This window comes from Mytilus californianus, unplaced genomic scaffold (assembly GCF_021869535.1).
Source record: "Mytilus californianus isolate M0D057914Y unplaced genomic scaffold, xbMytCali1.0.p SCAF_36, whole genome shotgun sequence".
NCBI classification, from domain to species: domain Eukaryota; kingdom Metazoa; phylum Mollusca; class Bivalvia; order Mytilida; family Mytilidae; genus Mytilus; species Mytilus californianus.
The window spans coordinates 880,940-1,025,118 of NW_026262686.1; the positions used below are offsets into that span (position 1 = coordinate 880,940).

A 144,179-nucleotide genomic window follows, 5' to 3' on the forward strand; every position below is an offset into this window, starting at 1 on the left:
TGTATGTGTAATGTCCGTATTCTCTTGTTTTATGTGTAATGGCCGTTTGCACCTGTTGTATGTGTAACGGCCGTATTCTCCTGTTTTATGTATAATACCCGTTTTCTTCTGTTATATGTACAATAACTGTTATCTCTTGTTTTACGTGTAATAACCGTTTTCTCCTGTTTTAAGTCTAATGGCCGTTGTCTCCTGTTGCATGTGTAATTGCCGTTTTCTCCTGTTGTACGTGTAATGGCCGTTTTTTCCTGTTGTATGTCAAATGGCCGTTCTTTCCTGTTGCATGTGTAATTGCCGTTTTCTCCTGTTGTACGTATAATGGCCGTTTTTTCCTGTTGAATGTCAAATGGCCGTTCTTTCCTGTTGCATGTGTAATGGCCGTTTTCTCTTGTTGGATGTGTAATGATCAAATTCTCTTATTATAGAGTAACGGCCGTTTTCTCCAGTTGTATGTCTAATGATAGTTCTCCCCTGTTGCATGTGCTACGGCCATTTTCGCCTGTTGTATTTGTAATAGCTTTATTCTCTTATTTTATGTGTAATGGCAATTTTCTTCTGTTGTATGTCTTATCGCCGTTCTCTCCTCTTGAATGCGTTATTGCCTTTTTTAATTTTGTTATATGTGTAATGGCCGTATTCTCTGTTTTTTTGAGTGATGGCCGTTTTCTTCTGTTGTATGTCTAACGGTAGTTCTCTCATGTTGCATGTGTTATGGTCGTTTCCTCTTGTTTTGTGTGTAATTGTCGTTTTCTCCCGTTGTACGTGTAATGACCGTATTCTCTTTTTATTGTGTAATGACCGTTTTCTCCTGTTGTATGCCAAATGACCGTTCTTTCCTGTTGTATGCCAAATGACCGTTCTTTCCTGTTGCATGAGTAATGGCCGTTTGCACCTATTGTATGTGTAATGTCCGTATTCTCTTGTTTTTTATGTGTAATGGCCGTTTGCACCTGTTGTATGTGTAACGGCCGTATTCTGTTTTATGTATAATACCCGTTTTCTTCTGTTATATGTACAATAACTGTTATCTCTTGTTTTACATGTAATAACCGTTTTCTGCTGTTGTATGTCTAATGGCCGTTGTCTCCTGTTGCATGTGTAATTGCCGTTTTCTCATGTTGTACGTGTAATGGCCGTTTTTTCCTGTTGTATGTCAAATGGCCGTTCTTTCCTGTTGCATGTGTAATTGCCGTTTTCTCCTGTTGTACGTATAATGGCCGTTTTTTCCTGTTGTATGTCAAATGGCCGTTCTTTCCTGTTGCATGTGTAATGGCCGTTTTCTCCTGTTGAATGTGTAATGATCAAATTCTCTTAATATAGAGTAACGGCCGTTTTCTCCAGTTGTATGTCTAATGATAGTTCTCTCCTGTTGCATGTGCTACGGCCATTTTCGCTTGTTGTATGTGTAATAGCTTTATTCTCTTATTTTATGTGTAATGGCCATTTTTTTCTGTTGTATGTCTAATCGCCGTTCTCTCCTCTTGCATGCGTTATTGCCTTTTTTAATTCTGTAATATGTGTAATGGCCGTATTCTCTGGTTTTTTGAGTAATGGCCGTTTTCTACTGTTGTACGTGTAATGACTATATTCTCTTTTTATTGTGTAATGGTCGTTTTCTCGTTTTGTATGTGTAATGGTCATTTTCTCCTTTTGCATGTGTATTGGTCTTATTCTCTTGTCTCATGTGTAATGGCCGTTTCCTCTTGTTTTATGCGTAATGGCCATTTTCACCTGTCGTATATGTAATGGTTGTATTTTCTTGTTTTATCTGTAATTGCCGTTTTCTCTTGTTTTATGTCTAATGGCTTTTCTCTCGTGTTGAATGTGAAATGGCCGTTTTCTCCTGTTGTATGTATAATGGCCCTATTCTCTTGTTTTATGTGTAATGGCCGTTTTCCTCTGTTAGATGTGTAAGGGCGGTTTTCTCCTGTTGTATATGTAATGGACGTATTGTCTTGTTTTATGTGTAATGGCCGTTTTCACCTGTTGTAAGTGTAATGACCGTAATCTTTTGTTGCACGTTAATGGCCGTTTTCTTCTGTTGTATGTGTAATTGCTGTATTCTCTTGTTTTATGTGTAATGGCCATTTTTTCCTGTTGTATGTTTAATCGCTGTTCTCTCCTCTTGCATGCGTTATTTCCTTTTTTTATTCTGTTATATGTGTAATGTCTGTATTCTCTTTTTATTGTGTAACGGCCATTTTCTCTTGTTGTATGTCTAAAGGCCGTTTTCTACGGTTGCATGTGTTATGGTCGTTTTCTCTGGATATATGTGTAATGACCGTATTCTCTTTTTATTATGTAATGGCCGTTTTCTCTTGTTGTATGTCTCATGGATTTTCTCTCCTGTTGAATGTGTAATGGTCGTTTTATCCTGTTGTATGTGTAATGGCCGTTTTCCTCTGTTATATGTGTAATGGCGGTTTTCTCCTGTTGTATGTGTAATAGCCGTATTCTCTTGTTTTATGTGTAATGGCTGTTTCCACCTGTTGTCTGTGTAATGACCGTATTCTCTTGTTTTATGTGTAATGGCCGTTTGCACCTGTTAGATGTGTAATGGCGGTTTTCTCCTTTTGTATATGTAATGGACGTATTGTCTTGTTTTATGTGTAATGGCCGTTTTCACCTGTTGTAAGTGTAATGACCGTAATCTTTTGTTGCACGTTAATGGCCGTTTTCTTCTGTTGTATGTGTAATAGCTGTATTCTCTTGTTTTATGTGTAATGGCCATTTTTTCCTGTTGTATGTTAAATCGCTGTTCTCTCCTCTTGCATGCGTTATTTCCTTTTTTTATTCTGTTATATGTGTAATGTCTGTATTCTCTTTTTATTGTGTAACGGCCATTTTCTCTTGTTGTATGTCTAAAGGCCGTTTTCTACGGTTGCATGTGTTATGGTCGTTTTCTCTGGATATATGTGTAATGGCCGTATTCTCTTTTTATTATGTAATGGCCGTTTTCTCTTGTTGTATGTCTCATGGATTTTCTCTCCTGTTGAATGTGTAATGGTCGTTTTCTCCTGTTGTATGTGTAATGGCCATTTTCCTCTGTTATATGTGTAATGGCGGTTTTCTCCTGTTGTATGTGTAATAGCCGTATTCTCTTGTTTTATGTGTAATGGCCGTTTCCACTTGTTGTCTGTGTAATGACCGTATTCTCTTGTTTTATGTGTAATGGCCGTTTGCACCTGTTGTATGTGTAACGGCCGTATTGTCTTGTTTTATGTGTAATGACCCCTTGCACCTGTTGTATGTGTAATGACCGTATTCTCTTGTAATTGTAAATCGCCGTTTTCGCCTTTTCTATGTCTAATGGCTGTTCTCTCCTGTTGCATGTGTAATGGCCGTTTTCTCCTGTTGTGTAATGGCCGTATTATCTTGTTTTATGTTTAATGCCAGTTTTCCTCTGTTATATGTACAATGGCCGTTTTCTCTTGTTTTATGTGTAATAACCGTTTTCTCTTGTTGTATGTCTAATTGCCGTTGTCTCCTGTTGCATGTGTAATTGCTGTTTTTTCCTGTTTTACGTGTAATGACCATATTCTCTTTTTATTGTGTAATGGTCGTTTTCTCGTTTTGTATGTGTAATGGCCGTTTTCTCCTTTTGTATGTGTATTGGCCGTATTCTCTTGTGTTATGTATAATGCCCGTTTTATGTGTAATGGTCGTTTTCACCTGTTGTATACGTCAAATGGCCGTATTGTCTTGTTTTGTGTGTCATGGCTGTTTTCTCCTGTTTTATGTCAAATGGCCATTGTCTCCTGTTGCAGGTGTAATTGCCGGTTTCTCCTGTTGTACGTGTAATGACCGTATTCTCTTTTTTATTGTGTAATGTCCGTTTTCTAGTTTTGTATGTATAATGACCGTTTTCTCCTTTTGTATGTGTATTGGTCGTATTCTCTTGTTTTATGTGTAATGGCCGTTTCCTCTTGTTTTAAGTGTAATGGCCGTTTCCTCTTGTTTTATGTGTAAAGACCGTTTTCACCTGTTGTATATGTAATGGCCATACTTTCTTGTTCTATGTGCAATTGCCTTTTTCTTTTGGTGTATGTCTAATGGCTTTTCTCTCGTGTTGAATGTGCAATGGCCGTTTTCTCCTGTTGTGTGTGTAATGGCCCTATTCTCTTGTTTTATATGTAATAGCCGTTTTCCTCTGTTATATGTGTAATGGCGGTTTTCTACTGTTGTATGTAAAATAGCCGTTCTCTTCTGTTGCATTTGTAATGGCCATTTTCACCTGTTTTATTTGTAATGACCGTATTCTCTTGTTTTATGTGAAATGGCCGTTTTCTCCTGTTGCATGTACAATGGCAGTTCTCTCCTGTTGCATGTGTAATTGATGTTTTCTCCTGTTGTATGTGTAATGACTGTATTCTCTTTGTTTTGTTAATGGCCGTTTTCCTCCTTTTGTAAGTGTAATGGCCGTGTTCTCTTGTCTTATGTGTAAAGGCCATTTTCACTTGTTGTATGTGTTATGGCCGTTTTTTCCTGTTGTATGTCTAATGACCGTTTTCAACTGTTGTATGTGTACTGGCCGTATTCTCTGGTTTTGTGTATTATGGCCGTTTTCTCCTGTTGTATGTCTAATGGTAGTTCTCTCCTGTGGCATGTGTGATGACCGTTTTCTCCTATTGTATGTGTAATGGCCGTATTTTATGTGAAATGGCCGTTTTCTCTGGTTTTATGTGTGATGGCCGTTATCACATGTTGTATGTGTAATGACCGTTTTCTCCCGTTGTATGTCAAATGGCCGTGCCGTTCTTTCCTGTTGCATGTGTAATGGCCGTTTTCTCCTGTTGTATGTGTAATGACCGTATTATCTTATTATAATGTAATGGCCGTTTTCTCTTGTTGTATGTCTCATGGATTTTCTCTCCTGTTGAATGTGTAATGGTCGTTTTCTCCTGTTGTATGTGTAATGGCCATTTTCCTCTGTTATATGTGTAATGGCGGTTTTCTTCTGTTGTATGTGTAATAGCCGTATTCTCTTGTTTTATGTGTAATGGCCGTTTCCACTTGTTGTCTGTGTAATGACCGTATTCTCTTGTTTTATGTGTAATGGCCGTTTGCACCTGTTGTATGTGTAACGGCCGTATTGTCTTGTTTTATGTGTAATGACCCCTTGCACCTGTTGTATGTGTAATGACCGTATTCTCTTGTAATTGTAAATCGCCGTTTTCGCCTTTTCTATGTCTAATGGCTGTTCTCTCCTGTTGCATGTGTAATGGCCGTTTTCTCCTGTTGTGTAATGGCCGTATTATCTTGTTTTATGTTTAATGCCAGTTTTCCTCTGTTATATGTACAATGGCCGTTTTCTCTTGTTTTATGTGTAATAACCGTTTTCTCTTGTTGTATGTCTAATTGCCGTTGTCTCCTGTTGCATGTGTAATTGCTGTTTTTTCCTGTTTTACGTGTAATGACCATATTCTCTTTTTATTGTGTAATGGTCGTTTTCTCGTTTTGTATGTGTAATGGCCGTTTTCTCCTTTTGTATGTGTATTGGCCGTATTCTCTTGTGTTATGTATAATGCCCGTTTTATGTGTAATGGTCGTTTTCACCTGTTGTATACGTCAAATGGCCGTATTGTCTTGTTTTGTGTGTCATGGCTGTTTTCTCCTGTTTTATGTCAAATGGCCATTGTCTCCTGTTGCAGGTGTAATTGCCGGTTTCTCCTGTTGTACGTGTAATGACCGTATTCTCTTTTTTATTGTGTAATGTCCGTTTTCTAGTTTTGTATGTATAATGACCGTTTTCTCCTTTTGTATGTGTATTGGTCGTATTCTCTTGTTTTATGTGTAATGGCCGTTTCCTCTTGTTTTAAGTGTAATGGCCGTTTCCTCTTGTTTTATGTGTAAAGACCGTTTTCACCTTTTGTATATGTAATGGCCATACTTTCTTGTTCTATGTGCAATTGCCTTTTTCTTTTGGTGTATGTCTAATGGCTTTTCTCTCGTGTTGAATGTGCAATGGCCGTTTTCTCCTGATGTGTGTGTAATGGCCCTATTCTCTTGTTTTATATGTAATAGCCGTTTTCCTCTGTTATATGTGTAATGGCGGTTTTCTACTGTTGTATGTAAAATAGCCGTTCTCTTCTGTTGCATTTGTAATGGCCATTTTCACCTGTTTTATTTGTAATGACCGTATTCTCTTGTTTTATGTGAAATGGCCGTTTTCTCCTGTTGCATGTAAAATGGCAGTTCTCTCCTGTTGCATGTGTAATTGATGTTTTCTCCTGTTGTATGTGTAATGACTGTATTCTCTTTGTTTTGTTAATGGCCGTTTTCCTCCTTTTGTAAGTGTAATGGCCGTGTTCTCTTGTCTTATGTGTAAAGGCCATTTTCACTTGTTGTATGTGTTATGGCCGTTTTTTCCTGTTGTATGTCTAATGACCGTTTTCAACTGTTGTATGTGTACTGGCCGTATTCTCTGGTTTTGTGTATTATGGCCGTTTTCTCCTGTTGTATGTCTAATGGTAGTTCTCTCCTGTGGCATGTGTGATGACCGTTTTCTCCTATTGTATGTGTAATGGCCGTATTTTATGTGAAATGGCCGTTTTCTCTGGTTTTATGTGTGATGGCCGTTATCACATGTTGTATGTGTAATGACCGTTTTCTCCCGTTGTATGTCAAATGGCCGTGCCGTTCTTTCCTGTTGCATGTGTAATGGCCGTTTTCTCCTGTTGTATGTGTAATGACCGTATTATCTTATTATAGTGTAATGGCCGTTTTCTCCAGTTGTATGTCGTGTTATGGCCGTTTTTCTCCTGCTGTATGTAATAGCCATATTCTCTTGTTTTATGTGTAATGGCCATTTTCTCCTGTTGTATGTTTAATCGCCGTTCTCTCCTCTTGCATGCGTTATTGCTTTTTTTTATTATGTTATATATGTGTAATGGCCGAATTCTCTTTTTATTGTGTTATGGTCGTTTTCTCCGGTTATATGTGGAATGGCCGTATTCTCCTTTTTGTTTGTTTAATGGCCATATTCTCTTTTATGGCCGTTTTCTCCTGTTGTATATCTAATGGCTGTTCTTTCCTATTGCATGTGTTAATGGTCGTGTATTCCTGTTGTATGTGTAATGGCCGTATTCTCTTGTTTTATGTGTAATGGCCGTTTTCTCCTGTTGTATGTGCGATGGCCGTTTTCGCCTTTTGATGTGTAATGGCCATTTTCTCTAACAGAAAACATGCGGATTGTAAGTTTCAGTTGTTGTAGATTTTTTGTTTCTTTTTTCATACATTGAAAAGGTTATTCGGGGTTAATTTTGTCAAAAATTATACAGATGTATGGGAAGTCTTGATATAGATTTGAACGATTAACACCAAAGACGACAAATAATCATCCATTAGTTTTGAATTATATGACGAAAAAGAAAAATTCAGTCATACGTATATAAGTTTATTAGAAATTATAAGTTAATATGAAACACTACAATGGTATATAATATCTACAATATACATCTAAATTTATAAATAAATACGAAATAAATTGGTTCATTGAGGCTGTTATTCCTTTCCAGTGTATGAAAGTCCCATCTTCTATTAAGAATATAAAAATATTGTCATATTCAACTGTTCTTTAAAGATTCCAAATACAATAATACATTAATTTATAAATTGAGCACTTCTTAAATAAAATTTAGTTCGTTGTCCGTTCATGAATATTCATGACATGTGACCATTCGTTTGCACTTAAAACCCGTGCGGTCATCTTTCTGACCATCGACTCTCGCTATAGCCTAAAGAAGAGACACGTGTATTCACGGATGATTTAATGTATATTTGTATTTGTAATTATGATTACTATAATTATCATGTTTGTATTTGATACATAAGATATAGAATTAAAGGTTATAGCGAGTAGCACACCTACATTAAATCTTTTGTTCTTTGTTAAGGCCATAGAATATAATTACTTTATATTCGGACGAACGTAGTGAGGGAGAATATAAAAGATAATATACACATAATGTCTATACTGTGACCTACTTCCTAATTATGTATCATCTTCAGATTTAAAATGAAACCATTACTTATAATCATGGAGATATCATTTGATTTGATTGATTGATGTTTAATGCCACTTTCAGCACTATTGATCCCAGTACTTATAGACATGGAGATATGATTTGATTTGGTTGATTGGTGTTTAACGCCACTTTCAGCACTATTAGTACTAGTACTTATAGACATGGAGATATGATTTGATTGATTGGTGTTTAACGCCACTTTCAGCCGTATAGGTACTGGTACTTATAGACATCGAGATGTGATTTGATTTGATTGATGTTTAACGCCACTTTCAGCCCTATTGGTATTAGTACTTATAGACATGGAGATGTGATTTGAATGATTGGTGTTTAACGCCACTTTCAGCCCTATTGGTACTAGTACTTATAGACATGGAGATGTGATTTGAATGATTGATGTTTAACGCCACTTTCAGCCCTATTGGTATTAGTACTTATAGACATGGAGATATGATTTGATTGATTGATGTTTAACGCCACTTTCAGCCCTATTGGTACAAGTACTTATAGACATGGAGATGTGATTTGATTGATTGATGTTTAACGCCACTTTCAGCCCTATTGGTACAAGTACTTATATACATGGAGATATGATTTGATTGATTGGTATTTAACGCCACTTTCAGCCGTATAGGTACTGGTACTTATAGACATTGAGATGTGATTTGATTTGATTGATTGATGTTTAACGCCACTTTCAGCCCTACTGGTACTAGTACTTATAGACATGGAGATGTGATTTGATTGATTGGTGTTTAACGCCACTTTTAGCACTATTGATCCCAGTACTTATAGACATGGAGATGTGATTTGATTTGATTGATTGATGTTTAACGCCACTTTCAGCCCTATTGGTATTAGTACTTATAGACATGGAGATATGATTATATTGATTGATGTTTAACGCCACTTTCAGCCCTATTGGTACTAGTACTTATAGACATGGAGATGTGATTTGATTTGATTGATTGGTGTCTAACGCCACTTTCAGCACTATTGATAATAGTATTTAAAGTCATGGAGATATGAACGCAGATGTAAAACTCAAAAAAGGCAGTGTAAACTGTTTACTTTTATGTACAAGATATTACGATATAATAAGATATTTTTATTCCATTTAAATAGCCCATGAGATTAAAGTAGTTTAATACGATGATTTTTCATAATTGACAAAAATATTGTTGTCAATCATATATAAATATGAATATAATCAACTAAATGTTAAGCCAGTCCAAAGCCATAAGCATGTGTGTAAACATGCAGTTATAAAACAGATAATATATAATATTAACAGGCAAATATTCTTAATGGGTTACATATAAACATATCTGTACAATATTGATAGTTTTCTGATTTCAAGACATTCATTAATATATATATATTCCAATAATTGTTAATACCTCTAGGTTTTCTTGAATAAAAAGACAATTTGAAATTGGCATTTGAGTTTAACATTTTGACAATTTACAAATGCTATTATAGAACTATTTTTTCAAGAGATTATAACGAGGACATTCACATTTACAATGTTTTTCATCTTCAACTTTATCCAACATAACCTTTGTGATTTATCTATATAATTGTTTTTTTTGCATATCCATCCGTCTCTGTTTTTAGAGGGTGTGCACCTATCTTTCATACTGCTGGTCTATCTTTAAATGCTTTCAATTCCAAATAATTTGCTGTATTTTTTTAATCATGTTAATTGAAAAACAAGCCAAGAGCTAGTTACCTTATATGATTTAACAGTATTTTCACTAAAATCTTTCCAATTGTTCAGAAAAACAAGATTTGTATATATGTATAAAAAGAGATTTGTTAATATCATGAATATAGACAGCAACCTAACAATACAATAGAGGAAAAAAAAAAAAAAAACAAAAACAAAACAGCTAAAGGTTAATAGAAGTATTGAGTAGTGCTGATACTTCAAACTATAAACTAATTTCAGCTTTATGAGGTTTTGAATAAATGAATAATAATGTATGTAAATGTCCAAATTCTAACAATAAAAAAATATCCTTCACCATGTTCACTGATCATTTTGACATTAATGTTGATTTATTCCTTTTCCTTTTAACAATTGTTCTATTTCTATATTTCCTTGCTCCTGTGCTACATTAAGAGAATTTTTACCTTTATTGTTACATTTATTGACATTAGCTGAATGTTGCATTAGTACTTTAACAACATTAACATGTCCTTTCTGACTTGCCCAATAAAGTGAAGAACATCCATCATCATCACAGAGATTAATATCAACATCATCACACTGAAGAAGTACATGTACAACCTCTATCATGTTGTTGCAACAAGCAATCTGTAATGGTGGGGTGCCATCATTACTACATTTATTGACATCAGCTGAATGTTGTAACAGTACTTTAACAACATTAACATGTCCATTATGACTTGCTATATACAGAGGTGATACACCATTATTCTTACATTTATTGACATCAGCTGAATGTTGTAACAGTACTTTAACAACATTAACATGTCCATTCTGACTTGCTATAGACAGAGGTGATGCACCATTATTGTTACATTTATTGACATCAGCTGAATGTTGTAACAGTTCTTTAACAACATCAACATGTCCTTCCTGACTTGCTATATAAAGTGAAGAACATCCATCATCATCACAGAGATTAATATCAACATCATCACACTGAAGAAGTACATGTACAACCTCTATCATGTTGTTGTAACAAGCAATCTGTAATGGTGGGGTGCCATCATTACTACATTTATTGACATCAGCTGAATGTTGTAACAGTACTTTAACAACATTAACATGTCCATTCTGACTTGCTATATACAGAGGTGATACACCATTATTGTCACATTTATTGACATCAGCTGAATGTTGTAACAGTTCTATAACAACATCAACATGTCCATTATGACTTGCTATAGACAGAGGTGATACACCATTATTGTCACATTTATTGACATTAGCTGAATGTTGTAACAGTTCTATAACAACATTAACATGTCCATTATGACTTGCTACATACAGAGGTGATACATCATCATTGTCACATTTATTGACATCAGCTGAATGTTGTAACAGTTCTTTAACAACATTAACATGTCCATTCTGACTTGCTACATACAGAGGTGATACACCATTATTGTTACATTTATTGACATCAGCTGAATGTTGTAACAGTTCTTTAACAACATTAACATGTCCATTCTGACTTGCTATATACAGAGGTGATGCACCATTATTGTTACATTCATTGACATCAGCTGAATGTTGTAACAGTACTTTAACAACATTAACATGTCCATTATAACTTGCTATAGACAGAGGTGATACACCATTATTGTCACATTTATTGACATTAGCTGAATGTTGTAACAGTTCTATAACAACATTAACATGTCCATTCTGACTTGCTATATACAGAGGTGATTCACCATTATTGTCACATTTATTGACATCAGCTGAATGTTGTAACAGTTCTTTAACAACATCAACATGTCCATTATGACTTGCTATATACAGAGGTGATGCATCATTATTGTTACATTTATTGACATCAGCTGAATGTTGTAACAGTTCTTTAACAACATTAACATGTCCTTTCTGACTTGCCCAATATAAAGGAAAGTAACCATCCTCTCTACAATAATTAATGTTAGTATTCCTACTTATCAACCATTTAACCAGGTCAACTGTACCCATATAACAACTTCCACCAAGTGCTATATCTTTACTGTTAATATCTTGAGTACAAACGAGTTCTTCCTGCTTTGATAGATCAAGTTGGTTTAAACGTGTTACCAAGTTTTCTATGAATATAGTAGAATTCATGTTTCTGTTTTGACACACATTGGATACATAACCGTTCTCCCAGTCTTTCAGTAACCTTTCTATGTATCTATTTATACAGTTATCAGGTATTCTTATTACAAACTCTATTTCTGTGCCTATGTTATCTGTTATTTGCCAAAGAAGTCGTTCTCTAATAAAACCAGTATTAGCATGATCAATGAAAATCTGCATCATCTTCTCCCCAAAGTACTTGGCAAGGAAATCAAACAACTTATCATGGATTATTTTGTATTTGTTATCCTCCTTGACCACATAGGTACCTTCAAGTGTTTCCAGGGATTTCTTTAAACGTTTGATGGATGTTCCTTTATTCAGTTCACATTCTTCTAGTAAATCTTCTATGACTGCTCCTATCTTCCTATCTTTTGAGGAGAAGTTTTCTTCTGTTAATGTGTTGTTAAACATCACACAAAGGACTAAGCTACAAAACTGCATCTTACCAGCATCACTTTCTCCATACATTTGTACAACTTGATCTTTGAAAACTTCAAAAGGATTGCTAAAAAAGGAGGTAATGCTTACATTCTTCTGGAGGTTCTGTTTATGATATAAACTACATAAAAGTGGGAAACAGTCATATTTGTCTGACCATTCCTTTACTTCATCAGTATTTTCCCTAAAGTACACTTCAGCTAAAGCAAATTTTTCAGCAGCACTAAGTTTGAATTCTTGTGAACTTAAATCGATGTTACACATTTTGAAAATAGAGAGATTGCTAAATACTTCATCTTTGTAAACCTCCAATCTACATGTAGATATGATTTTACAACATTTGTCTTCTAGAAGAGATATTATGTGATCAAGTCTTTGTTTCCAGTCAGTGTAAATTTGTTGATTAAGAGTATATCTGCCACAGACGTCATCAAAGACAAACAAAGTTTTCCTCCCATGTTTAAACCATTTTCCAATATCTTCAGGTTTACTACATGGAATTACAGTATAACCCTGTTTCTTCATTATGAGGGCAATGTGTTTAGAAAGAAAACTTTTTCCAGTGCCAGAATTTCCCACCAGGGTAACTGAACTTTGTGTCAAAACTTTTTGCATTACATGTTTCTCTGCTTCAGTGCTAACAAACTGTTGATCATCCTTTTTCCACTGTTCCAAGCGTTTTTCGAACTGCTCTGTAAAAAATGAAATTCAATAAATTAACTATCGATTTAAAGTTCAAATTTCAAGGTGTAATACCACAAAAATAAAGAACATGACATCCAGTTTCATCATGTTCATGTATCTTGGGTGTTTTGAAGCACCATATCTTTTTTTTATTCAGTGTTCTAATAAAATATTTTTAAAACATAAGAAGATGGGTTTTTTTTCTTCTATGCAAGGAAATGTGGTTTGAAATTTTCACTGATGAACTAATTTAAAGTTAAATGGTAAAATTTCTTCACTTAAATCAAAGATACATACTGTTAAATGCCAACTAAACACAAGAGTGCACACGCTGAAATGTCTCGCCTTCTTTATTAATCATTGATATTATGTTGATAGTCCTAAATATAAAGCTTTATTACAACTGTCACATAAACTTAACATTAACCAAAAAACTAAACATTGACCAATGAACCATGAAAATGAGGTCAAGGTCAGATGAACCATGCCAGGCAGACATGTACAGCTAACAATTCTTCCATACAACAAATATAGTTGACCTATTGCTTATAGTTTAAGAAAAACAGACCAAAACACAAAAACTTAACTATAACCACTGACTGTGAAAATGAGGTCAAGGTCAGATGACACCTGCCAGTTGGAAATGAGGTCGAGGTCAAGTGAAAACTGTCTAACGGGAATGAGGACCTTGTAAGGTACGCACATACCAAATATAGTTATCCTTTTACTTATAATAAGAGAGAATTTAACATTACAAAAAATCTTAGATTTTTTTTCAAGTAGTCACTGAACCATGAAAATGAGGTCAAGGACATTGGACATGTGACTGACAGAAACTTTGTAACATGAGGCATCTATATCCAAAGTATGAAACATCCAGGTCTTCCACCTTCTAAAATATAAAGCTTTTAAAAAGTTAGCTAACGCCGCCGCCGCCCGATCACTATCCCTATGTCGAGCTTTCTGCGACAAAATTCGCAGGCTCGACAAAAAACTAATAGGGGAATATCAGTGGTGGTATTACCCCTTAAGAAAAATACTCTATCCTCACAAGTATGTTATTATGTCACCCGAACGACAATGTCGGGTGACATATTGCTTTTCCTCCGTTTCTATTTATTATTATTTTTCTTCCACCTATTTTGTCCGAAGCCTTTCTGGGAGTTTAGTGGACCAATTCTATTGAATGGTTACCATAATGAGGTCCACCATCTAAAGTTGTGCAGGACATCTTCGGAATTTTTAAAATGGCCACCGTTACCATGGAAACAGCACAAATGCGAAAAATCGGAAGTGTTCCAAACTTAATGAAACTTTACAGAAATGTTAGTTGGCAGATGTAAATGTGGCATTTGATTTTGGAATTTCAAAAATGGCAGTCGTTGCCATGGAAACTGGAGACAAAGTTTTAACATTGACCCTATGGGAAAATTCTTTCAGTAGCATTTACTCACTTAACATGGTAGGTCAAATACCCTGATTCTTTCATGGAATGTTCCCTGTCATGTGCCAATATGGCATCCATCTTTGAAATTTTGGAAACGATCACTGTTGCCATGGAAACGGCACAAATTCAAAAATGTTTAAAAATTTCAAAATACCTCAAATTTACTGAAACTTAATATTAATGTTAACTGGCAAGTAAAGATGAGACTTTTGACATCAATTGGAATTTCCAAAATGGCTCCTGTTGCCATGGAAACAGAAAAAATGTCAAAAATTTCAAAATGCTCTAAATGTTCTGAAAATTTATAGAAAGATGTATAGCAATATATTTATTTGCATTCACTGTTTTAAATGTTTCGAAATGGCTGCCGTTTAGTGGCAATGGGGGGCAGGGTGACATCTGCTATTGCTTGCAATGGCAAATCTAGTTATTTATTATCATTGTTGTGACATTTTTCATGTTTGTAGTAACTTCTATACGTTCACGATACATGTACTATGTTTGTTTATAGTTTTCATCATAAAGTGCCTAGTTTATTATTCCAAAACACTTATTTTCTGCGTTTTTTCAAGTCGGTGTCGCAGATCTCTTTAATGACCCCAAAATGAACTGTGACATGCAAATAATTTTAATTCTACCCTTTGGTCAAAATACAAGCAGTATAAATGGAGTCGATAAATACAAACAAGAAAACTGACATCGCTTGAACAATTGTTTTGTGTATGGCATACAAACAAATGATAAATACTGACGCCAAAAAAGCAAATCATTTTCCTTTTTTTTTCATTTCATGTTACAAACAAAGCTTAAAATTGAGTGCCTAACAATATTTCTGTGGTATTAATCTTAAAACCATTCCATTGTGAAATGACACCCAACAGGTAGTTTGAAAATGGAAGGAAAACAAATCATTTTTGCGACACCAAATATCCATTCATGACATCGTATTCTACCTTTTTATATTATAATTGTATTTTTTTTAAAAATTCATTGATAATTGATTGGTGTTTAACGCCTCTTTCTGCATTATTGGCTATGTTGTGGTGGTCAGGTTTTATTGGTGGAAACTGGAGTGCCCAGAGGATAAATCTGACCTTCGACATGAAAACTGACAATCCTAGTCATTTAAGATCAGAGTCCAGCACACCTGCCACGTCTAAGGTTCGAACTTACAACCTCAGTGTTGACAGGCTAGTAATACAGTACTTGAACTACTTAGACCACTTATCCACCGAGGCCCTTTTTTTTAATTCAAAGAACATTGAATGTTTACATATTTTGGTAGTAATCTTGAACATTGAGGCGAACAATGAATTGTTACACCAGAAATTAATGCAGAATTTCATGTCATCCTTAAGAAGCAAATTAAAAAACTGAAAAAGGCAGCCAACAGATAATTTTGACACTCAGAACCAATTTAGAATATCATAATATACTAGTTTATCAATGAAATGGTAGCTTGAAAGATGTTTCTCAAAATTTTGTATTTATAATATATAACTGTCTACATATAATGCACAACAATTGTACAAGCTTGTACCTATCTTTGAGCAATACTTTTGGAATAATTCAGTTACAAAAAGTTTATAGACGGACAAAGTATTAAGTATAAAGCTCATGTATACTTGATACGAGCCCTTATCAAGCAAAACATATGTATTTTTCTGTTATATGTACTAAAGATGCCTTATTGTAGGATTAAATAATGTTCCAATGTTCTACATCAATAAATTTACCAAGTATGTGTTTAGGAATAACTTCATCGTGAACCATCAGAGTATCTAAAAAAGATAAAAACAACAAATTATGAACATCCTGCCAAGGTCAGATGAAACCTGTCAGAGAGACATGTATCCCTTACAATCATTACATACACTAAATTATAGTTCACCTATTGCTTATAGTATCCAAAACGAGACCAATTTCATAAATACAAAGATTTGGTTTGGAAGTTTGGCTGTCACTGAAGGAAACCCATTTCATACGGGATAGAACATCCAAATTTTTTGTTGATGTCAGTGGCGGATCCAGAGGGGGGCGTAGAGGGCGTACGCCCCGCCCCCCCTTTGCTTGCACTTTTTTTTTTTTTTTTTTTTTTGTAAAATGATTAATCAGACTAGTCTTCGTGAACTTTGCCATTTTCCGCGTATTTAATTTTAATATGACAATTCTTTACTTATAAAGATATGTTTCGCTCGTATTTACTGTAATATATTATTGATTATGTCAAAATCATGCGATTCGCTACGGTGGAGTTGACCAGTGCGTCGAAAAAACGTCAGTCATTTTGAAATTCATATTACAGTAACACATTGCTTAGGCTGAGGATGACAAGCATGACACCTTCAAAGCAACAAAGGATTGAGCAAGAACGTATTTATTGACTTCTATTTCACAATTCCACCGAACAGAAAGTAATACTCTATTACACTTTCATGAAAAAAGTTCCACAGCAATATTATTTACCTACGAAAACATGTTTAACCCAAAACGCCCCAGCCTATTAATAACATAGCTGAATAATGATCCCCAGTCAATAAGCTCTAGATAGATTTAAATTCTAAGGTACGGACCATTTGATTGGAGGGGGCAGTCTGAGATGTTTGAGAGAAAAATTTCTGACCCTGATTTTTGCCTTAAACAAAAATTCTGGCCGTATTTGGATTGAAAACAATAATCTTGTCCACTTTTTTTGCTATTAGAAACAAAAGTTTCCAACAGAATTATTTAGCATTAAATGAACATGATGAATAAAAAAACGGGCGTAATTTTTTTGGGGCCGGGGGTTTGCATGTAAATCCAATATCTGACCGGAATGTCTCTTTCTTCGAACTGATAAAATGAATACTTTTTCAAGGCCCGACTGCAACCTGCCTGCTGGGTGTGGCCTTTATGTCTCCATTTGTCGACCGTCATTCATATATTCGTTGTCATTTCAGACTCATTCGTAGCCTTTGGTTGATTTGGAACCCCTCACTTCCCTTGTTGGGTGAAACATTTCAACCAAACATTTGGATAAAAATTGCTTGTTTGTCTTTCTTAACTCGTGTCGGTCGTATTGTAAATTTCATTGAATAGCCCGGCGTATATCTTTTTTACAACAAGAAATCCGTGATGTTATGCTAACTAAACATACAACAAACGAGAATTTTCCATGTCAATTTTTTACTGACAAGTCCCACATCAAATATATTAGTACATAGCTTTGGATCCATCCGATCATTTTATAATAGACAATTAATGGGGAGAATACGGCATCAAAAATGTCCAACCCTTACACTTTAACTATATACAATATACATGCCTTACGTCAGGAACCGTTAAAAAAGTGCATTTTACGCTTATTTTATGTTTTTTAGCCAAAAAAAGGTCCAAAACAATTTTCGCCTCGCTCCGCTCGCCGATCTTTACATACTTCGCCCCCCCTTTCCAAAATCCTGGATCCGCCCCTGGATGTAGTTTACCAAGCTTGTCAATTTAGATTGTTCCAGGTAAACTTATTGATCTGTTAATAAAGTTATTCTAAAATGTTATAAAATTACCTATTCAACACTGTTATAAGATCTTCGAATGTTGTTTTATCGGTATAGATATTGATTTTGTTATTGATAGATTAAAACTCAACTAAATAATATTGTTATACACATATCTACAGTAAAGGTACGATTATTCAATACCTATATTTTGGCATTGCACAATTCCATGTTTTTCTCTAATTGATAATGAAGTCTTTACACTGAATCCATATTATGTTGGGTGTGTAATATTGAGTGATATTTTAGTCTTAGATACATGATTTCTCATTAGTTGTTATTGGCTTTGACTTAGCTTTCAGTAACAGTGAGAACTCGTGGTACTCTCAGATTTGAACTGTTTTGTATCGATCTGGTGAGTTAAGCCCTTTTCACCTGATTTTTATAGTTTGTTCTTTTGTTCTTTTGTTATACTGTTACATCACTGTTCCAAGTAAGAAGGGGGGGGGGGGGTTGATGCTGGCAAACATGTTAACCCGCCAAGTTATTATGTTCATGCCCAAACTTGGGCGCCTGTAATTCAGTGGTTGTCATTTGTTGCTGTGTATAATATTTCAAACATTAATCAGGTTGTTTGTTGTCTCGTTTAAATAGTTTCACATTTGTCATTTCGGTGCCTTTTATATACTTTGAGGTATGGATTTTGCTCATTGATGAAGGCTGTATGGGGATCTATATTTGCTAAATTTTACAACATTTGGTCTCTGGCGGATAGTTGTCTCATTGCCAATTTACCACATATTCTTATTTTCATGTAAACAATTATGAATAAGTTTTTCCTTACACCAAAAATACATGGCCTAATACTAAAAAGAGTGCACTGAAATGTCTCACCTGCTAAATCGACCATTACTGAATAATTTGTAGACAGTCTTAAGTAATGTCTAAGATAACCAGTCAAGGACATAACTCTATAGGGTTATTAGAGAAAAATAACATACGCTTGTTATTGCGGACAAAACAATCAAAGAACTGTGATAACATATGTATGTTACATGTTTCAAAGGGACAATATACGTCATTAGTTTTGTTAAAATGTATACAAGTTCTATTGATATTACTATTGTCTTTATGTATACTTAACTATAGAAAGATATAACAGTTCATAGTTTGCCAATCATGCATATCACACCTATGTTATTACAGAACAAATATGCCTGTAATAACTAAAGGGTGTTATTATAGCTTCTCTACATCACTTCAAAGCATTTGCTCAGACATTGATCATGCTCAATTACAATGTATTTTAATTTATTGTAAGAAGTAATTATCAGAGCATGTAATGAGGTTCTGCGCAAGCTTCCCAGTAATTTCCAAGTGTCTCATTTAATAACATGAATAAGTTACATGCCTTTAATAACTAAGCCTTGTTATTACAGCTAAGTTAATCACTTAAAAGCCTTGTCTCATTGATTTACCATGGTTAATGAAAAATGTATTAATCTAAATTAATAGTTAGTTTAAGTTATCAAGGCAATGCATTTAGTTTCTGCGCAAAGTTTCAAGAGTTCCCTAGAGCCCACTAAAAATAAAAATATTTATGATTTATTTTACAAATAACAAACATATGTTATTACAGATTTAGTAAATTTAAGGATTAAAGAGTAGACAACTCATAAAAGTATCTGTAATAACACATGCAAGTTATTTTCTGTAATAACCCTATAGAGTTATATCCCTGACTGATAACTGCACATGTCAAGAAATGTTATGTTTCTGATTTGAATGTTATAAATAAAAATAGCTGTAGATTATCACACTAAGGTAAAACTGCTATAAGACAATTAACATCAATTTGAAAAATAATCATCTTTCAGTCTTGCGTGAAGTTCATATATTATATGGTTACCTTTTTTCTCTTGTCTGTTTTTTAGTTTCTTCATTCCTGAAACAAGACAAATTGCCTAGATGTTTCATAGTCTAAATAATTTTTATAAATGAAATCCAACATTGTACAACATTATTTTCTAATAAAGATTTGATTGATTTGATTTTTAGTGTTTAACGCCACTTATAAGCACTGCTTTTGGGCTATTTCGTGGCGGCCAGTTTTTATTGGTGGAGGAAGCCGGAGTGCCCGGGGAAAACCAAAGACCTTCGATAGGAAAACTGACAATCCTAGTCAATTAAGATTGGAGTCGAGTGCTCCCGCGAGAGCGGGCTTCGAACTCACAACCTCCATGACCTCAGTGATGACTGGCTATTGATTACAGTAGTAACTACTTAGACCACTCGGCCACCAAGGCCCCTTCTAATAAAGAAAAACAATATTTATATCTCAAGTCATTTTTTCTATAAAAGACTTTTTTGTCAATGAACTTTTACAATTTAGTATAAAAACTAGGGGTCAGGAACCTTTTTTTTTTGGTTAAAATACATTAAAATTTACAAAATCACAGTTATTTTATAAGGGTAATATTGGGGCAACTTAAACTTTTTTATTGAGGAAACATCAAACAATAGAACTGGTTTATTTTCAATGAGGGAATTGCTTTCCAAAATACCTCTGATATATCAAACTAGAGGCTCTAAAGAGCCTGTGTCGCTCACCTTGGTCTATGTGAATATTAAACAAAGGACGCAGATGGATTCATGACAAAATTGTGTTTTGGTGATGGTGATGTGTTTGTACATCTTAATTTACTGAACATTTTTCCTGCTTACAATTATCTCTATCTATAATTAACTTGGCCCAGTAGTTTCAGAGGAGAAGATTTTTGTAAAAGATTACTAAGATTTACGAAAAAATGGTTAAATGACTATAAAGGGCAATAACTCCTAAAGGGGTCAACTGACAATTTCGGTCATGTTGACTTATTTGTAGATCTTACTTTGCCGACATTTATTGTTTTTTACAGTTTATCTCTATCTATAATAATATTCAAGATAATAACCAAAAACAGCAAAATTACCTTAAAATTACCAATTCAGGGGCAGCAACCCAACAACGGGTTGTCCGATTCATCTAAAAATTTCAGGGCAGATAGATCTTGACCTGATGAACAATTTTACTTCATGTCAGATTTGCTTTAAATGCTTTGGTTTTTGAGTTAAAAGCCAAAAACTGAATTTTACCCCTATGTTCTATTTTTAGCCGTGGCGGCCATCTTGGTCGGTTGACCAGCTCACGCCACACATTTTTAAAACTAGATAACCAAATGATGATTGTGGCCAAGTTTGGTTCAATTTGGCCACGTAGTTTCAGAGGAGAAGATTTTTGTAAAAGATTACTAAGATTTACGAAAAATTGATAAAAATTGACTATAAAGGGCAATAACTCCTAAAGGGGTCAACTGACCATTTCAGTCATGTTGACTTATTTGTTAATCTTACTTTGCTGAACATTATTGCTGTTTACAGTTTATCTCTATCTATAATAATATTCAAGATAATAACCAAAAACAGCAAAATTTCCTTAAAATTACCAATTCAGGGGCAGCAACCCAACAACAGGTTGTTCGATTCATCTGAAAATTTCAGGGCAGATAGATCTTGACCTGATGAACAATTTTACCCCATGTCAGATTTGCTCTTAATGCTTTGGTTTTTGAGTTATAAGCTAAAAACTGCATTTTACCCCTATGTTCTATTTTTAGCCGTGGCGGCCATCTTGGTTGGTTGGCCGGGTCACGCCACACATTTTTTAAACTAGATACCCCAATGATGATTGTGGCCAAGTTTGGTTAAATTTGGCCCAGTAGTTTCAGAGGAGAAGATTTTTGTAAAAGTTTACGGACGACGGACGACGGACGCAAAGTGATGAGAAAAGCTCACTTGACCTTTCAGGTCAGGTGAGCTAATAAAAAAAGGGGTCACAGGCCTTATTTTTTATGAAATTTTTTTAAAAAAACATAACATCCTATCAAATTCAATATAATAATTGTCCTTGATTTTAAAAGGATTTTTCATAAATATAATTAACAACCTTGAGTTTCTTAATAGTTTATATTTTAAGTTTTAGATGTTTTGTTGTATATTGAATGAAATTTGTTATTTTTTTATGTAAGTAGCATTTATATTTCAAAGCATATGGCATGAGTTCCTCTTTTCGGATTTAACAATATGTTTGGTTCCAACATTTGATCATTTTGTCCCATTTTTTCAGCCTATTAAGTGATTATAAAGAGAAACCATGTGACCAAAGGAAAACAAATTTTCTATAAATTCTATTTACTAAAGATTGGATAATGATCTTTCATAAAACTGACTTTATATAAAACAGATTTTTATAGTTTGTTCTTTTGTTGTACTGTCACACCACTTTCCCAGGTTAGGGGAGGGTTGGGCGCCCGCTAACATGTTTAACCCCACCACATTCTATATGTGCCTGTCCCAAAGTCAGGAGCCTGTATTTGAGTGGTTGTTGTCTGTTGCTGTTGATCATATGCGTTGTTTGTTTATTGTTTTGTACAGTTCTTGTCTTGTTCTGTTGCACCACTGTCCCAGGATAAGGGGGAGGGTTGGGCGCCCACTAACATGTTTAACCCCACCACATTCTATATGTGCCTGTCCCAAAGTCAGGAGCCTGTATTTGAGTGGTTGTTGTTTGTTGCTGTTGATCATATGCGTTGTTTGTTTATTGTTTTGTACAGTTCTTGTCTTGTTCTGTTGCACCACTGTCCCAGGATAAGGGGGAGGGTTGGGCGCCCGCTAACATGTTTAACCCCACCACATTCTATATGTGCCTGTCCCAAAGTCAGGAGCCTGTATTTGAGTGGTTGTTGTTTGTTGCTGTTGATCATATGCGTTGTTTGTTTATTGTTTTGTACAGTTCTTGTCTTGTTCTGTTGCACCACTGTCCCAGGATAAGGGGGAGGGTTGGGCGCCCGCTAACATTTTTAACCCAGCCACATTCTGTATGTGCCTCTCCCAAGTCAGGAGCCTGTAATTCAGTGGCTGTTGTTTGTTGCTGTGTAACATATTTGTTTTTCGTTCATTATTTTGTACATAAATTAGGCCAGTAGGCCGTTAGTTTCTCTTTTGAATTGTTTTACATTTGTCATTTCGGGGCCTTTAAAAGCTGAGTATGCAGTTTGGGCTTTGCTCATTGTTGAAAGCCGTAAGATGACCTACAGTTGTTAATTTCTGTATCATTTGGTCTCTTGTGAAGAGTTGTCTCATTGGCAATCATACCACATCTTCTTTTTTATATGTATATGAGTTTTTTATTAAATGTTCTATTCAATTGAAGTGTGACAGCATATAGTCGGTAAGAACAGTTTAAAATCCCTAAAAAGCTTACTCAACACTTATAGATAGCAGTGGCGGATCTAGAAATTTTCATAAGGGGTGGGGGCACTGACCCTCAAGAGGGGGCCTGATCCAGTCATGCTTCAGTGATTCCCTAAATAATCAACCAATTTTTTCCAACAAAAGGGGGGGGGGGGGGGGGGCTGCCCCCCCTCCCCCTAAATCCACTTCTTGATAGATTCACTCAAAATTCTCTGATGTATAAGAAAATTGGGCAGATTTTTTTTTAATTAATATAATGTAAAATTTATGATATATATGGAATCATCTAAGTTAATCAGGTACAATATTAGATTCAGACTTTGCTATAATTACCTATTTGACATAATTGTATTTCTTGATCTGACAATTCTGTCTTCTCCATTCCAGAAGCAACAGCCTCATATTCTCCGTGATTTAGAGCTTCAAGAAGGTGTGTGTATGCATCTCCACCTTTGCGAACCAATTTGTTGTATAAAAGTCTATTACTTTCCTGTTGAGTGAGTGAAGAATTACAAACTTCCTCTTTTTCTTCAGTACTTAAAACACCAGACTGATACAGGTGGTCAGCTATGTCTGTTTTGGAGTCAACACCATGGACAAACATCATGTAATTCTTTTGTAGTTTAACTTTGTGTTTATTCAACACTGAAATATAAGAAAGGCATACATGTATAAATGAATGAAATATTCTCTTCCCCTTTCACACACAAAATTGAATTTTTTTTCCAACTGTGATTGGCTGTTTTGTTAAACTTACTACATTAAATATCAATTGTAGGATTAATTTTTCGTTGTTGAAATATTGGTTTTATTCCATAACACAGAACAAACAACTGTACCAAGAGGGCATATATATTGAGGTTGAATTCCCTGTCATTTATCTATCATCCATGCACGAGCTTGTCTTAGAAAAACAAATCATATCTGTATACATTAACCTCACTTTCAGGTATAGAGATGTGATTTTTTTTTCTGAGACAAGTGCTTGTGACCATCCACAAGAACTTGCAGTCATCCGATGTTCAGTACTTCAGTACTTTGATTAAGATTAAAAGGCGGAAGATAGCAAGGGGATATTCAATACTCATAAGTTTGAGAGTCTGACAACACCATGGCGAACTAGAGGCTCTTAAGAGTCTATGTCACTCAGCTGGAGCTATGCGAAACATGAAAAATGACCTTTCTCCAACATTGTAGACTACAATTTAATGCATGACTAAAATCGCTTTCTTGTTGACCTTGTATTGCTGATATTTTTGTTCTTTTTAGTTTCTCCCTATATTATATCGATTCCAAAATTGAAATAAATGTCAAGAACTTAAAAGTAAGTAAAAAATTGTCTTTTATAAGGGGTCAGCCAATGGTTTCTGTCATATTGGCATTCTTATATATATCAATCATTTTTGAGGATAACAGTTTCTATTTATCTCTTATAGTTTTCAAGATAAGAGGCAAATACTCTGAAATTCTAAATAAATTTGTCTTTAAAGGGCAAAAACTCATATAAGCAATTATCTAATAGCTACGGTCATGTATGAATTTTTGTTGACCTTGAATATCTGATCATTTTTGCTGTTCACAGTATCTACTTTTCTGTGTTTTCAAGATTATGGACAAAAACTGGTGAATAAGTCAACAATCTTCATTTAAGGGCAATAACTCTAATAAGGAGTCAACCAATGTTTTCAGACATATACATTGTTTGTATAGGCCTTGTATTGTTGATAATGTTTGTTGTTTACAAATTATACTTATCTATAATAGTTTTCAAGATAAAAGGCAAACATTTACAAATAAGTCAAAAATCACATTTGAAGGGCAATAACTCCTGTAAAGAGTCACCTAATGGTTTGAATTTCATTGTTTTTTTTGTAGATCTTATATATCTAATTATTTTTGCTGTTTGCAATTTCTAATTATCTATTATAGTCATGATAATTTTCCAAATAGTAGGCAGAAGTTTAAAAATAAGATTAATAAAAGAACAGAGTTCCAATGTGCCCCGCTTGGCACATATTTTATATTTCCAAGGGGCATAACTCTTTTAAAATAGTTGATCGTCAACCATTATACATGTTATAGTACTTGTCCGAAATATTGTTGATATTAACCTATAGTACAAGTTTTATAAAAATCTGGCAAGAATTGTACATCTGCATGATTTGAGAGCACTAGCCAGGCCATTTTCCATAAATGTAGTATTTACAAGGGGCATAAGTCGATCAGCCACCAATATAGAACTTGTCCAAGATATTGCTGATATGTATAAGTATAAGTTTTATAACTAGAGGCTCGAAAGAGCCTGTGTAGCTCACCTTGGTCTATGTGCATATTCAACAGAGGACACTCTCCAACATGATAGACAGGAATAGAATTCATGACAAAAATCTGTGTTGTTGATCTTGTATTGCTGATAATTTATACTATTTAGTTTCTCTCTATCTTCTTTAGTTTTTGCTCAAAACACAAAAGAGGATAAAAAAAATCTTCATTTAAGGGCAATCACCCCTATAACATGTATAAACATTGATAAAGAGTGAGTCTACTAATCTATATCAGCAAAATATGACTTGTTAGTAGATCTTGACTTGCTGATCATTTTTGTGATTTAAAGCGTATCTTTATCTTTATAATTTTCTATCATATATGGCAAAAGCAAAAAAATTAAATTGCTTCGCCGAGCACAGATGGATACGACCGCAGAGGTCCAACCCTGAACAGTTGGGGCAAAAATGGACGCAATATTTGCGCTTGATACAGGTCTGAATTTGGATTGTAATTAAATATTTGACACATAAAAGGTTTCTGACACAGAATAACTGTAGTCAAAGAACTTAGAAATGGCTATATGATTTGAATTTATATTCAAATTTTTGCTTTTGTGCAATACACTTTGCTGTTGCGTATTGACCCCCCCCCCCCCCTCCCCCCACACAAAAAAAAAATTACCCCCCCTTTTTTTTTGCTTTTGTGCAATACACTATGCTGTTGCATATTAACCCCCCCCCCCCCTCCCTCACACACACACACACTTTTTTTTGCCAAAAAAATCATATTTGAAGAATTTTTCTTTTTAATTTTTGAAATCTGAAATGAGATAAAAATGGACCTCCCACAATTTCTTTTTACCCCCTCCCCCCCCCCCCCTTTTTTTTCCCCAAAAAAATTCTTTTCCTCAAGATATGGTCATAATCTCAATTCAAATTTCCAATGGAGTTTGCAACCATAATTACCCATTTAAATTTACCATAGTGCTAACTTAATCTATTTTATAATAGAATTTAAAATATGGCATGTATGGTGTCAAATCTTTCATATGGATTTTTTTGTAAAAAAAAAATAAGCAACATTTGCAGATATTTTTACTGGTCTTCCTTTATAAATATGCATTTCTTTAAACATAATCTTAAAGCAGTGTTAGGGAGGTAATCAAAACGTTGTATTTGGATTACCTCCCTTACACTGCTTTTAAATTGTCTTAATTATTCATTAACCATTACTTTATACATAATTTAAAAGCAGTGTAAGGAAGGTAATTCAAATGATGTATTTGAATTACCCCCCTTACACTGCTTTAAATTATGTTTTGTACTTAAGTATTTGTCCATTAACCAAGAAATCCTTGTTTTTCCACCTTTTTTGCCCCTAATTCCTAAACAGTTTGAGCCAAAACCCCCCAAAGCAAATCCTAACCATCCCTTTTTGGTATGGAAACTTGTGGTATAATTTCAGAGAGATCCATACACCGTTCCACAAGTTATTGTCTGGAAACTAGAAAAATGCTTATTTTTGGCCCCTAATTCCTTAACTGTTAGTACCATAACCCCCAAAATCAATCTCAAACTTCCTTTTGTGGTATTGAACCTTATGGTAAAATTTCATAGAGATCCATTCACTTAAACTAAAGTTATTGTGCGAAAACCAATGTGTCTTCAGACGACGACGATGCCAACGTCATACCAATATACGGCTGCAAAAATTTTTTGCGATCGTATAAAAAGGTGACAATTGTCTTTAAAGGGCAATAACTCCAATTAGGTTGTAAAACAAACAAATAATTAGTTGTCTCTGTCCATTATTGTAATAGACATTTCAATGAACACTTTAACCTAGAATGACCAAGCGAGGATTTGACAATTCAAAACTTTTTCAATGAATTCCTTCTTTTTTGTTTATTTTATTATTGATCAAACCAAGGAGGTTATATGATCTCCTAAATCAAAAAGAAATCCACGAATTACGTATCTGATTTTTTTTTTTTGTAATCAGCAATCCACAAATTTACGTATACCACGAAACGTCTTTTTTTCTCTATCCACGAAAATTGATACCCACGAAAATAAATGAATCCACAGTAATTAGATTTGCGATATACATGATACACTGTATATGTATTTTGACATTCTTTATTTCAAGTATAATATTTTGTACTCTTCCATGTCTTGAGATTATTATTACCTCTTGGAATGAAGTACACAAAGTCGATAAGATATAATTAGAGTACTCGAGCTATTAATAATTTAATAGCTTAGTTGACCTGGTAGATCTAATGAACCTGTCAGTAATATTTACCTACTCATGTATTAAAGGCTAAGCCTACAAAGTCCAAACAATTTGACAGTGTTGATAATGACACCTTCTTTTCCTGAAGTTATTTTATTTATCTAGATAATTTCGTTACTAAGACTGATAATATGTCCATAGCATATATCTTTTTATCTTGTTTTTGTTCAATTCTGTAATTTCATCCTATCAGAGTTGAGATTAGTGACATCATGCATTCCGTTACCATAGTTAAGCTCCTTAGTATTTTAAAAAAAAGGTCCCAAACCGAAACTAGAACTGCATGTACTGACTGTAAAAACAACACAATCTTTATACAATATAACCTAAGATCACTGAGCCAAAGTTTTGTTGAAATTGGTTCAGTAATTCAAGAGGAGAAGATCTTTTAATAAACAGCTGCACCATGAGCGCATGATACGCCCGTCGCATTTTTTACAAATAAAGTTCAATAACTTCTCAATGTCATATCAGAAATTTGTGAAAAACTAAAGGGAGGTTATCTTAATTGATATAAACCAGTCACCAAAGTTCAATGAAAACTGATCAAAGCACTTTAAAGCTTAAGGTATTGTCCGAAAACTGGAAAATCACCCCTTTTTTAATGATAAAACCCCGCAACTCAGAAACGTAAAATCTAAATTTTATAAAAAACGAAAGGGAGCTCACATCAATAGATATGAACAATTCACCAAAGTTTTATGCAAATTGGTTGAAGCGTTTTTGAGTTAATGTCCGACATGTTGACGACGGACGGACGGACAGAGGGCAACGGTATACCATAATACGTCCTGTAAACGGGGGTATAAAAAGTATATGATGGACAAGAAAATTAGTAAACAATCATCATTTAATGCTACAACTCCTTAAAGGGGATTTAGCTTTCAAATTGATGTTCACCGATTTGACTCAAATTCTAACATTTGATTTATAACATACTAAAACGTATACCTCCACATTACAAAAAAGCCTAATATAAACAATTAACAATGCATGAACTGGATATAATGTTTATGTATCAGCATTTCATGTGTAATGTAGTCTAGACCGCTTTAAACGTTTAAACCCGCTGCATTTGTATGCACCTGTCCTAAGTCAGGAGCCTGTTGTTCAGTGGCTGTCGTTTGTTGGTGTGGTTCATAAGCATTTCTCGTTTCTAGTATTTTATATAGATTAGACCGTTGGTTTTCCAGTTTTCATGGTTTTACACTATTCATTTGGGGGCCCTTTATTGCTTGCTCTTTGGTGTGAGCCAAGGCTCTGTGTTGAAGGCCGTACTTTGACCAATAATTGTTTACTTTTTAAACATTGTGAGTTGGATGGAGAGTAGTCTCATTGGCACTCATACCACATCTTCTTATTTATATAAATATAAATAGATATAGATAGCTTCTCAGCAACCGCATTTTATTTTCTAGCTCTGTTTTATTTCATATTAATGCTTAAACAAGAGTGCACACGCTGAAATGTCTCGCCTTCTTTACTAATCATTGATATTATGTTGATAGTCCTAAATATAAAGCTTTATTACAACTGTCACATAAACTTAACATTAACCAAGTAAACTAAACATTGACCAATGAACCATGAAAATGAGGTCAAGGTCAGATGAACCATGCTAGGCAGGCATGTACAGCTAACAATTCTTCCATACAACAAATATAGTTGACCTATTGCTTATAGTTTAAGAAAAACAGACGAAAACACAAAAAATTAACACTGAGCAATGAACCTTGAAAATGAGGTCAAGGTCAAATAAAACCTGCGTAACTGACATATAGATCATAAAATATTTCCATACACCAAATATAGTTGAACTATTGCATATAGTATTAGAAAAAAAGACCAAAACTCAAAAACTTAACTTTGACCACTGAACCATGAAAATGAGGTCAAGGTAAGATGACACCTGCCAGCTAGACATGTACACCTTACAATCATTCCATACACCAAATATAGCTGACCTATTGCATGCAGTATTAGAAAGAAAGACCAAAACTCAAAAACTTAACTTTGACCACTGAACCATGAAAATGAGGTCAAGGTCAGATGACACCTGCCAGCTAGACATGTACACCTTACAATCATTCCATACACCAAATATAGTAGACCTATTGCATACAGTATAAGAAAAACAGACCAAAACACAAAAACTTAACTATAACCACTGAACCATGAAAATGAGGTCAAGGTCAGATGACACCTGCCAGTTGGACATGTACACCTTACAGTCCTTCCATACACCGAATTTACTAGACCTATTGCTTATAGTATCTGAGATATGGACTTGACCACCAAAACTTAACCTTGTTCACTGATCCATGAAATGAGGTCGAGGTCAAGTGAAAACTGTCTGACGGGCATGAGGACCTTGCAAGGTACGCACATACCAAATATAGTTATCCTATTACTTATAATAAGAGAGAATTTAACATTACAAAAAATCTGAACTTTTTTTTCAAGTAGTCACTGAACCATGAAAATGAGGTCAAGGACATTGGACATGTGACTGACGGAAACTTCGTAACATGAGGCATCCATATACAAAGTATGAAGCATCCAGGTCTTCCATCTTCTAAAATATAAAGCTTTTAAGAAGTTAGCTAACGCCGCCGCCGCCGCCGCCGCCGCCGGATCGCTATCCCTATGTCGAGCTTTCTGCGACAAAAGTCGCAGGCTCGACAAAAAATGTGTTAATCATCATTCATTTTGAGCTGTTTATAAAGAATGATTTTTTGTGGAAAAAAACAGTCAACAATATGGTCTAGCTCTACCCTTGTTACTTTCAATTTTGTCATTTTTTTCCTTTTGATAGCTAAATACACCTGGTACATTCGTAACACATCTCTTGGGGGTTAAATTGAAGGTCACATGATTACGGATTCAATGTAGACCCTTTGGGCCAGGTGAGCTAAAAATTGTAAATATTGTCATTTAAGGCAATAACTCTTTTAAGAAGTCATTTGACAATTAGGACCATGTTAACTTACTGGTAGATTTTGTCTTCCTGATCATTTTTGCTTTTAAAAGTTGTCCCTATTTATTCATGTTATTGTAGTTTTCAAGATAATAGACAATGAAATGCTCCGCTAGGCGCAGCTTGATACGACCGCAGAGGTCGAACCCTGCACAGTTGGGGCAAGTATGGACACAACATTCAAGCTTGATACAGCACTGAATTTGGATTGTGATTAAATATTTGACACAGCATAGGTTTCTGACACAGAATGAATGTGGTCTAAGAACTTAAAAATTTTTAATTTACCTATTCAAACCATATCATTATTATTTGCTTTTATATATAAATCAGAATAAAATGCTCCGCTGGGCGCAGCTTGATACGACCCCAGAGGTCGCACCCTGAACAGTTGGGGCAAGTATGGACACAACATTCAAGCTTGATACAGCACTGAATTTGGATTGTGATTAAATATTTGACACAGCATAGGTTTCTGACACAGAATGAATGTGGTCTAAGAACTTAAAAATTTTTAATTTACCTATTCAAATCATATCATTATTATTTGCTTTTATATATAAATCAGAAATAACCAATTTAAAATGGAAAATTTTAAAGAAAAAAAAAGGGAAAAAAAATCCCCCCTCACCAAATTTTTTGAACCCCCTTATGATTCATCAACCCAAACTCAATCCCAGCCTTCTCTTTGTGGTATGGTACCTTGCAGTACAATTTCAGAGAGATCCATACACTTGAACACAAGTTATTGTCTGGAAACTAGAAAAATGCTTGTTTTTTGGCCCCTTTTTGGCCCCAAATTCCTAAACATTTAGGGCAATTACCCTTAAACTCAAACCCAGCTTTCTCTTTGTGATATGGAACCTTGTAGTACAATATCATAAAGATCCATACACTTACACACAAGTTATTGTCCTGAAACTAGAAAAATGCTTGTTTTTTGCCCCTTTTTGGCCCCTTATTCCTAAAATTTTGAGTCAATTACCCCCAAAATCAATCCCAGCCTTCCCTTTGTGGTATGGTACCTTGCAGTACAATTTCAGAGAGATCTATACACTTGAACACAAGTTATTGTCTGGAAACTAGAAAAATGCTTATTTTTGGCCCCTTTTCCTAAACGTTTTGGGTAATTACCCCCAAACTGAATTCCAGCTTTCCCTTTGTGATATGGAACCTTGTAGTACAAGTTCAGAAAGAGCCATACACTCTGGAAACTAGAAAAATGCTTATTGTTGGCCCCTTATTCCTTAACTGTTGGTACCATAACCCCCAAAATCAATCCCAACCTTTCTTTTGTGGTATTGAACCTTATGGTAAAATTTCATAGAGATCCATTTACTTAAACTAAAGTTAGAGTGCGAAAACCAATGTGTCTTCGGACGACGACGCCAACGTCATACCAATATATACGATCGCATTGCGGTCGTAAAAAAATGAGAAAAAGGTAATATTCTGTCATTTAAGGGTAATAACTCTTATAAGAAGTAGTCTAACAATTTTGATGTAAGTGGACAGTAGGTAGATCTCCACATTCATGACATTCTGAACATTTTTGACCACCTAGTTTTTCTCTATTTATATTAAAAATTGCTTATTAATTCAAAGTCACTGGACCTTGACTTAGGGGCAGAGCCTCAAAATAGTAGTCAAACTGATATTAACTGATAGTAATGAAACTTCATTTTAATATCAATGATCTATTACAAGTAGTTCCTATCAAACTAAGTTAAGCATGTTAAGCAGAAAACTTTACATTGAAAATTGCTAGTTAATTCAAAATTGCTGGAACTGACCTGGGGCAGGTCCTCGAAAAAGTCGTCAAACTGATATGCACTGATAGTAATGCCACTTCATTCAAAATATCACTGATCTATATATCACAAGAAGATGCTATTGAAACTAGCAGAAAACTTAACATTGAAAATTCCTAATTAATTCAAAGTCAGTGGACCATGACTAAGGGGGCAGAGCCTCAAAATAGTCATCAAACTGATATGCACTGATAGTAATGAAACTTTATATTAGATATCAATGATCTATTACAAGTAGTTCCTATCAAACTAACTTGAGCAGAAAACTTATCATTGAAAATTGCTAGTTTATTCAAAGTTGCTGGACCATGACCTACGGGACAGGGCCTCGAAATAGTCATCAAACTGATGTGTACTGATAGTAATGCAACTTTATATTAAATATTAATGATCTATCACAAGTAATTCCTATTAAACTCACTTAAGCAGAAATCTTAACAATTGTTGACGCTATCACCGACAAGCCGTCCCCGTTAAAGCAATCTGTCTCGCTTTCCACGACTTTTGTCTCAGGCGAGAAAAAAACCTATAGTTTTAACTGCAAGTAAATAACTTGAATTTAGTGAACTATTTAAAAAAAATTCGTAAGGGTTCCGCGGAACCCAGTGTCTCGCCTACTTTTTCTGTTAATCGCAGGCTCAACAAAAATGAGGAAGTAAATCAATAAAAATATTCCTCTTGATACTATCTTTTGATTGTAAGAAGCTTCTGTCCAAGTTTGGTAAAAATCCAGGATAGTTTATGAATCTAATAAATGTTTAAAAACTTTAACTGCAGACTGAATGTAATGTTAACTGGAAGAAAACAAAATTTCCTTCTAGATACTAGCATTTGATCATAAACAAGCTTCTGTCCAAGTTTGGTACAAATCCAAAATAGTATAAGAAAGTTATTAAAATTTTAAAAACTTTAACCACAGAGTGAATGTGTTGTTTCCTGGCAGAAAATCTAAGTCCATTTAAAAGTAAAATACTGAAAAAATGGATTTATTTTTTTACAAAATTTCCTTCTAGATACTAGCTTTTGATCATAAACAAGCTTCTGTCCAAGTTTGGTACAAATCCAAAATAGTATAAGAAAGTTATTAAAATTTTAAAAACTTTAACCACAGAGTGAATGTGTTGTTTCCTGGCAGAAAATCTAAGTCCATTTAAAAGTAAAATAAGGAAAAAATGGATTTTTTTTTTACAAAATTTACTTCTGGATACTATCTTATGATCATAAACAAGCTTCTGTCCAAGTTTGGTAGAAACCCAGGATAGTTTAAGAAAGTTATTAAAATTTTAAAAACTTTAACCACAGAGTGAATGTAATATTTCCCGGCAGAAAAACTAAGTCCATTTATAAGTAAAATACGGAAAAAATGGAATTTTATTTTTACAAAATTTACTTCTGGATACTATCTTATGATCATAAACAAGCTTCTGTCCAAGTTTGGTAGAAATCCAGGATAGTTTAAGAAAGTTATTAAAATTTCAAAAACTTTAACCACAGAGTGAATATTTGTGGACGCCGCCGACGACAACGACGACGACGACGACGCCGACGGAATGTAGGATCGCTATGTCTCGCTTTTTCGACTAAAGTCGAAGGCTCGACAACAAGAGTGCAAACGCTGAAATGTCTCGCCTGCTTTACTGACCATTGATTTTATGTTGAAAGGTTTTACTAAAAGCATTACAGAAACTTAACATTTTAAAAAATCTATGACAATGAGGGGAAGGTCAGATAAATTGTAACAGACAGACATATATCTACACCTTACAATTCTTCCTTACACCATGTACACCAAGTATAGCTGACCTATTATTATTAGACCAAAACACAAAAACTTAACACTGACAATTGAACCATACAAATGAGGTCAAGGTCAGATGATACCTTCCAGACAGTCATGTTTTAGAACAGAGCCAACCCCTCCCCCCTTTCTCCAAAAAAAAAAAATGCGTAAATGCTTTAAATCTTAAAAATGAATAATTTCATTAAATAGATTTTAAAACAAATTGTTTTCTTAGTAGAAAATTATTATTATAAATAGTTTTGATCAGAAATTATTTTCTAAGTAGAAATTTATCATTGTAATTATTATATGTTTTTGATAACCAATCAAAGGATCTTAATAAACGTAATCAAAGAAATAATTATTCAATTTTCAATTCTGCATACCAACTTGAAGAAGAACCAACTATAAACATGAAAAACATGATAAACATGAAAAAAAGGCTTTGTTCATGTTTCGTTAAGTTTCTCAACTAAAAATACATGAGCCCATTACTGTTAAAATGAAATTTGTAAAAAATATCTAATTGATTCCAAAATAAGACATGTAAGACAGACTCTAAACTTTATTTTATTAGAGAAAACGACAATTGCGATTATAATTTTTTCCTTTTTTGTTTGTTTCTATTTTCATATGCATGATATTATCAACCAGGGATTCCAAAATATATTTGAGCCAGCCGGACATTTTTTGTCTTATCCAGATTTCAATCCCTGAAGACTAGTAACAAAAGGCAAGCATTTCAATCAGTTGGGCATCATATGAACAATGATTGACACATAAACAATTTTAATTTAAACTTGACTTTTGATAAAGATTCGATGTTCTGACATAAACTGTTCAATTGACGGTGCATCATTCGAAGTGTGCATCATCAGCGTTCTAATATCTGCCTTAGACTCTTTATTTGTCTTTAACTTCGCTTTCGATTTTAAAAAAACACATTTTTCTAATACCGGATGTTGACTTTACAATGATAAAACATGGACCGGAGACGTAAAATCAGTATACGTTTACAAAGCATGCTTGAGTTAAATTAGCTCTTTTCACTTTATTTCTTCAGGAAAATATCGAAATGAACGTTAGACATGTTAGACTAAGGTATCAATGATGATTTTAGCATTTTAAAACTAGAGGCTCTCAAGAGCCTGTGTCGCTCACCTGTATTTACTGATGCTTTGGAAATCATGTAAAATAAGGTTAAAATCATAATTAATAGTAGGGATGTCAACGAGTACTCGAGTACTCGAGTATCGCTCGGTAGTACCGAGTATCGGTAACCAAAATGATACTCGACTAATCGGTTTCTTGTTAGAATGTTGTTTTTTTCTTTTTTAAAGTTAATAAACACACACAAATATTTTTTATTGAGAGGCGCCTCCCGGGAAATTATTATAAATTAATCAAAATTAAAATACGATTTGAATGTTTGCGTTTAACTGTAATTTAAAATTCCTCCAAACAGATGTACATGTAGGATATACGTGAACAAAAGCATTTTTCCAAGCTTATGTTTTTAGCTAATCATATTCACTTACACACCTAACAAATTTGAGAAATAGCTACGTCCCAGAAAAAGTTGACAAGATAATATTCTTAAATAAGAACAAATTCCTTGCACCCTGTGTCGACCCTCAGAAAATAATTAATGGAATCAGTAATTTATAATCATTAATCATCACCCCTTTCTTGATCATTTAATGTGTTTTTCTACGGTTCCCAAATACTGTTGGCTGAGTAATATTTTTTCTATAGATATTAATTAATTCCTTGATTAGATTATTACCAGTTTACATAATTGGTACACATAGTAAATTAGCTATCAATTATGGTAAACAATCCCTTGGACTATTAAATAGTCCTAGGTTATAATGTTGAGGGTTTTACGATCATTGGACAACGACCCACAATACATAATAAAGGGGGTACAATTTTGTGTTTCAATTTTGTTAATGTTTTACCGAGCGAGTACTCGAGTATCGCTCGGTAAATCCAACGAGTAATCGATTAGTAAATCTTCATCGAGTTGACATCCCTAATTAATAGTATTAGATATTAGATATTATAATGATATCTAAGATAATAACAAAAAACTGCAAATTTTTTGTAAAATTACTAACTCAGGGGCAGCAACCCAACAACGGGTTGTCGGATTCGTCTGAAAATTTCAGGGCAGATAAATCTAAATCTGATGAACATTTTTGCCACCTGTCAGATTTGCTCTAAATGCTTTAGTTTCAGAGATATAAACCAAAAACTGCATTTTACCCCTATGTTCTATTTTTAACCAAGTTGGCCATGATTGTAGTAGGGTCATCGGACAAATTTTTTAAACTAGATACCCTGATAATGATTATGGCCAAGTATGGTTAAATTGGTCTCAGTAGTTTCAGAGAAGATGATTTTTGTAAAAGATTACAAAAATTTACGAAAAATTGTTAAAAATTTACTATTAAGGGCAATAACTCCTAAAGGGGTTGACTGACAATTTTGGTCATGACAACTTATTTGTAGATCTTACTTTGCTGAACATAATTGCTGTTTACAGTTTATCTCTATCTATAATAATATTCAAGATAATAACCAAAAACTGCAAAATTTCCTTAAAATTACCAATTCAGGGGCAGCAACCCAACAACAGGTTGTCAGATTTGTCTGGTTAAATTTGGCCCTGTGGTGTCAGAGGAGAAGATTTTTGTAAAAAGCTAACGACGACGGACGACGGACGCCAAGTGATGAGAAAAGCTCACTTGGTTCTGACAATTTTTCGTTTACAACCTTTACTGCTACCTTTTACAATTTTCATCAAATTATGTTCATGTACGTGTATTTCACATAATATAAATTTTTTTGACTAAATTGATAAGATGCAAACCGCTGAAAATTAAAAAAAAAAAAACAAAAACTTTTAAATAAATAGAACGATCAACGTCCGGTACAAAATAGTTTACCTGTTGCTTGAAAATTATGGTCTTATCGTCTTAAATACGTTTTTTTCCATAGTCTCAATTTATTTTGCTTAAAAGTAGTTAAATTTAAACCAGGAATGTTTTTAATTTTAATAAAAAAATATCTTCCGAAAAGATTGATTTATGGCCGGTACAAATATTTTACTCCACACTGGTGATCACAGGTAAATCTCACCTGTTTGACACTTAATCAACATTGATTGTAATGAGAGGGGATTACAGTAGGGTTTCTCTATAGATTACTGTCACTTTTATGACCAGAAAAGTGTGGCTGTTTAAGGCACAAGGTCAAGTCTAATTGGTTGATTTTTCTTAATCGCATGAATGTTAAAATGGCAAGCCCACGTAGGATGTCCGTTTCATGCTTGGCCCAGTCGGACAATGTCCGGTAAACTGATATTTATCTCGCATATACAACCGCTTTGGAAGCCTTCTTATCTATTGAGACCTCATCTCCTTATTTTTATATAAAAAAAAAACAAAATTAAAATAAAATGCTCCGCAGGGCGCAGCTTGATATGACCGCTGAGGTCGAACCCTGAACAGTTGGGGCAAGTATGGACACAACATTCAAGCTTGATACAGCTCTGAATTTGGATTGAGATTTAATATTTGACACAGCATAGGTTTCTGACACAGAATGAATGTGGTCTAAGAACTTAAAAATTTCAAATTGGACATTCACCTATTATCATGATTATGGTCCAATATCCAAAATCTAAATACATGGTTAGATTCAGCATATCAAAGAACCCCAAGAATTCAATTTTTGATGAAATCAAACAAAGTTTAATTTTGGACCCTTTTGACCTCAATGTGGACAAAGTTGATAACGGGGCCCAAAAATCAAAAATCTAAATACATGGTTAGATTCAGCATATCAAAGAACCCCATATATTTAATTTTTGTTGAAATCAAACAAAGTTTAATTTTGGACCCCGATTTGGACCAACTTGAAAACTGGGCCCATAATCAAAAATCTAAATACATGTTTAGATTCAGCATATCAAAGAACCCTAAGAATTCAATTTTTGTTAAAATCAAACTAAGTTTAATTTTGGACCCTTTGGACCTTAATGTCATGAATGTAGACCAATTTGAAAACGGAACCAAAAATTAAGAATCTAAATACACGGATAGATTCGGCATATCAAAGAACCCCAATTGCAATAATTCAATTTTTGATGAAATCAAACAAAATTTAATTTTGGACCCTTTGGACCTCAATGGGGACCAATTTAAAAACGGGGCTCAAAATCCAAAAACTTAATACACGGTTAGATTCAGCATATTAAAGAATCCCAAGAATTCAAGAATAAAACCCCATTGAAATTGGTCAAGAAATAAGCAATTTATACGAAGTATCTTCTTTTGCACAATACTGTGCAATTGAATATTTCTTGCTATTGCGCAATACTGTACAATTGACAATTTCTTGCTATTGTGCAATATTGTGCTATTGGATATTTCTTGCTATTGCGCAATACTGTGCAATTGAAGATTTCTTGCTATTGCGCAATACTGTGCAATTGAAGATTTCTTGCTATTGTGCAATACTGTGCAATTGAAAATTTCTTGTTATTGCACAATACTTATTATATAATAATTTACACATCCTGTTTGGTGTGTATCTCCTACCATATCACTATTATTTGCTTTTAAATATAAATCAGAAGTAACCAACTTAAAATGGAAAATTTTAAAAGAAAAAAAAAAGGAAAAAAAAAAAAATCCCCCCCCCCCCCCCCAATTTTTAGAAACCCCTTATGATTCATCACCCCCAAACTCAATCCCAGCCTTCCCTTTGTGGTATGGTACCTTGCAGTACAATTTCAGAGAGATCCATACACTTGAACACAAGTTATTGTCTGGAAACTAGAAAAATGTGTTTTTTGGCCCCAAATTCCTAAACGTTTAGGGCAATTACCCCCAAACTCAAACCCAGCTTTCCCTTTGTGATATGGAACCTTGTAGTACAATTTCAGAAATATCCAAATACTTACACACAAGTTATTGTCATGAAACTAGAAAAATGCTTGTGTTTTGCCCCTTTTTTGGCCCCTAATTCCTAAAATTTTGAGGCAATTACCCCCAAAATCAATTCCAGCCTTCCCTTTGTGATATGGAACCTTGTGGTACAATGTCAGAAAGATCCATACACTTACACACAAGTTATTGTCTGGAAGTTACAACAAGAGTGCACACACTGAAATGTCTCGCCTTCTTTACTTATCATTGATATTATGTTGATAGTCCTAAATATAAAGCTTTATTACAACTGTCACATAAACTTATTATTAACCAAGTTAATTAAACATTGACCAATGAACCATGAAAATGAGGTCAAGGTCAGATGAACCATGCTAGGCAGGCATGTACAGCTAACAATTCTTCCATACAACAAATATAGTTGACCTATTGCTTTTAGTTTAAGAAAAACAGACCAAAACACAAAAACTTAACACTGAGCAATGAACCTTGAAAATGAGGTCAAGGTAAAAAAAAAACTGTGTGACTGACAAATAGATCATAAAATATTTCCATACACCAAATATAGTTGAACTATTGCATATAGTATTAGAAAAAAAGACCAAAACTCAAAAAATTAACTTTGACCACTGAACCATGAAAATGAGGTCAAGGTCAGATGACACCTGCCCGCTAGACATGTACACCTTACAATCATTCCATACACCAACTATAGTAGGCCTATTGCATACAGTATAAGAAAAACAGACCAAAACACAAAAACTTAACTATAACCACTGAACCATGAAAATGAGGTCAAGGTCAGATGACACCTGCCATTTTGACATGTACACCTTACAGTCCTTCCATACACCGAATATACTAGACCTATTGCTTATAGTATCTGAGATATGGACTTGACCACCAAAACTTAACCTTGTTCACTGATCCATGAAATGAGGTCGAGGTCAGGTGAAAACTGTCTGACGGGCATGAGGACCTTGCAAGGTACGCACATACCAAATATAGTTGAACTATTGCATATAGTATTAGAAAAAAAGACCAAAACTCAAAAACTTAACTTTGACCACTGAACCATGAAAATGAGGTCAAGGTCAGATGACACCTGCCCGCTAGACATGTACACCTTACAATCATTCCATACACCAACTATAGTAGGCCTATTGCATACAGTATAAGAAAAACAGACCAAAACACAAAAACTTAACTATAACCACTGAACCATGAAAATGAGGTCAAGGTCAGATGACACCTGCCATTTTGACATGTACACCTTACAGTCCTTCCATACACCGAATATACTAGACCTATTGCTTATAGTATCTGAGATATGGACTTGACCACCAAAACTTAACCTTGTTCACTGATCCATGAAATGAGGTCGAGGTCAAGTGAAAACTGTCTGACAGGCATGAGGACCTTGCAAGGTACGCACATACCAAATAGAGTTATCCTATTACTTATAATAAGAGAGAATCTAACATTACAAAAAATCTGAACTTTTTTTTCAAGTAGTCACTGAACCATGAAAATGAGGTCAAGGACATTGGACATGTGACTGACAGAAACTTCGTAACATGAGGCATCCATATACAAAGTATGAAGCATCCAGACCTTCCACCTTCTAAAATATAAAGCTTTTAAGAAGTTAGCTAACGCCGCCGCCGCCGTAGCCGCCGCCGCCGGATCACTATCCCTATGTCGAGCTTTCTGCGACAAAAGTCGCAGGCTCGACAAAAATGCTTATTTTTGGCCCCTTTTTGGCCCCTAATTCCTTAACTGTTGGTACCATAAATCCCAAAATCAAACCCAACCTTCCTTTTGTGGTATTGAACCTTATGGTAAAATTTCATAGAGATCCATATACTTAAACTAAAGTTATAGTGCGAAAACTAATGTGTCTTCGGACGACGATGACAACGACGACGACGCCAACGTCATACCAATATATGAGTGCAAAATTTTTGCGGTGGTATAAAAAATATAATAACACGTATTTATGTCCTGTGACTTTCTGTCCTACAGTTTGCATACCTGCCAACTGTCACTATTTGCGGGGGATTTCCCAAATGAAAGTTTCTAAACGGATTAGGAACTATCATATTACCTTGAGTGACACCTCTCAAGGAATAAGGATTATTATCGGATTTCAGTTTTAACTAATGAACTAGGTACATTGGTGCTTCCATACGCATACATTTATATAGAAGTAAATATTTGTGGTATTTGATTCTATTGTCAACTGTCATCCACCCAAGTTTTTTAAATAAGGGGGCTGAGGGGAATAAAGGATCTGCATCTAGAATTAATCTTGCTGCCCTTTTTTGGAGTTTTAAAATTCTTGTTATCCCTTCATTTTTACATTCACCCAAAATAATACAGCAGTAGTCAATCAGGCCACAATTAAAAATATTTCAGTTTGCCCAAACCCGACCCATGATGACTGGGTGTGGGTAGGTAGGTAGGCAAATTCTTTTTTTTTTTATCAGAATTTGCATGAAAATATTAAAACAGTATATCTTTTTTTTCCGTCAAACCTTTGTAGAGACAATCAAAAGCCATGAAAAACTGTCTGCCATTTTCACATGTTTTACTTCTTTACAGGGATGTCACTAGGTTTTGAAGTAGCAGGATTAATAATCAAAGTAGCAGGCAAGGATAGTGGACGTCATAGACGTCCGGTGCATCACGGCGAGGTTTTTTTTTTCTAAAATGGTGCAAATATCCTGCATTCTGGGGGCTCCTGAACTCTAATTTAGTCCTAATCAAACACCATTTTTTTAATGATAATAAGGTAAATGAGCAACAAGATGGTCACATATTTTTCTATAAAGTTGATCACATAAATATTATTATCACTATAACAAGACTTTCAGCTAACAAGTAGTTGAAGTTGTTTGAGGAAAATGATGAAGGATGACTCTGTAAGACATGGTGATCATTCAGGAAAAGATTCAAATTTGATCTTATTAGTTGAAAATATTTTTAGTTTAACTGTAGACATGCAATTATTCAAATAATTCGAACCCATAGACATTTTTTTTATTTCTCAGTATTAATAATTTCACATACTTATTACAATAAATCAAATGATGAATTGGACTGTTGCAGGCAAAAAGGTGAACTCTTAAGGATGTACTTTGGTGAAATTAGAAAAATGTAGAATTTAAAATTGATACTATAAGTCAGAAGACTTCAAGAGCATTTAAGTTAAGAAGCAAACTAATGGAAAGAGAAGAAATCTACAATCTGCTTAAATTTTGGTATATGACCTTTTATGAGTTATTAATTGAAGTATTATATATGGAAAAAAAATGGGGGTCATGGGGCAAAATATTTTACCCTGTATCGTAGGAAAAAAACCAGAGTCCAAACATCTGACAGAAATTCCAAAACCTGACCTAAGTACATCCTTAAATGCATAATCATGCAGGGCTCACACTACTTCAGAATCATAGGGAGAAGTGACTTCTCTTTTTGAAACTGATAGGGAGAAGTGCTCCTTTGCACACTGTGCTACAATGTTTGGTTTTTACTACCTATAGTACAAAGCTTAAGGGTCATATGTAAATAATGTTCTTTTTATATTGTTCAATTCATATCTGAGTATACAATTAAAGTAAAAGTTCAAATTCAAAGTTGTTTAAGTTTAGGTTCTTGTGAGAAACTACCAACTAAATATCTAGCACTAAAAAGATTTTTTTTTTATGTCAAAAAGATAAAGAAATTATAATATATAAATCACAATTCAATTAAAAAACTATCTTGTTTATCATGTTTATGAAATTCAGTGTTTCTCATCAAAAGATATACAAAGTTAAGCTGGCCCATATATATTGATATTAGTATTATAGTCCCAGAGTTAATTAAGCAAGTTTAATCAATATTTTGAAACAATCCATATATATGGAATTATATACATTAATCAAGTAAATCTAACAAATAGTCTGTTAATGCGTGTGGAATGCGCAATTTTTCCATTTGGGACCAATTTCCTTGCCAGCTGTTTCATTCATGCGTCCGTAGTTATTATTGTAAAAATACGGATTTCGGTCATAGCTGGTCCGTTTCCGATCCGTAGTTAGAAAACAGTTAATGGCGGACGATGAAAATTTACAAAAATAAACGATGTTTGACAAGCTATATGGAAAGGAATATAACGTTTTTAATGCAATAAATGGATTAAAAATTTACTGGAGGCAATTTTTATCACGTTCAAATGAAGTAACAAACTTATTTTGTCGCCGAAAGTTAGATTGATGTACGATCTCGTGCAACAAGTACCGGAAGTGAATGAAGTGATAAAAAGTTGTCTTTTTATTAAATAATCTGCTTCACACTGTAAAGTCAATGCTTAAATCTCTGTTCTTCAGAAAATGAATCGTTTATGTCTGAATTTCTTTAATTATCAATGTTTCATCGACTTGGTAAAAAAATGAAAACTTTGTGAAAATATTATTTTTGACAATTTTGAAGTAGCCGGCGCCAAAGCAGAAGTAACCGTTCGTTAAATCAGAAGATAAAAACCAAGAACATCGAATATCGATTAACTGCGTCTCTTACACGCTTTCTTTTAATCTTATTCACAGTTACTTTCAAACGCAAAGACGACGAACATTAAGTTTTATACGATGACGGAGCGGACACGAAAAAGATCCGAAAAAAAAAAAATTCTTCAAAAAAACGGCAAAAAAAGAATTTGAGTCGGCGGGTTTTTTTTGGGTCGGTCGCGTTTGGGCAAACATACACTATTTTTATTTTGGCCTCAGGGGCAGAATATACCCATTGTAATATGTTTTCCTTGCATTTATATCTACAAATTTCTTTATTTTAGAAAGAAGGTATATTCTGGATGATATATTAGCACAAACTTGGTCAATTTGATTTCTCCAGTTAAGTGTGCTGTCAATTTTAACACCTAATAATTTTTCACATATAGAATTTTGTAATACTTTTGAATTGATTATCAAGTTTGGTTGATAAGTCTGAATTGATAGTTTCTGCTTTGTTCTAGTAACCAAACATTTTTTTTTATTTGCATTAATGAACATGTTATTCATTTTGCACCACTCTTCAACCCTGTATAAATCTTCTTGAACATCATCATGTATATTTTCTATGTTTTTCCCTGATTTATTAAGAGTGGTGTCATCAGCATATAGGTCTGTTTCACAATTTTCAATGCGTAAGGGAAGGTCGTTTATAAATAGCACAAACAATAGAGGACCAAGTATAGAAACTTGGGGGACACCAAATTTTACATGTTGTTGTTCAGAATAAACATTACAAATGTTTACCTGCTGTTTTCTGTTATTCAGGTATGACTTGAAAAAACTAACAGTAGCCTCACTAAATCCATAAATTTCAAGCTTTAAACAAAGAATGTCATAATCTACCAAATCAAAAGCTTTTTTAAAATCTAATAAAATTGCTAGGTTTAAATTACCATCATTCATTTCTTGCAACCATTTGTCAATGATATTAATAAGTGCAGTTTGACAAAGAATGCTGCGGCCTGAAACCAGATTGTGTAGGGTGTAAAAGTTTAAGTTTAGATAAGTATTTGTACATATTATTAGAAACATGTCTTTCTATTAATTTTGATAAAGTTGGAAGAACAGAAGTTGGAAGAACTTTCTCAAATGGCAGGGGGGTCAGGATGACCCCTTGGGACTAACCCTGTATATCATTCAAACCATCTTAGCATGACAAACCAGAATATATATGGTTTAGGGGTGGGAATCTTGACCACTTACAAGATATAAGAACTTTCTTAAATGACAGGGGGTGGGGTGACCCCTGGGCACTAACCCTGTATTTCATTTGATGTGCTTTATCATGACAAACTAGAATATATCTGGTAAAGGGGTGGGGATCTCGACCATTTACAAGATATTAGAACTTTCTCAAATGGCAGGGGGTCGGGATGACCCCTGGGGACCAACCCTGTATATCATTCAAACCATCTTAGCATGACAAACCAGAATATATATGGTTTCGGGATGGGGATCTTGACCACTTACAAGGTATTAGAACTTTCTGAAACATGTTAAATGGCAGGGGTCGGGGGTGACCCCTGGGGACTAACCCTGTATATCATTTAATGTGCTATATTATTTAGAACATTTTCAATTAAAAAGATTGTGTCTATCACAAACGGTTTTCAATTTATAATCATTTGAAAATTTTAAAAAATTAAATCCCATAGGGTTCTATAGTAAAACCCTACTTTCTTTTTGCCCCTCAAAGTATCCCTTTATAAACCCCATTGCACATACAAAACCCAGATTGCACCACTAGACATGTTAGTCTAACATATTGTGAAACCCTAAGTTAATCTGACAAGAGGTTTTGGAGAACAGGTGCGGACAAGTTCAAATTTAAAAGCGGCGGAAGAGGAAGAGGAAGAGGAAGAGGAAGAAGAATAATACTTATAATAAGAACTGAGCAAAACCAATAAGTCTTCGTTTGAGAGACTTAATAAATTTTTTTCAACTTAAAAAACCAGGATACAAATCCAATGAGTGGAAATTGACAGGCCTATCAGATGGTGCCTCATGTGTACAGTCTGATGAGACTTTGGCATTGATGAAAACTAGAACCTAAGTCCTGTGACATGACTAGATTCAGTAACTGTTGTTCTCGACTCATATTTTTAAACATGTTAAAAGGTATTTCAAAAGATATAAATCAAATTCTGTTCTATTGTTTTAATTCATTTTGTTCCTTGAATCAACTTAAAATGCAAAAAAGGTTATTATTAAGATTTTTGTTGGACAAGTTACAATTTCATTCGGACAAGTAAGTTTTACAGACTGGAAAAAAAGTTATTGTAGAGGCCTGAGAGATTGACTTTGGTACCCAATTGCAAGAAAAATCAAAGCGTGAAAGCGCTGTAAAGGCAGTTAATTACAGGTTGTGTGTATTTTTAGTCCAGTTATATCATTATCTTGCATTGTACAGTGTACTTATCAGAGGTGGCTTTCAGTATTTAAGATTTAGAGTTCTCTAATGATATTGAACAAGTTTTATGAATGTCATATTCTGAGCACTATATGAAGGCGATTGTTCTCACTTGTTTATGAACTAGTGCATTATGTCCAGTTTGTACCTTTTTTATCTATGTTTATAGTCAAATTAGTTATCAAAGGTACCAGGATTATAATTTAATACGCCAGACGCGTGTTTCGTCTACATACGACTAACCAGTGATGCTCAGATCAAAATAGTAATAAAGCCAAACAAGTACAAAGTTGAAGAGCATTGAGGACCCAAAATTCAAAAAAGTTGTGCCAAATACGGCTAAGGTAATCTATTCCTTGGATAAGAAAATCCTTAGTTTTTCGAAAAATTCAAAGTTTTGTAACAGGAAATTTATAAAAATGACCATATAATTGATATTCAAATACTGCTTAAAATAGTTAAGCATTTTCTTTTTAGTAATAAGTAAATGTTATCAACTGTATTTTATTCAACTCTGCAAATGTGGTTTGTTACTGGTAAGTATGGATGATAGTTGTTTCATTGGCAATCATAACACATCTCCTTATTTATATAATGATCTATATTCAACGACCGCAGGTACAAAAAAAATGTATGTAACTAAACTATGATGGGAAACCTTTAACTTCTTTCTTTTATATAAACTTTTGATTTGGTACCATAGAACTATGTAGAATAAATGTACATTGCAACATGTCAACTCTTTCAATGACAATGCTTTTTTTAGAAACTATAACTCCAAGCAAAATTATATTTCCAAGCATAAAGTAATTTATGAATGAAAAAATTCGTAAGGGTTCCGCGGAACCCAGTGTCTCGCCTACTTTTTCTGTTAATCGCAGGCTCAACAAAAATGAGGAAGTAAATCAATAAAAATATTCCTCTTGATACTATCTTTTGATTGTAAGAAGCTTCTGTCCAAGTTTGGTAAAAATCCAGGATAGTTTATGAATCTAATAAATGTTTAAAAACTTTAACTGCAGACTGAATGTAATGTTAACTGGACGAAGACAAAATTTCCTTCTAGATACTAGCATTTGATCATAAACAAGCTTCTGTCCAAGTTTGGTACAAATCCAAAATAGTATAAGAAAGTTATTAAAATTTTAAAAACTTTAACCACAGAGTGAATATGTTGTTTCCTGGCAGAAAATCTAAGTCCATTTAAAAGTAAAATACCGAAAAAATGGATTTATTTTTTTACAAAATTTCCTTCTAGATACTAGCTTTTGATCATAAACAAGCTTCTGTCCAAGTTTGGTACAAATCCAAATTAGTATAAGAAAGTTATTAAAATTTTTAAAACTTTAACCACAGAGTGAATGTGTTGTTTCCTGGCAGAAAATCTAAGTCCATTTAAAAGTAAAATAAGGAAAAAATGGATTTATTTTTTTACAAAATTTACTTCTAGATACTATCTTATGATCATAAACAAGCTTCTGTCCAAGTTTGGTACAAACCCAGGACAGTTTAAGAAAGTTATTAAAATTTTAAAAACTTTAACCACAGAGTTAATGTAATATTTCCCGGCAGAAAAACTAAGTCCATTTATAAGTAAAATACGGAAAAAATGGAATTTTATTTTTACAAAATTTACTTCTGGATACTATCTTATGATCATAAACAAGCTTCTGTCTAAGTTTGGTAGAAATCCAGGATAGTTTAAGAAAGTTATTAAAATTTCAAAAACTTTAACCACAGAGTGAATATTTGTGGACGCCGCCGCTGCTGCCGACGGAATGTAGGATCGTTATGTCTTGCTTTTTCGACTAAAGTCGAAGGCTTGACAAAAAGGAGTTCTTAATTAAGAAATAAACTGATTCGCTGAGCGCAGCTGGATACACCCGCAGAGGTCCAACCCTGAACAGTTGGGGCAAAAATGGACACAATATTCAAGCTTGATACAGGTCTGAATTTGGATTGTAATTAAATATTTGACATATTATAGTTTCTGAATAAATGTAGTCAAAAAACTTGAAATCGGTTATATGAATTGAATTTATATTCAATTAAAGATTTCTTGCTGTTGTGCAATACACTGTGCTGTTGCGCAATACTTAATAAATCTGTTGCCAGACTATAAACAAATAAAGTTCAATTTCTTCTCAATGTCATATTTGAAATTTATGAAAATCAATAGGGAGATTACATCAATAGCTATAAATAATTCACCAAAGTTTCATGTGAACTGCTTAAAGCATTTTTGAGTTGTTGTCCAAAAACTGGAAAATCCCCCCTTTTTTAATGAATAAAACCCCACAACTCAGAAATGTAAAATCTAAAATTTATAAAATTCTAAAGGGAGCTTACGGATTGCTAATTTAGTCTTAGATGCAAGATTTTTTTATCAGTTGTTAGTGGCTTTGAACTAGCTGTCAGTAACTGCGAGTACTCTCAGATCTGTACTTAGTGTCTTTTTGTTGTTTGGATGTACAACTACTCGACCACGTCCACTTGTATTTGTATTTATCCATCTGATGAGTTAAGCCTCTTTCAACTGATTTTTATAGTTCGTTCTTATATTGTACTGTTACACCACTGTCCCAGGTTAGGGGGAGGGTTGGGATCCCACTAACATGTTTAAGCCCGCCACATTCTGTATGTACATGTATGTGCCTGTCCCAAGTCAGGAGCCTGTAAAAGTGTAATTCAGTGGTTGTCGTTTGTTTATGTGTTGCATATTTGTTATATTCGTTCATTTTTTGTACATAAATTAGGCCGTTAGTTTTCTTGTTTGAATTGTTTTACATTGTCATTTCGGGGCCTTTAATAGCTGAGTGTGCGGTATGGGCTTTGCTCATTGTTGAAGGCCGTACTGTGACCTATAGCTGTTAATTTCTGTGTCATTTGGTCTCTTGTGGAGAGTTGTCTCATTGGCAATCATACCACATCTTTTTTATATTTACATCAACAGATATAAAAAATTCACCAAAGTCAAGGTGAGACAACAAAACTTAGTTGTAAGATCTCTGAAATGTTTTACATGGTACGAGTTTTTCTCATTGTTGGAGATTGTATGGTGACAGTAACACTTGTAACTGCTTAAACCCATTTCTTATGCACTTTAGTTCGATAAACTCACTGAATATCATACCACATCTCCTTATTTTTATATGCATTACAATTTACATGTGCATGTAATTGTAAATATATATATACCAGAACAAAATTCATTGCGTCACCTTTATTTATGCATCCTTTGGCACAATACAAGTTCTAAAATTACACAACATAAAACAACTAAATGTTATTTCAGATGAAAGTTTTGTTTCAGTTCCATTCATAGGATTTTTATTAGAATTTTGTATGTTTTGCCAAGTCCAATAATTCGCTTTATGTGCACGTGTTAATTGGAGACGTTTCTATCCCGTATAAGAGTTTTGGAACTAATTATGTTTCTTTTTTTGAAAAAAATTAGCAAACAAATCTTGCACATTTAAACCTTTGTCTGCCATCACACTGTCACCTGGATCACATAATTGAACTACATGTATTCTACATCTTTCAACTATTTCATAGTCACTGGTACAACCAGCATACAATGTACATGTATGCATTAGAGACATAGTTGACTAAACCACCAGGTGTCGAACATTCAAGAATTTTCAGTGTTTCTGTTTTTATATGATGAAAAGGTTGCCTGAGCTCTAGAAGCTTAAGGTTTTATCACGAGATATTCTGTGCTGTCAATAATAATCCAAGTCGTAGGAAACTTTAATTTGAAGTTGGATGGTGAAAAATACCTGATAAACCACTAGATGGCCAAGTGTTAGCCTCACACCACTGTTAAGACATAAAAACAATCCATGTATACACAATATTCTTAACACTAGATTCAATCTAGAATCTAGACAGTTCAAAGTTGGTTGTATAATGCCTCAATTTCATCAAAGTCATAAAAAAACTGATTTTCAACTGACACCCTATCAATTTGAAAATATATGTATCTCAAACAATGTGCTGCTGGGCCAAATGTGGTCAAAACAAATAAAAATTTAGTATATAAAAATGCATGGCTGTGTCAGGTGTCTTCATTTAAAAATTCTCTGCTGAAAACATAGGCATTGATGGTGTTTGCGTAATTCCATCTGTGAAGCTCAACATTAGCTCGGCAGTTGGTGGTGGACAGTCATAAATCCTTTCTGCAGTATGAATGACTTCTTCAGGAAAACCAACTTTACAATCCAAACTTTCCTCTAGATTTCTACTACAATATTCATCAAGTTTAGTTCTTTTGTTTTCACAGGAAACTGCCCTGATTTTTCTTTTTGCGGACGATTCAGTCTCTTGCTTGGTCCAGGAAAATAGGCTGGGAATGGCAGTAGACTTAAGTCTCTGTATGGTGGGTTTGCGCCCTGAAAAAGGTTATAAAACATTAGTTTTTTTTATAATTAAATGAACTTCCATTAGCAATAAAATTGAGAATGGAAATGGGGAATGTGTCAAAGAGACAAGAACCCGACCATAGAGCTGACAACAGCCGAAGGCCACCAATGGGTCTTCAATGCAGCGAGAAACGTAAATGTATACTTTGTACTACCTGGCGAAATATTAACTAGATTTATTCATTACAATCTGGATAAAACTATGTTTGCCTGATTCAATGTATGTTATGTAAATCCAAAGGACAAACAATGAGAGACTTATGCAACAAACGTACATTGTTTGTACCTAAATAACTATAATATGATCTAATATAGATGAGAGCATGTCATTGTTTTGTTCCTGTTAACATTGTCATTGATATTTTTCAAGAAAGTCTATGAGGCATAGCTTATGCATTCCTGTCATTACTACATTAGCATAATTACTGCTAAAATAATTCTCAGTATGATATACCTCTTGTAAGAAATCATTATAATTGTAGCAATCACCAAAAAATCTCAAACAGATCACATTGAATCGTAATTCAAAAAATTATGACGTCTTGAATTAACCACCCCCTTTTATTCCAAAACGATAATTGCGGTTGTAAAAAGACTGGTTTATTCGCATGGCGATTACATATATAACTATATATTTCAAAAAGAAAATAGAGTTTTACCATGAATAGTTTCCTGCACGTAGTCTTTTTCCAGTAAAACGTGCCTTGCAAACAACAGCTGATTGAGATGGACTCCACGATTTCATCGTGTTCTCGTCCAATCTGCGTATGGGCCATGGCGTTGATCCAACTTTTCCTTCTTTTTAAGTCATTTGGAAATGCATGTCCTCCTCTTAAATGACATCCAGGTACACAACAACAAGTACTTGGCATCGTTAATTAAAAATATAACTGAAATAGTTACACAGTGCAGAAACCGGAAGTTGAGGAACAGGATCCGCTACCACGGCGCCACCTATTCAGGAACGATAATTTGCTACTTTATAGCGAAATATAACAATAACGTTAGACGGGTTCACGTGCATAAACAGAAATGCGCTTTAAATTGTATAATATAATTCATGTTCAGTCGACCTTTAATTATAATATCAATGACTGAAATGATTTATAAACATCTAGATTGCAGATAACACTCGAAATTAACCCGAGCTTTTTCCACACCGAATTCAAATAATTCTAGTTTGTCAATCGGTTGACTGCTTATAATGCAAAATACAAATATATCAAAAGTTTTTAAAACTAACAAAACACAATGATCGTTTCTCTATTTCCCAATGTAAATGAAATGAAACAAAAAACATTTTATATCGCAATAAGAAGAGGAGAGAATTCAACATTTCCGGATCTACTTGGAGCCTAATGACCCCCCACGTAGATAAGTTGGATATCGCGGAAGGAAGTATTAACCCGGCAACCAGAAAGGCATTAAAGCACTGCCTTTAAAAATGGGGAATGTGTCCATGGGACACAGATGATGCTCCCGCTTGCATATGTATAAAGTTATAAAGGGAATAACTCAAGAACGGTTAAAATGACGCTACCAAAATTTGTACTTGATCTGAGTTTTGTGGTAATAAGTATTGTGTATAAGTTTCATAAAATTTGGTTGAGGTAAATTTAAGTTAGAGAACGGAAACGAAAAATTCAGCAATTTTTCCATTTGTAAAGGGGCATTGATATAACTTTAGAACAGTAAAAGTGACACCCCAAAATTGAAACTTGATCTGTATTTTGTGGTAATAAGCATTGTGTATAAGTTTCATAACATTTGGTTGAGGTTAACTTAAGTTAGAGAACGGAAACAAAAAATTCAGCAATTTTTCCATTTGTAAAGGGGCATAACTCTAGAACGGTTAAATCGACACCTCCAAAATTCAAACTTGATCTGAATTTTGTGGTAATAAGCATTATGTATATCATGATATGTTTCATTACATTTGGTTGAGGCAAACTAAAGTTAGAGAACGGAAACGAAAAATTCAGCAATTTTTCCATTTGTAAAGGGCATAACTCTTGAACGGTTAAAGTGACGCCAACAAAATTCAAACTTGATCTGTGTTATGTGGTAATACGCATTGTGTATAAGTTTCATAACATTTGGTTGAGGCAAACTAAAGTTAGAGAAAGGAAACCAACTTTGGGACGTACGGACGGACGTACAGACGGACAATGGTAAAACTTAATGCCCCTCCGCTACGGGCGGGGGGCATAAAAAATCCTTTCAAATTGAAGATTTTAACACTGAATGTCGATGATGTTGAAGGATCCATTCCCTCTGCAAATCTTTTCCAGTCAGCTCTAGTCTTATCGACATGACATAGCAAACCCCCTTTATCTGGGATATCGACATGACATGTGTAGTAGCAAAACCCCTTTCTCTGGGATTATGCAACTGAATCACTACCATTTTAGCAATTAGTATTATATGTACAAACCCAGTACAAAGGAAGTTCCACTCCATGTTTGATGTATATCGCGCCTTTTCTACCAAGGGATGAATAGACGCAGGGGAGTGAAACGTAGCCTATACTTAAAAAATTTCTGCATGTGAAAACCGTAATAAATATTTTGCAGAAAAGCATTGTTAAGGATGTTCGCTACTCTGTTTCAAAATAACAAACTTTTTTAAAGACTGTTATAAATTGATAGTATATAAATAAAGAAACTAAAAAAGCAGAAAAAATGAAGGGTCCGTGTGATATAAGCCATTGAAAATTTGGCGGGAAATAATTCTCTCTAGATTTGTCATACATTTAACATTGGCACATTTTTTCTTTCAAAAACGATGAAAAAATAACAAGGATTTTTTTAAACCTTTAAAGATAACATTTAAAACTAAATAATCATATTCTGGAAAGAAAAGTAGGGATTAAGGATGCTATCTCCTCTTGTTTTAGAATTTTTGCCAGATATTCGAAATCCTCTGGTTTTATCCATGTAGTGCCATTAAACATTTTTGCCCATTAACCCCTACTTTTCTTTCCAGAAAAAGGTTACACGAAACCGAATGACGCTACGCCACGAGTTGTTGTTCCTGCTGTTGTCGACATCCATGAAATTGACGGCAAACGTAAAACCTGATGATTTGTAATAACATTGAACGAATTAAACAAAGAGGGTGGTAAAGGGTTATTTTCGTGCAACGTGTTTTGCCATTTTTATTTCATGTGCAGCCGTGAAAAAGGTTCGTTATTCACCGTGTTTCGTGAAATCGGTAAAAAGATCACTGACGTGCAAGAAATTTTTAATTGTTCGTTCATCGTGAAATGGCAATTTTATTTCGCGTTCTTCCGTGCAGATACCCCCCCCCCTTTTTACGCCCCTCAACAAACACTTTCCCTTAGTCTGGTATTAAATAGTTGAAGGATAAATGTGTATTTATTTCAAATTTGCAAATATATATGATTATATATTAAAAATATCTTCATGCATTACTTGAAGGGTCGCTTTCTATACGAGTCATATATTTAATCACAAAACAAACACTTTACATAGATGCTATTCAAATGAAAGAACAAAAAATGAGAAAACAAAACAAAAATCACACTTTTGTGAAATTTAAATAATAAATTAACCTTTTGCTTTTTATAATATATCAAATTGAGAATGGAAATGGGGAATATGTCAAAGAGACAACAACCCGACCAAAGAGCAGACAACAGCCGAAGTCCACCAATGGGTCTTCAATGCAGGTGGTCCTCAGCTGGCCCCTAAATAAAATTGTGTGCTAGTTCAGTGAAAATGGACGTCACACTTAACTCCAAAACATATAAATGAACTAAAATTAAAAAACATACAAGACTAACAAAGGCCAGAGGCTCCTGACTTTGGACAGGCGCAAAAATGTGGCGGGGTTAAACATGTTTTGTGAGATCTCAAAAGTAACTTTGTATAGATGCTGCAGAGTGTCGAGGAATTTGATGCAATACGGTATTTGACATTGATTGCTTCGTGGTCTTCCTCGCATTCTTCATAACAGACTGAGTTTTTTATTCTTGGTTGTTTTTTGTTTTATTTTGCAATACATTCTTATTAATGATGCACGCCGTTCCCAGATGAAATTTTGTTTTGAAAGTAGAAATCGAAATTATAGAAACGCATGATAATGTGTGAAAATACGGGGAATTGTACCACAGTTAATGCAATTCCGCTAAGAAGCCCATTCGTTTTTAAAAGGTCACCGAAAAACGTCGCTAGCAAAATAGAAAAAAGGAAATTTATTTGGAAAAGAATACCGATAGAATTATGCGGGGGTGGGAAGGGGGGGGAACCACCGTATAAGCAGACGTATAAACTCAGACAGAAAATGGTTTGTTTGCATGGAATGAAAAAAGAAGGGTAGTTGAACTTGGCTATTTGGCCGAACAACTCTCCTTATGTTTCAAGTGTAAACTGTATTTGAAATTTATTGGACTGTACAGAAGAAGTCCGATATGGTTTCGGAAGCTTGTTCAAAATAAACTACTAGCATTGTAATCGTATAAGCACAGTCTATACAGGACAGCAACATCGGAATAAAGAGAAAGTTAACAAAGGCTTAAACATATGGGATATGTCAACACTAAATGTGTACTCGGTTGAGACGAAATAAAATTAAATCATTCAGATCCCGTTTCATTTTTTTCTTTCAATTCCATTCTGAAATAAATTATTTCTCGAAATTTACAATCAAACGATTCATTTAAAACCTGTGGCCCACAATAAACGAATGATCGGTGCTTCGATGGAGGTAAATCCAGAAAAAGTAGGGTGCCCAATGTCAAAAAAGTCCTCTAGTTAACGAGTTTAAGTTAACGGATAACACACGACTGATTTTTTTGCACATTATAGGAAAATCATTATATTTTACAATCATGATTGTCGTCGTAAGTTCCCGTGGTCACGATTTTCTAAATTTCGTGATTTTACAGGGTTCCACCAGATACCGTATTGTACGGGGAATCTTTAACATGAAAAATAAAATTATTGCGTTCTTTGTTGGTGGTTAAAACAGTACCTATAATATAGTTTATATATTAAATATATCATGTAACGAAATCGGAAAGTATTTAAGCGATTTTGATATAAGTATTTCAGCATTTTAGTAAGGGTAAAATTTTACCCGAAATTTACCCTATTTTCATCGAAAGCAAAATTATCACCATCTTCGCTAGCCAAGGGTTACGATCCATCGTAACCCTTGGCTAGCGAAGATGAATTATTACGTGTATCATCACAATATTTTTTACTCTGATTTAAGCAATAAGACACAGTGCATGTGTGTGCCAAATTGCATGCGTGAAATAAAAATCGTTTTGACGAAATTAGCAATTAAAAACACAAATTAAGTCAACATTTTGGTATTTATTAAACACGGATTATCTCGTGCCATTAATCATTTTGTTGCTTACACTATTAGGTCATTAACAAGGACAGAGGTCACACAAAATATTTGTCTTTTTTGTATGATCATAAACATCATTACCGTAATAACTAGCTTTTGTTATAAATCAGGCCGTTAGTTTTTTTTTAAATGAATTCTTTCATTTTTTTCATAATTGGCCTTTTTATAGCCGACCATACGGTATGAGTTTTTCACATTGTTGAAGGCTGTACGGTTGCCTATAATTGCTTGCTTCCTAATCTCCTAATTTTTGTATTAAACAACAAGTATTACATTAAATAAACACTATCAATGTTCCATGTAAATGAGGTAAGGTCAGATGAACTCTGCCACAAAATCACGTACACCTTGTTACAATTCTATACACCAAATATATTTAACCCACTACTACCGGTATCTGAGACTGTACGGACTTGACCACTGAAACTTATCCTTATTCACTGATCCGTGAAATTAGGTCGAGGTCAGGTGAAGGATACAAAATATATATTAGTAACCAAATATAGTTATCCTAGAACTCGTAATAATTAAGACATTCACATGACGAAAAAGCTATACAGTTTTTTTAGCAGTCACTTAATCATGAATATGAGGTCAAGGATAATGATTATATGACGGAAACTTCGTAAAACAATGGATCTATATACAAAGTATGAATCATCCAGTTCCTCTGCCCTCTGAAATATAAAGCTATACAAATAGTTTACGGTGTTACCGCCACCACCATCAGATTGTATTCTGTATGTCTCGCATTCTGCTACTTGCGTCGAATGCGATTTAAAAAAGAACAACAGAAATTATCTCTCTTACCTAAACATAGTCGATGGGCTTTCAACTTAACAGTAGACAATGAAACGTAATAGCTATACTACTAGCTTCGGTAATTTTTCTATGTTGTTTGATTATCAAAAGACGGAAAAAATAACATTTTGGGAGGACAACTTATAAATGTTAATATCTAAAAAACGTCTCTAAAGATCACTTGTATTGAATCTTATGTAAAAGTTTCGACTTTGGAACTTTTAAAAGGACAAGGTCACTGTTATTGAACAGCTGAATGAAAATTGTAAATGTGCACCCTATAAGTACAAATGTCAATCTCGAACCATATTTGGCAATAAAATTATCAAATTAGTCCTAAATATAGAAACTTTAGTTATAATCCTTTGAATTATTCGGATTTATTTTGATATAAACGCAAATATGTAGGGGTGGCCAGCTGTCTAAACGTGACTCTACGTTTTCCTTGAAATTTAAGATTTGACCTTTGACCCAACTTTAAGAAAATCGTGACCACTGTAGACAACGACGACATCAATATTTCGACGAGGCTTGTTCTCTTCTTTCCAATGATATAAAATATAGCCGTGTGTTATTCCGTTAATCCAAATCGATCAAATTTGTTGACTGGGCACCCTACTAAAAAGCGCTTGGAACGCAAACAAGTTATAAAAGATATTTTCATTAACCTATTTATTCAAACGGCAAAAAGATTAAAAGAACAGATTTCATATCGCCCCCCTTTGTCCCCGCGTTGTACATATTGTATCTATCAATGGCCATTTTAACTTAAACAAATTTGCTTGTTCGTTGATTTATTTTTATGAACATCGCCAATAGAGAAATGTAGGCTTGAGAGCAAATGCAATGCAATTTCCGATATAATTAATATTTCATAGGGGCATAAATCTTTTAAAAATATTTGATCTGCACTGACTATCGAAATTATCCATGACAATGCTGATATAAACCTTTAATATAAACGATATAAATTATTTAAAGATCTGGCAAAAATTGTACACGTGAGAGCGCTTACAAATGCAATTTTCCATATAATTAATATGTCCAAGGGGCATAACTCTTTTAAAAATAAAAACTGATTTTCAAACTTGTCAGCGACAATGCTGATATAAACCTAATATTTAAGTTTTATAAAAATCTGGCAAGAAATGTACACGTGAAAGAGCTAACAAGATCGCGGACGGACAAACGGACGGACGCCCGGTATTTCTATGTTCCCCACAGCGCATCTCGCGGGGGACAAAAATCCAACAAGATCTTAAAATCATGATGATTTTAGATTCATATTAATTTGCACTTTGGTCTTCTGGGATGTGTGTGTTTTTTGGTGTTTTGAGTTTGACGTGATGTACAGGTACAGCTGATAAAAACGCACCTTTGCACAAAGTGGGGAGGCAAAACGACTCACAGACCATTAGTAAAAGTGCCTTTAGGGGGAGTGGCATATTGCTCACATAGGATTCGGGCAAAGCCAGAGAGTATTCGCAGTGTTATAAGGACAAGTATACAAGTGTTTATGTAAATTAAAAGGGTTGTTATTTCTGTGTGTGCATAAATTGAAATGTGGGATATACAATAAAACAGCAACTGGCGAATTAACGACACACAAAACCAAAGACATCTAGATAACACGTGACTAATGTATGATAGACGAGTATTGTTTTACTGCTAAATTGTAGTTTTAGTAAAGATTCATTGAACCTTTGAATTGGAAATTTAATAAATATATTTAGTATGGCAAGTATTAAATCAATCAAATTATAACATCACATGTTCACAACAAGTCCGGTTATAAAAAAACAGCAACATATTTCAGTCTCCTAGCACGTATTTATTAGTCTCTAAACTTCTTGTATTTCAGGAGAAAACGCAATCCATAATGAAATAAGGAGATGTGGTATGGTTGCCAATGAGACAACTTTCCATCCTAGTTTCCATCAAAGACCAAATGACGTAGATGTTAGCTTGCTTACGCTGCTACATTTGAGATCTCCCAATAACCATTCCACTATGAACTACTTATTCAAAAAGACATTTTGTCACCAAATGATTTATAAAATAGAAAATCATCATACATGCTAATATATATTTTGCTGGGAGCATATTGTTTTACCCGTGTCCGTTTGACAGTCCGTTCCGCACTTTGTATATAGGGTTTATATGGCAGATTCTTATGACTACAGTTTTTAAGCTTAAACTTTTAAATTATGTACCTGGTGTTAGTACATATATTAAAGATGAGCATCTTTTCAGATGTTTTATGACAAGTTGCTGAATTTGGCATTTTGATAATATATTGCGCCAAATTTTTGTTTACCTATATTGAGGGTGCATTTATATTCTTAGGATCATTTTTTCTATAATTTTCCACGAATGACAGAATGTTGAACTTTGTCTTATTTAAGTGAAATTTGGCATACAGTTTGCAAGATTTATCCGACTAACTACGCACACAACCTACACGTTTACATCATACAGAGTGTATTTTATTTAGAATGTGTATTTTATCAGGATGTTGATTTTCTTAATCATTTTCACAACTAACAGAATGTTTAACCTTTTTTGATAGCTGCATCAAATGTTTCGTTCAGACACAACTATTTCAAATTGTATTGCATCGTCCTGAAAATGCATGAAATATTTGCCACTGGACGTTAAGCAACCGCCAATCAATCAATTCAAATTTTACTTCAACATCACTGTTTTCGAAATAAAATTTTTGAAGCGTTTTTTTTTATTCATGCATGGATACATCTGTGACATCACCATTGTGTAGTTTAGTAGGGTAAAGTTGAAGATTCAGTTTTGAAAAGCTAAAAGTGCACCCAGTTAGGACGAAATAAAATTAACTCGGTCGAATGTTATATTGAATTATTAGGAAATTTACGACAGGGGGAATGAAAATAAAATAACAAACACCGTTCAGATCCCGTTACAATTTTTTCAATACCTCTGAATAAAAATAACCTTATTCTGTATTCAGTAAAGTCACACGTTTTTTGTCAAATTCTAAGCGTATCGGTCAACTTTGAAGCAATGTATCTTTCTTCGTACATAAGAACACAGGCATCCATTGAAAAATCTAAAAAACTAAGTTTAAAAAAATGCTTTTTCCCTATATATATCTATGTTAATTTGTCGCCAAAATTGACGTTTTCTTATAAAAATTACAAAAAAACAAAAATGGTGACCCTCATTTTTTATTTCATATTCCGATGTAACTCGATTCAAGGTACCAGTATGCCAAAATTATTCAGTTGAATTATATGAAAATTATCAAAACGAATATAAGAATATCAGAATTTAAACGTGAAAATAACATTGAAGGATGTATAAGTATTTTATGTCCAGTGGCAACTATTTCATGTAAATCAGGACAAGAACGTGAGTTAATTTGATATCAATATGAATATTGATTTTGCATGATCGACACGCTGGACAGGATTTGAAACGTGAAAATTCATAAGGCAACCGTGGTCAACTATGGTAAGCATGGTAAGAGCCTTCAGAAAGACGAGCCTCCTCATGGGGCTTTTGATTATGTGATTACTTGGCCGTTTTTATAATGATTATTTGATTACCAGACCAAAAATGTCATGATTATTTGATAATCTAGGACTGTATTTTTGATAATTTGATTATATTGTTTAAAAAAAATGAATAATGATTATGTGATTATATTGGCAAATAATTTGTGATTATGTGATTACTTGGACACCCCCATGAGGGGCGTCAAATACATGTCACCCAATGCGTGCACAATTTTCAGTCATTGCCTAGTAAACACGTACAACGTGCGTAGCTAATAAGCAGCAAATGTCATGTGATGACCAAGTATGGTTTGCTCCTGTCAGGGATCGAACCCACGTACTACCTCCCTCACTTAATATCCTCCAAGGCGATTACCAAGTCTGGTTTGCTCCTATCGATCAGGGATCGAAACCGCTACCTCCCACACTAAACGTGAGCACATATCCTCTATGACATCGGGGTAGTTTCAAATATTTACAACAGACATCTCTTAATCTATATGAACATGTTTAAAGAAAAAAAAACTGTTCCCCTCTCACATATTGAGAGAAATTTAATCTCGTTTTTCAATTATTGTTTAGACTTGTATAGAAACAAAGATGAGGTATGATTGCCAATGAGACCAACTATCCACCAAAGTTCAAATTAAGTGGATGTAACCAATTATATGCAACCGTGCGGCCTTCAACATTGATAAAACCCATATCGTATAGTCGGCTATAAATGTCCCCGACATGAAAAATATGAAACAATTCAATTTGAAGAAACTAACGGCATAATTTATAACAAAACAATCTACGAAAAACAAATATGACAGACATGAACCAACGACAATCACTGAACAACAGGCTCCTGATTTTGCATGTTGGCGGGGTTTTGCATGTTTGTGAGCACTCAACCCTCCCCTAACATGGGACAGTGGTGTAACAGCACAACATAAGAACAAACTATAAAAATCAGTTGAAAAAGGCTGAACTCATCAGATCAATACAAAGAAGAAAACCCTCAGACATAAACACAGACCGGACGTGGTAGGGTATTTATCCATCTCTCATCCCTAAGAACAAATAGCACGCTAAGTACAGATCTGAGAGTACTCACAGTAACTGACAGCTATATGTAGTTCAATGCTTAACAACTAACAAAAAAATCATGTTTCTAAGATTGAAATATCAATCAGTTCACATCCAACATCCAATGGATTTAGGGTAAAGACGTCATTAATAGTCAGAGAAAAAACATGACCTTGTCCAATGCCAGAGGACCACCACCGTCCAAAAAAGGAAAATTAACAATAGGGAAAGAAAAATCATCCCTTTTGTTGGAAATTTTTGTGTTAAGTTTCTTGTGTAAAATTGAAATATCTGAATCTAGGAAATGACACTTATTGCTGTTAAAATTTGATTTATTTAAAGTAAACTGCTGTGGGTAAATTTCGGCAGTATACACAATGTACTTAGAGACTTCTTGATTATTTGACGATATAGATATCTTAAGTATCAAGATAACAGTAAGTATTGTTGAATTTATCAATTAAATGGAATTTAGACGGATCTTTACTGAGTTTGACCATAAAGTGTTATTCATAACAGTACAGGAACAAGTCAAAGGGGCACAATTGGTGCCAATAGGAATACCTACAATCTGTCGATAAACCTTACTGCCGAAACGTACATTAATGTTTTCCCGGAGAAAATTCATGGCTGAATCATCTTATCACACCTCCAGTAAGTATATCTAGGACATTTACCTTTTTCGTTTGAGAAAAAGGCTTTACATGAGTTGCAGCAAAAACATTTGCAATTAGATTTATCAAACGACCAGTTGATTAAATAGGAAAACTTTTGATTGATAAAATTGTGTAGAAGTGAAGTGTAAAGAGTGGAAAAGTCAAAACTGTCAACCGAAACAAAAGGACTATCAAAAGCACATAATTTATCTAAACCATCCAAATATTTTTGTACACTCCAAAATGGTTAATTCCACTATTTTCATATGTTTTATTACACAAATAATTATCAGTTCTTTGGTAGTAATTTATAAGGAATTCGTTAAAGGCACTGAAATTCTAGTAGTAGAACACTAACTAGAGGCCGCGATGAAACGATGGTGTACGTTTTTTTTTTTGTTTTTTTTTTTGGTGTAGTTTAGGTAGCCATTATATAGTTGGGACCTTCAAATGTTCAGGAGAGGCCTTAAGCTGAGCTGTGGTGGTGACATGATTATTTACTATATGACTCTCTGTGGAGCGTACGGCCTTGAATGTCGTTGAATGTATAATTTTATTCTTAATTTCCGTGTGGGATTTACGTCATGCATTGTATCACCACATTGTTGGCTGCTTTGTCGGCCGGTACGAACACAAAACGCCCCTGATTACTTGAATTTTGTTTTCAGTCCTAGAGAAGGACGTATTACTTATTCTTTTATGTATTTCTAAATTATTTTTCGAAATGTGATCTGCGAATATCAACAATATTGAGACATTTATTCAAATAGGAATTAAGTGACTTTTTGTCAGATTTCAAACGAAGAGAAAACAACTGTTATATTCCTGACTTAGTACAGGCATTTTCCTAGGTAGAAACTGGTGGATTGAACCTGGTATTACAGCTAACTAAACCTCTCATTTGTATGACAGTCGCGTAAAATTCCTTGTATTAACAATAATGTGTGACCAAAGCAAACAGACAATAATAGGTAAAAATGTCCGAAATTGGGTATAGCAGTCAATATAGTGTTATCATCTTAATCACCATAAAAACAAACAACTATGTCAACTCAGTAAAAAAAAAATGGCATGTAAACACACTATAGACAAAGCACATAGCTAACGCGACGTTTACCTTAAGGATGTTCGCTACTTTGTTTCGAAATAACAAGCTCTTTAAAAGACTTATATAAATTAATAGTATATAAATAACGTAACTAAAGAAGCAGAAAAAAATGAAGGGTCCGTAACCTTGTTTTCAAGATATAAGCCATTGAAAAATTTGCGAGAAATGATTCTCTCTAGATTGTTTATACCTTTAACATTTGCACATTTTTTCTTTCAAAAACTTTGGAAAAAACAAGGATTTTATAAAATTTTCAAATATGGCTTTTTTAAACTATATGTTATAAAATTATGAAAAGAAAAGAAGGGGTTACCGGGCAAAATATTTATCAGCACTACATGGATAAAACTAGAGGACTCCGAGTATCTGACACTATATATCAAAAACAGGAGTAGCGAACTTCCTTAATATCAAACTGAATAAAACTGTACGTGTATGAATCTTTTTAATCTAAAACGATTTTCAAACTGAACTGACATGATTTAACAAAACGATGTTCAAACTGAACTGAACTGAATTATACATATAGCGACTTTTAAGAAGGATACAAAATGTATAGTCAAAGTCATGGCCAAACACAAAAATTGATAAAACAAAATCATCAGTCTACAAAACACAAAAAGAAAAGTAAAGACTGAGCAACACAAACCCCGCCACAAAGCGAAGGCGATCTCAGGTGCTCCAGAAGGGTAAGCAGATCCTGCTCACATGTGAAAACAGGTAACTTCTGTCATTCCTATTAATTTATATACCTTTTTCTATGGCTTTTTGCCCCTGTTAAACAAACCCCGGGTCCCAAGTATCCCTATGAAAATCATAGATGATACAGAAAATCTGTCAGGACACACACAATTTGAAAGTTGTTAAATGAATCCTTATAGGAGTTTTTGCGCCTACTGACGATTTTTTACACCAAAATATATTTTTTTTTCTTTGTAAAGTGTGTTAGGTATGGGTCATGAATTCCTACACCTGATTCCTTAGATTCTTTATGAAACTATTGCAAGAGGGTTGCTTTTGGTTTCCAGAGAACAAAACCAGTACAGTAATTTAGATGTGGTGATGCCACTTGTCCAAAAACATATTAAATAAGTGGTAAAATCGTAAAAAAAATTAAAAAAATCCAGATTTAATGACGCATACCATGCAGTCAAAGGTTTTAAATGGTAGAGAAGCATTACAGTTATGTCACATCATCGATCGATCAGGTATCACTCATTACCAGGGGTTGTAGTATTCACATAACTGGAAACGTTTATATAATACGGTTAACAGATTATTACAATGTCCTTTTTATATACCGACCCTGGTATCATTCCGAGACTCCCATATCAGCCCTGGTCGATAGCCGATGGCTCAGATGGGTCAAAGGATGACGTCATGGGCCATGCGGAAAAGGGAATGGTCTAATCTATTGATCACCTATTATACAAATGCTTAAAAAAGTAAAGAAAAAACATATTATTTGGTCTGGCAGGGACAGACATTTTTTCCTCCGCAGACATTTTAATCGACGTTTACAAAATCAGCAGGAGTCGGTTTCACACAAAAACTTACGACTAAGATCAGGGGGTCGGTTTCACAAAAAAACTTACGACTAAGATTTATCGTAAGTATACTGAATTGTTCATGACTTACGATCAATCTTAATCGTAAGTTTTTTTGTGAAACCGACTCCAGCTCCCTCGTCCGTCATTGTTAGAAACGCCACTGACGTCATTCATAACAGAGCACCCTAATCGGTTGTTTGCCTGGGCAGAACTAATCGGTGATTTTCCCCGGACAGAATTATGACTAGAACAAATCTAAGTGTATATGCAAAACATAATCGCCACTACAAATACAGTACTGGTATAAAAAGTCATCAATCAGTACATTTCTTACTCATATGTATTCAGTACAATTAATTGTATGTATGTTTTCAGTAATGTTGAGAAAAAGTTGTTTTCAGTACTGAAAATTTCAGTCATTTCTCAGTACTGAAAATTTCAGTCATTTTTCAGTACAGAAAATTTCATTGGTTTTCGGTACTGAAAATTTCTGTTATTTTACAGTACTGAAAATTTCTGTCATTTTTCAGTACTGAAAATTCCAGTCATTTTTCAGTACTGTAAATTTCAGTCATTTTTCAGTACTGAAAATTTCAGTCATTTTACAGTACTGAAAATTCAGCCATTTTTAAGTACTGAGAGTTGTAGTCATATTCAAGACCTAATAAAAAAAGTTCTATGTTATACTATCACAAATATCATAAGATGGTTTTGGATAAATACAAGTATTTTATTTTAAAATTCCATCGCTGTATGTATTCTTTCATTTCAACCCATTAAGGCAACCCATTAAGGCATTGCAGATGATTCTTTTGATGAACTATATGGCCACATTCTGTATATGTGCCTGTTTCAAGCAAGGACTTCTAATTTTTGATTGTCGTTGTTTGTTGTATGTCATAAATGGTGTTATTTCACTGTTTAAACATATTGATAGTTTAATCAATATTTGATTGGTTGAGACTATCCCACGTGTCATTGAACAAATCTTCATATTCCATTCTGAGGATCATATTCCCCTCTGAAATGTCGGGATTACTTCGTGCGATGTTACGCGCGGTTAATGTACATAACGTTTTGAACTTCTTATTCTTCTTAAAATAGCGATAGCAAAAATCATTATCATGTTCAAATTTATTTCAGACGATAAAACAAAAAGACTTATATTATGATCCTTACTGTTTACCAATGGGTATGTCGTGTTTAGTTTGACTTGCAAAAACAAGCGGATAAGAAAAAAATGTATGCATAATAATATTTAATGTATTGGTAGTAAACAAAGCATAGGCATTGGAATAAAACATTCATTTCCCTTTGCCTCGGGAGATATGAAGATTTGCTCACCCTCGAAAAATCATATTTCCCTCGGGCAGAGCCCTCGTGACATATGAATATTCTTGGGTGAACAAATCTTCATATCTCCCTCCGACACGGGAAATAAATGTATATCATTCAATGCTTTTGACGGAGATCAGGACTGGTTCTTTTACGATTAGTTTGGCTAGTTATCAAGTAGGCTTTTATAGCTCTCATGCGCTATGATTTTTTATGGTTGATTTGTGTGAAAAACGGAAAAGGAGCTGTCTTGAAGACAGTTAAATTCACATAAGCAACAAATACAAAACCATCAGACAGAGGTCACCATTACAGTTTTTCAATGTTTAGCAGTCCACACCATGCAAGAAGCTCTGAATGGCTCCGATAAAAAAAATAGATAAGGAATACTATCTAGCTGTACAGCACAATGTCAGAATATCGTTTGGTAAACTAAATGTATAACTACACAAAGACATATTTATGTCATGACTTTGTCCGACTTGGGACAGAGGTGCATATAAATGTGGAGGGGTTAAACAGATTTTGTCGACGTCTGACGGTGGACATTATGGTTATATATAGTATCCTTGTTCTGTTGTTGATAGTTGGTATTCATACCACATCTCCTTGTTTTTATGATACAATTAAAAATGTAGATTATATATGCAGTCGTCCATATCAAAACTGTTGCTCTTTAAGCAACAATGCATGGTCATAGCTATTTTTGACTAGGTACTTTCTTGGACCACTTAAATTGCAATGAAGTCTTTAATATAGTTCACGTGTCTCCTATGATAGAAAGATTTCTTCTGATACAATGACAGTTTGTTATCAGTAATAATTTCAAAGTAATTTAAAAGATAGTGCACACATCTTTTTATAGCATAAATCTTGGATCAAGTCAGGAGCCTGTAGTCTAGTGGTTGTGGTTGGTTCATTTCGGTCATATTTGTTTTTTTGTAAATTTTTTTTTTATAAATTAGGCAGTGAGTTTTCTCATATGAATTGTTTCATATTTTTCATGTTTAAACCTTTTATAACCGACTTTACGGTATGGGTTTGTACTCATTTTCTCAAGGCCGTACAGTTGCCTATAATTGCTTATATCTACTATTTGAACTGTGTTGGATCGTTGTCTCATTGGCAATTATAACCGCATTTCCTTATCTTTTTATTGTAATACACCTAATTGGCATGTTGGGGGGTTTCAACTTTGAAAAAAAAATGCAAATATAACGCTTTAGAATACTTTGTATTTCAGATAGCTCGCTATCGGTTTAAACAAGAAACCAGCAATACCAACATTGATATTTTCTATTCAACGGTAGGAAATTAGAACCTGAACTTTGCTTCTTTTTGTTCTTTGTGTGGTTTTAATATTGCATAACAATTTTGAAAGCAGTAGATTTTGAATGAAAAGCTGTCCAGACTTATTTTTAGGATAGTAAGGCAGAATCCAATTAAAATACATAATTTGAATAAAATGCTTCGCTGAGCGCAGCCTGATACGACTGCAGAGGTCAAACCATGAACAGTTGGGGCAAGTTTGGACACAGTATTCAAGCTTGATACTGTTTGAATTTGGATTGTGATAAAAATTTTGACATAATATAGGTTTCCTACACAAAATAAATGTGGTCAAAGATCTTAAAAATCTATTGCACAATACTGTGCAATTGAAGATTTCTTCTTGAAACTTTCAAAAAATTTAAAGTTTCTAAATTTTTGAAGAAAAAAAACATGAACCCTCCAAAAAATTGGAAAAAAAACATCCCCAATCTTTTTGACCCCCCCTCCCCTTGGAATAATTACCCCCAAACTCAATCCCATCCCTCCCTTTGTGGTTTGGAACCTTGTAGTACATTTTTTAGAGAGATCCATAGACTTAAACACAAGTTATTGTTAGGACACTTCAAAAATGCTTGTTTTTGGCCCCTAATTCCTGCATGTTTGGAGCAATTACCCCCATACTCAATCCAAGCCTTCCCTTTGTGATATGGAACCATGTGGTAGAATTTCAGACAGATCTATACACCATAATTATACACAAGTTGTTGTCCGGAAACTACAAAAATGATTGTTTTTTGCCCCTTATTCCTAAACTATTGGTACCATAACACCCAAAATCAACCCCAACCTTCCTTTTGTAGTATTGAACCTTCTTGTAAAATTACATAGAGATCCATTCGCTTAAACTAAAGTTATTGTCCGGAGACCAATGTGTCTTCGAACGACGACGACGCAAACGACGCAGACGACAACATCATAGCATTATACGAACCCCAAAAAAAAGTTTTGTGGTCGTATAATAAAAGGAAATATTAGTTAAATGCCCATGAAACAGTAACCCGTCTACCAAGGATATTTAAGTCCATTACTATATATAGTCTTATTTAATCGGTTTTCTTTATCTTTAACGTCACTAGTTATTACTAAAAGAGTGTTCAATTGCAAAAACAGCAATTTTTGTCGGTTTGTATGAAAGAATTATTTAAAATACAGACAAATTTTCTACCTACGAAATTAAGGTGAATCGAGCTATCACATGAAAAATTGCATGTGAAATTAACACGAATCGAGCCTTCACATGAATTTAACAGTTTCTGAACATATTTTAGATAATGCTCATCTAGTATACCTTCTATCTTTTATAATATATAAATTTAGAAAATAGATATGTCTTCTTTTTGGTAGTGAGCATGTGTTCATACTACCATTCTATATTTCTTTCTTGTTCAAATTTCTTGGTCCTCAACAATAATAGTCAGTCCTGTAAACTCCAACCAAAATTGTCTCAAATACAACATATAAGATGCAACAAGAATGCTGTTATGTCTCGCCTGCTTTACTATTCATGAATTATTTTATGTTGATAGTCCTGAGGATAAGGTTTTAGTCACATAAACCTAACATCAAAGATCCATGAAAATGAAGTCAAGGTCAGATAAACCAAGCCAGAAAGATATGTATAGCTGACAATCATTACATACACCTAATATAGTTTTGCTATTGCTTATATTAAACAAGAAACAGACAAATCCATGAAAATTTAATATTGACCAATGAACCATGAAAAAATTTGGCCAAGAAGACTCGTCAGATGAACCCTGCCAGACAGACATGTACACCTTAAAATCATTTCATACACCAGATATAGTTAAACCACTGCTTATAGTAACAGACCAAAACAAAAAAAATAACATTGACTAATGAACTGTGCAAATTAGGTCGATGTCAGATGAAACATGCCAGACGGACATGTACACCTTACAATCATTCCATACACCAAATATAGTTGACCTACTGCTTAAAATATCTGAGAAATGAACATTAAATCGTGTAACTTTAACCTTGATCATTGATCCGTGCCATGAGGCCGAGGTCAGGACCTATTACTAATAGAAGAGGGGCGAAAGATACCAGAGGAACATTCAAACTCGTAGTAGATGGAAAAAAAACTGACAACGCCATGGCTAAAAAAGACAAAGACAAACAGACAAATAATAGTACACAAGACACAATATAGAAAACTAAAGACTAAGCAACACGAACCCCACAAAAAACTGGGGGTGATCTCAGATGCTCCGGAAGGGTACTGTAAATTCAGAATTTTTTGCGTGCATATATTATTGCGATTTTGTAATTTTAGGCTAAAATACGATTTTAATTTTTGCGATATTGAGGAAAATGCTGTTGAAATCATATAAAAAAAATTTAAAATGCCAGTTTAAATTATTGCGATTATAACCATGTCGCATTTTTCGCAATAATAAAAACATCTCAATAATTTCTGAATTTACAGTAAGCAGATCCTGCTCCACATGTAGCACCCGTCGTGTTGTTCATGTTATTACAAACCCGGTAAATAGTCTAATTAGGTAGGTCACATAATTTAGGTGTGGGAAATTCACATAACAAAAAAAGACACTTATTTTCAAGCAGTCGCTTGACCATGAAAATGAGGTCAAGGCCAATAGACATATGACATACCTTCGGAATTGATCAATTTTTAAACAAATTACCAATGGAAAAGAGTCTTACTTAAAAATACAGAAATGAAAGATGTTAATTATTTTTTGAAATTTTTTTTAATCTACTAATAATATAATATTCTAAAAATAGTTTACTCAAATGCCTGTACCAAGCTACGAACCTTCCCATTGGTTGTCTCATGTCAAAAATATGTATTAAAAAAATATGTTATTTGGAAATTCTGTGTTGATATAGATTTTATTCATTTTATTCACAACTTTTACAGACTCCTGACAATTGAGAGCATGCTACATGTATAGTGTATGAACTGCATGCTTCCCTTTTGATGCTTGTTTGGTGTTTTTTATCGATGGGTTACTGTCGGATTCATAGGCGTTTTTTGGGGGGCAGGGACCCAGTCCCCCCTTTATGGAGCTACATAAATGGTTAATGCATAGACTTTCTACATGTCCCACAACATGGAATGAACTCAAAGTTTGTAAAAATTCTTGTAATTTCAATGTTTTGTACTTTTATATTTCATTTAAAACTAAATTTTCCATTTTGAGACTTTATCTGTAATGTTCATACAATAATTTGAATTTGAATTTCATAATATTCTGAAAGAGCTTGTGGTTGAAAGAAATATACACTCATGAAAAGTTATTCCAGGTTCTTTTGATCTCTTAAATACACCAATTAGTCCAGGCAATCTATGAAAAACGTTAAACTAATTGCAACAGAATATATTATTGCTTTTATGTCATCATATGACTGCCATATATATACAACATATAAAAAGTCTTTGAAAATAAAAATTGTCTAAAGGGGTCAATTTGGGGGGTGTAATTTGTGGATTTTGATTTGCAAATTTTGTCACAAAAAGATCGCCATACACACAAAGGGAGACAACTACAACAACAAGACATTTTGTCAGTACAAGCTTTATCGTTGATTCACAGGGGTTTGTTACAATTTGTCGGGTTTACTATCCATACGAACCCCGAATAAAACACGTGTTTTTTTCGGAACCCCGAAAAAAGTTCATATGGATAGTAAACCCGGCAAATTGTAACAAACCCCCGTGGTTACAACAACCGTTAAAGCACAAATCATCAAATGTAATTTCTAGAGTGACGTCACTACGCGGGTTTTCCACATGCAATTCTCCATTATTTAAGGAAGTAGTCAGAACTTTTTAATATAAAATACACATATTTACAGAAATAATTGTATGTATTATTACATTAGACCCATTTATACGTTTTATTTCTAAAAAAGTAACATTTCAACATACGTCCCTGTCAAAAATAAAAAAACTGGAACGCCGTTCGCGACAAAAAAACTAACATTTATAAAATGTATACGGATTAAAAAAGCAGTACAAATCTGATATACTGCAACATAAAATATTAACTACTAGAAAAAAATAAATACATTAATCTAATCCTGATGTAAAATACAAACAAATTAATACAAAAACGCAAAAATAACAATTGTTACATGTATAATGATGATTACTTCTTCCATAATATAAGCTATATTTAAAAAAAAAATAAGCAAATTGAAAATTACCGAATTATTTTCTTTTGCAGATTGTATGGATGTATTGGATGAAATAAGCAAAAATAATGCAATATCATGTATGCCATAAAGAGATCTAATCCAGCGGTGATTTATTAGTTTTAAAGGTAATGAATAACGAATCATAGAGTAACATGTACATTGCACAAATGTTTGATGTATGAGTAAATATACTCATATTAAAATATCAAATACCAGACTCGGTAATTAAAAGATAATCTGATAGCCTTAAGTGCTGGAGGCTGTGATTCACTGGCAGGTTAAACCAAAAACTCTTGGATTTTTAATTGATGCTTTTCCGATAAGCATGATATATTTGAAAAGCAAAAGAAATGGGTCTTGCGATCAGAATTATTGGACTCATCAGAGATGTCTTTCTACGGACTATAACTTTAACGAGCTAGCACATTAAAATCTACATCGGAGCGTAAGTCTAGTACAAAGACGGTAAAATTCATAAACATTCAAATTGGTACATGTATTAGAAATTTAAAACATTGAGATTGAATTTACGTTACCAGTGACAATTAATGTTTCATAAAGTATTAAGATTGTTTTCTTGTTTCATAAAGCACAAATCGTCTTCAGGAGTATTTAAATTTTAAAATTCACACACAATATGCATATGAGATCGAGTGATAGACGGTACATACACATTGTTATTAAGAAATATAAGTATCTTCTTCTGTTTAAAGGCTATATCTTTTCTTATACCTGTAGGTATCAGTGGCCGTTATGGAAAAATGCATTATATGCCTCAAAGATGACAATATATCATCGCTAGTCAAATTACGGGAAAAAGGAAGCCAAGGAATAAATAAAGCGAGTATAGAAAGAGGGGATCAGATACTTGCTTCTGCAGGACAGTTTGTCCACCAGGAATGTAGAGAATTATATACAAATTCAACAGAAATTACAAAAAGCAAGAGGCAACAGAATATACTGAAGGAATCCGTAACTAATATTCCGAACCTACGTTCAAAATCACAGTTCAGTTATAAAGATCATTGCTTGTTTTGCGGGAAAGAGGCACAGAAATGCAAATTAAAAGGAAACGACGTTTTTCCTGTCCGAACCGATGATTTTCAGAGGAGGATAGAACAAGTTTGTAATGATAGAGACGATGAATGGGCAGCGGAAGTACGTGGAAGACTGGAATGCATAAGTGATCTGCATGCTGTAGATGCACTATATCATCAAACCGGCAGCGTTAACTTCCGAACAAGTAAAAAAAGTCCCAAAAGCATTTTTACCAGACACTAAAGCAAAGGAAAACAACTACCAGGGAAGACCAGCAGCTTATTGTGAACATTTCCTAAAATTGTAGATTATCTTAAAAAAACACGAGGATGAACAGATAACCATTGCAGAGCTGGTAAATAAAATGAATGAGTTGTGTGGAGAACAAGCATACATTTCAGTTTATATGAAGAAAAAGCTTAGAAACCATTTTGGAGAAAATATTATTATAACAGATATTTGTGGGAAAATAAGCGTTGTTACGTTGAGAGATACAGCATTCTGTGTTCTGCAAGAGTTTTACCACAGACCAAAATATCAAAATCCAGACGATGAAAAAAAATCCGTCATAGAAGCTGCTGCAATACTAATAAAAAGTGACATCCGATCTTTAAAAGGGGACAAGGAAAATTATCCATTGGCATCAGATGTATCATCACTACAATCAAATTTAGAATACGTACCCGAGAGCTTAAGCTATCTACTAGAAACAATTTTTGCTGAAAAGCACTCTAAAATGAAAATAGCTTCCATTGGACAGGCAAAAATTCAGGCATCAAGACCCCGTGTGCTTATTTCTCCTTTGCAAATTGGTCTTGGCATTCAACTTCACCACAATTTTGCTTTCCGTTTTCTGGTTTCTACTTTAAATAGCTTAGGATTTTGCTCATCTTATCAAGAAATACAAAAATTTGAATCCAGTGCCGCTTCAACTCAAGGAGTTTACATCCCTGGCGAAATATGAAATAGATTTATTCAATTTGTAGCTGACAACGTAGACCATAATGTGAAAACACTCGATGGCAATAACACATGTCATGGTATGGGAATCATTACCGGCATAACACCAGGTACTAAGCGAACAGAGCCTATTCCTAGAATGTCTGTTTCATCTGATGATATCAATTCAATAGCAAAGGTCAATATCCAATATTACAAACCTCAAAATGACTTTATGGCAAAGCTTACTTTTTCAGATCTTAGGGAATTAAAGGCAATGGACAGGACTGCGTGTCTGGATTTACTGTCACAGGTGGTGTGGCCCTTAAAGAATCTAACGTCAGGTTAGTCAGGGATTATGCAGATGATACATAAGGGAGAATACCAAGGCAAGTCAACCGTTATATTTCTACCTATGATAGATATGAATGCTAGCGATATGTCATGCATATACACGACTCTACTCTTTGTTTCAAATCAAGCACATCCTTACAAGAGAACACCGGTACTGACATTCAATCAGCCATTGTATTGGAAAGCTTTGACAATAGTTCAAAATGAACATCCAAATAGTCAGTTGAAGTCTGTAGTATTGCGTCTAGGAGCATTTCACACAGAAATGAGTTTCTTAGGTTGCATTGGTCATATTATGAGGAGTTCAGGGCTCCAGGAAATTCTAGAACTAATTTATGCACAAAATGCAGTTACTCATATGCTTAGTGGTAAAGCTTTAGCTCGTGCGATTAGAGGACACATGCTTGTTGACACAGCCTTCTTGTATCTAAAATTTTCAAATTTAATTTCCTAAAATCAGAAGAAAATGAAGAAAGAAATATAAATAATAATTTTGACGACAACATCTTGACTGAGGCAGCCGATTTGTATACAGAATTGTTGGAAGGAACACTGTCCATATCTTCTGCATGTGATAGTGTTGTACTTAAGAGCATCGACAAAACAATGCACGAACCACTTGAAGTAATGAAGAAAAATCGAACCTCTAAATTATGGCTTCAGTATACAGAAATGATTAAATCCTTAGACAGTTTATCAAAGCAGAACGGTCTGGCGATTGGGAATAAAAAGTGTAAAAGATATGCTGTCATACTTGGCTGCCTCTGGTCACAAGTTATATACTAAATCTGCATATGTTTATCTAATGATGATGCAACAACTTGTGCAGATCATCCAGAAGTGTTTGCTGCTTTCAAAGATGGCCATCATGTAATGAGACGTAGTGAAAGATATTGGGCAGGATTGTCCTCAGATCTTATGATTGAACAAGTGCTCATGAGGAGTGTCAAAACTGCAGGAGGACTGACAAGAGGCGGTGGAATGGGTAAAAGTCATAGATCACAGTGGCTTTTGTCAATGCCCGCTTGTGCAGACATGAATCAAGCTATACAAGAGCTCACAGGTGTAGGCTACTATACAAGTGATTAGCACAAAGAAGAATAAACTACACGTCAAAAACGAGACAGAGAAGACATGATGTCCATTCTTACATTTATAAAAGAATGCAGTCCATTCACTGGAGACAGTTCTCTGCGAAATATTGAAACTGGAGTAACAGCTGATAGCTCTGTTAATGTAGACAATTCAAAAGATGTGGGGACAGCGATAATAGAATCTCTTGTTGGACAAAACGTCAGTGACTACACTTTCAGGAACAAAAATCAAGTAATAACTTTAAATAGCAAAACTAGTATCAAAGTAGATGGTGAATTATTGCAAGTCGATCCACAGTTTCTCTTCAACAATGTACCACAGTAGCCAATGGACTCTTTGACGACATATCAGAAATATTCAAATACGAACTCTATCTTCGTTATTTGACAATAATGGTCTACCAAGAGAAGCAAATAAGTCGATTCTAGCAGACGCTATTTGGGACTTTGATGGATGTGAATGTTTGGAAACAGGCACCAATGTTCACCATGTATTAGATGGAGGGTCTCTCATACATCGCATACCTTGGACAAAGGGAAACTCTTTCAATAGTATTTGTCAAGCGTATGTTGATTACGTTTAAAGACACTACTCTGACGCAACTATTGTATTTGACGGTTATCCAGATGTACCAACTGTGAAAGATATTACTCACATACGACGATCAAAAGGATGTATTTCTCCGAAAATTAATTTTTTCTGCTGAAATGCCCTGTAAAACTAAAAAGTGGAAATTTAAAGGCAAGTAATTACACAGTAATCCATGCCCCCGACAATGCAACTTGAAAATCGTTCAGACAGCAATCTCAATTTCGGAAGAACGACAGGTTGTAGTTATAGGTGAAGACACAGATTTGCTTGTTTTACTTTGCTATCATGCCCTGCTGCAGAACAAAGACGTTTATTTCAAGTCAGAACCCAAGCAAAGTGTTCAAAAGATCCGAATATGGAACATCAAAAAGTCAAAGAAAAATTTGGGTGAAGCTGTCTGTCGGTTGTTGCCGTTTATACATGCATTTAGTGGGTGCGACACAACATCACGAGTGTTTGGGTTAGGAAAAGAAGCAATATTGAAAAAAAGTTAAATCTTCTGCTTACTTACAAGATCAAGCACGGCTTTTTCTAATGAAATCAAGCAAAGCTGAGAATGTCAAAGCTGGAGAAGAAGTTTTTGTTGATTTGTACGTCTTTGTTCAGTCGGAAGAAGGCTTAGATTTACTTCGATACCGGAAATTTGCGTCAAGGGTCTTTGTAGGGAACATTTTTCTTCAAGTACACTCACTGCCGCCAACATCTAATGCAGCTAAACTACATAGCATGAGAACATTCTATCAAACACAAATGTGGATTGGAGAGGGACATGATTTAGATCCTAACCAATGGGGTTGGTATACATCAGAGAATAGCTGATGCCTGTTAGATATATATTACCACCGGCACCAGAAAAACTGCTTAAAGTAATACGATGTAACTGCAAACAGAACTGTCAAGAAGATGTTCATGCTGAAAATATTTAATTGACTGTTCTGCTAGTTGCGGCGAGTGTCGTGGCATAAATTATTCAAATTCGAGCATAGTAACACAAAGTGATTTGGACGAAATTTAGAATTTATGTTGTTGTGTATATCAACAAGAATATGATTTTAAACATCAAAAACAGTCATATATAAATAGGTTGAAGGACTATTCATGTCACTTTTTGTATAAACAATAGTATGATATAAATCACATTATTATAGTGGTAATGAGTTTTCTAATTTTTAATGACCTTTCTACAGTGGTAAAAACTTATAATTATTAAATTATGGCAATCTTTTTATGATTAAAAGTTTAAGCGCTTTTATTCATTGTCTCATGAATGTGTAGCTGATCTTGTTTTTCCTCTTCAACTTCTGTTCAATATATCTATAAATTTAGAATAATTGACTGTTAAAACAAACTGTATAATTGAGTTTTTTTTAATTTTTTTTACAAATTGAAGTTTTAGTACTCAATTCACATTTTTCATGATTTTTGGATGAAAATCTTATTTTTGACACGTATTATGTTTTTTGGTCATGGTTTTACTATTTTAAAATCTTTAATTGGCATTAAAATGCATTGAAGTGCACAAACACATTTCAGAGGCAGGCAATTCAATTTACAGTACACATCGAAGTATTATTTTTATTGACTAAAATATAATTGCATTATTTGTAAGTTTTCAATGAAAATTTGCATTTTGACCAAAAATTATAGACCAAAAATTTAAAGTTTGTCTTATAATGCCATTTATGTATATAAAACAATTAAAAAGGAACAATACAAAACCAAAACGCAAACATTTTCATTGATGTACTGACAAATTAATTATTTAAAGCTTATTTCCAGTTTTGCGTGATTTTTCCATAAAAACTAACATTTTTACCCCAAAATTACGTATTTGACATACAAATACACTTTCTTGCACATACCTTTTCTTTTTAAATCAATGCCAATTGAATCACAAACTGTTTTAATGTTTTTACTACAAAATAAACTTGTTCAGGCTTATTTCCAATTTTCGTGCATTTTTCTATAAAAACCTGTACTTTACCCCAAAAAATATTGTATTTCGGAACTTTAGATTTTGCACATTAACCTTTAAAATGAGACCAAATTTCTTTCTGTTGCAATTTGTTTAAGGTTGGGCTTTTTTTATGACAGATTGATCTATGTCTGTTAAATTGCAGTATTGTTTAAAAGTACCCTCCTTCATATAATTGCTCTTAGTACCCATGGATTCCTTCATACAATTGCATGTTATATCCTTGTAAGATGTTGATTCAATGATACAATCCTGTTATGCATAAACTGCATCCGACTCTTGGAATTCTTCATACTGTTGCTGCAATCTAAAAAAAAAATTCAGGGTATAATTTTTGGTAAAATAATCATCAAATACTACCTTACCAATCAGGGTTCTCAATAAGGAATTTTTTAAGGCGAGTCCACAGATTTCGCATTTTTGACCTGTGCAAGGGTGAGATTAAGAAATTTTATTGCTTTATAATTTATCATTGCAAACTCCATGATAAAATAGAACAAGAACATTCTTCTAACAAGTTTATACCAATTAAACACTTAATCAGATTTATGAATATTTCTTGTTATAAGTATAAACATTCATTTTATTATCAGTAAATTAAAATCATAGTTAACATGAGTGTTATACACATATATATAGTTTTTTTAAATACTGTATTTTACTGATAAATGTACTCACTTTTTAAGTCTGAAAACATTACACTTTTACACTGACAGCAGCAATTGCAGGTGAGACACAGTGTTCCGCGGATCCCCTCACAAATTTTTAAATCTAGATATCCTAATGATGATTTATTGTTGCCAAGTTTGGTAAATTAATTTGGCTCATTAGTATCAAAGGAGACCAGTTTTACAATTTTGAATAAGTTAACAGACAAGGATAACAGACAAAACTTATGCGAATAGCTCACTTAGCTCTTTGGGCCAGGTGGGCGAAAAAAAATATGACAAAAATTTCTTTTAAATAGATTTTTATAAATGTAATACCTTCTTGTATGACAAAGGAGTTTTGTCACTAAGGTGGAAATTTGGTCCCAAATTAAGTGCAAATTTAAGTTATCATCATTGACCTTAAATTTGACCTAACATCACAACTTACATACATGTACATATAGGTTTAAAAACTGGTGTTCAGGATAAAAGTTAGTTCACCTTTGTTGAGTTACAATATCAACAATAACAAAGCATGAAGAAATTGGTTTATTTTGTAAAATTTCTTTCATTTCCTTGTTTTGCATCAACTTCGATAGCATCATTATGTATACATATTTTGAACATTTAATCTAGATTGAAAATTAAAAGTATAACAACTTAATTTTATATTTGGTGGAATTCTGTAAAGTAAAGAAAGCTTCTCTAAATTTGTTTGCTGTTGTTTTGCTGCAGTCAATGTTATAAAGAAAGTTCTGAAACATGAAAGGAATTCTGCAAAAAGATAGCCTTTTTTTTCGTTCTTGTGAAATATGTGCATATATTATCATGTAATTATGAAATCATAACATTATATATATGAGCTGCAAAGGATTAGAAATCGACCTAATGCAAATGCGTGTTTACATACATAGATATAAGAAGATGTGGTTTTGAGTGCCAATGAGACACCTCTCCTTCCAAGTCACAATTTGTAAAAGTAAACCATTATAGGTCAAAGTACATTGTGCATAGGTATTAGACTTTTGATTGATTTTGGAACATTCAAATATGAAATAAAAGATGAATTTTAGTCTGTTTTGTATCAACTCAATATTAAAACAGTTACAGACTTTGCAAATAGATTTTTTTCAACCCAAAATAGGTTAACAGATGTCAGTGGCGGATCCAGAAATTTTCATAAAGGGGGGGGGGCACTGACAGCCATAAGAGGGGGCCATTCCAGTCATGCTTCAGTGTTTCCCTATATAATCCACCAAATTTTCCCCACCAAATGGCGGGCCCCGAATATTACCTTCATATTAGAAAAAATATTGTACTTCACAAAAAAAGCAATGTGTGCATGATTGATGTCTATAGGTAAAGTTTAACAAAATCTGTAATAGTGATAAGGGTAGGACCATTGATTCTAAAAGGGACTGGATGCTGGCAGATTTTGAAAATAAATATTCTGACAACTATTAAGTTGGAAATAAATAAACTTGACTTATCACACTTGAAAATATATATTACATCAATTCTGACCCAAAATAATGAAAACGTACAATCTTTTTTCACTCGCTCTGCTCGCCAAATGTACAAAGCATGTACATGTATACAATAAATAAATATTGTCTTTGGCAGTTGACCGGAAAAAAGGGGTTTAAATAAAAAGTCAGATTTTCTTTGACTCTTTTCCTTCATAGCATTTTTCTTTTAACTGCTCTAAACATAACAATTAACATGTTAATTTGGGGGAGAGGCATGTAGTCTATGGTGTAAGAAAAGAATTAAAGAATAAGAAAAAAAAAAAAACAAACAAACTTAAATTCTTTAAAATTAATTTTTCACTTTTGTAAATGTTACATATTTATAATATTTATTGTATATTTGTGTTATTTTGTAGCAGTCCAATTGTTTGGATTTTATACTTACAACTATCTTATATCATAAGACGGAAGATCCTACCCCCTTTTTTATGCTATTTTATTTTCATGTATTTTGAATATTTGTAAATAGCATTTTTTTTAAAAGTACATCTCTCTCAAATTGTTGTTTTTATGAATCAATTACAAAGATTATAAATGACATGGATCCTTGAACAATCAGGTATTTTTTCTGTGATATAACAACATAAGCATTGTGACATAAGAATAATATGGTGAAGTGTACTAATTTTAAAGTTGTTCACAGCCTGGCCTGGTTAGTATACACGGGGGTTTTAACCTAAAAATTGGGTACAGAGTTGAGACGTCCGGTTGGAGTTTGAAAAACACCTCCTGTTCATATATTGATTAATGTGAAAGTGTCTACCCATTCACATATATCTTAAATAAGAAAATCAAAACCCATTTATATACATGTATATTTTCAAGCTTCCTGTTTAAATTAGGTATTAAATCAAATAAGTTTATTTTTATTTTTTTTAATTAACTTTAATAAATTCTATTTCTACTCTCTGCTTGATGACATAGATGCCCCTCCCTTCCGTGGGCTGGTAAAAGCTGAAAAAAAGGATTTTGCCCAACATGCCCAACGCAGGAGGAAAATTAATTCTCTGCAACTCAAAATGCAGGAACTAAATTGTGTACAAAGTAAAAAAGAAAATTTGCTGCAGTAAAAAATAAGCATGCGTAGCAACAGATCAAAATGAGTAGTTCTATCCGTAAAAAAATCCACCCCCTAAAACATCAAATGTCTGTCCCCTAAAAACTAAGATAACCCTGTCTGACCATGACTCTAAACTTACCCTGACCATAAAAGAACCCTTACAGGGTCCCTTGTAGTAAACTTAAAGAATGCAGGACAATTGGCCCGGAGACAAGTCGGACCGAGTCCAATCGGAAAGTCTAAAAAGACAACTGGGACCGTCAAAAAGACAACTCGGACCGTCAATGAGTCAACTCGGACCGTCTATAATGCCAACTATAACATAAATGTTGTGCTATTTATATGTAAATCATGTTATATTTTGCATCAATGTAACAGTTAGTATAGATTCTTATTTCTACTTCATCATAGTGATTCTAAATTTTGAATTAATCTTCATAACTTCAATAAACAAACTTAAAAAATCTCCTTAATATCCCGATCCTGCGCCTAAACAAACTTTCAAAGTACTGTGAAAAATTACAATGAGAAATGGTGTACCATACGAGGAAACTATTGTACAAGCGAGACAAGTTGTGTCAATTTTTGACCTTAGGATCAGGATCAGGATCTGTTAATTAAATATTTCATTTTGTCATTATACATGTAGTTAAATTAAATCAACAACCAGTTATGTAACGAAACAAATAAATGGGGAATGTTTCCATGGGACACAGCTGATGCCCCCGCTTGCATATCATATAAAGTTTTAAAGGGACATAACTGAAAAACAATAAAAGTGAAACTACCCAAATTCAAACTTAATCTGTATTTTGTGGTAATAAGCATTGTGTATAAGTTTCATAAAATTTGGTTGATGCAACCTTAATAAAGAGAACGGAAACGAAAAATTCAGCAATATTTTCATTTGTAATGGGGCATATAACTCTAGAAAATTTAGTGACAACCCCAAAATTCAAACTTAATCTGTATTTTGTGGTAATAAGCATTGTGTACAAGTTTCATAGCATTTGGTTGAGGCAAACTAAAGTAAGAAAACAGAAACGAAAAATTCAGCAATTTTTCCATTTGTGAATGGGGATTAACTCTAGAACGGTTAAAGTGACGCCCCCAAAATTCAAACTTGATCTGAGTTTTGTGGTAATAAGTATTGTGTATAAGTTTCATAAAATTTGGTTGAGGCAAACTTAATTAAGAGAACGGAAACTAAAAATTCAGCAACTTTTTCATTTGTAAAGGGGCATATAACTCGAAACAATTTAGTGACAACCCCAAAATTCCAACTTAATCTGTATTATGTGGTAATTAGCATTGTGTACAAGGTTCATAGCATTTGGTTGAGGCAATCTAAAGTTAGAGAACGGAAACGAAATATTCAGCATTTTTTTCGTTTGTAAAGGACCATAACTCTAGAACTGTTAAAATGACGCCACCAAAATTCAAACTTGATCTGTGTTTTGTGGTAATAAGCATTGTTTATAAGTTTCGTAACATTTGGTTGAGGCAAACTGAAGTTAGAGAACGGAAACCAACTTTGGGACGTACGGACTGACGTACGTACAGATTGACAAGGGTAAAACTTAATGCCCCCTCCGCTACGGCGGGGTGCATAAAAAAGAGAATCTATCAAAACATTACAAACATTATTTTCTCATACAGCTTTAAAACAACAGAAAATAAAATACTTGGGAACGAGACGGTCCGAGTTGTCTCAGGGCCGACTTGTCTGGCACCCCACTAAAAATGTCCAAGTTTGAAAACCATATTCAACTTTATGGACCCCATACAAAACTAACCAAATGAAATGTGAACTACTTTGTTTTAAGTCGTAACTTTTTACCTAAAAGAATCATAAAAAACTCCAGATTCCTTGATCTGTTGATAGTTCTCAGTGCATGAGTAGATTTTGAAGTTGTCGTTAGCAAAAGATTCAACCCGTTCTCATTGCGGGTTTCCGTTGTCGTTGACGTCTGCGACAATAACGCATGTGTGTGAGTTGCCGGTTTTATTTCATTGATTATTCGTTGATTCATTAACCATGGATTTTTAGTTTTTACAATCATCTTCTGCCAAATTATATATGTCTTATAGTCATCATAAATCTACATCTCAGAAGCGTTTAAAAAAACCGACTCCGGACGCAAGATTTACGGATAGCGTCACGATGAAGTTTTCTGACACATGCTTAAAATATATTCTTGAAAACTATAAGATAATTATATATAGATCGAAGTACTGAAAAATGACAAAAAATTTCAGTACTGAAAATGACTGAAATTTTCAGTACTGAAAAATGACTGAAATTTACAGTACTGAAAAATGACTGAAATTTTCAATACTAAAAAATGACTGAAATTTCAGTACTGAAAACAACTTTTTCTCAGCATTACTGAAAACAAACATACAATTAATTGTACTGAATACATATGAGTAAGAAATGTACTGATTGATGACTTTTTATACCAGTACTGTATTTGTAGTGGCATTTAAATTACATGTAAAGTCTGTATAAATGTATAAATTCCTGGTTGTGATATACATAAAATTGAATGCACTTATTTTGTGAAAACTTCGGATTCATATAAACAATAGTTGTTTCTACAATATTTCATGTGTGCGTCCATGTTTTTTTTTATCATCATAAGCCTGTATGTTTTTAATATCTAATCTACTTTTCAAGAGTGATATTTAATCACGACAGACATTGTCATGGTTACCACTTATAATGTTGACCATGGAGACAATATCCTATCTTGTCATAATTGCACTCTCTTGAATTCTATCTATTAGCGTATGATATATTCAATACATGGAGTTCAATACACAACTTGCATATTATATAATTTCAGAAGGAAAATGTTTGATATCTATGAATAAAATAATTTCAAGTAAACGCTGTGAACAGAAATGAAGTAGGGTTCCTTTCCTTAATAATGTTTTTGTCAAATTAATGCTTGAAATGGTTTGTTTCACGAAATAATACATATTTATTGATGCATGTCATCAGCGATGGTTTCAAGATACCGATTCATTTTACCACTGAGGTGCAATTTTAAATATTGAAGAGCCTTTTTGATTATCGTATACTTTGGCCAAAAAATTTAAACATGTTTTAATACAATCAAAATATAATTCGGCGCTAAATGCCGGGGCTAAATGTTGAAGTCATTTTGATACAACATTATCAATTGTACATGTGTTTGAAAATTCATCGAACGACATCACAAATCAAAATAAACTATTATGTACCAGATAGATAATATACAACTTTAGTTCAAACATAATTTTGGTCTTTCTTATTAATATCTTTCCTATATATCTTTAGATAAATACTCATAAGTTGCCAAATTCTGTCAAACTTTCGGTTTTTGGTTATCGCCAGGCTTTTATAACGTGGACAACTGTTACAAATTACATAAAGATTGACATACTTTTTGAAATGGTCCTTATTAATTCAGGTGATATTGGCACTACCTGTGTGATCTTAAAGTCAAATATATCTTTAATATGAATTCGCATGTACAAACGCATGAGTCACGCAATAGACACACGGTCTTCAAAAATAGAGAGGTGTCTATGCTATATACGTCAAGATCAAGAATGTCTTCAGCATTAAAATAAATATAAGGTTTGGCTCCTTCCTCCTCTCCTTATTCACATGTTACCACTCACCCTTTGTAAAGCATGGTGCAATACAATTTGAACAGTTTATGTTGTTAATTCAAAAGTTCCCGGGTCCACTACTGATAAAGCTTAGCGAACTAAAAAAGGCTTCTGCGAGTTATATTTTCCGTTAGAACAATTTATTTAGTCATTTTAAACAAAAGCTGTCTTAAACGTTGCATAAAATACGTGAGGATTATAATGTATGCATTAGTTGGATCATGGCATGATAAGGAAAATGATAATAGATTAGGTCTTGCTTTTTAAATTTGAACTATTCATCAACGAACAAAGACAAAAATAATTGCTTACATCCAATTCATTAAAACTTTGGTGGATAGTTGTCTCAATTGCAATCATACCACATCTCCTTATTTTTAAATGTATTTTTAAAATATTGAAATTAAGAAAAGTGTACGATGTGATTTTCCATAAGTCAAAGGGACAACCACTGCGTACGAGTACGGAATCATAGTCTCCAGAATGAGAACATTAATTGAATGCAGAATCCAGCCTTCAGACAGTGTAAAACACATTTCACTTATCCAGTTGTCCTTTTCGATCCTCTATGCTAACATAACCTACTCACTTGATCATTTGCTAAATATGTTATCCTCTTAAATGTGGCTGAAGTACGAAGCAACTGCAAGATACTTCCAGCAGTCGATAGATGAATGAAAATCTATATTATTTATTCGCCAGCCATAAGATCTATGGACGATCCAAATTAACAGTACGTCAGTATTTAGTGTAGTAGATACTTAACAAGCAGTTATCGATTAAGCTATGGATTCGAAGTACTGCTTTAGCTCAATCGGTTCGGGTGCTGACTTGTAACACAGAGGTTCCGGAGGAGTCAATGTGATTTTCTAGTGAAAATCATGCTCTCCGTTTACAACAGTAGTACATCAACGATCATGACAGCACGTGTACTCGCGCGAATTGGGGTTAACAGTGTGTAAGTGGGTAGCTGTGTCAAGTATAATGGAACTATTGTAAACAGTTCTCAATCACAAAACATATCTAACGTATTTGAAAAACATGTTGCCAATCATTTTTATCTTTATCTGTCAAAATATAAACTATTACACGAGGCAAAATCCGGATTAAGACCAAACCACTCATTCCAAACAGCCCTTACCAAATTGATAGATAACTGGCTTAAATATATTGATGACGGCAATTTTGTAGGAACAGTCTTTCTAGATCTGAAACAAGCATTTGGTCTTGTTGATCACCTCATTCTCTGCCAACCATTACATTTATACAAAATCTCAGATCATTCAGTGAAATGGTTCAAGTCATACCTCTCTAATAGAACACAACAAGTGTGCTCAGTTAATACAGCTTCAGATTTCTCATCATATTAAAATGGGGTTCCTCAAGGATCCCTTAATGTTTGTTTTATTCATAAATGATATGACTTTAGAGGCATTCAATTCAGTCATTGACATGTATTGAGATGATACAACACTTCATACCCATGGTATGAATAAGGGAGAGACAGAGAGAAAACTAAACCATGATGCCAAACCTATAAATAAATGGTGTTTAAACTACAAAATGGTAATAAATCCTTTTAAAACAACTTCTATGCTGGTTGCCACGAATTTGATAGGTCATAAACTAATATCAATACAAAATAGCAATAACATCTATTGAAACACAAAAGCTTATTGGTATATGCATTGACAAAAAAAAAGACTGGAAATTTCAAATTGATCATGTATTTAAAAGCATAAGTTCTCGTATTGCACTGTTATCCAGAATTAAGAAATATCTACATATTAGTAGTAGAAAATTATTTTATAATGCTTATATTCTGCCATTATTTGATTTGTGTTGCTCAATATGGGGAAATTGTAATGCAGATGGAATTCCTACTGTAAATTTGTTTAAAGAACTAAAATGACTAAATCCAGGATGTATTTCTTATCATAAATTGATTCTTGTTCATGAAATTCTCAAAAATAAAGCAAATAATTAACTTAAAGAACTATGTTGTCCAATTATAAACCTACACAGCAGAAATCTAAGATCTTCTACAAACAATAATCTAGCGCTAGTGAGGCCTAATACAAATTCGATTAAAACATCATTTACATATAGCTCCTTTTTTGTTTACTATAAATGATATGTAACAACACTCTAACTCTTTCATGTCTTTTTAACGTTTTTATATAATGTATTGTTTTGTTTTGTTTTTCTTGTTCTACAGACAATCATTTACCATGAAAGTTTAATTTATTGTTCAAAAATTGTAATATCTGTAATACTTCTTCATGTTCTTCAGTATGTTTTTTGTGAGGGCCTCAAGATAGATTAGTGAATGCTTATTGAGTCATCCTCTTTAAATAAAGTCATCCCCTTTAAATAAAGTCATTATTATTTAATGTTATTATTATTATTATTATTATTATTATTATTATTATTATTACACCTGGAATCAACACAAATGCAATACTTTGCTAAAACCTTACGTTACTAGAACTTTTTTTTTTATTTCTTCAATCTAATATGAAATTAAATCCTTGAATTACTCCCGTTCTAATATGTCGCGCATCAAGGATCTAACGAAACCCGAAAGAGAGGTCAAATTTTGTGACATAGTTTCAAGAACTTTTTATTTGAATAACATTAATTTTTCGTCCAATCAGAATTGATCTCTTAAACGAATTGTTGCGCGACATATCAGAACGGGAGCAATTCAAGGATTTAATTTTAATTAGATTGTTATTTCTTAAATTTTAATTGACATTTACACTTGTTTTTTTTCACGCCAAAAACTTGTACAACTACCATGTTTTGCATTTAGATAAAGAAAAAGAAAAAACTTAAATTTATTCGCTGTGATAAAGGTTAAAGGATAATCACTTGCCTGAAATAATAATCTTATAATACGCCTCACAGATTAGTTCACACCACAAAGCAGGAATGTACATAACTATATAAAATACCATCGTTTTTTAAATGTTTTTGTTGATACACGATATTTTATTAGTCCAATCATGTTACCCTATGCTGGGCAGAGTAAATGTATTAATTAGGAAATATGGGATATTTAACATAACAGCAGTAAATTCATATAGTAATTATAGATAGAGGCTACTGGGAGTCTGAACCACTCGAAATATGTATTTTGCCATGATATGAAATTTATGATTCGTTATTAAAACCAAAGAAATAACAAACAGAAATGTCCATCTAAGGAACATTTCTGCATAACTTGGGTTAAATTCCTTCCATCTATTCTTAAATAGAAATAGCGTTTCAATGTAAATTTTGATCTCTGCTGACAGCCTTTTGCATTTTTGAAGTAAGCAACACTTGTTATTGTCCATCACATGATCCCAGTTTGTGCCATTAAAATTTAGTCAAAATTTAGGAATGGTTTACATTTAAAGATATTAAGACATTGTAATATTATAAGTTAAAGTTGATGGCTCATTCTACATTTTTTTTCAACAACTTTTTAGCTGAAACTACTTACTAATCTCATGTCCTTGGCAACTAATGTGTTCGTCCCTGCTTTCAGTACTCATCATTCTCTTGACAAGCTCTTGAACACAACTATTGTTTGGTTCCGATTCCTGTAAGACATCCTTGAATAAATGGAAGATAGGATATGGTCGTTCAATTAAGATATCCAGTAGAACCTTGTTACGTTCACGTTGTGTGGTTGGTTTGATAATTTCTTCTCTGTCCTCTATCATTAAAATGCATCTAGAAATCAGGTTGTCTAGAACCATCTTGTCAAGAACAGTGTTATCTAATAAATCATCATAGTAACCAGTAAGTCCATGATGTCCATGATCTGAAATTGATAAATCTTATGTTTTAAAATTATTTCAGAAATATACCCACGGAATCCCCTGCAAGTAAGTTGAATTACTATGTCTGTCTTTTATTTGCAATATAAAATTGAGAATGGAAATGGGAAATGTGTCAAAGAGACAACAACCCGACCATAGAGCAGACAACAGCCGAAAGCCACCAATGGGTCTTCAATGCAGCGAGAAACTCCCGCACACGGAGGCGTCCTTCAGCTGGCCCCTAAACAAATATGTATACTAGTTCAGTGATAATGGACGTCATACTAAACTCCAAATTATACACAAGAAACTAAAATTAAAAATGATACAAGACTAACAAAGGCCAGAGGCTCCTGACTTGGGACAGGCGCAAAAACGTGGCGGGGTTAATAGATATAAGAAGATGTGGTATGAGTGCCAATGAGACAACTCTCCATCCAAGTCAAAATTTATAAAAGTAAACCATTATAGGTCACAGTACGGTCTTCAATACGGAGCCTTGGCTCACACCGAACAGTAAGTTATAACAGGCCCCCAAAATTACTAGTGTAAAACCATTCAAACGGGAAAACCAACGGTCTAATCTATATAAAAAACGAGAAACGAGAAACACTTATGAACCACATCAACAAACGACAACTACTGAACATCAGATTCCTGACTTAGGACAGGTGCAAACGAATGCAGCGGGTTTAAACGTTAAACATGTTTTTTGAGATCTCAACCCTCCCCCTATACCTCTAGCCAATGTAGAAAAAACAAACGCACAACAGTACGCACAGTAAAACTCAGTTTAAGAGAAGTCCGAGTCCGATGTCAGAATAGGAAACAAAAGAAAATATACAAAATGACAATAATACATAAATAACAACAGACTACTAGCAGTTACTGACATGCCAGCTCCAGACCTCAATTAAACTGATTGAAAGATTATGTCTCCATCATATGAATATCAGGCACAATCCCTCCTGTTAGGGGTTTAGTATTATACCATCATAAAATATATGAGAAGAACATAACCCGTGTTATGCCAACAACTGGTTTTAGAATAAATATGTTTAATTCAGATGCAAAGAACCTATAAGTGAATCAATATTAAAGCCAAAATATGCAATCTTTAATGACCTGACAACAGTATCGTAACTATATCCCTTTTTAATAAGTCTGCTTAAAGGTTTTGTTAGCTTTTGAGGTGAATACTGACATTTTTGTGCTTTGTAAAGAATATTACCATAAAAGATTGGATGTGAAATACCCGAACGTATAAGATGTCTGCATGTTGAGTTATATTTACGAATGATGTCCTTATACCGATGATAAAATTTAGTAAATGTTTTGACTAGTTTATGATATCGAAAACCCTGGTGTAATAATTTTTCAGTAATACATAAATTTCTCTCGCTAAAATCTAATACGTTGTTACATACACGAGCGAATCGTACAAGTTAAGATATATAAACACCTTAAGATGGTGACAAAGGGAAAGTCACCATCTAAAAAATGGATAATTAACGATAGGAAATGAAAAATCATCTCTTTTATCATAAATTTTTGTATTAAGTTTCCCGTTAATGATATAGATATCAAGATCGAGGAAAGGACAGTGGTCATTGTTAGTATTACCTTTATTTAAAGTAAGTTCAACAGGATAAATTTCTTTAGTATACATACTGAAGTCGTCATTATTGAGAGCCAATATATCATCCAAATATCTAAAAGTATTGTTAAATTTTTGTATCAGATGTTGTTTCGATAGGTCTTTGCTGATTTTAGTCATAAATTGTAACTCATAACAATACAAAAACAGGTCCGCAATAAGTGGTGCACAGTTAGTTCCCATTGAAATTCCAATAACTTGACGATATACGGAATCTCCAAAGCGAACAAAAATGTTATCAAGTAAAAATTCAAGGGCAGATATAGTATCACAGCATGTCCAATTGACATAGCTCTTTTGTTTGTTGCTACTAAAAAATGACCTAAAAGAGTTTGAACATATGTATTCGCATTCCGACTTTTTAAATGCCCATTTAACATGTTTAATTAGGTGTGTGAATATGAGGCAAAGTGGTATATAGGGTAGAAAAATCAAAACTTTGAACAGATTCAAAATCACCAATAAATGCATGCAATTTATCAAGTACTTCCAACGAGTTTTTGACACTCCAAAAGTAGTTAATTCCACTATTTTCAAAGGCCTTATTTGAACAATTTATTATCAGGTTTTTGATTGTACCAAGTGTACTAGTAAGTAGAATAGACAATTTAGTAGTGGAACAATGACTTGAAGACGAAATAAATCTGATTTGTGTAGCCTCGGAAGCCAGTACATAGTTGGGACTTTCATTGTATTTGGTTCTGCTTGTAAAGAAGTAGCTAATAGTTTATGTTTGTTACAGATATCGTTTTCTGAGAGTGAAGTCAGTTGGAATGTTGGTGAATTCGTGATTTCCTTTTGCAGAACCTCAATGTAAAATTTACGTCAAACTATATTGATATTATTAGCAGCTTTATCAGCCGGGACAAAAAAAAATTCCTTGGCTAGTTCTTTTAGTTTATGTTTGATACGAGAAATAGGATTTTTATGGTTGTTGTTAAGAGTAAAATGTTCTTTAAAATGTTGTATACGTATATCAACTATCTTCATTACTGAATTAAAAAAAGAGTCCAAAGATTTTTTGTCAGCTTTTTCCCGTTTTATCCATTTCAAACAGTAAGCACGAAGTGAGTCGTGGATGATATTGCGACACTCATTCCAATTAATAATTGACGGGGGACGATATTTAGATCCTTTACTGAAGAATGATTTTAACTCTCGGTCGTGAACGATGTTAAGGTCTCCTGTTATAACATGGGAAATGGGTCCATAAGTGTATTCGGAATTACTGCAATTACATGACGTAGGTGTATTTTCACTGATATTTACATCTTTACAAACTTGGCTATAATTAATACTCTATTTCACTACCGAAAATAACAAAATTTAAGGGAATGTAATTAACAGTTGACATGTACAAATGTAATTTGTTCTATTTATTACAAACTAAATCACTTTTAACTGCCTACCCGACCTCACATGAGAGTAAAAAAAATTGAAAGGTTGTTTATTCACCAGTTCTTACATAAACTGTTTGTTATTTGTACGTAACAGTAATTGTACGTTAATCAGATTTTATTTCATATATGCTTTGGTTGCATTTTGATTAAAAACTTTTCGTTTTTCTATCTTTATTGATAACATTTTTATCAGCAGTAGTCAGCACTTTTGTGTTGGCATAAAATATAATTGATACATAGATAAAGGAAGATGTGGTATGAGTGCCAATGAGACAACTCTCCATCCAAGTCAAAATTTATAAAAGTAAACCATTATAGGTCACAGTACGGTCTTCAACATGGAGCCTTGGCTCACACCGAACAGTAAGCTATAAAGGGCCCCACAAAATCACTAGTGCAAAACCATTCAAACGGGAAAACCAACGGTCTAATCTATATAAAAAACGAGAAACGAGAAACACTTTTGAACCACATCAACAAACGACAACTACTGAACATCAGATTCCTGACTTAGGACAGGTGCAAACAAATGCAGCGGGTTTAAACGTTTTAATGGTACCAAACCTTCACCCTTTTTCTGAAACAATAGTGTAACATCACAACATACCTTCTTTGTAAATGTACTGTTTACAAAATGAGAACTATTTAAAACACTAAGCTTTTCCTACGCCAAGTAATAAATTGCCTAAGCCGAATTCCGCACAATTTTTTGTAATTTTCGGGTTTAAATTCTCCTCAACTTCGATTTGGTCTTCCAACTAATTTGATTCAAGGACCACTGATGAGTTTTATGTAGACAAAACACGCGGTCATAAACATAAGAGGTACGTTCTTACACTCAGAATTCAACCAATCATAATACTGGATTTGGGGTTTCTGTGCTCCAAGCACTGAGTTTTATGACCGTGGTAGGCCCTGGAGTTTCGCATTATAAGCCTGATATCTTTGATTTGTTTTACAACCAATGTGTCGAAACAACTGCTGGTGAACGTTTCCCTCCGATCACTTATGTATTGAAATGAAATATCATTGACATGCAAATTATTTTTTTATAAATTAAGTTATAAGATGTTTTTAATTCTCTTCAACTTTGTATTTGAGTTGACCTTCAAACTGTTTTGATTCAGGCGCCACTGACGAGTTTTATATAAACGAAACTTACTTCTGCCGTACCAAACTATAAGCCTGATATCTTCGATAAGTTTTTACAATTTTAGAAAAAAAGAAATGCATGCTGAAATAAATATGGATCCCACAGTTTCAACAATTGCATAAAAAAAAAGAATTTAGATCACATTTGTATGCCATTCATCATAAATTAAACTAGTCTGAAAGTAAGTATAATTTGCCTTTTTAACATGCAGAGATCACGTTTTATATGTGTGGGGTCGCCCTACTTTAGAAAAATATACGTTCAAGGGTCACCATATATCTATATCCCATACAACCAGAGTTTTGAAGAAACAAATTACTGTTACATTGAACCACAATGCACTGAAAATCAAAATTCTAGTGGTACATTCCAACGTGTAATGCATGGAAAAACATCTGAAATGAATATTACCTTTGACTACACTTTGTGTGTATTTTTGTGTGGTGTCTTCTTTCGGATGGTCTTTTTTCTTCTCGGATTTCTAAAAAAAGTAGTTGTATCAATTATTTTCACTTGAATAATTACTATTAATTTCATCTTGCCGCATCGGATAGATAAAAAATTACAGTGTTGTCATTTGAAAGGAACTAACCGTATGTAAACAGAACAAGAATATGCGTCCACAAGACACCATACCCTGCGCAGACTATATTAGTTCCATGTTTAGTAAACCGTGAAATATTGGTCAAAATCGGAATAGGGCATACATACAAAAGAGTTTACCACTGACCATGTGTACACAGTTTCAAATTAATGTGAGCACAAGCTATCATAAACAGATATTCAATCTATACCGCCTTATATCTATATATCATCTGACCTCAGGATATAATTAGTTTTTGCACATCGACATTATATGTTCCATCAACAGGATTCGAACTCTAGGTATCAATTAATACATTAATGACAAAACTGCATACAGTGTTTCATGCATCTTAAAATATTCAACCAACTAGACTTTTTTAAACAATACTACTCCTCCTGAGATGTTTAGGAGAGTTTTATTGAAAATATTAAAAAGGTATGTAACAAATCTTAAACCTGTACGGTCACACACTATTGCCTATTGGATTGTTCAAGTTATACAGTTAGCTTATCCTGATAGAGAACACTGGGGCAATGCAGAAGAATATGACCTACATTGGCATTGTATAAATTTTTCAGGTGTAAGTTGAAAAAAGATTCCTAGTACTAAAATTCAGAATAAAATAATACCAATCTAAAAACAATTATATTGCGTACAAAAATAAAAGAACAAATGCTTATGGACGATTCACCCCATTACATAAAATATTTTCGTGATTTATTATCATTTATATTTTAAATCATACTGCAGTAAGCAGTTGATATATGTATTTATATTCTAATTCGTCACCTCAAACGCATATAAAGTATTTATAAAATAAAAACAAACACTTGTTACATAGGAATAGCTCGCCAGCATGTGCAGCTTACTGTTAAATTTTATTAAAACAAAATATTGAGTCCCGATGTCATGATATCGGCAACACCGCTGCGTAGTACACGACAGCCTACAAAATAGAAAAACAAAATCAGAAATCATATAAACATATTAATCTTAATAATCAAACAAACAATGTCCTACTGATAGTATAAATATCTATCTATCTATGCGTGAAAACATTTCAAATATACAAGCATCTTAATCCGGGTGGGGGGGGGGGGGGGGGGGGGGAGAGTGGTCTTAACCTAAACTAAGCTGCCTTACTGAACGGTATACGAGCTTCGAATGACCATATATCTTACATTACTTAAACAAGACAACTATTCGCGCTTTAAAAATCCCGTGCTATTTACATAACAAATATCATACTCAATATATTTACGAAATGCGATCAATATTGACCAATCCGAAATATCATATATTTAAAACACAAACCTGTTTATCCAATATAAACACCAATAGATGACCACTATGCGGACACACAATCACGTGTGATTGTTTACATAATAGAAAACACGTGTATGCTCAACTTTAATAAATACATTTATATTCTAATTCGTCACCTCAAACGCATATAAAGTATTTATAAAATAAAAACAAACACTTGTTACATAGGAATAGCTCGCCAGCATGTGCAGCTATTTTCTACAAAACAAAGAAAGGCGCAAATGTGTGTTTTTAAATTCCTAAATTTTTAGTTACTGTCAGACGTTCACTGATGTTCTCTTTGACATATCCGTCCTTAGCCCGGTCTGATTTCCAGCGACCATGTTTTTTGAAGATTCGATCTTCCACATGCGCGTTTGCAGCAGCAGTGGCGCCTCCGGACCTCAAACTATGCAAACCAAAATACTTTTTGTCTAATCCAATAGATGTTAAAGTAGATAACAGAATTTCTCTTGCAGTAGTATAAGAAAGCTTCCCATTTCTTTATTTGTAACCATTTACAGATTTACAAAAAGATAAAGGACGAAAAATCAAATCATTACTGTCTGACTTGATGTTTGCTAAATCTAAATATTTCATCAACATTTTAACGGGACATGTAATTTTGTTCGTTTTTAAAATGAGTACATCTCTACCCTCACGGTAAATATCAGTTTTACTACTCTCTATCAGTAAAACGATGTACGAATCATGAAAAACAATATTATTTCTTGTCAGATTTGCTAATTCTGAATACCTCAAAAATCCAGCAAAACTTATAAGGCACATACATGCTATTCTAACATCTTTAAGATTAGATTTATCGTTACAATAAAGCATAACAATTTGATACAAAATTTCTGGTGTTATAGGTTCTATCTTAACCACAATGTGTCCAACAGATCTCAAAGATCCTTCCTTCACAGAAATAACCAAATCCGATTTACACGGATTTTCAACTCCGGCTAATCTATGAGCCCAACTTATAGCATAAAAAGCTTCATTTATGCTGCTAGTAGATTTACTAATATTAGTCAAATAAACTAAATACGATGCGACAGAAATAACTGAAGCAGGTAACGTGTTTGAAATATTAATAGATAAACACCACTTACAAAAAGCGTTGAAAACATATCTATACTGTCGTTGAGTGTTGGGTGCTCTAGATGACAAACAAAAGGAAGGTATCTGGTCTACAAGGAGCTGCATGGATGGAGATTGTGACTGACGAAAAGAACTAATATCAATCCATCTTCCGGTTTTGAAAACATCTGAAAAATGTGTTACCCAATAAAGGAAAATTAAACAAGTATTCATATAAATTATTATAATAAAATGCATATGACATTAAACAATCAACCGTGCCTACTACAATATCATACTACAACATATGATACTAGGGCCATGTCGCTAAAAATCCTTCATCTTTTACATTCTCAACTGAGTAATATGTACAACGTAAAATCTCATTCACCATGCCTCTGCAATACCGAAATTGATATCAGGACCATGTGAAAAAATCACAGACTAGCGTCTAGTCTAACTGCGAGAACAGTTGATAAAAATTTTTCAGTTCCAAAGATACACTTCGGACTACTTCCTTTTGAATAGATTCTATTCGTTTCTTTAAATTCTAGCATATCTTTAACATAAGCTTTGTAAGTCAAGTTTTTATTAAAAATATATGACCAGAATGGCGCAGACACCCATCGTGGGACAATCAAAGACCCTTTAGCATTACAGTAAATCAGATGTTTAATTGTGCGTATAACTAAATAAATAGGGGGACAAGCCAATTATTTTCTTCATGCCAATTTTTTGTAAATGCATCTACAGCTTCTGCGGTCGGATTCCAGAAAAGTGAGTTAAACCTTTTTGTCTTGTTATTCATCACGCTAGCAAACCTGTCAACAGTAAAAAGTCCCCATAAACTTTCTAAAAATTCAAAAAATTTATTTGAAATTTGCCAATCCTCATGATCACTCATTTTGCTAATGTAATCTGCCTTTGAATTCAATGTGCGGGGAATCCATTGTAATTCAATGAATATATTGTGCTCTTTACAAATACAAAATATAGAATAGGCAAGATTTTGTAAATCTTCCTTCATGCTTCTAGCTTGTACTATACGTACACAGTTTTGGTTATCAGTAAACCATTTTAAACTTTTGCCCATAAATAGAGTACTAAACGACAATAGGGCCTGTTCGATTGCTCTCATCTCTCTCCAGGTGGAGCTTTTACATCTTTCTAATTCGTTCCACATTTTGTGAAAAATATTATTTTCTAATTCTACAGTATAAGCCCCACAGGCTACATTACTAGCATCTGAAAAAATTACTATCGAAGAAGGGCTGTACATAGCCAATTTCTTTTTATTCAAAGTAAGCACATTAGATTTCCAGAACTTAAGCTCATTCAAAATCTCAGCTGGATAAACTATTTGTAATAATTTATTCCAGCTCAATCTTTGCACGATGCACAAGTAACAATATCTTGTCATCAATCTAGTCAAATTTCCGAACACTGGTGATAAAGAAATAATCTTACCAGTCACTTGAGCTAATTGCCTAGCAGAGAAAAACAAAAATCTGTCTAAAATTTCATCTATAGACTGTAACAAATCATTTAATCTTCTTTCGGGAATAGAAATGCAGAATTGAGCAGAATCCCAAGTGATTCCTAACCATTCTAACTTTTGGGTAGGTTCAAAAACAGATTTTTCTATATTGACTAAAAAACCAGTCTCTTTTAGTGATTTTTTGACAAAATCTGAATCTTTCCGACATAATTCGTAATCCGAAGCCATTCCGAAAACATCATCTAAATACAAAACAATATCAATCGAATTTTGTCTCCAATATTTGACCATAGATCTCAAACATTTGGTAAACAAGTAAGGGCTAGAAGCTAGACCAAAAACTAAAACTGAAAAACAGTAATACTTGTTATTCCAGGAAAAACCAAGAAACGTTTGTTGCTGAGGACAAATGTCGTAATGATGATAACAAGACTTTAAATCGAACTTAAACAGATAAGAACCTCTTTTGAAAAATTGAATAGGTGTTTTCCAGTCTTCAAATTTAAATCTCTCTTTTTTGACGGATTTATTTAAAATTGAAAGATCCAATATTAACCTCTTTTTTCCGGACTTATTGGTGGCTACTGATAAAGGATTAACAATATAAGGCGTAAAGGGAATTTCATATGCACACCCAGAATCAACTAGTTCTAAAACGGCTTTATCCACAAATTCTGAGTTAGAAACAGCAGATTTATTGTTTTTCATGTGCATACTAGGGGGAGGCACTAAAAATGGGATTACATAACCGTTTTTAATTGTATCAAAAACAAAATCACTAGCTCCAATCTTAACCCAAAAATCGTAATGTTTTGCAAGCCTGCCTTTAACACCTTTAAAGTTATGACTAGCAGAAAAATCTAATTTTTCAAGAAATTGAACTTGTGACATAAATTCGTCAAGTTCGTCGTTATTGCATTCATAGCTAGAAGATAACAAACTTATATCTAGATACTTATCATTAACAGTAACTGTATCATTGCTGTTTGGATGGCTGGTAACTGGGTGCAGAAGCTGTGGCTGACTTGAAGTTGAGTGGGCAGTTCCTTCTCCAGTGACCATACTGCTTGCAGTAGTGACAGATGTCCATGGGGCACGGCTCAAGCCGTGCAGTGCTGGTACGAAAGGGCTGTTGATAGCGACTGAAATCGTAAGCTGGAGGAGGAGCAGTGGCAGTAGCGATACTTCCAACTGCTGGAGTAGGTCTAGCTGTATACGGCTGAGGGCGGGTCTTTTTCTCCTTAATAGTTTTGAGGGCTCTAGTCTCGGCCTGGCGAATCTTTTTCTCGACCTCATCATTTTCGGCGATATCGTTATTTTCATATTCTCTAACCGTAACCCATCCCCCAGTTGAGTTATCAGCGATCCTGATGAGTTTGTTCCTTTCTTTAAGTTTACCCACCAAATCACCAGTAATAGAAGAAAGGGGGGAAGCAACAGATACAAGATCCTTGTGGATTTTGTTAAGACCATCCATAATGTTCTCATTAAAACGAAACTGAATCCGATTCCCTTCTGATTTGAACTTAATATTAGCCTCATCTCTGTATTTCTTGGATAAATTGTCTTGTTCTGACAGAATGTCGGACTTTAAATCAACAAGTTTCTTATCCAAATAGTCTTTAAAAAGTCCAAAAGTGTCTACTAAGTCACGGTTTTGTTGATTAGCTTGTGAATTGGAAGCGTTAAGACGTTCGGGCTGACCATGTAAGGGGTCCCTTAACAAATCTTCTTCATTCAGATCGAGTACTGGTTCGGACATATCTTAACCTAAACTAAGCTGCCTTAATGAACGGTATACGAGCTTCGAATGACCACATATCTTAAGTTACTTAAACAAGACAACTATTCGCGCTTTAAAAATCCCGTGCTATTTACATAACAAATATCATACTCAATATATTTACGCAATGCGACAAATATTGACCAATCCGAAATATCATATATTTAAAACACAAACCTGTTTATCCAATATAAACACCAATAGATGACCACTATGCGGACACACAATCACGTGTGTTAAAAGTTAGTACAATTGTGAGCGTGAGTAGCCTTTTTTCAGTAACTATATTCTTATATGATAAATACGCAATTAGAAAAACAAAATGAATAGTCTTGTACATATTATTCAATGTGTACCCCAAAAAACTATAGTAAGGTGTTGAAAAAGAGGGACGAAAGATAGATCGAAAACAAACTGACAACGCCGTTTCAGGGTACTCTAAATCCTGACTTCTAAAAACAAATAAAAGATTTAAAAAACGCTTGTGTTGCCGATAAGCATTTTCTTCGGCAATACATTTTCCGTTTATATTTTGATACGATTTAAAATGGAACTTAGGATATTTCATAAATAAAAAAAAATAAGCCTTACATAACTTGTAAGTTCTCTTTCTTTTGTCTTGATCTCTTCTATGGATTTTTTCAACTGTGGTACCTCGGAAGACTTCCCAGTCATTGAAAAGGACACTGTACCAGGCTTCAAGCTTCTTTGCATTGGAGACGTTGTAGAATCATCAGATTTCTGTATGTAGCTAGGCACATGCTTATCCTTTCCTGAAAATACAAATTAAAATGTCAAATTGAAACATAAGTGACGCTTTGTTAAAATGATAAATATGCCTTTTTGCAAGCCCTTTGAAAGCTGAATTACTTGTAAATAGGATATGGATTGGGTATTACAATGAATACAGATTTGACTGCAAAATCAGTTTGTTTCTTGATATAAAATAGCTATAAAATAATAATTCATGGTTCACTAAGCAACCTCATATTTGTGCAGGGAGTTTACCCAGTGTTAATTCAATTGTAACTGCCTTAAAAGGGCATTAGCTACGGGTTATATGACCGTCAACAGTCTGCATGGGTCATCTCGATGGTTAATTAGATGGCGTCTAGACAAAAATACACACGAAAACTGATACATATTATCGAGTCTATGCATCGTAACTTGTTTATTTTAGACATATTATAATTTTGATATACGTTATAGCATGTTATAAATCAAATATGAGAATTTGAGTCAAATCGATGGTCATGAATTTTACAGCTTTGTCCTTTTAAAGCGATATAAACAATTGTCTTATATCAAAATCCTTTTACAATAAGACAAACGACCCGTAGTACAGTAAACATGCTTTGCCATTTATGGACGCAAATGTCATTTAGGAAGATGTAACTAAAATGTCTTGATTCATTTAGTGTAATAGTAACCTTGCTTTGACAATTTTCCACAAGGAAATGAAAGGGGCGTTATGAGTTGTGTCCCTAAAAAAGGAAAACACCGAAATAGGCAAGTATTACATGTTTTTTTTAATTTATATTTAGTTACGGAATACCAGTACTGTACTTGAAGTATTGCCACAATCAAATTCGCGATGTACGGATACAAATCTGTAAATACAGTACTGTTATTCCTTTTCTAAAGCCTTGCTATTATATGTTCAATATAATACATCTGAAATATTAGGGATATATTTATTGTATCTTGCAAAGTTGTTGAACATGTCATATTACATTTGCTTTCAATAATGACAATACAAAAGCAGTGACAAAGCAATAAGCTGAATGAATTGCATTGTGAAAAAAAAACGTCATTCATGGATTTGTTATGATGCTGCAAACATCCATCAATGGTTTCACTATAAAAAATGTAATCTTTTTTTTTTTATTTCTGTAACGTTGCACCTTCAGAAACCAAAATATTTGCAGACTGCCTTTTTTCCAGGGGTTGTTATTTTTCCTATATTATTATGTACATGACAACAACAATTGTCGATCTTTAATTCTTTAAGTTCAAGTGCAATAACTGTATGTTTTCAATTTAAATACCTTCTATTCACAGTTTTATTTCACATTTTATAACTCAATCCAACACGAAAAAACTTCAAACGATATTGTTCCGAGTTTCTCATCAACCAATTAGAAATAATTAAATGCTCGGGTAATCCAGTTTATAAAAAACAATATTTTATAAGGATGTGATCTTGACAAATTATAAGTCCTTCGTGGTCTAATTGAAATTCTGTTGAGCAACAATTCTGATGACTGACCTTGTTTGTATTGGAAACCTTAACTTCACCAAAAATATATGTATACGACGGTACATTGACGGCTCATCTGTATACCTATCAAGGAATGTTCTATCAGATTGGTCCACAGTTAAAGAGGAATAAAATAAATACTGTGAAATTATTTACTCGCGTAGTGGCATCAACAATACTAACTAAAAAGAACTTTAAATCTCTGTCGTTCTTTATCAAAACTGTCTCTATCCTTTACAACAGATGCCACTTGAAAAATATAAATATATGTCTATAAGTAATAATGTACAATGCTTTTCTCCAAGGTGTCCATACAGAAAGGTACCATACGCTATACATTAATTGTTTTGGCATACAATTCGGCATATTTTGTTAAAATTCAACCCGAGGATGAAACATGTTACACCTAAGAGAACAAGTAATCAGTATGATGGAGTTCGTCATTTACAACATATTTGCTGAATTTCAAGGTAGAATTGCCAACCGATTGTCAGCATTCCTCTGGGAACAACTGTGCACCTCTCCTTGCTGATTGTTTTTTTTATTTTCATATGAGTCAGAGTTACTACAGACACTTTTTCAGAGAAGCTCGATCATTCAATTGTACATACACACGATACAGTTATATTCATGATTTTCGTTCCATTAACAAATCTTAATTTTCTTATTACAGTACAGTATTTTTAACAGCGCATTATACTGTATGAAAATAACCCAAAGAACTTTACAGCATACTATCAATTCACTTATTGGGTCCTATAAATATATCCAAATGAACTAGAAATGAAATAACCACAGATACAGCTTCGTATGCCTCAATAATAGATAGTTATTTCGAGTTTTACTGCAACGATCATATCAGCACCAAAATCTATGACAATCGAGACGATTTCAATTTTGGAATTATAGATTTTCCTCTCCTTAGCAGCATATTCCGATTTTCTCCCGCGTTTTGAGGAAAGAATTTATACTCATTCGATATTCAAAAGTTGTTGCTGCTACTCATATTTGTAAAACGTCAGCAGTGTCTGAGCAAAAACATAATGAGCCAGGGCTTTGTCAATTTACTACTCATCCTTTTTTCTCAAAAAGGTCATCGGAAAATACAAAAAAATATATATGAATATTCAGTGTATACTTAACAAAAAATACTTGATGGTCTTTAGTTTGAAGCTGCTGACATTTTATATCATTTTACTAATAAGACAGTTTTCTCTGTATTTGTCTTTGTTCTATTATGTTTCCTTTTGTCGTATGGCATTAAACTATTTCTGTTTGATTGTCTCAAAGAAGTTTTAATATGTGGCTGTCCCTAACTTGTACACAGAATAATATAAGCATGTACTTGATTTTGTTTCATTTTGTGGAAGTTTTCACGGGTATTCCTAACTAAATTCTAGATAAAAAATAAAACTAATTAAGGATGCGTTTGAATCCAGTAACGTTGTTTTTTCGAGTAGTTGTGGATTAACAAAGGTGACTTGAACGACCACGATGACGCGACCGAGATCGACGCAAGACGAATAAGGTAATATATATGTGTCTTCCCGGCTAAACATTATCAGGTGTCACAATAAGTTAAGTTTTTTATATGTCTTGTATTATGAATTTAATTACATTCTGTTTGGAATATTACACCAATCACCACTTTCAAAAACTTGGGTTTTCACCTTTAACGTTTAAGTAGTTTTTAATACTTTAATCATATTATCCAGTTTTACTATCATTATTACCACCAAATGAGAAAATAATTGATTCATAGATGTAAACCACGCTTATTGGAGTGAAAACAAAAACAACAGTATCATCAATAATATCAATAAAGATTATGATAACAGAAAAAAAAAGATATTTTATAATAAGTCTTTTGTAGACAAAACGCGCGTCTGGCGTACAAAATTAAAATCTTGGTATCTATGCGCTATTATAAGCTGAACAGTAGCATCAGTATTTATATAAATATATAAGGATATCGTCATTTAATATATATGGTATTATGTTTTTTAACTTCCCAAACTAGTAGGGTTCTCTTAAAATGACTATCATTTATCTCCCTTTGATTAGCAAATAAATCTTAAGTTTTAATGTTTACAATATTGATATAGTCTGATATTTGGATATATATTGAACGCTTAGATTTCGTCGGTCTCCTTCTAAATTGATTATACTACACAAAAAGTTAGTTTCCTAGTACTGCTCGTTATCCCGGATAAAAATATTATATAGCCAAATGTCGTAAAGGTTAAACTGATGAAAGTTCTGAACGATTCAGAGTGTCATCTTCATCTTACTTTTCAAAGTTTTAAATTACAATGATTTTTAGTTTGAGTTTTAGGTTTTAGGAATATACTTTTAGTAAAAAAAAAACACTTTGTCAAAGTTGAAATTGTGGTTATCAATTCAATCACTGAGATGTAAACTGAGAGTGGGAGTTTGCTGCTTATTGATAGCAATAGCGCCTCTATCCGAAGCCAGTTGTAGGACATACTAATATATATTTGGCAGTAGAGAGATTGTTTTTATTTGTGTAAGTTTTTTTTCACAAAAGTTTTAAATATGTTTGCTTTTAATTCCAGTCCAAGTATGTTTTCTTAATTATAACTTATAAAACATGGGAAATAAACAGACGAATAATTACGATAATTAAGGCACACATCGGTATAAAAAGGAAAAAAAAAACCAGAATATATTGTTTCTTTCCAGCTCCACAATTTTCATTCTGTCAGCAATTAAGCACCGTTTTTATTTCAAGAAAATTAACTTATGCATAATATTGCAAATATCTTGACTTATGGTTTACCTGGATCTTTTGCCCATTGAAGAAGCGTGCTTTTGAAATGACGAACATGTATCGATTTCTTTGCCATTCCAACCTTCTCCATAACGTCTTTAAATTTCCCATCTTCTGCTTTAGATAACTGCAGTACATCGCACTCACCTAAAACAAAGTTTAATAGACGTTGGTCGATTTAGCATGCTCAAATTCTGAAAGTTAAATACATGTATTTCTGATAAGTTTTTGAATGATGACATTTTTATTATAACAAAATTAACAGTACAACTTGTACTGCACCAGATACTTATTTTGGTAATTACTGTTTCTACGGTGATGCTCTTGGAAACACTATTCGAAAATCTAAAACAAAATACAATCTTTAAAGAGATGATAAAACTAAAAAAGAAATGAAATAACACTGAAAGTTTTTTGAATATTTGAATTTCATTAATCCTCCTATCAAAAGCTTTATACATGCAACTTCTAGTGACTATTTTTAAATCAGGTCACGATATTCGGAATTGCATACAATTTAACGCCATCCAGGGGTATAACATTCAAAGTAAGGTAAATAATGTAAATGACTTCTAGTCATCAAATTTTTATCACCATAGTTATGTGTAAGTTTTAAGATAATGCTTCGAATCTGGTATTAAATTTCGCATCTTACAAAACGACGGGTGCTATATGTCAACAAGAAACTGCATATCCTTCCTGGGTATATTGAGTTCAACATCGGTTTTGGTGGCGTTCATGTTGCTCAATGAAATTTTAGTTTTTCTATATAGCGTTAAGTGGAAAAAAGTAAAATAACAAACATACCCAACTCTGAGGAAAATTCAAAAAGGAAATTCCGTAATCACATGGCAAAATCAAAAGCTCAAACATATCAAACGAATGAATAACAATTGTCATATTCCTGACTTGGTACAGGCATTTTCCTATGTACAAAATCGTGGATTAAACCTGGTGTTATAGCTAGCTAAACCTGTCAATTGAATGACAGTCGCATACAATTCCATTAAATTGACAACAAAGTGTGAATGCAACAAACAGACATAATAGGTAAAAATCTAAAAAAAATAGGGGTACAGCAGTAAACAGTGTGTTATAATCCCAATCACTATAAAAAAAAAATTTGTATCACAAAATGGCATATAGACAAAGCACATTAGCAAAATTGAAAGACAAGAATACAAAAATATAATATAGCACAATAACACAATGACGGGATGTAAAGTACAGAGCCACAAAATATGTAAAACAAAAGAATCACAATATGGCAAATAGACAAAGCACATTAGTAAAATTGAAAGACAATAATCCAAAAAAAATAACATAGCACAATAACACAACGACGGGATGTATAGTACAGAGCCACGAAATATGTAAAAAAGAAACACAAAAAGCCATATAGCAAAGCACATTATGAAAAAATGAAAGACAAGAATACATTTTTTTTTTTACCATAGAACAATAACACAATGACAGTATGTATAAGTACAAAGCCACATTAAATGTTCAGATGGAGGTGTTCGTGTTTGGTTTGGTTTCTTCTGCATCTTTTTCATAACAGCTCTTATCCTTTTTAACATTTAAAATCTAAATGTCCACTGAGGAAAAATATTGCAATAGATACACAAAAGAATATGTACCAGGATTTCGGATAATATGTTTGAAAACATTAACATTTTTAATTATATATCATTGATCTATTATAAATATGACCTCTTATGAACAAATTATGTAAACATGGTAAGGGTAATGGCATTTGAGAGCAACAGTAAAATTTAAAAACTGAAAAAAAAACACACAGTATTAAAAAATCAGCCAATAGGGAAACTATAGATCACCAATGGGAAAAAGAGAAGGGATAGCATTCATTACACGTTAAAAGGGAAAAACAACCGTCCCAATGGTTGCTTTACCGTCTTAGCCAATTTTAGTAGTGTTACAATAAAGACTTTTATAAATAAACTTAGCATAGATATTAGGATGACAATTGTATTCGCCAGACGCCATTTTCTACACAAGAAAATACATGTACCAAGTCAGGAATATGATAGTTGTTTTCAATTCGTTTGATGTATTTGAGCTTTTGGTGTTGTCATTTGATTACGAACTTTCCGTTTTTGAATTTTCCTCGGAGTTCGGGATTTTTTTTAATTTTACTTAAACATCTCCATGACATTGATTGTATCCTGCATACATATCAAAACTTTTCAGCATTAGCATTACGTTCCAAAACTGCTAAATTAATAAGCTGATGATTGTTTATTAAACCGTTTAATATCTGTTGCCTGTGTTTTAAATTGCTCCTTCTATATGTGAATTGATATATTTGGATAAAATGTGTATTGCTATTATGTTCATGTGTAACTGAAAGAAAGTAATAAACAAAAATGTTTTATTCAATATACTTCCCATGTTTGATGAAGCTCTCGTAATACTGAAGAAGGCTTGCTCTTTTTAGAACACAATGCAGCTGCCATTCTAACAAATTCTGTGGTTCGTTTGTAGCCATACCCTGCAGAATACAGTAACAAACATATGCAAACTAATAACACTCAAGTATCTTGTTTTTATCAAAGAAAATATAACAAGTGTCGTTGACTTCTTTGAATTTCATGTGCATGGTTGCTATTTAGAAGATAAATACTATAAAATTAGAAAATTATGGATAAGAAATGTAAAGAATGTTTTTGATATTAATTTTTTTCTTCAATTGTAATGCATAAACAGCAAATTTATACAGTAACAGTAATTAAAATATTTAGCATAGCCAAGTTTGTTTATTCAGTATTTTTGATATTTCACTTTTCATTATGTTGAAATGTTTAAATCACGTATATTGTGTACTTGGGACAACTTTTTTTTCGTGGGTACCAATTTTCGTGGATGATGGAAAACTTGCATGTTTGTGGATATTTAATTTCGTGGTTTTGTCGAAGTCTGCATAAAAGCCTATAGGATAATTGTCGTTCGTTTATAAATGATATGAGTATGAGTGGCGAATCGGTTTTCGGTATGTTATTGTTAGTTGAGGAATCCATAAAACGCGAACATGCAATCACTTAATTGTATCAACTGGGATACGCCATTCAATTATAGTCAATTTCTATGTATTTTAACGTTTTTTTTTTTTGTTGCACCTCAGTATTTCTGTTGTTCCGTTGTTTTCCTCTTATAGTCGATGCGTTTCCATCGGTTTTAGTTTGTAACCCGGATTTTTTTCCCTCGTTTCCCTCGGTTTTAGTTCGTAACCCGGATTTGTTTTCTCTCAATCGATTTATGAGTATTGTTGAACAGCGGTATACTACTGTTGCCTTTATTCATGGTTTGTTTTATTGAAAAAAAAAGTGGTTGTCCATAAGAAAGCTGAAATCGTCGTCTTTGTCATATAATCTGTTTTTATGTTATTGACCAGCTTTAATTTCAAGAAAAACATCTAGATGTGAAGTATACCTTCTACTTTTGGTAGCATTCTTATTATCATGTTTACTAACAGATTCAAACACTTGCTAAAATTTTGGTTAATAAGAAACTGGACAGAATCAATATATCTGGACGTGACAGTCAATAGCTTAAGCAGATTGCATGTTGTTTTTTTTCTGTTAGTCTGATGTTTGATTCATGTGAATGAAAAATATACATTGACTAGAAGGGGTGATCAATGTTTTCCAATTTGGTGTTTGATTCATCTTTAAATGTTCTATTTGTTCAATTGCATTGCAATCTGAGGCGTTCAGGAAGCCTAAAAAACAGTGTTTATTTGACATCGGAAGCATACATATGACGAAATGGACTGATGTGTTTATTTTGGATTACAATGATAACCGTATTGTATTTGAAGCTTGACCTACGTAAATCGTAGGTTTTACTGTCGCAAATTGAGTTTACCTGGTCATATAAATCAAGTGGGGGTAATGTGGAGGAGTCAATTTTATATATGTATAAATGCTTTACCACTATAAATAGATATACTTTGATTATACTGTCTGACAATATATCGGTCGTCATATAAGAATTTTCGGTTTTACCTTGGTTGTTATATTAGGACCTCTCCTACAAACGCACATACTGTATATCTCCAAGGCATAGCTTTGATTCCTTATATGGTTTTTAAACATGTTCAAAACAATATTTGTTTTAATATTTTCGCTCCGAGCATCACTAAAGGGACATTTATTTGAATTGCATATCTGCTGCATGAAAATGTATACCGTAACTGTCATTATAAAGCACGTTTTCTAAAATCGCATCAGGTACAGGAAGATTGATATGGTTAACGATATTATATCCGAATATACAACATATTTTATTTTTTTATTGGGATATACACCGCTCATTTAAGTTTTTAAGAATAGAAAAATCATATATCCATGATACATGTGCTAGCCATTATACTTTATCGAGTAGTGTTATACAATCAGTTTTTAAATCCGTCTATAGGAATAGTAAAATAGCAAATGCAAAATTCAAGTTGTTAAATGTTATGATAATATTTATAGAATATTAAAACAAATGACATAGAATCATAAAATATCTTCTAACATTTTCGACAAAAGACCATAGTTCAATAACAACAAGAGCACTCTATTACAATATACCAGTTTGTACATATAATGAACCGTAAACAGGTTGCACATATATACTTAAGTATTAAAGTAGACCAAAACAATGATTGTAATTATGGGTCCGTTGCATGTTTTGTTAACTAGATCTTCAGGATAGACATGATTGATATCAATAATACTTTATTGAAAGATCTTTATAAAGGGTGTCCGTTGGTGTTTTTATTCAACTGTGGTAACGATGTTTATCTACATGACGTTTGTATTCATATTGAAACAAAATAGTGATATTTTAGATTTTTTAATGGTCGTTATTTCAAAAGGTAAACAAATATGCCTTTCCCTTGACTGCTCCCGTATTACAACAATTCCATGTTCTGTTAACTGTGTGGTATCTATCCATCAATTTCTTGGTTCATCAATGATTTTCATCTTCAAACTATATTTCAGCGTTTAACTTGTTTGGTTTGAGCGTAGCTGGTTTTGACGAAACGTGCGTCTGTTGTACACATTAATCCTAGTATCTATGATGACCTTTTTGACAATCATTGCTGTTGAAGGTTTCTTTTCCGGGAATGTCTCGAGCTCAGGGTGTAGAAATGATATGACTCACTCGCCCGACTCGTACATTTGAACATCTGGACAAGTATTTATTTTTTGTTTGTCTGCGTTGCCCGTGGACAAGTAAAACATTATACTTGACAGTTATTTCAAACAAAAAAAGATGTTTAATCCTATGTAAAAAAACCAATGACCAGAAAGGAAAAATAAAAACAATATATTGAAGTCAAAACATCAATTTGCATTACGAATGTAGGTTAAAAGGTATGTTTATCATTGTTACCCGTATAATAATGATTTTTTTTTTCTGGATCGAATCCTTCTACCAAGTGGCTTATCCTTGTTTAACTTTCAGTGTTGACATTCTATTCCGTTTAATAGATACATACATGCGTCTCCCATCTCAAGATAAGGAGTTTAATCGAAGGTCATATGACTAAATGGTTTATCCTTTTTTTAACTTTCAATGTTTATATTATTTTCTTTTGATAGCTTAATACATGCGTATACACCGTAAGACCTTTATCAATGAGCAAATAGATATAAGAAGATGTGGTATGAGTGCCAATGAGACAAATCTCCATCCAAGTCACAATTTGTAAAAGAAAAAACATTATAGGTCAAAGTACGGTCTTCAACACGGAGCATTGGCTCACACCGAACAGTAAGCTATAAAGGGCCCCAAAAAATGACTTGTGTAAAACCATTCAAACGGGAAAACCAACGGTCTAATCTATATAAAAAAACGAGAAAGGAGAAAGACTTATGAACCACACTTATGAAGCCCATATTCCGCTATTATGTTCACTACAATTGGTTTTATTATCTCATCACTCGAAACATTCTATCGAACATAACACTTTATTCATGTCATAAAAGTGCTTCTCTTGAGTTGCCTTAATCAGGAATGTTCAAAACTGAATATTTGAATCAAAAATGTAGAAGAATAAAAGAAAACCCTAAATCGGCCCTAAATATAGTAGCCATATCCATCTAAATTCAACTTTACGGTTGAATAAAACAAATAATTTGAATCATTTAAATTCCGACTAACTGTCACCAACAGTATCTCTATAGCTGAAGTTATTTCTTATTTTAGCAATGTAAGGCATGAATTTATTGTTTTATTGTATTTATTCGTTCAAATAATGGTATCGGATAAATTTCTTTCTGAAACATCATAGAGATTTGATTTTAACAATACATCAATGACAATATATACTTTCTTGACACATAATGTACAATATGAAACATTCAATGATTATTCCTAGTCCTTATAATTAGAGGCAAACACATTTTCATCATCTTGAGTTTTAATTTTGGTATAGATATAGATCAATCAGATAATAACGTAAGTGCATTAGCTTAGAAATATTCCTTGGTAAATTTTTGACCGATCCACAAATTTTCAAAATGATAATATTTGGTACATGATCTATTTGTACCTACTTTGTTATAACATAACCTTTTCTCTATCTCCCATATCAAACACGAATATATCATATTATGTGTAAAGTACAAAAACAATCCACAGCTGGGTATTTTGTTTTACAAAACCGAATACAATCGCCTGTATTTATTTACAAAACCCGTAGACATGACAACAATAACAAAAGCCGAGATGTAATCAGTTTAAAGACACTACACGATATTATTCTTTTGTGTTTTTTTTTCAATAAAATGATCATATCATTACACAACATTGAACAGAAGTCTTAACCATACTCGATAACGACAATGATATGTCTGCATTTAAAGATTTAACAAATTGTATAGAATTTGTGAACTTCGACTATTATCTTCCCGTGGGAAGGAATTCAAAATATATTGAAGTTTTTGTTGGTGTTAAATAACATAGCTATCAGAATGGCTTTATAGTGATCTATAATTATATTTTGGCACTGATTTGCTTTAAAAGTATCAATAAGTGTCTGTTCCTTCGTTGTTATAATTGAACCTCTCCTTCAATCGGACATACTATATCTCCCAGGCATAGTTCTGATTCCTTATCTAGGTCTTTAAAACGATTTTATTTGTTTTTAAATTTTGCACCGAACATCACTTAAATGGCATTTATTTTGAAATGCAGATCTGGTGCATGAAAATTAATACCGTAAATGTTATAACTACCACTGGGTCGATACAACTGCTGGCTGACTGTTAGTCCCAATGGATATAATCAGGCCAGTAGGTAAAAATTCGATGCTTTTTGTGGAAATACGTTTATTTATTTATAGGGATATATACCGGTCATTATATTTAAAAAAATATATATATATACCCGTGATGACAATTGCACTTTTAAAGCAGTGTTATACATTTAGCTTTTTTGTTTTAAAATCTGTCTGTAGGAATAGTAAACTATTCAATACAAACATTCAAGTTGTTAAATGTCATGCTATTATGTATAGATTGTAAAATATTTTTGACAAAAGACCACAGTTCTTTAACATCCGGCCCTATCTTTTACAGTTTGTACATTTAATGAACCTTAAATAGGTTCACGAGAAATATAAGAACTTTAACATTGAACTAGATCAAAACAATTATTGTAATTATCGATCTTTTACATTTGTTGTTAACTAAATCTTTTGGATAGACATGATAGATATCTAGAGTTCTTTACTAAAATCACCATGTAAATAACCATGTAAATGTTGTCCGTTGTCCTATAATAAAGTTTTTCTTTGCCCTGAATATAAATGTGGATATTCTGAACATTAAACAAGCAATTAAGCAATTTCATTTCGAGCTAATTTTGTTGTTTCATTTAAATCTAAAAAACAAAATACATGTACATAACTTACAGTTACTGAACCACTAAAGGTTCCCGTTTTGTTTTGTTTTGTTTTGTTTTTTTCTCGTTTTCGCGTTTTATTTTTTTATTTTTTTTTTTTTTAATTAGTGTGCATGTTTCGTTCATTCCGAATTTCGTTTATTTTGTTTGAATTCATTTCGTGTGTTATCCAATTCCATTCCGTTCCTAAACGAAATTGACAGATAACAATCATTGTCTCGGGCTTTTCATACCGTCTATTATAAAATATATCTTGCGAAACTGTGTTATAATTCAGATGAATATCTTCTCAACCAGGTCACCAACTGTTGTGTTTATCTCAATACAAATATTGGATAATTGAAATTGTTCAATGTATTTTTTTGTTCGCGATGTAGCCATTACATACTTATTGAGACTAAACGATTTTAAATTAGTGTACTTGCAGGTATAAAAAGCTTGTTAATTAGAAATAGCACTATATAAAAATTTGTTTTATACATGGCTGAAAAGAAGTTTCAAGATAGTCCAACTTATACACGCAATTAAAAACAGAAAGAAAATAATGACGAAATATGTTAAGTGGTATATTTTTCTATCAGTTTGAATAAAATTAATTAAATTGATTCCTTATTTAATTAAAACATATGGACAATAATTCATTAAGCATGTTGTTCATTAAATGAAACAAACTATCTAGATTCCACATTAATGTTATTTAAATGCGGTTACGTGAAACGTAATTTTACATTAGTTTATTTCTTGCGTATACATATGTAACAAGTATATGAAACCGTGTGTGTGATAATACAATGCCCCCATACCTCCAACATAGATCAGTGGAACTTATTTGTTAACTATAGTACCATTAGTAACGTAATTATAAGGCTAAAATTATTCAATATTGCTATGTCGATATTTATTCAAGTAGTGTGCTAAAAAAAGTGCTGATATTGCTTTCGAGTTTAGAATACATTTTTGAATCATTCAAAATAACCTGCGAGGGAAAGCTGCATGATATCTTTTTAAAAATTACCACAGCACATTTCGCACTGTTCCGTTTAACACATTATTATCCTACCACTAAACATCTTGCTTTTATTTTTGTTTGGTTTATATGCTTCAACATATGATACCAGAATACCTATTCACACATCCATCTACTTTAATTGATATTAGTTTGCCCTTTTTCGTACAATCGTACAATAACTATAGTTGAAACGTGATATCCACTGAAGATCTAAAATTCTCATAACTAAAAAAATACGAAAACCTTAAACAGAAACACGAAATTTTATGCAATTTGACGCTTGAAATTAATTTGGATTAAAAAAGCATACATTCATATGTACATGTGCAGTTTTTGTTAAAATTTTAGCTAATAAAGATAATTCTCAAAATGAGTGAGCTTTTTTTTACACTGGTTGTATTATTTATTTGATCTCGTTCGGTATATGCAAGAAACATTTCTCACTAGACATTAGAAAAACAACACTTAAGCTTTAAATCAATCCTCCAATCTACCATACATATATGTTATTTTACAGAATTAATTCTAAAAATAATTATTTATAGTTTAAGTTTATTTTCAAAAAACTTGATTTTTAAGGAATATAACGGTGTCATCACTGACATGTTTTCTATTTTGATCATATAATATGACAATGATTTATATATCCCATACATTTCTAACATTACACACAGGAAGACACAAACACAAAGAAGAAAGAAAGAAAAATCTGTATACAACTATAGAAATATGAATTTGAATTTCAGGAACTCAGAAATGAAAAAAAAGCACAATTTCTATTTTATTATTGACGAAAAGGGTTAAACATTCAACAATGATCTTTTGCTGTATTACTACAGTTTAAATAAATCATAAGGCATGTAAGGGTAGTGAATTATTGATTATAGAAAATGATCAAACTGTAACAGTTATGAAATTACATTTCTGACTGATCAAACACTTGAAAAGGTACCGAAATAGATAACGATTTGTTGTTAATTTGTTTTTCTCACCAAATGTGAAACATCAAAGAGTGAAGTTGTGATAGACGGATGCAAACAATCAGCAAACAAATTAAAAAGATGAGTAATAAAAAGGTGTTACATGTATAAAAATATAAGTTAATAAAGAAATACACATATATACCTCTATGAGTTGAAGACATATAAACAACACAAATATATACCTAATGCACAAATTATACCAAATTATAATATTATAAAAACATTATGATATTCCGGTAAAAAAATTAGAATAATACTTTTGCAGGTGTGGAGTGCAAATGACCTGTTAATGAATAGAACAGTAAGATGCATAATACTAAAATGATAATATAAGAAAATTAATCTATCTTTTTGGATGATTATGTAAATCCCTGATGAAGATTATCAGTGTATATAAAGTGCGAATCTAGTTTGTTCATTTTCACTGTTGTATACGAGTATGTCTATTGTAGAACGAAGGATGATGGGAAAAACTGCGTTTGTTTACTTTTTGAAAATACAAAATAATTGATTTGAATGTATGTTTTAACACAATTTCATTAGAATATAACTTTTAAACGTATAATAACAGGATTAAAGTCCAAAAAACAGTAATTAAAGCAGCAGAATCCATAATTTTGATTACTAAATGCGATTCATTTTAAATATAGATGCGATGAATTATCACTGTAAATGCAATCATTTCTGATGTGGAATTTTTGGAGTTGCGATGAATTTTCATTGTTGTTTTATATGATAATTTGAAATGCAACAACTGAACATAGTTTTTAAATGACTTTAATAATGATGATATTTACAATTTGAAATGCAAGCTAGTAGATGCTTACGTGAATATACACGGATACAACCAAGTTTGCCATTAGCTTGTCATGAATCCGAAAATTTACTGGAGCAGAACATCCATGAATATAACGTATTTCTACGGCGATTTTTCCTTCTAAAGTTTTAAAACTCGCTAAAAAAGGCTTTGAAAATTTGTCACGCCGTGTTATACATATTTCTACAATATTTTGAGGTCAGTTTTTCAAGTAAATGTCTTAAAAAAATAATTAAAACAACGGGTTTCTCATTCGCATTATGCATTTTTAACAACAACAAATCACAAAATACACGATCGCATTTAGTTTAAGAGCCAACCAACTATACTCTATTTGTAGTTTAATCATGTTCGAGTTACACAGAGTGTTTGTTTCGCGATGTTCACAAGTAATTCACAGACATAAAATTGAGAATGGAAATGGGGAATGTGTCAAAGAGACAACAACCCGACCAAAGTGCGGAAAACAGCCGAAACCTACCAATGGGTCTTCAATACGGCACCCGGATGCGTGATTCAGCTGGCCCTTAAACAAAAATATGCACTAGTTCAGTGACAATGGACGTCATACTATAAAACTCCGAAATACATATAAGAAACTAAAATAAAAAATCATACAAGACTAACAAAGGCCAGAGGGACAGGCGCAATAATTGTGAGATTTGAGATCTCAATCCTCCTCCTATACCTCTAGCCAATGTAGAAAAAACAAACACACAGCAATACGCACAGTAAAACTCAGTTTAAAAAAAAGTCCGAGTCCGATGTCAGAAAAGGTAACAAAAGAAACTAAACAAAATGACAATGAAACATAAATTAACAAAGGACTACTAGCAGTTACTGACGTGCCAGCTCCAGACCCCAATTAAACTGATTGAAAGATTATGTCTTCATCATATGAATATCAAGCACAATCCCTCCCGTTAGGTGTTTAGTATCATACAATCATAAAATATATGAGAAGAACATAACCCGTATCATGCCAACAACTGGTTTTAGAATAAATGTGTTTATTTCCGATGCAAAGATCCTATAAGTGAATCAATATTAAAGCCCAAATATGCCATCTTTAATGACCTGACAACAGTATCGTAACTATATCGGATTCCCTTATTAATAAGTCGTCTGTTTAAAGGTTTTGTTAGCTTTTGAGGTGAATGTCTATTTAAAATAGTCAAATGGTGTTCATGTAATATAAATGATATACAATGCTGCCAGGAGCTGTAAACTTTGTTTTCATAAACATTGAATACTTAACTGAACAGAACGTCAATTAGTCTTTGGTGAAAATATAAGAACGGTCTATCTACCAACATCGCTTCGCGATTTGGCGATTAACGTCCGGAATCAACTGTACGGCGGTTATACCCCGTGGTATAGAACCATTCAAATATGAAACAATAAACTGTTTTCAATATTTCCTTGTATTCTTAGAATTGCGTATTTGCTAACATTTGTAACACCAACTTATAAGAAAGGTGACTCGACTGTTGCTCGAACTTTCTTTACTGTATTAGATGTATAAAAAAATTCACACACCTAATTAAATGGGCATTTAAAAAGTCAGAATGTGAATATATATGTTCAAACTCTTTTAGGTCATTTTTTAGTAGCAATAAACAAAAAAACTATGTCAATTGGACATGCTTTGATACTATATATGCCCTTGAATTTTTACTAGATAACATTTTTGTTCGCTTTGGAGATTCCGTATATCGTCAGGTTATCGGAATTCCAATGGGGACTAACTGTGCACCACTTATTGCGGACCTTTTTTTGTATTGCTATGAGTTACAATTTATGACAAAAATCAGTAAAGACCCATCGAAACAACATCTGATACACAAATTTAATAATACTTTTAGATATTTGGATGATATTTTGGCTCTCAATAATGACGACTTCAGTATGTATACTAAAGAAATTTATCCTGTTGAACTTACTTTAAATAAAGCTAATACTAACAATGACCACTGCCCTTTCCTCGATCTTGATATCTATATCATTAACGGAAAGCTTAATACTAAAATATATGATAAAAGAGATGATTTTTCATTTCCTATCGTTAATTATCCATTTTTAGATGGTGACGTTCCCTTGTCACCATCTTACGGTGTTTATATATCTCAACTTGTACGATTCGCTCGTGTATGTAACAATGTTTTAGATTTTAACGAGAGAAATTTATGTATTACTGAAAAATTATTACACCAGGGTTTTCGATATCACAAACTAGTCAAAACATTTACTAAATTTTATCATCGGTATAAGGACATCATTCGTAAATATAGCTCAACATGCAGACTTCTTATACGTTCAGGTATTTCACATCCAATTTTTTATGGAAATATTCTTTATAAAGCACAAAAATGTCAGTATTCACCTCTGAAACTAACAAAACCTTTAAATAGACTTATCAAGAAGGGATATAGTTACGATACTGTTGTCAGGTCATTAAAGATTGCATATTTTGGCGTTAATATTGATTCACTTATAGGGTCTTTGCATCGGCACTAAACACATTTATTTAAAAACCAGTTGTTGGCATGACACGGGTTATGTTCTTCTCATATATGTTATGATGGTATGATACTAAACCCCTAACGGGAAGGATTGTGCCTGATATTCATATGATGAAGACATAATCTTTCAATCAGTTTAATTGAAGTCTGGAGCTGGCATGTCAGTTAACTGCTAGTAGTCTGTTGTTATTTATGTATTATTGTCATTTTGTTTATTTTCTTTGGTTACATCTTCTGACATCAGACTCGGACTTCTCTTGAACTGAATTTTAATGTGCGTATTGTTATGCGTTTACTTTTCTACATTGGCTAGAGGTATAGGGGGAGGGTTGAGATCTCATAAACATGTTTAACCCCGCCGCATTTTTGCGCCTGTCCCAAGTCAGGAGCCTCTAGCCTTTGTTAGTCTTGTATTATTTTTAATTTTAGTTTCTTGTGTACAATTTGGAGTTTAGTATGGCGTTCATTATCACTGAACTAGTATATATATTTGTTTAGGGGCCAGCTGAAGGACGCCTCCGGGTGCGGGAATTTCTCGCTGCATTGAAGACCTGTTGGTGACCTTCTGCTGTTGTCTGTTCTATGGTCGGGTTGTTGTCTCTTTGACACATTCCCCATTTCCATTCTCAATTTTATTTTTTACAGAGTTTGTCTTTAGTGCCGTGTGGAGACAGTAGAGTGCCTCCCCGTGCTTCAGGTTTATGCTCTTATAATATACTAGATTATGGAGTGTGTGTCCGAGCGAGAACTTCTCTAGTTCATTACTTTAGGAATATTTATCAAAAAGTAGTATTTCAATATTCAGCCCCATTCTACTATTTAGTCAGACGTCAGTCGCTACCCTAATATACCCTTTCTTTTTCGGGTAATTAATACAGATAGCGTTTGACATCTTTAGCCGAACAGATTTATCATTTTTACATAATTTAATTCATTGTATGCTGGTTCATATTCTGGACGCCAGTCTTTGCTCCTTTCTAATATAATTCACAAACAAAAAACAAATATGAAGCTTAGAAATGGAAAAATATTAAATACTAAACTCGTTCAAAGGGTATCTACACGTCTCAATCTTCAAAATCGCTTATCTAAAAATACTACCATCGCTAACATTTTTAACAATAAAAATCGTGGTTACCCTTCTATCGATAAGTGTCATGCTAAAAAATGACTTACATGTCCCCGTCTTTCCACCAACAATACGGTAAGGTCCACGTTTAATGGTCGCACATTTTCTTTAAATTTTGAAACTGATATAACTTGAAAAACAAACAGTATAATTTATTTACTCACATGAAACAAACCGGGATGCGGTATTCAGTACGTAGGTGAAACTGGACGATATTTATCTAAACGCACTCAAGAACATCTGTATCGTTTTAAAAGACCAAATAAATTCAAAAGTATCATTTATCAACACCTTAAGAAGCACAATCATCCTTTTAAATATTTAGCAGTTCAACCTTTAGAAGTAGTAAATAAGCAGCCTGGTGAATCTCATTCAAAGTTTGTACGATCGCGGAAAATAATTGAATTAAATTGGATTAAAAAATTACAGACAGTCTACCCTCTCGGTCTTAATGATAATATCATGGGAATTGGTAATATATCAAGAACCGATTCTGTTAACATTTTGGATATAGTTTCTAAAACTGTTCGTAAAAACCGTTCTCATGGTCGTAGAAAAAATCGCAATCAAAGAAAATTTCGGACAAATCATACCAATATTTCGGACCTAATTTCTATTTCAAAAAACAACGGCAGACATTATCTGTTAACAAAGCTCTGTTCATTACCGGTTAATAAGTTAAATAAAATTTTAGAGGATTGCAACACAATTTCATATAGCAGTCCTAAGTATGAAATCGTTCAAATTATAATGGCATATTGTTATTCTAAACTGTTTCCTAAAATTGATCGCCCTGAAGATCATAAAAAACAGTTTATTAAAATTAAGTATGTCAATAAAGGTTTTGATTTTGTAAATATTGCCGGTATTTTTAACGACCATTCTGTTAAAGAACAAATTCCGGGATATTTTGATAATACTGAGCTCCCTCTTATTTGTTATATTTACAAGAAATCTACCCGGAAATTTGTGTTTAATTATAGCCAATTGTGTAAAGATGTTAATATCAGTGAAAATACACCTACTTCATGTAATTGCAGTAATTCCGAATACATTTATGGACCCATTTCCCATGTTATAACAGGAGATCTTAACATCGTTCAAGACCGAGAGTTAAAATCATTCCTCAGTAAAGGACCTAAATATCGTCCCCCGTCAATTATTAATTGGAATGAGTGTCGTAATATCATCCAAGACTCACTCCATACTTACTGTTTGAAATGGATAAAACGGGAAAAAGCTGACAAAAAATCTTTGGACTCTTTTTTTAAATCAGTAATGAACATAGTTGATATACGTATTCAACATTTTAAAGAACATTTTACTCTTAACAATAACCACAATAAACCTATTTCTCGTATCAAACATAAACTAAAAGAACTAGCCAAGGAATTTGTTTTTGTCCCGGCCGATAAAGCTGCTAATAATATTATTATTGTTTGACGTAAATTTTACATTGAGGTTCTGAAAAAAGAAATCACCAATTCACCAACATTCCAACTGACTCCATTTTCAGAAAACGACATCTGTAACAAACATAAACTTTTAGCTACCGCTTTACAAGCAGAACCAAATACAATGAAAGTCCCAACTATGTATTGGCTTCCGAAGCTACACAAAATACCTTACAAATATAGATTCATTTCGTCTTCAAGCCATTGTTCCACTACTAAATTGTCTATTCTTCTTACCAGTACACTTGGTACAATCAAAAACCTGATAATAAATTGTTCAAATAAGGCCTTCGAAAATAGTGGAATTAATTACTTTTGGAGTGTCAAGAACTCGTTGGAAGTACTTGATAAATTGCATGCATATATTGGTGATTTTGAATCTGTTCAAAGTTTTGATTTTTCTACCCTATATACCACATTGCCTCACATTCTCATTAAGAAAAAATTCACACACCTAATTAAATGGGCATTTAAAAAGTCAGAATGTGAATATATATGTTCAAACTCTTTTAGGTCATTTTTTAGTAGCAATAAACAAAAAAACTATGTCAATTGGACATGCTTTGATACTATATATGCCCTTGAATTTTTACTAGATAACATTTTTGTTCGCTTTGGAGATTCCGTATATCGTCAGGTTATCGGAATTCCAATGGGGACTAACTGTGCACCACTTATTGCGGACCTTTTTTTGTATTGCTATGAGTTACAATTTATGACAAAAATCAGTAAAGACCCATCGAAACAACATCTGATACACAAATTTAATAATACTTTTAGATATTTGGATGATATTTTGGCTCTCAATAATGACGACTTCAGTATGTATACTAAAGAAATTTATCCTGTTGAACTTACTTTAAATAAAGCTAATACTAACAATGACCACTGCCCTTTCCTCGATCTTGATATCTATATCATTAACGGAAAGCTTAATACTAAAATATATGATAAAAGAGATGATTTTTCATTTCCTATCGTTAATTATCCATTTTTAGATGGTGACGTTCCCTTGTCACCATCTTACGGTGTTTATATATCTCAACTTGTACGATTCGCTCGTGTATGTAACAATGTTTTAGATTTTAACGAGAGAAATTTATGTATTACTGAAAAATTATTACACCAGGGTTTTCGATATCACAAACTAGTCAAAACATTTACTAAATTTTATCATCGGTATAAGGACATCATTCGTAAATATAGCTCAACATGCAGACTTCTTATACGTTCAGGTATTTCACATCCAATTTTTTATGGAAATATTCTTTATAAAGCACAAAAATGTCAGTATTCACCTCTGAAACTAACAAAACCTTTAAATAGACTTATCAAGAAGGGATATAGTTACGATACTGTTGTCAGGTCATTAAAGATTGCATATTTTGGCGTTAATATTGATTCACTTATAGGGTCTTTGCATCGGCACTAAACACATTTATTTAAAAACCAGTTGTTGGCATGACACGGGTTATGTTCTTCTCATATATGTTATGATGGTATGATACTAAACCCCTAACGGGAAGGATTGTGCCTGATATTCATATGATGAAGACATAATCTTTCAATCAGTTTAATTGAAGTCTGGAGCTGGCATGTCAGTTAACTGCTAGTAGTCTGTTGTTATTTATGTATTATTGTCATTTTGTTTATTTTCTTTGGTTACATCTTCTGACATCAGACTCGGACTTCTCTTGAACTGAATTTTAATGTGCGTATTGTTATGCGTTTACTTTTCTACATTGGCTAGAGGTATAGGGGGAGGGTTGAGATCTCATAAACATGTTTAACCCCGCCGCATTTTTGCGCCTGTCCCAAGTCAGGAGCCTCTAGCCTTTGTTAGTCTTGTATTATTTTTAATTTTAGTTTCTTGTGTACAATTTGGAGTTTAGTATGGCGTTCATTATCACTGAACTAGTATATATATTTGTTTAGGGGCCAGCTGAAGGACGCCTCCGGGTGCGGGAATTTCTCGCTGCATTGAAGACCTGTTGGTGACCTTCTGCTGTTGTCTGTTCTATGGTCGGGTTGTTGTCTCTTTGACACATTCCCCATTTCCATTCTCAATTTTATTTTTTACAGAGTTTGTCTTTAGTGCCGTGTGGAGACAGTAGAGTGCCTCCCCGTGCTTCAGGTTTATGCTCTTATAATATACTAGATTATGGAGTGTGTGTCCGAGCGAGAACTTCTCTAGTTCATTACTTTAGGAATATTTATCAAAAAGTAGTATTTCAATATTCAGCCCCATTCTACTATTTAGTCAGACGTCAGTCGCTACCCTAATATACCCTTTCTTTTTCGGGTAATTAATACAGATAGCGTTTGACATCTTTAGCCGAACAGATTTATCATTTTTACATAATTTAATTCATTGTATGCTGGTTCATATTCTGGACGCCAGTCTTTGCTCCTTTCTAATATAATTCACAAACAAAAAACAAATATGAAGCTTAGAAATGGAAAAATATTAAATACTAAACTCGTTCAAAGGGTATCTACACGTCTCAATCTTCAAAATCGCTTATCTAAAAATACTACCATCGCTAACATTTTTAACAATAAAAATCGTGGTTACCCTTCTATCGATAAGTGTCATGCCAAAAAATGACTTACATGTCCCCGTCTTTCCACCAACAATACGGTAAGGTCCACGTTTAATGGTCGCACATTTTCTTTAAATTTTGAAACTGATATAACTTGAAAAACAAACAGTATAATTTATTTACTCACATGAAACAAACCGGGATGCGGTATTCAGTACGTAGGTGAAACTGGACGATATTTATCTAAACGCACTCAAGAACATCTGTATCGTTTTAAAAGACCAAATAAATTCAAAAGTATCATTTATCAACACCTTAAGAAGCACAATCATCCTTTTAAATATTTAGCAGTTCAACCTTTAGAAGTAGTAAATAAGCAGCCTGGTGAATCTCATTCAAAGTTTGTACGATCGCGGAAAATAATTGAATTAAATTGGATTAAAAAATTACAGACAGTCTACCCTCTCGGTCTTAATGATAATATCATGGGAATTGGTAATATATCAAGAACCGATTCTGTTAACATTTTGGATATAGTTTCTAAAACTGTTCGTAAAAACCGTTCTCATGGTCGTAGAAAAAATCGCAATCAAAGAAAATTTCGGACAAATCATACCAATATTTCGGACCTAATTTCTATTTCAAAAAACAACGGCAGACATTATCTGTTAACAAAGCTCTGTTCATTACCGGTTAATAAGTTAAATAAAATTTTAGAGGATTGCAACACAATTTCATATAGCAGTCCTAAGTATGAAATCGTTCAAATTATAATGGCATAATGTTATTCTAAACTGTTTCCTAAAATTGATCGCCCTGAAGATCATAAAAAACAGTTTATTAAAATTAAGTATGTCAATAAAGGTTTTGATTTTGTAAATATTGCCGGTATTTTTAACGACCATTCTGTTAAAGAACAAATTCCGGGATATTTTGATAATACTGAGCTCCCTCTTATTTGTTATATTTACAAGAAATCTACCCGGAAATTTGTGTTTAATTATAGCCAATTGTGTAAAGATGTTAATATCAGTGAAAATACACCTACTTCATGTAATTGCAGTAATTCCGAATACATTTATGGACCCATTTCCCATGTTATAACAGGAGATCTTAACATCGTTCAAGACCGAGAGTTAAAATCATTCCTCAGTAAAGGACCTAAATATCGTCCCCCGTCAATTATTAATTGGAATGAGTGTCGTAATATCATCCACGACTCACTCCATACTTACTGTTTGAAATGGATAAAACGGGAAAAAGCTGACAAAAAATCTTTGGACTCTTTTTTTAAATCAGTAATGAACATAGTTGATATACGTATTCAACATTTTAAAGAACATTTTACTCTTAACAATAACCACAATAAACCTATTTCTCGTATCAAACATAAACTAAAAGAACTAGCCAAGGAATTTGTTTTTGTCCCGGCCGATAAAGCTGCTAATAATATTATTATTGTTTGACGTAAATTTTACATTGAGGTTCTGAAAAAAGAAATCACCAATTCACCAACATTCCAACTGACTCCATTTTCAGAAAACGACATCTGTAACAAACATAAACTTTTAGCTACCGCTTTACAAGCAGAACCAAATACAATGAAAGTCCCAACTATGTATTGGCTTCCGAAGCTACACAAAATACCTTACAAATATAGATTCATTTCGTCTTCAAGCCATTGTTCCACTACTAAATTGTCTATTCTTCTTACCAGTACACTTGGTACAATCAAAAACCTGATAATAAATTGTTCAAATAAGGCCTTCGAAAATAGTGGAATTAATTACTTTTGGAGTGTCAAGAACTCGTTGGAAGTACTTGATAAATTGCATGCATATATTGGTGATTTTGAATCTGTTCAAAGTTTTGATTTTTCTACCCTATATACCACATTGCCTCACATTCTCATTAAGAAAAAATTCACACACCTAATTAAATGGGCATTTAAAAAGTCAGAATGTGAATATATATGTTCAAACTCTTTTAGGTCATTTTTTAGTAGCAATAAACAAAAAAACTATGTCAATTGGACATGCTTTGATACTATATATGCCCTTGAATTTTTACTAGATAACATTTTTGTTCGCTTTGGAGATTCCGTATATCGTCAGGTTATCGGAATTCCAATGGGGACTAACTGTGCACCACTTATTGCGGACCTTTTTTTGTATTGCTATGAGTTACAATTTATGACAAAAATCAGTAAAGACCCATCGAAACAACATCTGATACACAAATTTAATAATACTTTTAGATATTTGGATGATATTTTGGCTCTCAATAATGACGACTTCAGTATGTATACTAAAGAAATTTATCCTGTTGAACTTACTTTAAATAAAGCTAATACTAACAATGACCACTGCCCTTTCCTCGATCTTGATATCTATATCATTAACGGAAAGCTTAATACTAAAATATATGATAAAAGAGATGATTTTTCATTTCCTATCGTTAATTATCCATTTTTAGATGGTGACGTTCCCTTGTCACCATCTTACGGTGTTTATATATCTCAACTTGTACGATTCGCTCGTGTATGTAACAATGTTTTAGATTTTAACGAGAGAAATTTATGTATTACTGAAAAATTATTACACCAGGGTTTTCGATATCACAAACTAGTCAAAACATTTACTAAATTTTATCATCGGTATAAGGACATCATTCATAAATATAGCTCAACATGCAGACTTCTTATACGTTCAGGTATTTCACATCCAATTTTTTATGGAAATATTCTTTATAAAGCACAAAAATGTCAGTATTCACCTCTGAAACTAACAAAACCTTTAAATAGACTTATCAAGAAGGGATATAGTTACGATACTGTTGTCAGGTCATTAAAGATTGCATATTTTGGCGTTAATATTGATTCACTTATAGGGTCTTTGCATCGGCACTAAACACATTTATTTAAAAACCAGTTGTTGGCATGACACGGGTTATGTTCTTCTCATATATGTTATGATGGTATGATACTAAACCCCTAACGGGAAGGATTGTGCCTGATATTCATATGATGAAGACATAATCTTTCAATCAGTTTAATTGAAGTCTGGAGCTGGCATGTCAGTTAACTGCTAGTAGTCTGTTGTTATTTATGTATTATTGTCATTTTGTTTATTTTCTTTGGTTACATCTTCTGACATCAGACTCGGACTTCTCTTGAACTGAATTTTAATGTGCGTATTGTTATGCGTTTACTTTTCTACATTGGCTAGAGGTATAGGGGGAGGGTTGAGATCTCATAAACATGTTTAACCCCGCCGCATTTTTGCGCCTGTCCCAAGTCAGGAGCCTCTAGCCTTTGTTAGTCTTGTATTATTTTTAATTTTAGTTTCTTGTGTACAATTTGGAGTTTAGTATGGCGTTCATTATCACTGAACTAGTATATATATTTGTTTAGGGGCCAGCTGAAGGACGCCTCCGGGTGCGGGAATTTCTCGCTGCATTGAAGACCTGTTGGTGACCTTCTGCTGTTGTCTGTTCTATGGTCGGGTTGTTGTCTCTTTGACACATTCCCCATTTCCATTCTCAATTTTACAATGACATGACAGATATCAATTATCCAGTCATCCAAGCGTCAATTGTTTGAGCAAGATGAAAACGTTTCGAATCATTCAATCGTGAAATGAAGATCGTTTTGTAAATGCTCTTTGTCATCTAAAATGCATCCATTAGAGCTATTTTCCTAATGCTTGTAGTTTAAAGGTTTGGTTGGCTTGTTTGCTTTGTTTGTATAAATGTTTGTTCAATCTTAATTACAATGCTTAAGCAAACATTTATACAAACAAAGCAAGCAAGCCAACCACACCTTTAAACTACAAGCATTAGGACAGTTTATAGCTCTAATAACGTTTAATTTATTAGTATGCGATTTAGATTTAGACCGAAACAGAAACTTGCTTTTTCGGTGACGTGGATTGGCTTAACTGTCCAAGATATATGTATTCAATGATGGCGTGCCATAGGACAGGATAAATTTTATCCTACATATAGATGTGGATCTGGACAAATTATTACAGAACATAGAATTGACTATGTTATATAGATACAATGGATAAGCGTGGATTCTTGAAAAAGAAACCATGAGCCCGGAGGGCGAATGGTTTGTTTTTCATGATTCTACGCTTATCCATTGTATCTATAACTTAAACTATTGTGTTAATTTCTTTTCAAAATTAAAGCCTTTTCTTAATTAGAAGGTATCCACTATAACATGCAAAATTAGAATAAAACCAGGATAACTTAAGAATTGGAACAACAGAGAGAATACAGGGATTCGAACCTAAACCGACAAATCCCTATCTTTAACTCATTGATTTTAACCATGCTAACCTCGCGGCTACCAACTCATACTATACGACTGCCTATTGTGTCTATATAAAGGTACAAGCCCTGTGTGTCCGATGAATCGATGTATATCAGATGTTCATTTAAATATCTAAAATAGACATATATAGTGTAACCCATTGGTAGCCGAGAGGTTTCGTCGATGTGTTGATGTCAGTCACACATAACAGATTTCAAAGAAGGGTTCGATTCCCAGTGAAGGCATATAAAAATTTCAAAAACTAAAGGTAAGTTTTTAAATTAATTCCATTAGTGAACAGAAATCAGTAAATTAGCCAATTCAAACTTAATGAAATTAAGCACACAAAGGAAACAATTGAATATAATTTGATGAGTCAATTTCAGCGGCAGATTTAGGAAGCGTTGATTCTAGAAAAAGAATCCACGGTAAATGAATAGGCTGACGTCACCACAATGGTTTAAATTAGCAATAAATGCCATTTTTTTTTTAAATTTATTGATTATTACCTCAGACTTTCACTCACAAAGTATGCATACATAATCAATCCTTCTGACTTCATGAATTTTGTTAGAGATTCGGCTGAATTAAGACTTTATATAATGAAAATTAATCAATTTCCTTCTGTGAAAATGCATCGCATGTACAATAGAAATGAATTGCCCTACAGTGAAAATGATAGTCTAGTATCATTATTCGACAGTAAACATGAATCGCATAACGAAAATAGCATAGTGGAATTTGATTCAATATCAACAAGCTGAATAACGAAACCTGTTTTAAGTTATACAACATTAATAATTATGTTAAAAGGTACATTTTTCTGCAAATGAAACTTAACTGCTACTTTTAAATTTCTTGCACACTCTGCTCATGATCTATTCTTAATATTTATCTATTTGTGTATCAATTTTACACCTGAATTGCTGTAGGCGTGATGAAAACCCGTCCGCATCTCATATCTATATCATGAATTTATAAAAACAGTACACATTATATATTATTTCTTATTTTATTCAAAAATCATGAATTTGTCGTCTGTTAATATATCATTCTACATCAAAAGTTCATCACGGATACAGTGAAAATGACATTTTAGGATTCGCACATTACATACACTGATTATGTGTATCTTTTTTTAGCTGTTAACGTAATATGTATTAATTTTACTGTGTTTCGTCTTCAACCTCATTAATATTATAATGTTTACAAATTCTATTTTCTCTTTCCATTAAAGTAATCTCCCATCTATTTCACAGATTCGGACACTATCTCGCATTTTACATAATATGTTTTTTAATCCTCAAAATTATCTTTAAGAAAATATTGGTCAAATTTAAATTTTGTTTAATTTTAATGCACAAGAAACTTTTACTATATAGATATAAGAAGATGTGGTATGAGTGCCAATGAGACAACTCTTCATCCAAGTCACAATTTGTAAAAGTAAACCATTATAGGTCAAAGTATTCATTTGTTGATTTCAATTGAATTTTTCAAGAAATGTATTTTCAAATAAAGAAAAAAAGACAGAATGACAATAATGATGACCATAATAAAAAAATAATTAAATAAGCATTGTACCTACCAGCTTTGTTTATTTCAAAAACTCGAATGACGATGCATTGCAAGGAAGTAGCAAACACATTAATATTAAGATTAAGATAGATTATTTGTTGATTCATTAAAGAATGATCCTTTTTATTTCAGTTATGTAAATTACCAATTTCGGAATCAAATTTTTTCAAAACAGAGGAAACGATAGTCAAAATTAGATTAAAAACGTTAAAACGCAAATTGTTCATATGATACATAAATCATTAGGTATATTGTGGATCATTAAGAAAATAATTGAATTGCAATTTATATGGCGGTAATGAAATAAATATTTAAAATAGTAAACTCAGTCTATGAATAAAAATATTCATAGATACAAACTAAAACTAAGCCGATTTTAATCATTCACAAGAAAAGATATTCGTTTCAGTTGGATTTCCGGAAAACTAACATAATTATCAACCACTAAATTAGAAGAGACATGATAGTTTCTTAACCAAATGGGTTTGTTTACACGGAATACATTGATAGTTTCGTTCACAAACGACTTTGAGCGGATAAAAAAGATCTGAATTCAATAATTGAAATAAGTGGTCATACATTTGCCCGTTTCTGATTGCTCTAAATCGTTTGTTCTTGTTCATTCCTTTTTCTTATACTTTCCATTTCTATTCCGTCTAAGAGAGAAAGTTGAGTATTCCAGTATCTGTAAAATCTACAGATTTATTTAAATATCATTGTTTTTATCATTTATTTCTAAACTTAGGATATTTTTTTTATTTCCCCTTATGATTCCTCTTTGATGAACAGACTTTAAATAAAGATAATACTAACAATGAACACTGCCCTTTCCTGGATCTTGATATCGATATCTTTAACAGGAAGCTTAATACCAAAATTTATGATTAAAGAGATGATTTTTCATTTCCTATTGTTAATTATCCATTTTTAGATGGTGACGTTCCCTTGTCACCATCTTATGGTGTTTATATATCTCAACTTGTTCGATTCACTCGTGTGTGTAACAACGTATTTGATTTTAACGAAAGAAATCTCGGTATTACTGAAAAATTATCACACCAGGGTTTCGATATCACAAACTAGTCAAAACATTTACTAACTTTTATCATCGGTACAAGGACATCATTCGTAAATATAAATCAACTTGTAGACTTCTTATACGCTCAGGTATTTCACATCCAATCTGTTATGGTAATATTCTTTACAAAGCACAAAAATGTCGGCATTCGCCTCAAAAGCTTCCCAAACCTTTAAACAGACTTATTCAGAAGGGATATAGTTACAATACTGTTGTCAGGTCATTAAATATGGAATATTTTGGTATTAATATTGATTCACTCATAGGGTCTTTGCATCAGAAATAAACACATTTATTCTAAAACCAGTTTTTTTGCATGATACGGGTAATGTTCTCATATATTTTATGATGGTATGATACTAAACCCCTAACGGGAGGGATTGTGCTTCATTTCATATGATGAAGACATAATCTTTCAATCAGTTACATTGAGGTCTGGAGATGGCATGTCAGTAACTGCTAGTAATCCTTTGTTAATTTATGTATCATTGTCATTTTGCTTAGTTTCTTATATTACCAGTGTCTGAACAAAAAGTTGATGAACCAGGGGTATGTCAAAGAACGTCTCGTCCTTTTTCTAAAAAAGTTCATCGGAAAGTACCAAGACCTTGTTGATAAATATTCCGTATCAACTTCACAAATAATACATGATAGACTTGAAGTATAGATTCTGCGTAGTGACGCTGTTTATCATCTTAATAACGTGATAAAGTGTTCTTTTATTTGTCTTTATTAATATTACGTTTTCTGTTTGGTCTGTTTTTGGTGATATACATTTGACGTGGCTCTGTACTTATGCATCCCGTCATTGTGTTGTTTGTATTATTTTTCATTTTTTCTTGTGTGCTTTGTCCGTGTGACTTTTTATGTCTCTTTTATACATATGCCGTGTCTCTGTACTTTAAACATCCCGCCATTGTGTTATTGTTCTATTATAATTTTTGCATACTTTGAACGACAAAATTATTTTATATTTCAACCTGTGTGACTTTTACATTCTGACGTCAAACACGCGATTCTACGCCAGAGTTAATGTTAAAATTACGATTCGGTCCCAGTGCTTAAAATCCCTCGATCCTTTATGGGTTGATTTGGCATACATAAATAAAATACAAAAATAAGTAAGCAATGAACGAGGTTGTTAAATGTGACATATGCTTTTTTGTGCTTCTTTGTTAAATATTTGTTTGTTTTTGTTGTGATTAAGATTGTGACACGGTGTTGACTGCTGTACCTCTATTTTGACATTTTTACCTATTATGTCTGTTTGTTTTATTCACGCATCGTTGTCAATATAATGGAATTTGATGCGACTGTCATACAAGTGAGAGGTTTAGCGCTATAAAACCAGGTTCAATCCATCATTGTCTACATAAGAAAATGCCTATACCAAGTCAGGAATATGACAGTTGTTGTCCATTCGTTTGATGTGTTTGTGCTTTTGATTTCGCCATTTGATTAGGGACTTTCTGTTTTGAATTTTCCTCGGAGTTCAGTATTTTTGTGATTTAACTTTTTATTACCTATTCTGACGTCGATCACAGACTTCTTTTAAACGGAGTTTTACTGTGCGTATTGCTGTGTGTGTGTGTAATCTACATTGGCTAGAGGTATAAGGGGAGGGTTGAGATCTCACTTAACATGTTTAACTCCGCGGCATTGTTGCGCCTACCCCAAGTCAGGAGCCTCTGGCATATGTTAGTCTTGTATGTTTTTTAATTTGAGTTTATTTATATGTTTAGGAGTTTAGTATGACGTCTATTTGCGCTGAAGTAGTACAGATTTTTTATCAGAGGGCAGCTGAAGACCGCCTCCGGGTGCGAGATTTTCTCGCTGAGTTGAAGACCCATTGGTGGCCTTCGGCTGTCTTTTTACTCTTTGGTCGGGTTGTGTCTCTTTGGCACATTCCCCATTTCCATTCTCTATTTTATTAAAACATACAAATGTTGACATTATAGCATATAACTATGTTGAGTCATGCATTTGTTTAAAAAGGGAATACTATAACGGAAGCAAACACCGCAAAGCGAGGAAAGCCTGATTTATATTATGGAAACCACACTCAGACAGATCATGAAGTTTTTCTTTAACAGGAAAGGAAAGTCATTTATCATGTATATCATGTATATCAAAATACATGAAAATATTACCAACAAAGTATAAGGCACGATTCCCTGATTGCTTAAATTATGGTTGAATCAAATCAATTAATATGTAAAGCATGCAGATATCCACTAATTTTCCACCAACAGCAGTATCTCTACAGTTAGTTTTTATTTAAACAAACATAGATATCATTTATAATGTATGACATTTCATACAAATTTTAAATGGTCAGGTTCAACTCAAATCCGAAGTGAAGTATATTTTTTTCAAAACAAACTGACACTCATTGTAACATAACCCCTTAAGCATGACAAACTAATTATGAATCCGATATTCAATCGAATTACGTCGACTACTATTGCTTTTTTTGTTGTTATTTTGTTCATTTATCCATTCAAATAATTTTATCGGGACATACAACTTTATAAATGTCATGTGTCCGAAGTGATTTTCTTGATATTGCTTAATCAGGAACGTCCACAGCCTAATAATTTAAAGCAAAATAATAGCCGTACCAGCTTACATCATCTTGTCCATCAGTATTTCTACAGCTGAAGTAAGTTCTAATTTTTAGGCATATTTAAACAATGTATAAACTAATATACAATGTGTACAGGGTAAGGTACAATTGAAATCCATAGTATGATATATTTTTTGAAAGAACTGAAATCATTGTAACAAAAAACGCCAAGCAGCATGACACGCTTATTGTGGATCCGATATTTAATCAAATCTAAATCCACTACTTAGTTTTTCCTTTATTCATTCAAATGCCTTTATCGTGATATTTCTTTCTGAACCGTCATTAAAATATAATCTTTAAAAATAACAATACATCAGTGACAATATTTCCTTTTTTGACACATAATGTTCAATTCAATGGTTATTCCGCGTCCTTATAATTAGAGGCATCAACGTTTTTATCATCTTTCTGTATAATTTTGTTATCAATGAAGATCAAACAGATAACAAAGTACAGTTTGGTGCAGACCAAACATAACATAAAGTAAACGCACGTTAACGCCGCGTGCACATATTCCATTCGTCGACTCCAATTTTCGAGTTTACCATTTAAACGCGCGTTTAATACAATTGCGTTAACGCGGTCAAATTCAAAAATTTTAAATGTCTACTCGAGTAAATGCGCGTTTAATCTGTGTCCGTTTAGTCGGTAGTAAAGGGCGTTTACTACAGATTTAACATCTTTACCTGTGTAACGTGCACTTAAAAACATGCGTTTACTATTCCCGTTAGCATTTGTGGAAATTATAAATATACTTTTTTTTTCTGGCTAATTGATAAAATGCAAATGATAAATAAATAAAGTAGCGCTTAACCGTAGATTTATAGAGCTCTCAATTTGTGTAAAAATATTCATCCTTAGGGACAAAATAAACAGAATTGTATTGCCTTTGTATAACATTCTAACAAAATGGAAAATATTGGCATCTTTTTTTTGTATGATACAACATATTTTGCTATTTCAAACTTAGATTTCTTCACATTTATGTCAAACAACCCATCCTGAGGTCTAAAAAGTACTCAATTATCAGGTAAGTACAAAAATATTAATGAAAAAAATAAATATTGTCTCTTTTAATTGTTATCGACATAATAATTAGTAACCGCAGACTTATAGAGCTCTCTATTTGCGTAAAAATATTCCTCCTTAGGGACAAAAAGAACAAAATTGTAAAGGCTTTGTAAAATATTCTAACAAAATGGAAAATGTTTGCACCTTTTTTTTTTATGCGACAACAATTTTTGCAATTTAAAACTTAAATTTCTTCACTTTTATGTCTACAATCCATCCTGAGGTATAAGAAGTACTCAATTATCAGGCAAGAACAAGAATATCAATAAAAAAAAATGGTAGTCAATTTGTATTGTTATCGACATGAATATTAGTAACCGTAGACTTATAGAGCTCGCAATTTGTGTAAAACTATTCATCCTTAGGGACAAAAAGTACACAATTATCAGTCGTATTATATTTCAAATTTGAAATGAATCCTTTGAGAAATAAAAAAGGTATTAACACTTGTATTTTGTCCTGTCATGGTCGATATTAGTCCGGCCATTGTCAACGTTGATCAGGTCACGTTTTGGCAATCTTTGAAAATATTTGTTCGTTTTTTTTATATTTAAATATTTGATAATGAAATTTTATTTAAGATAAATTCTATGATAAAAAATAGATATAAGCATTTTCATTTTGGTCCTGTCATTGGTCCAGTCATTATTGTAACCCACCATGCAGTAGTTTACGTGCGTTTAGTTTAACAAAAAATCAGAGGACGCGCCACTTTCACGCTAACGCGGAAGTAAACACGTAAGAAAACGCCCGTTTACTATGAATTAAAATTAGAAGACGCGCCTTTTCGAGTTAACGCGGAGGTAAACGTGAAAGTAAACGCCTGTTTACTTTTTATGTCTACTAAAATTTTGAAGTAAACGCAGAGGTAACGCGGCGTTCACATAAAGTGCACGCGAGTAAAGGCCGCGTTAACTTTTTTTCTCGTGTCTACATGAAATGCTTGGTCTGCATCCAACTCTAAGTGTATTTATTTAGGAATATTCCTCAGCATAATTTTACCCGATTCACACATTTTAAGATTATAATATCTGGTACATCATCTGCTTGGACCGACATTTTTATACTCAAACATGTTCTTCCATAACACATATCAAACCGGAATATAGACGGTTATCGTCTATCACTATGCATGGATTCCCAGTATGCAATCCATACTCAGTCAAAATGTTAAAATAGGGAATAGGACATAATCGGTAAAAATTAAAGTTGAGACAATTATTTTTAAAATTTGGTATTTAAAAGTCTATGACCAGAACAAAATCACTGTTTAGAAGAACACAGACATATCGTACCGTTTAATTCTATACGTGATGAAGACAGATCAAGATAACAAACGAAAACCAAGGGAATAGCAGAAACTCTATAAGGATCTTTAAATAATGCGTCAACAGGGTACGCTTCACTTGATATACATTTCCGTAGTAACTTTAAATAAATACAGACACTGAATTGGAATAATTCAGAAATAAAGAAATATTCTCAGAAGATATCCGGAGTTTTTTATTAGTAAATTCTACAACATCATACTACATAAGAAAATGCCTGTACCAATTCAGGAAAATAAGGGTTGTTATCCATTCGTTTGATGTGTTTGAGCTTTTGATTTAGTCATTTGATTACGGACTTTCCGTTTTGAACTTTCCTCGGAGTTCGGTATTTTTGTTATTTTACTTTTTTCTAGTTGGTGAAATTATTGGCCATATTTATATTCCGTTAGGATTCCGCAACCTTTAAGTGAAGAATTCCGGAAAAAAAGACTAGAATTGTACATTCAGATATTCTTACAGTTAAATTGACATTTCTATTTGTATATTTTTTTTCCCATAAAATTGTATAATACAACTTGTTAAAGTTATTATTGATTTTTGTCTTTGTTGGCTAAAATTTAAATTTAAAAATGTAACAGGAATGTACAATTTTGTAAAATTCAATGGTTATTCCACGTCCTTATAATTAGAGGCATCAACATTTCTATCATCTTTAACTTTACAAATGTTATCGATAAAAGATGACAACGTTAGTGTATTTGTTAAGGAATATTACTTGGCATAATTTTGCCTGATCCACATCTGTTTAGAATTATAATATCTGTTACATGATTTATTTGTACCTACATTGTTATAACTAAATCTTTTTTTTTCCATCACATATATGAAATCTGGTTGTAACATATTCAGTGTAAAGTACATTTTTTACAAAATCGAATGCAATTGTCTTTATTTGTTATACAAAACCCATACATATGCCAAGATTAACAAAAGCCGAGATTTAATCAGTTTAAAGACACTACACGATATTATTCTTTTGTGGTTTTTTAATGAAATAAGAATATCAGTATACAACTTAACAAGGATTAAGACTGTGAGGTCGTTGATACAAATCAGAATTAAGAAATTTAATGGGTCTATCAGTATCCATGCTACATCAATCTTAAAAGACCCAAATGATGCAAAACACTTGTCCTACCTACATGAAAATATGTTGTTGTCCCCGCAAATAAAGCCCTAAAAACATCGTTTTTGTGTTTAAATCACATTACATAAACTGCTTGATAAATGAATTAGGATATTGACAATTCACTTGGAAACTCAACATATACCCCCACGACACTTACTAAAGAGGAACTCTTGGATAATTATAGGTCTATTCTTTGTTCCTTTGGAATCTCAACCAAAGATGAAGAACTGGATCTTCCATCACTGTATTGGATACGTAAACTACATAAGTGTCCTTACAAAGAACGGTATATTGCTGGGTCTTCCAAGTGATCAACGAACCCTCTTTCTAAATTATAAACATCAATTTTATCAGCAATCAAAGCCGGGCTTCACAGTTACTGTGAAACTGCATATTCTAGAGGTGGCGTGAATCATATGTGGATAATAAAAAATTCCAAAGATGTTTTAGAGTACATACAATCTAAGACTCTTTTATCTTGCAATAGTATTAACAAATTTGACTTTTCTACACTTTACACAAGTATTCCCCATTCCAAACTAATAGACAAATTGAAAGAATTGGTTTTGTTTTGTTTCAGAAAAAAAAATGACCAACGTAGATACAGGTACCTTACGGAGAGATAAATCATACTTTGTAAAAAAGATCACTCTGATTCAAACAAAAAATTCTCTGAAACTGACATTATCAAGATGCCTGATTTCTTGATTGACAACATATTTGTTACGTTTGGAGGACGTGTTTTTAACAAACAATCGGCTATCCTATGGGAACCAACTGTGCCTCTCTTCTTTCCGACTTGTTCCTTTATTCTTATTAGGCTGACTACAGAAACTTCTTAGGAAGAAAGAAAAGAAGTTAGCAGTATCCTTTAACTTTACTTCCCGCTATATAGATGATGTTCTCTCACTAAATAATTCAAAATTTGGTGACTTAGTTGATCATGTTGATTCCATCTATCCCAACGAACTTGAGATAAAAGATACAACAGTTACAGTTTAGTCTGCCTCTTATCTTGACATACATCTAGAAATTGACAATAAGGGTCGGTTGAAAACAAAACTTTACGACAAAAGAGATGATGATAGCTTCCCAATTCTGACCTTTCCATTTCTATGTAGCAACATTCCAGCAGCGCCTGCATACAGAGTATATATCTCCCAATTGATACGATATTCCCGGGTTTGTATTTCCTATCATGATTTCTCTGACAAAAGGAGGAAACGGTCTGACGACTCCTTATAGCAGTTATTGCCTTTTAATGACGATTTTTAAATTTTTTTGTTTTTTTTGCGTTTTGACTTATATGATCAAATATATAATAGATAAATAGACACTTTAAATCACAAAAATGATCAACAAGGCAAGATCTAATAACAAGTCAATTTCTTCCGATATAGTTAGTAGAATAGAAAAGAGGGACGAAAGATACCAGAGGGACAGTCAAACTCATAGATCGAAAACAAACTGACACCGCCATGGCCAAAAATAAAAAGACAACAGACCAATAATAGTACAGATGACACAACATAGAAAACTAAAGACTAAGCAACACGAACCCCACCAAAAACTGGGGGTGATCTCAGGTGCTCCGGAAGGGTAAGCAGATCCTGCGCCACATGTGGAACTCGTCGTGTTGCTTATGTTATTACAAATCCGGTAAATAGTCTAATTCGGTAAGTCACACTCGTGAAAAGGGAAGGGTATTGTAGTTACTACATAAGGAACATATCCGATATCATCTGTGAAACGGTTATTCCATAACGGTCAACCAACTCGTGATGGCGTCCGTAAAATTTACGAAAGGATGATTTCAACTTCACCATTTGGAACTCTTGATGATTAGTATGTGGGTCTACTATGATGAGTTACAAATCAAGTTTACATTTGGTTCCACTCCGCTGATTTTTGCCAAACTTACGTGTTTTGGACTTTGAAAATTTCATGAAAATAGCAGTTATACGGATATTTTCTAAACGTCTACATATTTTAGGCTGATATTTAGTATGTGAGTCTACTTTGATGAGTTACTGGTCGAGTTCATGTTTGTTTCTGCTCTGATATTTTTACCGAAACAACGGGCTTAAAAATGGTCTCAAGTTTTTTTTACGAGCAGGGCCATTCGTGTCGATCCGACACATCTAAACAGGTAAAATAGCTACGGACGTTTCACTGACGTTTTGAAATACGGCCGTAAAACATCCGTATTACGGACGTTTTACGGAAAAATAGTACCACGTCCGTAAAACGGATGTTCCGTATTACGGACGTTCTAAAACATCCGTATAACGGATGAAAAAGCACATTTTCTATTTTCATTTAAAAACCAAAATGCATATTTGCCTTTTACATTTCTTTCATTGTAACATCAAGCAACTAGTATATCAACATGCAAAATATGGTTTTAAAGAATATATTATTTTTTTTATTTATCTTTACACTACCCTGCAAATATAGTATGAACTGGTCTCTTTGGTTTTTGTGTTACTGGTTTGCTGTCTCATAGTATATGTACCATGCATAATGTACCTAATAGTATGAAGGTTAATACTAGAAAATTTCAAATATATATCGAGCGATATCCATAAATCTCATGATCTTTAGGTGTCAGACCATCAATTCAAAATCCCTATCTATTCAAAAAAAAATTGCAGTGTTTACAGCTGTCTTAACACTTAACCTTAAGTTTAACGTCATAGAAACCTGGTATATTTCCTGAATTTGTAACCAATATTTAAAATCTTCTAAGAATGAACTGTCTTTAAGAAGACAAGTATTACTAAAAATAACCCCTGGTTTTCTGAAAAGCTTAAATTAGTATACTAGTACTATGGAGCTCATTAATCCGCAATTTTCAATGCAAACTTTTAATCCTGATATATATCACATTTATGAGAAATCCTGATATATATCACATTTATGAGAAATCCTGATATATATCACATTTATGAGCAAACTTAATGTCGTGTTATAGACACATGTAAAATATATAGGGCAAATATCTGCATTACCCATAGCTATATATAGGAGGATATACATCGTTCAGCCAGTAACCCAATGACAAAAAAAATATAAAGGGCAATATACAGTCTTAAGCATTAGACAGGTGTCAATACGATATACCAATCTCTTAATTGTCACTAATTATATTAAACAGAAGCAATCGAAATGAGCTATCAACATATAATACTTCAAATGAAATTGATACTATGACAGACATGTCAAACATCCACTGACTATGTTCCTGGGCTACACTAATGAAATTAATATGCAACACGGTTAACTTACCTTTTAATTCATGCAAAAGAAGAAAATACAAAAAAAGATAAAAAGTTTTTGTATGATATCTCCAGCAAAGATAAATTTGTGAGAAATGAAAATAAGTTTTACATTGATTATGTAGAGAAAGATCTTGTTGGTAGATCTTGTGAAATAAAGATATATAACGCTATCTACTGAGTTATTAAACTTTCTTTTTTCATTAAGATACAAAAGAATTTAAAAGTTCTTAAAATTGATAAAATCTTTACAAAACTGAGTTTATATAACAATTTTGACATCAAGGAAATAATTGTGAATGCATCTTTACCTTTATATATATTTCTATAAATCCAAACACAAAAAGATGTTTACCCAAATTTGCGATTTTTTTCTCTCACGAAAACTTACTTCTAACCTTATCTTGACATTAAGAAACAATTTGAAATAAAATTTTATGCCTAATAGTATATATCAATTACAAATCCTAAAATAAACACAGATGATTCCCAAAATTTAGTATTTTTTAACAAAAAAGGTAGTTTATACAACTCCTTTGGGTATGTTCGATCACTCTAAAATAATTTATTACACAATTTATTACACCTTTATTTCCTTTTTTAGTAATCCTAGCATAAGAAGACATTTTACAAAATTTGAGATTTTTGACAAAAAATAATTTGGCCAACGTTTAATTGTATACCCTTCTTAAAAACAAAAACACATTTAAACAATCCTGGATAGCATACCATGCATATCTATTACATAACGTTTTCTTGAAATCCAATCAGTAAAAAAATATTTCCAAACAATTATTATTTGTAACAGAATTACGTTTTTACAGTATTTTTTCTTGAAAATTAAGATGCTTCTGCAAATTTGTTTCAACATTAACTAAGCTTTTATCACAATTATTGTCTACATTTCACAAAAAAATATAGGTTCTTTCCTTTTATAGACATTAACACTGTGTTTAAAGATTTAAGAAAATCAGTTAAGATAATCTTGGTGTATCTTAAGACATAGAAGTGTTGACGGGCAGACAAACATTGTGATCAAAATAGGGCACAAGTCAACGGGTCCCTTGGATTCTTTGGTGTATTGAAAGGTTTTCACATCAGGATTAAGAAAATATACTGTTTACGGTGGTTTTATTTTACGATATATTGCCTGAAGTAGAGGATAAACCGTTAGTTACATTGAAGGGTCTTGCCGTGGCAAGTTTGAATATATATATGGTTTTTAGTGTGGACATATGGAGAATCAATAATTTGACATAAACAAAGATCAAAATCTGAGGTAACTTTCATTGCCACGGGACACATCATATTTAGGTGCTGCACTCATGTGGCAATTATTAAAAGGATGTCAAAGGATTGAAAAGTTATTTTACAGACGATGCAGACAGAAAGGATGAAAAAAATCAATATTTGTTTTAAGTTAAGGTCAGATGTCATGGTCAAATGACCATCATGGCTATGTGCACAACACCGTCTTGTAGTAATATACATTCACATCAATTATTTCATACCATGATCAAAAGAGAACACAATTTTCTTTGAACAAGGTTGTATTTGAACAACCAGATGAATAGAAACACAAATAAAACATCATGATTCTCTATTTGTCTACAGGGAGTCAGAATTACACAATTTTATATACAATGTGTATATTTTATTTGTTTTTCCATACAGTAGATATATTGAGCTATGAATCTATTATTCTAAATTTCGTAAAATAGATGAAATTAAACAATCTGTAAGATGGACTTGCTACGGGTGAATACAGACATTATACGGATGGGAACTAACGGACGTTTTACGTCCGTGGTACTAAACTTCCGTAAAACATCCGTGTAATACGGACGTTTTACGTCCGTAGCTATTTTACCTGTGCAGTTGTTTTAAAGAGCTGTCCGAACTTCAGCGAAGAGACTTCACAGGTATAATTAGGTCAGTAGCTAATAATTCGATGCTTCATGGAATTTCGTGTGTTGAATTTGTTTAAATGAAATCTGTTTTTAATTGCCTTTTCCAGTTTTCTTTACTTTTTGTCGTTTTTTTGTTTTATCATCTCTTCAACACATCTTTTTTTTTAATGAAAACACATCGATTGTCAAAAAGCTCATATAGCGCAATAGATCTTTTTCGTTAATGATTTTCAATCCGGTAAATAAGTATCTTTAATTTATTTATAGGGATAAAAACTGGTTATTTTTATTATTGAAAAAATAAAAATCCTATATCCATAATATCTATTAACCCTTTTCAAGCATTGTTACACATGTAGTTTTTAAATCTGTCTATAGGCATAGTAAACCAGCCAATGCAAACAATCCAGTTGTTCTATGCCATGATAATACTTATAGATTATAAACACAAATGATATAAAACCATTAAATATTTAGTAATCACTTTTGAAACAAGACCATAGTCCTTTAATAAAAATTATTAAATACTTAGTCATCATTTTTGACAAAAGACCATAGTTCTTTAACAACCAGAACAATCTTTTAAATAATACTAATCTGTACTTCTAATCAACTTTAAACAGGTGCACGAGAAACATAAGAACTTTAAAATCAAACTAAATCAAAACAAAGATTGTAATTATCGGTCTGTTACACACTTTGTTAACTAGATCTTTGGGTATACATGACAGATATCAATAATTTTTTACTAAAAGCTCGTTGTAAAGGTTGTCTGATGATATCGTGTTTAATATATTGTAACTAATGTTTATCTATTATCAGTGTGTGGTCATAGATAATAACAAAAATAATATAACATAATTTTTTAAATAGTCCGTTATCTCGAAGGGTTGTGTTGGGTACAAAAATTTGGCCATCTCTTGACTTCTCCCAGTTGGCAGCAAAAGTCATTTATGTTGACTGTACGGTATTTATCTGTCCAGTTCTTGGGTCTTAAAGGGTCTTCAACTCCTCAGCATTGTACTTTATTTTATTGTTTTAACTTGTTTGGTTCGAGCGTCACTGGTCTTATGTAGACAAAACGCAGTTCTGGTGTAAACAGTTTTAAATCCTGATACCTTAATGACATTTTTTTACCAACACTGCTGTACACAGTTTTATATCCTGATACCTTAATGACATTTTTTAACCATCACTGCTGGTGAATATCCCCCCTCAGGATATCACAGCCTAACTAGTCAGCACTTCTGTTTTGACATGAATTATCATTGACATGGTCATAATTATAAATTAACTCTTTACAAAACTTTGAAACTTTCAATCTACTCAGGATTTTTTACACTTGGAACAGATAACCTTAACTGTTTTTGACAAAACTCTTCAGAATGTTGGGTTCTCTTTGATATTCAACTTTATTTGGCTTTTGTAACTTGTTTTATACCAGCGTCAAAAGAAAATGAATGCCAATTACCAAAATGCTTGAAAACATTAAAAACAAAGTAAAAGTAGATATAAGATGTGGTATGAGTTCCAATGAGACAACTCTCCATCCAAGTCACAATTTGTAAAAGTAAACCATTATAGGTCAAAGTACGGCCTTCAACACGGACTCTTGGCCCACACCGAACAGCAAGTTATAAAGGGCCTAAAAATGACAAGTGTAAAACCATTTAAGCAGGAAAACAATCTGTATAATCTGTACAAAAAAAACGAGAAACGAGAACCACTGATGAACCAGGTCAACTAACGACAACCACTGAACATCAGGTTCCTGACTTAGGACAGGTGCAAACAAATGCAGCAATTTTAAAGGTTTTAAAAGGAGCCAACTTTCATCCTAACCTGAAACAATAGAGTTACATCAAAACATAGAAAGACAAACTATAAAATATCAATTGAAATGGCTTAACTCATTCAAAAGACATATTAACAAAAACAAGTGAACATACACTGAACGCAAAAGTCGATCTATGACACAATGTACATACTAAATTAATAAAAAAAGGGAGTAAGATTTAAAACAATATCTAATGTCTAATGATTTTATATTAAAAAGCAATGGTCTTTTCTCCTTTGACAAAATGCCGCCATATAAAATAACGTACACAGTTAAATAAAAATAATTTAGCTGTGAGGTATACATATTTTACTGATTGCTTTCAGTAAGATTGAATCAAATTAATTATTCAAAACATGTCGATATCCACTGAGTGTTCACCAACAACAGTGAACTCTAAAGTTGAAGTCAGTTCTTATTTTAAACAATTTCAGGTCTGTTTTAGTATAAAGGGTAAGGTTCAACTGAAATCCATAGTTAAGTTTATTTTTCAAAACAAACTGACAATCATTGTAACAAAATCCCTTAAGCATTACAAACTAATTGTGAAGCCGATAATCAATCGAATTATATCTACTACTATTGTTTTTGCTTTTGTTTGATTTTAATTATTCATTTAAATGATTTCACAGGGGATATTCAACTTTATACATTGCATATGTCTGATGTGCTTGTCTTGATTCGTCTTATTCATGAACGTTCAAAACAGAATAAATGTGTGCCAAGAATGTAGAAGAACCTACAAAAAACAAAAGAGCATAAAAATGATAGCCATAACCATCTTAACTCAACTTTCTAATTATGGTCGATCAAATATTTGTTTTATGAAATGATTTTGATATTAAAAACAGTAAAAATACCGAACTCCAAGGCAAATTCAAAATGGATTATGCTAGTTGGATTTGCTTTTGGAATCACAAAAGATTTTCAATGAAATAAAGAGGAAATGTTGAACTATGTTTTTAAAAAGAATGATGTTTAAATAACAAAAGTAATTGATCTTTGAATTTTGTAAGGGAAATAGTAATGTAAAGCGTAGAAAAACCAAAAGTTTAGATCGGATCTTGAAATTGGATAGATTGTTACTGAAGATTTCGGAGTAGATCTTTAGAATTTTTAAGAATCCATATCTCATTTACATCGCTGTTTAAATCTACCTCTTCACACTAATTCTATTTACAGTTCATGAGTAGAAGTATCAATCAGGTAATAGTTATAATATTAACGATACCTATTTCATTGCACAATTAGACAATTGATGCATTTTTTACGAGTTTTTTAAGTGATACATGAGTCCCAAATACAATTATTCAAATCAAAAGTGTGTTAAATGTTCGAAATTGCATTAAGTTTAAAAGTTCTAAAGCTTTTATTGTCACAGGAAGCACATGACTTTTTAAAATTTTTTTACGCAGAAGGAGTGAATAAAGTTTATTTTCTGTAATACGCCGTATTGAAGACATAAGTTTGTTCAGTGATCTAAATAACTTTTTGTTTAAAAAATCCCCAAACATTCATTATTAAAGGACGCACACGATTGATTTAAATTGTTTACGAGGAAAGGGCGGAAGATTTTCATCATCTGTTTTCACCATTAAAGCATTTTCAGAATATCGTTGCAGTGGTTGCAAGAATATTTTATTTGGTATACGTACAAATACAGACGATACACCAGTGTCGCTTGCGCGGAGGCGAGATATAGACATGGTCTGTATGTGACGGGAGTTTGCATTCTAACTTAATTATTTATGCGAGTGTATTCAATTCGGATAAAAAGGATTTTTTTTTTT

At 33.1% G+C, this 144,179-nt stretch overlaps 2 protein-coding genes and 2 long non-coding RNA genes across 4 annotated transcripts; 1 reads left to right on the forward strand and 3 right to left on the reverse strand.

The window, feature by feature from the left end:
• Window positions 1–7,952: 7,952 nt before the first annotated feature.
• Window positions 7,953–9,916, forward strand: LOC127736767 (uncharacterized). Its single transcript, XR_007999171.1, has 2 exons — window positions 7,953–8,591; window positions 8,662–9,916. It is a non-coding gene; the product is annotated as an uncharacterized LOC127736767 (long non-coding RNA).
• A 161-nt stretch (window positions 9,917–10,077) lies between these two features.
• On the reverse strand, window positions 10,078–104,757 carry LOC127736720 (uncharacterized). The gene is made up of 8 exons (XM_052247304.1): window positions 103,866–104,757; window positions 99,397–99,578; window positions 92,962–93,031; window positions 88,019–88,342; window positions 23,536–23,847; window positions 19,820–19,855; window positions 16,174–16,218; window positions 10,078–12,998 (listed from the first exon to the last, which is right to left on the reverse strand). Exons 1-8 carry the CDS (start codon window positions 103,945–103,947, stop codon window positions 10,078–10,080), a joined length of 3,972 nt encoding a protein of 1,323 aa, XP_052103264.1. The 5' UTR covers window positions 103,948–104,757.
• Window positions 49,463–51,643, reverse strand: LOC127736768 (uncharacterized). The gene is made up of 2 exons (XR_007999172.1): window positions 51,338–51,643; window positions 49,463–50,648 (listed from the first exon to the last, which is right to left on the reverse strand). It is a non-coding gene; the product is annotated as an uncharacterized LOC127736768 (long non-coding RNA).
• LOC127736766 (uncharacterized) lies at window positions 93,967–99,378 on the reverse strand. The gene is made up of 2 exons (XM_052247358.1): window positions 95,557–99,378; window positions 93,967–94,082 (listed from the first exon to the last, which is right to left on the reverse strand). The coding sequence occupies exon 1, from the start codon at window positions 98,562–98,564 to the stop codon at window positions 96,213–96,215; it is 2,352 nt and encodes a 783-aa protein (XP_052103318.1). The 5' UTR covers window positions 98,565–99,378; the 3' UTR covers window positions 93,967–94,082; window positions 95,557–96,212.
• Window positions 104,758–144,179: the final 39,422 nt, after the last annotated feature.

What these genes read in the sequence shown, in the direction of transcription:
- LOC127736720 (XM_052247304.1), bottom strand. Translation starts at nt 103,947, where the DNA reads ATGGAGAAGGTTGGAATGGCAAAGAAATCGATACATGTTCGTCATTTC. An exon ending in CACACAAAGTGTAGTCAAAG is followed by an intron (nt 88,343 to 92,961) that starts GTAATATTCATT and finishes TATCAATTTCAG; the next exon opens with ATCATGGACATCATGGACTT. An exon ending in AAACAGACAAGAGAAAAAAG is followed by an intron (nt 16,219 to 19,819) that starts GTAACCATATAA and finishes TATCTTTTTTAG; the next exon opens with ATACTCTGATGGTTCACGAT.
- LOC127736766 (XM_052247358.1), bottom strand. Translation starts at nt 98,564, where the DNA reads ATGAGGCTAATATTAAGTTCAAATCAGAAGGGAATCGGATTCAGTTTC.